General features: G+C 40.0%; 1 protein-coding gene and 1 long non-coding RNA gene across 3 annotated transcripts; one reads left to right on the forward strand and one right to left on the reverse strand.

Moving 5' to 3' along the window:
- The first annotated feature begins 41,537 nt into the window (after positions 1 to 41,537).
- Positions 41,538 to 118,398, forward strand: cspg4 (chondroitin sulfate proteoglycan 4). Of its 2 annotated transcripts, none has more exons than XM_040026298.1 (11): positions 41,538 to 41,683; positions 88,563 to 88,726; positions 91,999 to 95,535; positions 96,902 to 97,090; positions 97,290 to 97,565; positions 102,488 to 102,664; positions 108,670 to 108,868; positions 109,358 to 109,489; positions 110,696 to 110,856; positions 113,264 to 113,441; positions 114,115 to 118,398. In XM_040026298.1, exons 1-11 carry the CDS (start codon positions 41,608 to 41,610, stop codon positions 115,938 to 115,940), a joined length of 6,915 nt encoding a protein of 2,304 aa, XP_039882232.1. In that variant the 5' UTR covers positions 41,538 to 41,607; the 3' UTR covers positions 115,941 to 118,398. The 2 variants fall into 2 exon arrangements, with proteins under 2 accessions (XP_039882232.1, XP_039882233.1); XM_040026299.1 differs by lacking the exon at positions 41,538 to 41,683 and adding an exon at positions 79,054 to 79,266.
- Positions 49,726 to 51,125, reverse strand: LOC120730137. Its single transcript, XR_005695062.1, has 2 exons — positions 50,644 to 51,125; positions 49,726 to 50,444 (listed from the first exon to the last, which is right to left on the reverse strand). It is a non-coding gene; the product is annotated as an uncharacterized LOC120730137 (long non-coding RNA).
- Positions 118,399 to 121,896: the final 3,498 nt, after the last annotated feature.

The raw sequence follows: 121,896 nt of genomic DNA on the forward strand, positions 1-121,896 counted from the left end.
TGTAGTTTTTTACTTGTAGGCCTTAAAAGCCTATACTAGTCATGTTTGACGTTTCTGAATAGTTTCTGGGATGCTTAGAACTCGAATTGCACTGCTGGAAATAGTTTATTTTGATGCACCTGCTGTTTTCTTTGCAAATTTGCATCATAGGATTGTTTTTTCGTTTTTCCTGCAGTATATAAAAATTGGTGTATCTCCAAAATAAAACTATGAAGACACTCAAAATAAATTTCCTGTGGTAGTAAACTATTTTTTGCAACTTTTTTGTATTTAAAGTTTTGAGGGATAAACCTCTTAAATTTCTCCAAGTAGAAATATACAGTGGGGCAAAAAAGTATTTAGTCAGCCACCGATTGTGCAAGTTCCCCCACTTAAAATGATGACAGAGGTCAGTAATTTGCACCAGAGGTACACTTCAACTGTGAGAGACAGAATGTGAAAAAAAAAATCCATGAATTCACATGGTAGGATTTGTAAAGAATTTATTCGTAAATTAGGGTGGAAAATAAGTATTTGGTCACCTCAAACATGGAAAATCTCTGGCTCTCACAGACCTGTAACGTCCTCTGTAAGAAGCTTTTCTGTCCCCCACTCGTTACCTGTATGAATGGCACCTGTTTGAACTCATCATCTGTATAAAAGACACCTGTCCACAGCCTCAAACAGTCAGACTCCAAACTCCGCCATGGCCAAGACCAAAGAGCTTTCGAAGGACACCAGGAAAAGTATTGGAGACCTGCACCAGACTGGGAAGAGTGAATCTACAATAGGCAAGCAGCTTGGTGTGAAAAAATCAACTGTGGGAGCAATCATCAGAAAATGGAAGACATACAAGACCACTGATAATCTCCCACGATCTGGGGCTCCACGCAAGATCTCATCCCGTGGGGTCAAAATGATCATGAGAACGGTGAGCAAAGATCCCAGAACCACACGGGGGGACCTGGTGAATGACCTGCAGAGAGCTGGGACCAAAGTAACAAAGGTCACCATCAGTAACACACTACAACGGCAGGGAATCAAATCCCGCAGTGCCAGACGTGTTCCGCTGCTGAAGCCAGTGCATGTCCAGGCCCGTCTGAAGTTTGCCAGAGAGCACATGGATGATACAGCAGAGGATTGGGAGAATGTCATGTGGTCAGATGAAACCAAAGTAGAACTTTTTGGTATAAACTCAACTCGTCATGTTTGGAGGAAGAAGAATAGTGTGTTGCATCCCAAGAACACCATACCTACTGTGAAGCATGGGGGGGGAAACATCATGCTATGGGGCTGTTTTTCTGCCAAGGGGACAGGACGACTGATCCGTGTTAAGGACAGAATGAATGGGGCCATGTATCGTGAGATTTTGAGCCAAAACCTCCTTCCATCAGTGAGAACTTTGAAGATGAAACGAGGCTGGGTCTTCCAACATGACAATGATCCAAAACACACCGCCCGGGCAACAAAGGAGTGGCTCCGTAAGAAGCATTTGAAAGTCCTGGAGTGGCCTAGCCAGTCTCCAGACCTCAACCCCATAGAAAATCTGTGGCGGGAGTTGAAAGTCCGTGTTGCTCGGCGACAGCCCCAAAACATCACTGCTCTCGAGAAGATCTGCATGGAGGAATGGGCCAAAATACCAGCTACTGTGTGTGCAAACCTGGTAAAGACCTATAGTAAACGTTTGACCTCTGTTATTGCCAACAAAGGTTATGTTACAAAGTATTGAGTTGTATTTTTGTTATTGACCAAATACTTATTTTCCACCCTGATTTACGAATAAATTCTTTACAAATCCTACCATCTGGATTCATGGATTTTTTTTTTTCACATTCTGTCTCTCACAGTTGAAGTGTACCTCTGGTGCAAATTACTGACCTCTGTCATCATTTTAGGTGGGGGAACTTGCACAATCGGTGGCTGACTAAATACTTTTTTGCCCCACTGTATGTAAAAAACAAAACAAAAACGATTCTCAATTTTTTTGTAGTTTATTGCACTTTTTTGCAATTAATGTAGTTACTATGGACTTAATGCATACATATTATTAAAATATGGGCTATAACAGTTGTATAGCAACTTGAAATGCTCCCACAAATGGCACTACAACATGTAAAAAAATAATATAAGCTCTGGCGGACTTGGTTCTATGGTAGGTCTTAAAGGGTTAAATAAATATCGTCAAATAATCGAGATCTCAATTTCAGTGAAAATAATCGTGATTATCATTTTTGCCATAATCGAGCAGCCCTAGCATGGAAGACGAAAACACCCAATTATTGGTGCTGAAAAAGCTGCACAGAGGTGCCTCATTCTACGACTGGCCAATTGAGATTTGATAACACACTGGACCAAATTATGATCCAATTTTATTGGCCAGGTATGCAAGGAGATGTGCGCGGTGGTGCTCCTTTGCCTTAGTCAGGGCATGTGGTTATGTGGTTATGTTAGCCATCAGCCATGCACTAAAAGCAGGTGGTGGTTAATCTGAGGCAGCTGGAGGCACTGCAAGCCCAGGCAGAGTGACACACCCAGGTGCTAGAAAACCTTGTGTCCTAGTCTGGGGACCTTCCATCCCCCTAAGTGAGCATAACATGAGAGGTAGGTCCAAGTGTGTGTATATTCAGAAACTCACAGTGGCAGACAGCCTGCTTCAGTCCTGTTCCCTGGCAGGGCTTTTAGTGAAATGTGTATTTAAGTTTAACATAACCAGTTATGTGAAAAGGTTTCAACAACATTTAATGATATAAAATGTAGGAAGTGTCATGATGGGTTCCAAGTAGAATACATCAATGTAATCGGCTTGCAAGAAAATGCATGCTCTACTAATGGAGAGTAAAGTGAGAACTGAGGCTGAACTGTTCCTCAGCTTATTCAGCTTAGCGACTAGCAAGTCATGATCCCATGATGTCATGTCTCTCTTTCATGTTCACTAGTCATGATAGCTGTATTGTTCTCAGTTTGTCATTCAAGATGTGAATAAGCAAAATAAAATGTGGATACATTCTATAGTAGAGCAGTCACGCATGTGGTTTTTATTATTTTGGTAGGTCTCCTCTTTTCTGTGTGGATGTTTGTAGGCAGATTTCATCAGCACAATAGCAGAGCAACTGTGCAAGACCTACTACAGGTCTTGCACAGTTGCTCTGTTGATTTTAACGGTTATTTTAATTTTGAATATGTTGCTCTTGCTTTCATGGACAATTTTTTATTCCTAAATTTAATCTCTCAGTTTTTCAAAATGTTCAGCGATAAAACACTTCAACTGTTATTTTGTATTCCCTAGTATTCAAAATAAAAGGCAAAACCTTTTTACCACTAAACTATACGCACAGTTAAAAACAAAACCTAACCAAAAACAACAAAAGGCTTAGTTTATAACTATATGTTATAAATGAGGCATTTATTATTAACTACATAACCATAAACTGTAACAATAAAGAGGTACATGTAAACTTGAAGAAAAAGATTGGGATCTTCTTTTTAAATGTCAGAATGTGCTCACCTGTACTGACATTCTGACCCATGCATGTGAACATTATGGAGACTGGGGAAATTGATGATGCAGATGGTAAGATGGTGAACTGAAGCCAGATTGTAGAAATTAAATGTGAAAGGCATCTGTTGTGGAAATCTTATGAGACCACATTTACTCGTGCAAGAAGAACATTCAGGAGACTGAAATGTCTTATGCAGATATATGTATGTCAGAAAAGTTAGGCGAGGAGATGGGAGTGCAGCAGTGCAGGTACACTTAGGTTTTTACGTTTTTGGACAATTAAACTTGTTTTGTAATTTTCTCTCTGTCCACAACCAGAAAAGATTTCAAATCCAACAACCAATATGGAATTGAAGTGCAGACTTTAAGCTTTAATTCAAGAGGTTTAACTAAATGATGGTATTAACTGCTTAGATATTACTATTCTTTGTTTTGTTTTTTATATAAAGTACACACATTTTCAGTGGCTTGTGACTATTTGGACAAAAATATATATTTATAAATATAATAACTGATTTTGTTTTTGCCATAAATTCTGCCTGAAGTCTAGAACCCATAGACATCATCAAAAGCTGTGTTTCCTCCTTTCAAATGCTCTGCACACTCCAGATGCCTTTCTGTGCATCTTTCTGCCTTCATTTTTCTCTTCAGTAACTGAAAAGGATACTCTACTGAGGTGAGATCAGATGACTAACTTTGCCAATGAAGAATATCTCTTTTTTGCCTTAGAAACTCTTGGGATGCTTTAAAGCATGCTTGAGTCCTCATACATTTGCACTGTGAAGCACTGTGTCTCAGTTTTGTGGCATTTAGCTGAATCTGTACACTTCAGAATTCCTGCTGCTACTTCTATCAGCCATCACATCAATAAATCTAAATGGTCTGGTTCCACTGGAATACATAGACACTTATGTGATAGCATTTCCATCACCATGTTTTTTGACATGTGGTATCTGATCACAAGTGGTTTCTTTCCTTCTCTATACAGTACATTTTTCTTTCATATATCCAAAGATATTTTTGTCCTGGACTGGCCATACTCTTTTAGATGTTTTCCAGTTAGATCAACTGATCTTTTTGTTTTTGAGCACAACTAGGAAACCGTCTGATTTTAAATTCATGAAAGCATATTCTGATTGCAGATTCTGACAAAGATAAATATTTCTCCTTTTGAGTTTTCTTGACGTGACTAGGGTTCTGTAAAGGAGCTTGTTTGTTTGGGGAGGGATTTTTTTTGTTTTTTTTAACCAAGAAAAGATTTTGCAATTGTTAACTTTACTTTTCTTTGCCTGGCCTTTGCATTCCTTCTTTTTAAGAATATTCCAAGTTGTATATTTGGCAACTCATAAAGTTTTTGCTGTCTCTCTTTATTTTATATTTGCTATCCCTCTGTGTTCTGTATTTGCTATCTCACTTTATTTTGAGTTGATTTGTATTTATCAGCCTAACGATCGCCTCTTTCACTTGCATTGACATATCCTTGGACCTTAAGTTGAAACGTTCAGTGAGAAGCTAACAAATGCAAGTTTAAGATTTTTGAATTTTGAACTTTTATCTGCTTAATTTATTATTTGTCAGCATATATACTCAATTGTACTTTTCAGTACAATTACTTTTGAGGCTCTGGAAATGGAGGACTATAGTATGTGCAAAAATGTCTATAATTCCTAAACGATGCAATAGTTTGTTTTTTCCAAATCCCTGGAATCAGAGATGTAAGTCTGCATTTCAAGGACGTATTGATTGTTTTGACTGTGGTTATGTAAAGAGGAGCATATATATATATATGGTTACTATGCTATCAGATTCACAGGGCATACGGTAGACACACCAGTGTAGGTCTAACACAGACACATTTTCCATCTTTATCACCTGCATATATAAATTGTGTAAATTTGCAAAGTCTGGAAATGATACCAGTGAAAGCTGATCCAATTCACAATGCACTGTCATACCTCCATAGAAATACAAATTGTGACCACTCATATCATCATTTCCATGCATGGCATGACATTCATGAGATTCTTTCATTTACAGCTTTTGTAGATGGATTATGAGAGACAGATTTAATTTCCCCAGTACAGACACCATAGCTACTCAAAATTACATTCACACACGATACACTATAATTAGCATTACAAGCCATAGAATTAGTACAGGAACATAAGGAGAGATAGGTGGATAGTTTTGACATACCTACTGCTGAGATCTACTTCTACTACTACTTCACTGTGGAAAGGTGTATGCACACACACGCACACACACAGATAGATAGACGCAACATGCTATAATACGGAGCCCCCCAGGGGACATGGGAGAAAAAAAAAATTACGGAGGAAAAAAAAAAAAATTAGGGAGGAAAAAAAAATTAAGACGGACTTTTGCGAGATCTCGCAAAAGTTTTAGCCGCATTCTTCGGAGGCCGCCAGCTCGAAGCCGACCGGGAGGTCGAGGCACGATGTGCCGGGAAAGCGGTGTTCCTCCCGGCTGTAGTAGGTCTCGACCTCCCGTTAGCTTCGAGCTAGTGGGTGTCAGATCTCCAAAAACGTCGGAGCACTTTTGCAAATATGTGATGTCTTGTAAACCGAGCAGGTATCTGACGTTTACACAACTACATTCACGCCTCAAAATATCTTAAAAGTGTATTTTGTGACCCAGAAAGAGTAATATTACAACTAAGTAGCTGCCGCCATTGTTGGAGTTTTGCGAGATCTCGCAATACTTTTGCGAGATCTCGCAATACTTTTGCGAGCGCTCGCAATACTTTTGCGAGATCTCGCAATACTTTTGCGAGATCTCGCAAAAGTCCGTCTTAATTTTTTTTTTTCCTCCCTAATTTTTTTTTTTCCTCCCTAATTTTTTTTTTTCCTCCCTAATTTTTTTTTCTCCCATGTCCCCTGGGGGGCTCCGTACTATAATATAACCCAAACACTGATATTTTTTTTTCTTTGCATATTACTCCTGATTGGTAGCTTCCACTAATCAAGAGTAAATCTATCGTAGTGTCTTGTGGTTGCACATCATTCTTCTGAAACATCTAAGCCAACCTGAAACCTGTAGCAAAACACTGCTTTCGAATATAAGTCCTTACAATAATATACTGTATCTGGCTATGAGTGTTTTACATTGCTCTGGAGGATTTTTGGCCCACTTTGCAGAATTGTTTTAATGTAGTCACATTGGAGGGTTCGGGGGCATGATGGTCTGTTTAAGGTCATGTCAAAGCATCTCAATCCAATTTATCTTCGGACTTTGACTAGGCCACACCAAAACTTTAATTTTTTTTTTTTGTTGTTGTTGACCACACCTCCCAACGGCATCCCAGGGGTTGTGGTCAAAGCCAGACCAACTGGCAGGAATCCTCACCAGTGCTGTTCAATGTCTCCCTTACTCATGCCACTGTTCCCACCTGTCTGAAGGCCTCCACCATCATTCCTATGCCCAAATAGACTGGAATAGACAGCCTCACTGACTATAGACCCGTAGCCCTCACGTCTGTAATCAGTAAGTGTTTTGAGTGGATAGTTTCTAAGCAGAGAATCTCGACGACTATCAGTTTGCTTACAGAGAAAATCGGTCCACCGAGGTTTTCCATCACTGTCACCCTTCACAGACTGCTGAGCCATCTGGAGAACAGGAAGAGCTATGTGATGATGCTCTTTGTGGACTACAGCTCCAGCGTTCAACATTATAATTCCAGACATCCTCACCACCAAACTGGACCACCTTCAGATCCCCCCTGCCATCTGCTTCTGGAGCGAAGACTGTCACTCAGCACCAGATGCCCCCAGAGCTGTGTTCTCAGCCCCCTACTGTATGCAGCTATGACTGTATAACAACCCACCCAACAAACGTCATGGTAAGGTATGCCATTTTAATCACTCAGAGTTAGATTTGCTGGCGTGTTTCCATTCATTGCTTTTGACCTTCAGGGCAGAAATTGATGGCCTGATATTCTCCTTCAGGATTTTGTGTCGGAGAGCAGAATTCATGGTTCCATCAATTATGCCAAGTTATCCAGGTCCTGAAGCAGCCCCAGACCATCACACTACCACCACCATGTTTGACTGTTGGTATGATTGTCTTTTTATGAAACGTGGTGTTAGTTTTATGCCAGATGTAATGGGACTCAAAATGTCCAAAAAGTTTAATTTTTGTTTCGTCAGCCCACAGAATATTTTCCCAGGATCATGAAGATGTTTTTGGAGAAAAAGTGAGATAAACCTTTGTGTTCTTTTTGGTCAGCAGTGGTTTTTGCCTTGGAACACTCCCATGGATGCCATTTTTACAAAATCTTTCTTATTGTTGGATCATGAACTCTGGCCTCAACTGAGACAATTGAAGCCTGTGGTTTTTTCAATGTTGTTCATGGTTCAATGTACTCTTGGTGGAATTCTGGTAGGCCAACCATTCCTGGGAAGGTTCACTACTGTTCCAAGTTTTCTTCATATGTGGATAATTATTTTCACTCTGTTTCCTGAAGTCCCCAAGCCTTTCCAGACTCATAAACTGGACTCTGAAAGAATAACTTTATTTCTCATCTGAGAAAATCTGTTTAATGGTTTAAGTGTGACAAATATGTCAAATGTATTTCCTCACCCATCTGGTACCAAGATAGAATGCTGGTATTATAACAAAGTCAAAGCAATTGGGAATGAGAGCAACTAAGCCACAAAGTGGTAGGCCATGTAAAATCACTGAGGATTGTCCCACTTCTATCTCCATCTCACAATGCAATGGATGATTCCGGGTCTGGTGGTTGCCAGGAGAATGGCACTTCTCTGACTGCATTGTACCAAGTTTCATTGAAGAGGCATTATGACATGGGTTGTTTTTCAGAAGTAGGGCTCAGCACCTTGGTTTTGGTGAAGGCTAACCATTGGAACCATCTTGCTACATCACTTCACCATAAGAGGATTTAATCTAGAGAATGTTAGGTGCTGAGGTGCTTACAGCTTTGTCAAAGTGAACCAAATAGTAATATGATTGTTATCCTTCACATTTAAATATTTTACTCATCATTGTTGAAAATACGTTTCATGTTTTCTGAGGTTTTACAACAAGTCTATTTAAATCCATATATACTTCCTTTACTGCAAAAGCAGTATGATGGAAATGTGTCTCAACATTTTTTTTCTTTTCTTAATATAAAGCTGTAGTCTGTTCCTGTTGTTACCGCAGTTCTACTCTTAACTAGAGTCAGGCTATGACTCAGGAGAACAATGTGACTGAGATTGGAAGATGGCAGCTCCCCTTTTTCTCTTGTCCTCTCTGTCCTTTTGTGCTGTAAAAGAAAAGTGCAATCTGTTTTAGTGATCACTGGCTGCTTCACAAGAAACCACTGAATCCTTTAGTGCAGGTGGTGTCTTGTGGCATCTTTAAACAAATAAAAATACATTTCTGTGTCAGCTCAGGTATTCTATGTGACAGGACTTTTTGTCTGTTACAGTACATAAAGTTGCATAATAACTAAAGTCTCACCATGAAACAGTCCAATAATGTTTACATGAGTTGCAGGAATGAGATTTCTTACGGGCCTTTAAATAAGTGTCACACCCTCTGTTATGTCACTGAAATGGCAAACTTACCATAACATGAATTTATATTGATAATCAGTTCCCTGGATTTTGACAGCCTCCTGTTCAAACACTTCATGATGACATCCTGCAAGTTTAACTGTGTTCATGCTATTTCAGCTATTAATATTTCATTTGCATCTCCCACCCCAACAAAACCTTGATTAGTGACCAGATCTGATGTATTAAACCTTAAGCAAACAAAGCATATAATTCTTCAGGAACAAAGCTTTTTTCGCTGTTGCATTTCTTCAGAGAAGGTCCTAGGTCCGTGTCAGAAAAGTCACTCATCATTCTCTGGGACTAGATATTTAATTCAGCTGAGTGGATGAGAGGCTCGAAAATTTTCCATTTACATATTCATTTGCATGTCACAGTAGATCTGTTCCTGGGTGATTTTGTTAGGCAGCAGGGTCTCTGGTGTCTCTGCATACATTGTTAAATGTGAATGTCACTGCCTGTTGAAACAGGACTTTGGCAGAAGAAACTGTCTCATCATTGGCTCACTTTTGGTGCAGTCTCACCTCTCTTAACCAGTTTAATTTTCATTCTACCATTTAAACACTTTGAAATTCTTTTCAGCGTCAAAATTAAAAGCCGCAGTATATTACTGAACTCATATCGAAACGGTGGTGTGGTGACTTTTAAAGAATACCAACATACACACAAACATAAAACACCATGAAAACACCCTGTTATCATTGTATTATTAGGAAATTGTGCAAGTTTCAAAAGTAAAAATATTACTAAAGTTGAAAGCTGCTGAGCCTGCATCTGGTCAGCTTGTCTGTTTTATTTGAGATGATCAGAGCTGTCGTCCATATGTGCAATGTGCATGCGCAAACCACCAGAAAAACACTGAGGGCCTCTCAGCTTGCATGTTCAAGAAGTAGTGCAAAGAAAAAAAGACTTGTTCTGAATGGCTGGGGTGTGGGGGGATAGTGTTTATTGACAGTCCGAATGGCCCGGGTCTAGAAGCTGTTTGTGAGGGCAGCCAATTATTTTTTTAGGGGTTGTTAATTACCATCTGCGCAGCCTTCCTGTTCTTAGTAGTGGCCTCTGCGTACCAAACACTAGGGCACGATCTCCACTGAGGAGCGGTTGAAGGCCAGCAGTAGCTGTCCTAGCAGGTCCAGGTTATGCTGGGCCTTCTTTTCCAGGGTGTTGGTGTTGTGGGTCCAGGTGAGGGGGCGGAGATGTGAGTGCCCAGAAACCTGAAAGTGGAGACAGATTCCACCCATTCTCCATTTATAATGAGAAAGGAGTGACCTGTCTCTGCTTCCTAAAGTCCATTATGAGTTCTTTTGTTTGAAGGACATTCTGCTTCAGGTTATCTTCTGAATGGGGACAAATTCTCAGATGGCAATAAAGAATGGTTGAAAACAGGCGAGGCGCTTTATGACAGTGCTGTCTGAGATGAAAGAAGAGAAAAATAGATTTACTTTTGTGTATTTCATCAGTACTTTCACCTTGCTTGTCTTGACATATCGCCAGTGTACTTAACATTATTCCAGTATGTAAATATTCTCTACATCAGAGTAATTTCTCATTTGTATAGAAATCGAGGCTGAAGCTGAAAGAATAAAAACTAAAATTGTCTTATGCAAATTTAAACATTAATTTAATTAAATTATTTTCTAGTCTCACTGACCAAAATGTTTTTAAAGCACACAAATTTACACTAAACTGTTGAACAGAGCTTTTCCTTTCACACCACTGACTTATCTGCAGCTGCTGTGTTTATATAATGTTATACTTTTATCTTCTTTTGTAAAATGAGCCGCTCAGCTGCTGGTACAATAGTTGTTTTCATTGCCACCGCTTTCATGTGAAAATCCCGGGTTAACTTAGCTTCATGTGACCGCTTAACCTGATCACCAGTGTTAGGGTAAATTGCCCTATGTATGTTAAACTCACTTCATAGTACATGACCCAGGAGTGTCCTTGACCATAAGTATCACAATAAAAACAGAAAGAACAACGTCATACCTGAAACACAGAAATGCACGACCATGAATGAATGAACAGGAGAGAAGTTACTAGAGAAAGAGACAGACGGAAAAGGATTGCGACCGCAATCACTAGACAAAAACCTAATACCAAAAAGTAAATCTAAATTAATCGATACAAAAAAGAAAAATAACAGAAACCTAAACTGAAATTCTAACTTCAATTTAGGCTAAAAACATCTAAAAGTTTTGCTAAAATGCAAAAATAAAAACATAGGAAACACACAACCAAAACTGAGCTGAACAATGAGAAAGACTCACTAACATCGAGAGCAGAAAACTCCCAGAAGAAACGACACAAGGGAAATTAAAATAAAACACCAAAATACAACGAAAAGAACAACTCAAGGAACTGAAATAACAAACTCTACAAATACTAGACTGTAAAACTAAGACTTCAAAATAATAACAACTAAAGGCCTCAAGCTTCAGGAACAAAAATAAGGATGTAAGAAACCACATCAGAAAATAACAAAAGATAATAAATAAATACAAAACTCAAAGAACAGTCTTAACAATATACAGGGGACACAGTGGAAATTAAAGTTATAACAAAAACACAGGGAACAAAATCTAAATAGTACTAAGTACATTACTAAAGAAAAAAAAGAGGAATAAAACTCAAAGCAAAAGACCCATGTGAACCCTTAACATAACCCAAACTGTGAAAAACAAGAAATCCTCAAAACTCAAAAACACTAAGCTCTAACCAGAAACTAAGCACAACAAGATGCTTGTGGGTAAAATGAAAATCGAATCCTCAAACAATAATCAATAAAAATAAGAAGACAGAACTTGTCCTGGTACTGTTTTTTTTTTAATATTCTAAGATTTAGTGTATATGTTATTGGTTCTGGTTCTTTAGTTGTTGTTGGGGTTTTTCTTGGGGGGGGGGGGGGGGTTGCTTTGTGCTTCTGGTCTTAGTTTTGTTATCTGGTCTTCAGCCTTGTCTTCAGGTTTGTTTAACTCTTGTCTCGGTGTTCGCTTTCTGTTCGCTTTATTTTGACAGTCTCTCATTGTCAGTTTTTCTTTCCCTTTCACTTTAGTCCATATCGTTCCAGCTGTGTTCCCTCCTGTTTCCCATCCTCTCCATATCCTGTGCATATTCAAGTCCTCTCTCTTCCTCTACTCGTTGCGTCATCCCTGTTTGCTCTATTTCCTTGTACTCCTCATTTCCTTCCTAATTATCATAATTAGTTTCCATTTTCTTAGTTTTTGTATTCTTGTATTGTGGTAAAGAATGTTACAGCTAATAAAGCTGCCTCCTTTAGTTTATCCATTTTGTGTCTAAGTCTTGTGTTTGGGTCTTAACTCTGCCTGCCACAGAACTACATTGAAACCAATGTAGTAAATTAATTAGAAACTCCAACCCTGACAATGACATGACAAGGGCCCTCATTCATTAATAGTGCCTGTGCACATATCTGTACCTAAATCTTGCAGCGGAATATTTCATGCACAAATCAGGGATTTATCAATATTTTCAAACTTCATGAATACATTTAGAAGTCCCTCTGGCCATCCATAAGAATAAATGAAGGCCTTGCTGTCTTGTAATATTTAAACATACGTCTTTAAAATGAATACTAGTGCTAATTAAAAGTTGTATTATAAGAAACAGCAAACTTTATTCTTACTACCTTGTATTTCTGTAAATCTTATTCTAAATCCATGGATGCCTGCTTGTAAACCACCGATACACAGCTACACCTTCAGTTATATAAGGAAATATATTTACCAGGATGTGAAGTGAAGAGAGTAGTGGAGAGAGAGAGAGAAGTTTGCACTAAGTCCAACAGGTGAAACCATAATAATAGAGTCCGAGATCTGATAAGGGTGCCAGTAAAGAGGCAGCTTTCCAAAGTATTTTCACAAGAGTTTTGTTTGAAAATAAGTGAAAAATAAAAAGTGGCAATCGGGGGGGGTGAATACTGTTTTCACTGTGGCACTCACTGAGGTTCAAGATTTTAAAAAAGTTTGGAGTCAAAGTTGCTATGAAAAACTGAAAAGAAAAAAAAACTACAATAAGGGGAAGAAAACAGCTGCAGGACAAAGGAATATATAATCTGTTACCACAAATTGGAAACTCAGTCCAAAAATAAATGAATAAATAAAAAACTGCAGATTGTCCAGCATATGTGTGATAGTACCAAGAAATTAGACTGTAAAGTGACGCCCAGCAGTGATATGTCATTTATAATGAAAGATTGTGATCGGGAACACTGCAATATGTTTAAATTAAGATAAAAGCCTGCACCTTCATATTTAGTGTTCTGTTTTTTTAAATATACAATTACATTTTTTATTGTTATTGTGTAAACGTACTTCTCAATTTGTGCAAACAAATAGAATCATCTATCGAGCGGCAGGAAGGTTTTTTTCTGTTAAAAACAAAACAAAGACATTTAAAGTCCATGGTACATTGAGCATACATGTGTACACATCAGGAAGGACTGCAGTGTTTCCCTGTGTTTGAAAAATTAATTAACAGACAGATTTTGGTTCACTCATTAGCTTCAGACTGAATAATGCACTGTATGTGAGCACTGCCTCGATAATTTATTCTTGCTCCCAGTGAGTAGTAGATACTAAGCACTTTTCCACCCCTCCCCACCAATTGTGCACGTGCATGGACGTCCATGTACATGTGCACGATCCTCTGTACAACGCACCTTTGCTGCTGCATATATGGTACCACCTTCTGAGGGTTAACAACTCCTCCTAGTGGGCAGGGTTTTTCGTGATGGGTATATATAGACGAGCAATGTTTTTACTGTTGTCCTGGAACACCATTTCTAACCTCACTTACAGTGGACGCCATTGCCAGCCATGACCACCTTCCACAACTTCACCACCACTGCTGAAGCTGAAGTATGTCTACAGATGCAAACCTCTGCGGACCACCACGCAAAAGGAACATGGAGAGACTGATACTACTTTCTCAGTGTATGCAAAGACAGGGAACGTTTAATAGTGACAAGTGATGCTGAAAACTGGAGGTTAAACCTGTAACTCCTCATCTTTGAAGCATGTCATGGTTTAAGGACTTGTTTTTTATACAGTGGGCGAATTGAGATCACTCCAATGCCTGTCGAGTGAGGTTGCCATCAAGAAAAACAGGTTCAATGCTGCTTATGAAAGCATTAGAAAACATCTTGTTTTTGACGATTTCACGTCTGATTCGATTGGTCTCCCTTCTGACGTGTGTAGGCTGAAAGTAGCCAGATAATCTGTCTACAAAAAGTAAAAAAATAAAAATGAGTGTTAGGTAGCTAGTGTGGGGATGAGACAATAACAATACAGTGGTCTTTTTTTACATACAACACACTTTGTATTGAGGGAGCTCCAGAGTCTCCCCTACTGACTTTGCTGATACAGTCTCCTTCTCCATCTCCACCACCCCCCTGTGACTCACAGGATGCATCAGATCTACTGGATCTTTGTGAAGAAATGATACACAACATTAAACTGGTCACTCTCCGCCTGCTGGTGGAGGATTTGACGAAGTATCATAAAGTGATCTGTTATGGCTGTGAAGTCAATTATCCAAGCTAACTGCAACACAGCTGTGTGTTTGAGATTCTTGAGTTTTTCTACAAAGACAACTGTGATGAGATAATGAATTGGGCAGCTGGGTGGTGCACTGGTTAGCTTCACAGCAAGGTCCTGAGTTCAATTCCACCATCAGGCCAGGGACTTTCTGTAAGGAGTTCGCATGTTCTCCCTGTGTTTATGGCGAGGGTTCTTTCCGGGTACTCCTGCTTCCTCCCATAGTCAAAAGACATGCAGTTAGTAGGGTTAAGTTAATTTGCGAATCTTAAATGCCCATAAGTGTGAATGTGAGTGCGAATGGTTGTCTGTCTCTATGTGTTAGCCCTGCGACAGACTGGCAGCCTCTCCAGGGTGCACACCGCCTCTCGCCCTAAGACAGCTGGGATAGGCTCCAGCCCCCCTCAACCCTTAATTAGCTAAGAACTGGCTGTATCTGTGTGTTAGGGAGGGCAGACAAAGGTACATTTAAATCTGCAAGGGGTTTTAGAAATACATGCCACACTACAACTCCTAACATGTCAGACAGTAAGGGATGCTTACATCGTGATTCAATGCTTTGTCAAAGCATTTGTCTTCCTTAAAAGTTAGATTTTATATTTACCCCTGGGTTATTAAACAAAATTATATAGCTAGTGTTCAGCTGTTTTTCTCCTAAATAAACAACTATCAAGCTAGATAAATACAATTTAAATTCCAATGATGTCCAAATGCAGTGAAGTTATTTTGTACTTATTAAAGGCAACATCATTCATTTAGTCATCTATAATGAGCAAATTGTTCTTGTCTGGAGGTAGAATAATTCAGGTATACCATTTACAAAGTTGATATCTCTTATCTAAAGAAGTTGATTATATAAAGCAATATTATGACTATTGTATCTTTCAACAATAACTACTGCACTATCATGTTTGATGGTATCAGATACAGCAACCACATGTGTGTCTGTTTTCTGGTTGGCTACAGGTGAGTGTACTTACTCTGTCCGCTAATCGTGGTTAACCGATTTGGAGTTTAATGCACTGAATGAAACAAAACAGTCTCACATCATACTCATCGCTAAACATTAGCTGTGTGAATCTGGCTGAGTCAATGAGTCAGTCAACTCACACAAGGGCCTGTTGGTTCTCATGCTGACCCATCCCCACACTGAGTTGAGCAGTAGTCTGTTACAACTCCAGACCGCTTCTTTGCAGGGTCTAGTCTTATGCCCGCTTTCTCATAATAGTCATCAATAGTTTCACATTTTCTGGATAACCTGATGCCTCCTGCTTACACTGTAAAAACGTTTTGACGTAATTTTCAAACAGTGTGTTTTTCTTATAGGGAAAGTGCCACACTTCATAGTTACAAACTATTTCGTAGCCTCTCAAAAACCTTATTAGGCTCAAATGATACCCGTGTGTGTCACGGACTGCCGGGGCAGACCGTGTGGAGTGAGTAGAGGACCCAAGAGCAAACAGAGGTGAGGACACAAAACCGGACTTAACAGAAGGCGAGCCTTTATTTAGGGCCGAAAACTTATGGAAAAAACAACAAAGTAACTGAGGGAAAACCTGAACATAGACTGGGAAACCATGACTCTGAGATATAGACTATGACTAAACAAAATACAAACTGTGACTTATTATGGCTGGGAAACTATGACAAGGGGGTAGGGGAGATAACACAGACGGCGCGACAGACTACATGAAACACAGAGACTAAATACACATGAGGGATGATCAGGGGAAGTGGCCACGCATGGGAGCACAGCGGACACACATGAACCTAACGACAGGACAGGTGAAACTAAATACACTGACATTGAATACAGACTTTCAAAGTAAAACAGGAAACATGGAGATTAGACATGACATGAACTAAACATAACCACGCAGACAGATGTAGGTGTACCCACGGAATTTCGGATCCCCGTACCACAAATATACTCCCACATTTTAACCTGTTGAAAGAAAACGTGTTCCCCTGCAAATCCATTGCACACACAAAGTTAATCTTACCATTCTCATATCTGGTCTCAAAACCATATAAATAAGTATTTGTCATTTGGTTCTTGTTTTTTGATGGGCTGGATGAAACACCGATGTCCCAATATAACACGATAAGACCAAAAAACTGTTGGTGCAATTTCCTCATCAACATTTGTTATAGAGCTAAAACAATAGTTAGAAGGTGGTGGTGTTTCTGATGTCATCTTTTTAGACATTTTTAAGACCTTATCAACCATACTGCTCAGCTTCTTTTCCCCCACAACTTTCATCTGGGGGGAGATGAGCTGCACAAATAGTTTAATTAAAAACAAGCTGGTTTGGCTTTTGGCTAAATTAAGCATAGCCTCGGTAGCCCACTGTAATGCATGCATGTGATTCATCTTTAGAACAAAGATCTTTGTTTCAGAGAGAAAGTTAAATATTAAAATGCTTTGTATTTGAATATTTGTTATTATTATTCTATTATAGGTTAAAGGCCATCTCACCTTGCAGGCACCATCAACAACCCCATTTTTAACACCTCACCAACTCCATACTGACCTGCTACATTTCCCATGGCTTTTCAAACCTTTATAATACAAAAGACCAAACAGCTGTTATTGCAATCTCCTCATCAACATATGTTACAGAGGTGATGCAATAGTTGACAGGGGAGGATGTTTTTGATGTCAAACCTTTAGAGACAATATTGTTTTAACACCTATTACCCATACTGGCCCACAGCTTTCATGTGAGGTCCATTCTGACATCCTGTAAGGACCTTACCACCTGTTTCCACTGACACCTTTCACATGCACTAGCAATAGTGCCTTGTGTAGAGAGGGCAGAAAGGTGCACAGTATCTACTATTCTAGTGGCCAGCAATATGCTAAAGGACATATTATAGCTTTACAGCTCACACACAGATTCTTCTCAAGATCCACTTATAATTTTCATACTGTCACAATATTTATAAATGGATGGAACTCTTAATGTGTATGTAGCTTTTATTGTTGCTAATTATGATGGTTCAGTGACTAATATCACATTTACCGTACTGCATTTTATTCATTATTTTAGAGGCACCATCACTCCAGCTCTAGCCACTGTGCCTGAATGATCTTTTCTATGTCTTACCCACCATTTACTGATATATTTTCCTTTACTTCATTTAATACGTGTTTTCAAAAATCTGAACAATACTGCAGTTGTCTAAGGATTAGGTTAGCAATTGTGGAAGTAACGGTCTTGTATTTATATTCTGAAATCCCATGTGGGCTTACTGATGACGTGGATCTCATGTCCTACATTACAATGACACTCCTGAACCTTTAATATGATACTAACAATCATTTGAGAAAAAAACTGAATAATTTAGCTGAATGCTGGTCTGCTTTATTACCATGCAAATGACAATCACTAGACGAAACAGTGAGCCCTTGAGATTAAAACAATTACTGTTATTGTAAGAGACAGCTACAAATGAAATTGCCAGGCCTGCAGCTTTGAATTGGTGACAGAAAAAGAGGTTAGGAAAGTCAAGCTGCTGAACCATCTCCATCAGGTTAAGTGCTTGAACTCCTGACAGACTGGTTGCAAATGAGGTCTTTTAGCTCCCATGAGCTGTGATGTGACAAGCTGTCTCTCAGCAGACTATAACTGGCCTACACTGCTGCATGATGATCTGCTGATCAGGAAGTCAGCATATGCTGAGCTTTAAGCAACAGCTCCCCCTTTGAGCGTGGTGAGTTCCAAAATTTGTGTCATATAGAAGAGGAAAAAATAAGGCCAATTAGCGTTACATTGAACTCCACAGTCCAGATGTGTCCTGAGGCAAAATTTGGAGTCTCTCCACTTTCTTTTCTCCTTCCAGAAACAAAGCAGACATCCATAGAGAACTGAATTCATACATCTTTATGCTGACTACAATGGGTTAGACAGGAGGCTGAGTCTGGAAGCAGACTCTGAGTCTGCAGTCTTTGGCTGTTTGGGGATTATTATTTTTTTTTATTGTTGTTGTCTTCAGATTCTTATGAGTTTTCTCTTTCTGAGATGGTCCTTATGCTCAGTCTGCCAGCAGTGCATGCCTTCATTTCTCCTCTTATTCCTTATAAATCTTTCTGTCTGTCTCAGGGTATGTTTCAAGCATAATTCTATTACACAGGTCTGTCAGTGTGTCTGAGTTATTTCGCTTTTAATAAAAGTAAGAATTGTCCTCAGTAAAATAAATCAAATTGTCTGTCACAGATGTCTATTTCATAAATACACTAATGGTGTAAAGTGCACACTTTTATTTATTGTATGAATAATAAGCTTCTGATTCTGTAACAACAGCCATATAAACAGTGAGTATGCTGTTCACCTCAATTTTATTTATATAACACAATTTCACAACAACTTCCAAGAACCTGGTGATGGAAGGTCTCCTCTTTAACAGAAAGAAACGTGACCGAATCAGGATCAGGTTGGTGCTTCTGATTGGAGGTAAAGGGAAGTAAAGAGAGAAAAGGAGAGCACAAAGACAATCAACAACAAATTGAGTCAAATGCTAAACTGTGAAAGAGAGAGACAGACATTAATGACAATTGCATGTTGAGTAAACAGAAGCGAGTAGAAGAGAAATATTCATTCCCTCATGGTTTGGGGTAACCTGATCCAGCCCTGCTTATAAACATTTTCAAAAAGGAAAGTCTGAAGCCTCATTTTTAAAGTAGAGACGGTGTCTGTTTCCCAAACCCATGCTGCTGGTTTTACAGAAGAGGAGCTTAATATCCAAAGGCTCTGCCTCCCATTCTACTTTTGGAGACTCTAGCACCAGTAAGCAGCAGTTTGAGAGTGAAGTGTGTTATTGGCATAATAACAGGGAGCCAAAGAAGAGAAGCCAATATGGGAAGAAACATGATCTCATGTACTCTCACTGCTGCATTTTGTAGCAAATGAAGGCTTTTCAGGGAGCTTTGAGGAGAGCCTGGTGATAGGGCTCTCCTATCAAAAGCCTTACAAAAGCCTCCTTACAAAAGCCCAACACAGAGTAACAAATGCACGAACTAGCTTTTCAGTATTACTCTGAGATGGTTTTAATTTTAAGCAATATTCCTCAAATAACAGAAACGAGCCTGAGCCTGGTTCTGCCAGAGGTTTCTTCCTGATAAAAGGGAGTTTTTCCTTCCCACTGTCACCAAAGTGCTTGCTCATAGTGGATCATCTGACTTTTCTGTTTTCTCTCTCTCTTTATTGTAGGGTCTTACCTTACAATATGTACCTTGAGGCAACTGTTGATTTGGCGCTATATAAATAAAATGGAATTGAATAGTTCTGTCTCTGTGCTGTTACGAACTCCAAATGTTGACTGAAACTCTTCAGATGATGAAATGTTGGACATTGGTCTATAATTAGCTAAGACGGTTGGGTAAAGTAAGGGCTTTGTGTAATGGTTTGAATACAGCAGCCTTAAAAGCCTGTTGTTCGTAGCCTGCTAATAATGATGAGCTGATAATAATTAAAATCAAAGGTAGGATTTTTTTAAACAGCCCTGTATGGATTGCGTCTAATGAAGATATCTATGGTTTGGATAAAACAAATGCTGACGTTAGCTCAGAGACATCAACAGGAGTGAAACAGTCGAAGTATCATCAGTTACTACATTTACTGTCTGTGAGGAAGGCTCACATATTGGGTGTGTTTTTGTCATCGTTAAAGTATTTGCTTTTGTAAAGGAAGAGGTAAAACAACATAAAATGAACCTTGTGTTAGGAGAAAAAGTCAGTTTAACATTGTTTAACATTTAACAAGTTATTACAGTCATGTTAGCTAACTTATACTATTGTTGGCAGTATTAACCATTTTTAAACAAAATTTTAAAAGAGTTAGTTTAAGCTTCAAGAAAACTAACTGATAACAAGATTTTGCGGTGCCTTGATACCTTTTACCCTTTTCATTACCCTAATTTTACTTTTATCTCAACCAATATAAAGAGGGTTAACAGCATTTGGTACTCACTGACTACTATAGCCTATGTTACTCTTTTATGCTGGAAGTGGGAGGTGGTGCATCTCTCTCTTTCTTTCAGCTGCAGCTGTGTGTAGTAGTGTCTGCTTAACAGTATATGCAGTACATCTGAGGCTAAGGCATGATAGTGTGGAGATCGTTTTCTTGGCCCACTTATTGTCAGTCATTCTTTGTTTAAAGACTCTAATGAATAATTGAAGTCTGATAACGCAGCATGTCAGAAAAACAGAAGTTGTCTGAAATATGAGCCTAATAGTGAGCTCAGTGGACTTCAGTGGTCTCTGCCGTTTAAATAAAACAGAACTTCTCTGGCAACAGGAAATGTATAGCAGGAATACATAGCTGACAATTATCTGATGTCATCCGATCATGTCAGCAGAATCTCAAAGGAATTAATGAAAAATCTTGAAAAATCCAAATCATAAAGCGCTGTGGCTGTTTGAGAGCAAAGGGAGACCCTGCCCATTATTAGCACTGCACTGGTTCTTGCTGATGCTGCAGATGAAAGCTCATCCTTGAAGAGACTCAGCAGGTTACAGCAGGGGCTTCATTTGCTATTCTGCAAGGCTCACAAACCAGCGTTCACTTACGAGAATTTGATTAATTACCTCTGAAAGAGCATCTCTGATTATTCTTTTGTTTGGCTACTGATTTTGGCTAATTTCTGTTACCCCAAGCTGACTTGTAACAAGATGCAGTATAATCAGTTATACACCTGGGTCAGCGATTAATTCGAGTTTTGCAGATCATAATCTACAAGGTCTTTTAGCTGGTTACAACAACAGAATTTACAAGTAATGCAAAACATGATGTGCTATAACTGATAAATTGTGATATTTTTAAGGCTTGTTAGACATAAATCTGAATACAGTCAGCCAGAATACGATAACTTTTAAAGTCTAAAGGCGTTTAGACTATAAAGGTAATGTGTGTCAGACATTTCTGACAGTGCATGTATGAGGTTTGAGGTATTGACACAGTGGGCTTACACTAACAAATATTCAAAGGCTACGTTCACACTGCAGGCGAAAGCACATCAAATCAGATTTATCTGACCCTATGCGACCCATATCCGATCGTAGTATGACAGCGTGAACGGCACAAATCCGATATTTTCAAATCCAATCTGGGTCACTTTCGTATATGGTACTGAATCTGATACATATCCGATGTTTTAGAAAGCAACTGCTGTTTGAACGGTCATGTCGCATTAAATCCGTCTTTTACGTCACTGACACAAGACAGACGCCAATTATCAGCGCCGGAGAAGACATCGCGAACGCTTCCTGGCCATCCAGCGTAGATGTCAGTGAAACTGTTGGGAAGACAACCTTGGAGAAACGTGAACATTTTATTTGTACTGTATAATCTGCAGATTCTGACAGAAATATGCAACTATCCTTTGAAGCACCGTTGCTCTCTAAAACAGCAATAAGGATAATTATTAGGTTATTTACATTATTATGTAAATAACAAAATAACTTAAAGCAAAAATTGGGAAACATAAAGTCCGAAGTCTTTATATTAAGGGCCATCAGTCAAACAATATTGTTTGCTCTGGGTCTAAACAGAGCATGTTGTGTGTGACGTCTTCTTTTGCGCATGCGGGCCGCTTCGAGGGTTCACACTAGAGCGCGTTTGCTGTCGCATTTTATTTGTAGTGTGAACAAGCAGACAAAAAAATTGGATTTGATCAAATAAATCAGAATTGAGCATTAAGACCTGCAGTGTGAACGCAGCAAAAGTGATGACTGATGATTGATGCTACCAATCCGTCTACCTCTAAATCATGCTGAGTTAGACTAAACCTACTGTGCCACATGACCTGTGCACCCAATAAAATGAGGACTGAAATTAAATTTTTTTTTTTGTGCATGGTAGGGTCTCTCCACAAATATGCAACTTCTATCAACTAGTGTTTGCTAATTCTCCAAATATCACCACATAGATATTTGAAAATAGCGGTGGAGGCTGACGTCGAACACCAGCAACACAGTTTCTGCTGGTGTTCAAGGGACTATCAGCAAGTTATTAACCGATCAAGCTAGCTGTAGGTAGGTTAGCACCTGCTACCATCGGATAGTATCATACTATTTACTCTTACTCATACTTCCTGACTCCAGCCTCTCAGCAAGTACTACCTCAGTAAAGAACTGGTGGAGGTGTGTCTAAATAATTAACCAGCTCATAAATTTGTGTAAAGTGTTGATTTTTTAGCTCTTTGCTTTGAAACCAGGCCTTTGCAGCTATAACAGGGTGAAAAACCCTAATAGCATTGGGTTTTTTATATCTTTGCAATGCACCTGCTGGTGTGCAGACATTGTAAACAGTGGAAAAGGCTGATTTGCTGCATATCTGTGTGAATTTGAGCTAATATTCATAACTTATGTATCAGCTCATGTATCTCCATCATGTTTTGAGGGATACAGTCTATCAATTTTGTGGTACTATGAAATCTGACCGATCAATATCAGTAGAAAGACAAACAAGTTCTCCACAGTAGCTCATAGCCTGTAGACAGATACTGAAAGACCTTTGTAGGATCATGTTTGATCCACATTTTTGCAGTAGCAAAATATAAACCCAAATAAAAGAATAACTCAAAGCAAGTATCTTTTAACAGCGCTGAGATCCACCACCACATCTACCACTTTCTCCTTCTCTTAAACATCTGTCAACCGCTTTTTCAGAGATCGCAAAGCAAGGGGAAAGGATTAACAAAAGACTTATTGTCTAGTTTTCCTTTGAGACTCAACCATGGAGGCTGCCCATTTATCTCTAGCTTGGTTTTATCAAGTCCAAAAGTCCAGCAATTACTTTTCCCCTCACCTTAGGGAGAGCAGGAAAGAGGGTTTCTGTAATCCCTGCTATTGTACAATAGGAGAGTTGTCCCTTTGTCATTTGTCCAGCTTACTTTAAAATATACTGCTCAAGTTGAAGGAGGCCACTAAGATGGATGCTTTCTGAGATACTCAGCCTGGAGGATGTCAGTTGGTGTGTTGGTAGTATTTTGCACTAGAGAGACACAATTAATTAACTGGCAGTGTGTCAAGTCTCTAAACTGTGCAGAATTTAGCATCTGGTCGCATCAGTAGTGCTGCTGTGTTAGAGTCCAACTTTGTCATTACTGTTCATTTACTACATTCTTTCTCTGCATTAAATTACATTTCTTTGTATTAACTGGTTGAAATTGTGGCTCCAGAAGGCTCTGTTTGACTGTTCACAACTGTGTCCAAAACACAGATCATTTTGTCCCCGCTTTATTGCAGGGCTAGAAGGACAGCATGATGATGAGAGAGCAGTGGCTTTTTGAGGCAGTGCCAAGTCAGATTGAAATTCAGAAGTCAGATTCCATTAACACAATGGTGTTAATGGATTCTGACTTCCATAAAGAGCTAATGGTGGTCAGTCTCTGCTACTAATTTGCATGGAGAAGGCTGTGGCGTCAAAAACACCGCAGAGAGCCATCTGGAACTACAGCTCAATTGCAGTTGCCTGGATATGCCATTAGCAATGAGTACTGCTACTGTACCAAAGCCAGTCAACATCACATAAGCGTCCCACTGTGTGGAGGCGGCTAACAGGGACTTAGGCCCAGTCTCTATCTTGGTTGTTCCATCCTGTCCCTCGTGTCTTTGTTTCTCAGTTTCTCCTATAGACTCAATTAGTTAAAAAAAAAAATAGAAAGAGCTCAAATTAATGGATATTTATTGGTGCAGTGCATCGCTAGATAGAGATAGATGGATACCAAGTCCCCCGTTTTCATTACTTAGGAAATTTGTTTGTATTTGTGAAATCTGAAGACTGCTTGCCAGGTCTATACAATTTGAAAACAGACATCAGACAAGTCTCACATTGTCTTCCTTTCATTTTCTTTTCCGGTCTATCAACTGTTTGTTCCACATAAAAACATGTCATCAAAATTTGCATTCAAAATGCTATTTTAAATGGCAACAAAAGAAAGATGCCTTAAAGTAATCCAGTCTTATTTTCATTTGTATCTAACAACTTTTATACTAATTCTTCATCAGCCCAAATATTTTACTTAACATATAGTACATGAGAGCTCAAGGTCTTCTATTGGCTAACCATACTCCCAAGGCGTATTTTGTTTTCATGGCTACTGTTGTTGAATAAATGTGTTGTTTAGCCAACACAGAGCTACACTTTTGGCATCCCAGAAAGTTGATTTTGTTTATCTGGATGCAGGATGTAGCATTTTCAGTGGGAGAGATATTGCATCACTTATCCAACTGAGACTTCTCCAGTCTCAGTTCATTCTTTTATGTTTTAACACAGCAACAGTCCATCAGCATATTGTATAAATCCTTTAAAAGAGATGAATTACTTTTGATGTGGGACTTGCTTGTTGGTAAATTATTTTTAAAAAATGCTTAACACTGTTTACAGACGGTTTGCCTTCTACACCAAGATGAAAATGCAGAATGCAAACATACTTCCCCTTCCACAAGCCGGAAATGTGCCTACTGCTCCTCTTGATCTCCTGAATCAGCTAGCAAACGAACATCCACCCAGGAACAAGCACTGCTAATGTCAGTTTGCAAGCTAAATATCTAACATGCCACTCAGCTTACCTGAAAATGCCACATGGTATAGATGTTAAATTGCTGCATATGGTTGTTATTGTACAGCTGTGTAAAGGTACAGCTACCAACAGTGATTTGTGTATCTGCTAGTGCTAGCTCAGCTGTCAGTGAAACTGCTTAAAGCTGTTCCGGTTTAACTGAGATCACCTGTTTTCTCCTTTTCAGTCATAAAAATATTAAGAATGCAAATATCAGCCTTTCATTACTTTTTCAAACCTAGCTTGGATGTTTTATGCCATAACATTTACATTTTTCCTGCTAGTGTGAATATGGCCGTGATGTTGGGCTGCAAAAATGTATGACTTATCAATAATAAGATGAAATATCAAACACTAACAGCAATGTGTATTCTATATATCTATGCATTATACATGATATTTAAACATTTTCACATATTGTCATTTTTACAGAAATTCTAATATTTTAAAAAAACAACACCAAATATGTTCATATCTTTTTATCTGTGTTTGAAAGCATTTCATGTATTTATTGAAACTGCAGACACTGCTGTTTAGATGATTAAAAATACATTATAGTTGTTGTTTTTATAAACTTTTCCTTTTCCATTTTCCCTCTTAGTATCTTTATAGGCTCTGTGATTTGTTTCAGCTTTATTGCGCTTGACTCACTCTGACATTCTGATTCGACCTATTGGCACTCACAGCAGAGAGTGCTGAGTGAGTAATAAAGTGCAAGCATAGAGCAACAAGGGAAACATATGCATCTTTTTTCAGTGCATCTTAGTTGCTACAAAGCTGCTGCTGGCATCTATATATGTACAGTAATGTATGTAGACACTGATGTGTTTATTTGAACTGGTGTCTGTATGTGGGCAGGAGCCTATGCAACAACCTTTCCAATCTTTAAGTACATATTCATGGAGAAAATATGTCAGGAATTAGATTATTCAATTGCAAACACAGATTTAACTGCACTCTTTCAACGTGAGCAGATCGCAAAATAAAAAGAACAAATTATAAAGGTGCAAAATGTGACAATGTACAGAATGTTCGGTTAAAGCAGTGCAGAGCTGTGCTGCAGTCTTTTCTTTTGGCAGTGTGTGAGGCCTTATTATTGCAACAGAAGCCAGGAATCCTTAATCCACAGGGGTCTCAGTGGGAAGGAAAAGCTTCTTCAACAATCCCCGTTCTGGGAGCCTGTGGTGAAATCCAGCGATCAGTCAACCCTGAGCCCCTGAGCCTCCTGAGGGCTTGGGACTCAGGCCAGTGTTTTACAATGGCCCCTGTGCACTGAGTAAAAAGAAAGGAAGAGAAAAGCAGAGTGAGTGAGATGAAGAGACAAAGGGAGAGAAACAAAAGAGACAGAGATGCACCGATCGAGAGAGAGAGAGAAAGACAGCCAAGGTCTGTTGGGGAAAAACACCGTAACTCACATAAACACCTAAAAAATAGGCCCAGTGCTGCTGCATTCATAGAGCTGAGCAGCAACACTGGTGGGACACAAGAGTGGGTGTCAATTTTGCACGAAGCCTACACACATAGACATGTCCTAATAGTGTCTATGGGACAGTTTTGTTTCTTTTGAGGGGGGATATGAACAAAACCTCCTTTCAAACGACTTCAGCATTATTCAAGTTATCAAGATCCTGCACCACCCGACAGGAGGCCATCTTGTTAATTTCAGAACAGTGATTTAGAATCGATTCATGCAGCACTCGCCATGGAGCTCACCAGAACCTCCTCACATCATTCTGCGGTGTATCATTGAAATGCAGAATCAACCGCCGTGTAGTTTTACACAGCTCATAAAATAAGAAAAACGACAGGAAATCTTCTTCAGATTGATTACGGGTATGAAATTAACACTCGCTGTTAAATGTCACTGAAATTATGAGCTGTGATGAGATTCATTTTTTTATCATTCTTATTAATAAAAATGGGGTTCGAAGGATATAATCAGTTGTCCTTTAGAAATGATAAGAAATCAACATCACTTAAAAACATTGCACTGGGCATGGCTGCATGCAGTTTTATGCACACGCTCATTTATTCAGCTCCCATTTAATGATAACCTTTGATCACAACTAACCGCGGACATCCTATTCACATGCGTGATTTCATTGTTCAAACATCCCACACTGTCTTTTTCCCAGGCACCCAGAGATTGACCCTGCATTTCTGACCACTTCATCTACAGTTTTTGTTTACAAAAACTCATCAAGTGCTTAAAGTCACTGAAAAAGACTAAAAGTTCCCACTCTGTGAATGTGAGAATTTTCCCTTGGAAGATATCCCGGTGAGTCACATAACTAATAGGAAAAACTTATGCCCCTCACAAGAATCTGTTCATTACCGTGATTGTAATTACACGATTAAGTATGTGCAGGAGTAGAGGCCTGATGGGTGGCCATCAAAGCTCATCTGATCCTCCACCAGAGGGCACTGCGAAGTGCTCTCTTGACCTCAGAGCTCTTCTTAACTCCCCAGTAGTGCAATACTTGTATCTCAGTACTCTACCTCAGAGCTGTGTGTAGAGGCACTCAGCACAGACACACACATATACAGATACACATACATACACAGAATAATCTCAAATGTTGTCCAGCAGATTTCTGTGCTGTTTGTGTAGCTTGAACATGCAGACTGTAGGATGAAACTTTTCTTCCTTTGACTCCATACGGTAAAATGCATCATTCCGTTTCACAAAGCAAAGACGCGGATGTGCTTTGGTCTCTGCCAAAAGGAGTGTAAGAACAGAGGATGCACAAAAATCACTGAGCACACCAAAATGGATCTTTTTTTTTTAATAATCGCCTTGTCGCACTGTGGTAAGCTTTGAGTGTATCTTTTGTGTCTGAACAAGCTCGACGCAAACACAGAAGGCATTCAAACATTTTTTAGGCTCCCAGCAGGATTCTTTAAAAGTTTTAAAAATGAATAATACCCCTTCTCCACATGGCATCCTCAGTCAGCATTACAGAATAGAAGGCAATAAAGTAATCTCCAGTGTGCACCATCAAGCTCAGGCTTCTGCTTCTGCCGCCTAATTTTTTTTTCTTTTTTTTTTAAATAAAAGTGCTGAAACATGCAGGAATGTGACAAATGACAGGGAAAAACCTGAAACCTTTGACCTCCTTGCTTTAGCATGTCGGTATGTTTTTGGTCCATCTGGTCCCTTAAAGCAAGTCAGTGCAAAGTTGTTATGAGTGATCACTTCATTCCTATAAGCCTATAGTATGAAGCCTTCCTATTCTCATGGGAGCACCCTGTTTGAACTCTGATGGAACCTTACTAAGATACTGTGTGTTGTGTTTTTTCCTTTAATGTGCCAGCCATCTGTGTGACACTTCCATAAATAATTTGTATTTCTGTAAACCACACATTTGTCAGTAGGATCTATATTTTTTTTTCTTAAAGCATGTGAAGGCTGATTATTCAATGGTATGGCAAAGCTGTGCAATGACCTTTGGAAAGACAAGTGTCTGAACACCCACTGCCTGACACTGAGATTGCACAATCGCAACACATTCTTGGATATAAATATTCTGTACGTTTTCAATTCAGATACTAATAAAGTTCAACTCTGAAGCGAATATTATCTCCTCGTTAGTGGGTGTAAATTAATTAATTATGGTATGTTTTGCTTAAATACAATATACCAGAGAGGAGACTTGCAAGACTTTGGTCTACACACACACACACACACACACACACACACACAGGATACTATAGTGGTAATGCCAAAACCATACCAGCTTGGACGTCGGCCGAATTAACAGGAATCAGGTGTTGAGGAGCCAGGACACACCGATGCGAAGTGGGCTAAAGAAGGAGGCAGAGGACTGGTGAGTGTCAGAAACGCTGTCCAGAATGAGACAACAAACATCCACGAGTACATCAGGAAGATGGCCACAACTGACCATGTGCTTAGTGAATACCTCAGGCAGCAGAAACCCAAGAAAGAAGAGGAGGAACCATTGTGGAAAGACAGGCCCCTGCATGGTATGTGCCACCGGCAGATAGAGGAAGTGGCTGATATCTAAAAATCCTACCAAGCTGGACTGAAAGAAAGCACAGAGGCACTAATCATGGCAGCACAGGAACAAGCTCTGAGCACAAGATCCATAGAGGCTGGGGTCTATCACACCAAGCAAGACCCCAGGTGCAGGCTGTGTAAGGATGCCCCTGAGACAATTTAGCACATACAGTGGCTTGCAAAAGTATTCGACCCCCTTGAACTTTTCCACATTTTGTCCCATTACAGCCACAAACATGAATCAATTTTATTGGAATTCCACGTGAAAGACCCATACAAAGTGGTGTATACGTGAGAAGTGGAACAAAAATCATACATGATTCCAAACATTTTTTACAAATAAATAACTGCAAAGTGGGGTGTGCGTAATTATTCAGCCCCCTGAGTCAATACTTTGTAGAACCACTTTTTGCTGCAATTATACCTGCCAGTCTTTTAGGGTATGTCTCTACCAGCTTTGCACATCTAGAGACTGAAATTCTTGCCCATTCTTCTTTACAAACAGCTCCAGCTCAGTCAGATTAGATGGACAGCGTTTGTGAACAGCAGTTTTCAGATCTTGCCACAGATTCTCGATTGGATTTAGATCTGGACTTTGACTGGGCCATTCTAACACATGGATATGTTTTGTTTTAAACCTTTCCATTGTTGCCCTGGCTTTATGTTTAGGTCGTTGTCCTGCTGGAAGGCGAACCTCCGCCCCAGTCTCAAGTCTTTTGCAGACTCCAAGAGGTTTTCTTCCAAGACTGCCCTGTATTTGGCTCCATCCATCTTCCCATCAACTCTGACCAGCTTCCCTGTCCCTGCTGAAGAGAAGCACCCCCAGAGCATGATGCTGCCACCACCATATTTGACAGTGGGGGTGGTGTGTTCAGAGTGATGTGCAGTGTTAATTTTCCTTCACACATAGCGTTTTGCATTTTGGCCAAAAAGTTCCATTTTGGTCTCATCTGACCAGAGCACCTTCTTCCACATGTTTGCTGTGTCCCCCACATGGCTTGTGGCAAACTGCAAACAGGACTTCTTATGGTTTTCTGTTGGCTTTCTTCTTGCCACTCTTCCATAAAGGCCAACTTTGTGCAGTGCACGACTAATAGTTGTCCTATGGACAGATTCCCCCACCTGAGCTGTAGATCTCTGCAGCTCGTCCAGAGTCACCATGGGCCTCTTGGCTGCATTTCTGATCAGCGCTCTCCTTGTTCAGCCTGTGAGTTTAGGTGGACGGCCTTGTCTTGGTAGGTTTACAGTTGTGCCATACTCCTTCCATTTCTGAATGATCGCTTGAACAGTGCTCCGTGGGATGTTCAAGGCTTGGGAAATCTTTTTGTAGCCTAAGCCTGCTTTAAATTTCTCAATAACTTTATCTCTGACCTGTCTGGTGTGTTCTTTGGACTTCATGGTGTTGTTGCTCCCAATATTCTCTTAGACAACCTCTGAGGCCGTCACAGAGCAGCTGTATTTGTACTGACATTAGATCACACACAGGTGCACTCGATTTAGTCATTAGCACTCATCAGGCAATGTCTATGGGCAACTGACTGCACTCAGACCAAAGGGGACTGAATAATTACGCACACCCCACTTTGCAGTTATTTATTTGTAAAAAAATGTTTGGAATCATGTATGATTTTCGTTCCACTTCTCACGTGTACACCACTTTGTGTTGGTCTTTCACGTGGAATTCCAATAAATTGATTCATGTTTGTGGCTGTAATGTGACAAAATGTGGAAAAGTTCAAGGGGGCCGAACACTTTTGCAAGCCACTGTAACAGCAAGGTGCAAGATGCTAGCAGGCAGGGCATACATGGAACGCCATAACCAAGTGGCCGGCATAGTATTCAGGAACATCTGTTCCGAGTATGGCCTGGAAGTCCTATGGTCAAAATAGGACAAGAATAACTGAGCTAAGATCCTGTGGGACTTCCAGATAAAGACGGACAAACTGGTGCTGGCTAACCAACCAGAATATAGTAGTGATGGACAAGGAGAGGACGATGGCCATAGTGATAGATATAGCTATTGTGAGTGATAGCAGTATCAGCAAGAAGGAACACGAGAAGCTCAAGAAAGACCACTGGCTGAGAGAAGAACTCAAGGAGAAGGCAACAGTGGTCCCAGTGATAATCTGAGCACTAGGTGCAATGACCCCTAGGCTAGGCGAGTGGCTCAATCAGATCCCAGTAACAACATCCAAGATCTCTGTCCAGAAGAGCGCAGTCCTAGGAACAACAAAGATACTGCCCAGGACTCGCGTGTTCCCAGGCCCGAGCTTGAAGGATAAAGACCACCTGATACAGGATACATCTTATCTTTAAGATCTTAAATCTTAGCATACAACATCGTACTTTAAGGTATTTTATCTTAAAGTACAACAGAGCACTCTCAGACTGGAGACTCTCAGACTTCCTAGATTATATAAAAATAAAATGGGCGGCAGAGCATTAAGCCTTAAGACCCCTCTTCTGTGGAACCAATTCCCTGTTTGGTTACGGGAAAGAGAAATGATAAAAACAAACTTTTATTAGGCTTAAGCCTTTCTTTTTTGATAGAGCTTATAGTTAGGGCTGATCAGGTGACCCTGAACCCTCCCTTAGTTACCCTGCAATACGCCGAGGCTGCTAGGGGCTGGAGGTTTCTTCTTGGTAAAAGGGGGTTTTTCCTTCCAGCTTTTTCTATGTTTGCTCGCTTATAGAGGGTACTCAGATTGTTAAGGTTTTCTCTGTTTACCTTACAGTATAAAGCACCTTGAGGCAACTGTTATTGAGATTTACACTATATAAATGAATTGTATTGAGCTAAACTGATTTGGACTGAAACAACATTTTGTCTATTTAGTTCAAATTAAAAAAAACACAAGCGTAAATTTGAGTTTTTGCCGATATTTCTTGAAAGGGTGCAATAACGTCTTGGCATCGCCAATACTTCTAACAGCTAGTAACAATGGAAACAGGACTCAAGAGAGCAACGCAGACTCGGGAGGAAAAGCACAAAAAGCCAGACTTTACTTGGAAAAAAGGGTTTGTATATGGGTAATCAATCAGAGGGAGGAAAACAAGTCTGCCATAGAGTGAGCAGAGGGAGGAACCAGGGAAAACAGGCAGAGTAAAAAGAAAAAAAACCACTAGGAGACTAAGAAAAAAACAACAACAACAAAGGCTGCCTCAGTGCTTAAGACACTCCAGCCCATCTGGCACAGACAGAGAGGGGAAGACACAGACCAAGTACACAAAGTTGGTAACATGGTTAAATACAGGTGATGCACATTAGGAAAGGCGCAAAGATCACAATGGCGGGAAACACCTAAGGGCAGGAAGTGAAGTGTCTGAATCAAAGGAGGCTCGAAGTGTACAAGCATGGCTTAAGGAAATGAGAGCTCACATTAGTCGGCAGCCTAGTGTGACAACAGCATATGTATGTAATTAACTTTGTGAGGTAAGTTCATAGAATAATTCAATTGTGGTGGCCTAACAGTATAATTTATATATGCATTTTTCTTCTTATTAGCTACAGCATGTTTTATTATTAAGCTCCGTTTAATATTGACAAAGGCAGACTTTGTTGGCTGGTCATACTAACATTGACTTTGGGGCTTTTAGAATTCCTTTTAATGTGAATTTCCTCTTCGGTGAGAGTCCACCCTTATGGCAAAATCCCCATGAAGTTTTTTTTAAGCAATTTGCATATTGCAAATTCTACTTTTGTAGAAACAAGTGTTTCATGCAGAGCTCACAGCACTTTCCCTTTTTCAGAAAAATGCCACAACGCATTATTTATTGATTTCAGGTGAGAAATCAAAGAATGTTTTCTATTACTTCAAATATAAAAGCCTCACAGTCTCATAAGCCTGGACTCTTTTCTTCTTTTCCATTTCAATCACTACCTGACTTTCTCTCTAAAGAAAACTGGCAGCTTCATATGCGTTGTCTACTTCATGCTGCACATTTTCTGCTTTAAAGCTCTGCGATATTCTGAGGCCCTTCACTCACAGCAGGGGGACTCAGTGTTACAGAAACAATGTTTGCCACCCTTCCATCCTTCCTACCATTTAGCGAGTGCATATATGAGCAGCTAAACAGCCTTCCTCTTTATCAAGTGAAACAGTGCATGAAATTCAGATTTTAGTTCTGACTACGTGCTGACTCTGGCGCACACTTGATTGTTAGAAAGATTTCTGTCCCACTCTGTCACACGGCTTTGATGGAGAGAAAATCCAGTTTTACATGATCAGCTGTGGTTTCATGCTTTACAGTATTAAACATGTGCCCAGAAATAGGACTGGGGGAGGTTTGTAGCAAACCAAGTGTGTTTATCAGAGTGTTAAATCCTATCAAATATGCTTAGTTTCTCTTTGAATATATAGCTAATTTAACCTGGTTGATAAACATGTTGATGGTGAGGCCAGGTAACTAATGTTTTACTTCTGCTTAGTTATTTATCCCTCATTTCCCTCTAAGGTCAGTTTATTAATATATTATTCAGAAGCATCATCTAAAACCTGAGGATTGCCATCCATCTGCTAACATTGTGCCACAGGCAGGGAATAGATAAACAAACTGGATGTAGGGAGGGCTTAGCCGAGGAGCCCTGTGCTGAGGAAACTAGATACGAATAGAGGTTAGGGAGCCTGAAACAAAGTTTATGCCAGGCCACTTATTATTAAGTTAGATAATCGTAAAGGATGTCGAGTGATTTGACTAGCAAGCTTAACTCATCACCATCATCACCTTAAAGAGGCTGGGCGATTCTTTTGATTTTGATTATCTTTTATTGTGTACCTTCTTGTGTATATAAAACCTCTGTAAAAATTACCAAGCCCAGATTCTAAAAGAATGTGAAAAATTATCTCCCAGAGAAATGTTTCCCATGTCACTTATTTATGTCACCATAGAAACAAGTATTAAACAGCTAGTCAATCACTTTTTACTTTTTGACGGGAGTAGTTTTTGCTTGTCCTCAGCTACAAGCATGGCAAATGCTTTGTTGACTATTGTATATGTATGATACAAGTGTCTTATACTCCCAGTATATAAGATCATCTTTTCTTTAGAAAAATCCTTTGTGGTAGGACATTATTGTGGCTGTTATTAGCATTACTGTGACTAGCTATAGCCTAGCTATAGCCTGTGACCCAGGCTAATATTTAGGGACAGACAAAGTTCATATTAAATGAAATATCAATTTTAAATCATCACATGATAATTGAATATGTTTCCTGGATAAAAATCGTAAGGTACAGCTGATAACTACACTCACTGAATTTGGTGACACATGTCCTTTTACCTTGTTTTCACCAGGCCAGCTGGTCACACCAGACTGGATAACAGGCAGGAGATAAAACAATAGGGTAAAAAAGATGTGCTGCTGTAATATATGGGGTAATACAAATTCCTGTTTTTATTCATCTTTTTCTTTTTGTAAAAAATGACTGCATGTCACCATAACCTGAGAATAATATTTACAAAAACAAAGGGCATGACACAAATATTGTCAAAAATGATTAGCATCATCAATAAATTGGGACACGTTACACATATGGGACACATGTGTATTCCAAATTTTCCAGTGCTGTCATATACTGGCTTGGTGAGAAGAGCAAATTAAATTGACACTACTGATGGATTGTCTAAAAAGGGAGAGTAATGGGTTTATTGTGGGAGGAAAGTGTTTCTGACAGCTAGCATCTGTTAATCCAGCAATGCAAAATAAAAGCCTAAAAAGTCATTTCTCCATGCTTTTATCATTATCTGAAAAATATAGCAAATAAACACCAGGCCTCAACTTCAAAATATGAGCCCAATCAACACCTTTCTGACAGTGTTAAGGGTGTTATTCACGCTGTAACACCTTTACCTTTAAGGCTTTTGGGAGACATAGCTTGACATAGCTTAAAATAAATACATCTCAACTGATGTCCCACCAGTATATATCTAGACAGTGGAAGCTTGTTAACATCTCTCGTGCAGGACATATTTATTAAACTGGCAGTATAAACATTTATATACAAACACTCAAATGCTAATCTAATCATAACACGGTATATGAGAAGTTCCACTTTGGGCTCTGGTGCTCACTCCTCAGCAGAAACAGTTCAAATTTACAAAATCTTATCCAAGCACTGAGTCATGAATAGTGTTAGAAAGTCATTTAAAAGAAATACATTCTGATGCAGAGATTACTAATCACTCAATTCTAGCAGCTAACCTTTGTAATTTCTAAAATATAATTACATGTTGTACTACATGTTTCAAGTACCTAGTAATTAAAATAGCCTCGTCTAACATGCTCAGAATAACTTAGACTCTGCTTTCACTTCTGCAAACTCTCTGCAACTTCCTGTCAGCCTGCAACTTAGTCTTTCTAAAAGACACACACACTGTTTAAACCTCTGAATACAATATCAATGCTGCAGATTCTATTATTAATGCAATGGTAATGATGATGATTATTTAACAATAGCAGTAAAATAATTTCCCTGCTCCACACCTAGTATTCTGTAAAAGACTTGCACACCTTATAGTGATCATTGATGTTATACAGGCACTTTAAGTTCAATCTAAACTGAAATGACCATGAAAAAAAATGACTGGGTAGTAAAAGATTAATGTTATGAAGCTTCATTTTGCTTTATATTTCCATGTAGTTCCACTTTGAATGGCACTTAAAGAATCAAAGAACAAAGATTAATGTGCGGAAAAGTGAACATTAGTCAATTAATTGAACTAATGAATAAAAAGTGAGCTATTATACTCACTAAGAAAACCAAAAGAGAGTGGGTTCGTATTAGCTAAAAAGGCATGGAGAAGTGATAGCTCTTGGAAAAAGTTAAGGATATGCAGTTCTCTTCTATTTTCTCGTCTATAGGGTTCTCACTGCTGTCTTTGTTCAGGGGGTGCTTGATTATTACAGTGTGTCTTAAAAGCATTAAATCATGGTGATCAAAACAGACCACTGCGATTATCTGGCATTAAGCTCAAGTCTCTATCTTGACATTGGAAAAAAGGCTTCACATAACATTGACGTAGTTTTTGTGGTTTAATCAAGTCTGGAGTTTTGAGAGCGCGGGGCGGTCTGGCCAGACGGCTGGAGCAATGCACGAAGGTGATATTTGAGACTATGTGTTGAAAGTCGAGCTTGCTCTCTCTTTCCAGCATGAATTGAGAGGTGATATTTCTGCAATATGTGTCCAGTTTCTGCTCTATGAAAAGACTGCATCAACAAAGACAAATGACATCTGATAAAACTTGTTGTTGTCCTGAACTGACGCTAACCTCAGGCAAGTTAGTGAGATATAACAGGAAAAGGCAATGTGTGTTATACTGTAGCAGAAAAGTATAAACACTTCTAGATACATAGGTAGATATCCTTTGAGGTAGATACATATTACGATATACATTAATCATTTGTCCTTCCCACAGTGATAATGCTACTAACACAAATACAAGTGATAGGGAGACAATCTACAGTGTTCATTTATAAAAATATCTTTTACATTAAAAATGTTTCGATATCAAATTTTCATCAGACTAACATAAACCTGTCAAAGTCAAATAAGAATCATTTTAGTTCAGTATTTCCAATCTGTGTTTCATGTGTCTTTGCAGATGTAAAAGGATGGTACAATAAGACAACATTGAAAGGTCTGCTAAATGCCCTAATTTAGCTTAAACAGAAATTCAAATGCTGGGAGGAAAAGATTGATTCAGTGGCAATTTTTACTTACCTGCTACTTACCTGGCATATCACTAGGTGCACTCATATTGGTGCGTTACTGCTACATGGCAATAAGTGAAATCAGTGGCCACTGTGACTTAAAGATTGGAGAGGACAGTTGGAAAACAAAACATTTTCACTGTTTCCCCGGCTAGCAAATAATCTCTACTTTCTTTAACCTCCTAAGACCCGAAGTCTTCCATGGCATGCATTTTTAATTTCTCTTTTGGGCTGATTGGCACCTGATGAATGTAAAAACAAAGAATTACCAGATTTCTTTTTTTTTTTTTTACCAAATCTTTGTTCCTGAGAAAAATGAGATTCACATATGAGGATATTTGTTTAAAATTTCAATAGCACAGTAGCAGTATAATGTCCTCGTAAGTGGATATCAGGCCCTTGTAGAGCAAAATGTAATATTTTGCTCTAGACAACCCAAAATGTGATGTCCACATATGTGAACACCAGGTCCTAGGAGGTTAAAAAAAAATGGCTCTCAGATTTTCTTAAAAATATTTTCTGCATGTTCAGGAGTTGGGCTCAGTCCCTTAGTTACAGTGGAAAGAAAGCTAAATGCTTCAGCATACTAAGACATTTAGGACAATTTGCTCCCAACTTTGTTTGGGGATGGCCCGCTCTGGTTAGAATATGACTGTGCACCATCGCACAAAGTTTTAATGAGAAAATGTGGTGTAGAAGGACTTGACTGGCCTGTACAGATTTCCAACCTCAACTCGATAGGACAACTTTGGGATCAATTGGAGTGGGGACTGTGAGTCAGGCTTTCTTGTCACATATCAGTGTCTGACCTCACAAATGCATTTCTTGAATAGTCAAAAATTCTCATAAACACTCCTGAACCTTGTGGAAAGCCTTCCCAGAAGAGATAAAGCTGCTATAGGTGCAAAGGTTAGGACCTAATGGATGAAGAATGGGATGTCACTCAAGTTCATAAGAGTGTGGAGGCAGATGAGCGAATACTTTTGGAAGTAAAGTCTATATGTACTTGTAGATATCACAAGTAGATTAATTATTAGATTGTTTTATTTTTGTTTTTACATTGATTCTTTACTTGCTATGAAAAACATCACCAGGGCTGTGACTAAACAAATAAAAAATTAAACTGTCTCACGTACATTTAAACATTTCTTTACCAGAATGCTGAATTACAACCCATCAGATTCTCCCTTGTTTTAATGACAGAACTGTAATTAATTCTATAATGCCCTTTGTATCATATTTGACACATGAGTTTCTGAGACCTCTATCTCATCAACATGATCAATACTTGCCATAATTTCAAAATGTTAGGAACAAAATTCTTTTTTTGTCTAAATTTAACATTGTTGTTAACAAACAGTTGCCAAAAACACCTAATGTATCAAATGTGATACAAAAATATATCATAAATATATCATAAAAATATATCATACACAAAATGATATAGCAAAAAAAAATTGTGAATTTTGTTATAAGGGTCAATAAACATCTCAGTTCCAAAAAATCAGAATTTTTGGGCTAATTTTTTGATGGGTTGGGTCTTACAGGGTTAAGGGCAATTGTAAATAAAATGCAGTTGTTTAGTTATGTCTCAAAAAGTACTTTGCAAGGAGGACCAACTACCTCTTGAGCTATGGCCCAGCCAGTGGAATGAACTGAACCATGTTATCCATGTGAATGGGGAACCTTATCTTCACCTTCTGGACAGAAACATTACTCTAAATGAATGCTAATGTTGCTCCTTGAAATATTCACAGGCAAATGATTCCTAACAAGTCCGCAGCAATAACCGCATCCCTATCACAGACACTGTGCTTCAATGTAGTCCTGCTGGACTATGGTGGCAAAAAAAACCCAACAGATTTAATGGTATATCATGTTTTTTTTCACTAGTGGTGTTTTTTGCAGTGTAATGTTTGAGTGAATCTTTATTTGCTTTTGTCTTGTGCTGCACCACAATAAATGCACACATGCAGAATATCAGCATAATGTAAAGAGACAGCAATTGCAGACAGCACAGCACAGCTGTAAAAATAGGCATAAAGAATTACACATAGCGATGTAAACAAAAAGCAGATGTTTTACGAGGTTGGAAATACATTCAACATGCTTGTAGACCTCGAGGACTTTGTGAGCATATTTGAATGTAAAAAAAAAACCTGTTTGTTTAAAAGCCTTCACAGGACACCTTTAATCACTGTATGGCCATATTCATTATTACCAAAAAAAAGTCTCATAAATAGTATCAACTTACTTTAATATAGACAAGTTCACACATATCTACTTACATCATCTGTCATGCTTATGGTAAAGGGGTTCCTGGTGTTGTGGGTTACATAAGCCTGCCTTTGCTTTCACATACTGCAGGAGCCCACTCATATCAGTGGGTGACATCCCTCCAGGGAGAGTTATGCATCCCCAGGGAGGCGAGAGCATGTCATTGGTGCAAACGGTTGGCTAAGGCTCAGAGGGAGCATTTTAATTGTAGCTTGTGTCATGTTGAAATAGTCAGTAAGGCTTTGGTGACAGAAAAGGTTGCCAGCAATAAATGGTGTTGTGTTACAAGTATGATATGTTTTTACAGGTCTTCCAATGGTCACAGTGGCTGATGCTCTTTTTTGAAATGTGGAGAAATGAGGTCTTCTTCATGTTAAATGGATCTACGCCTTTGTTTTATTCAACACAATAGTGTTTTGGAGAATTGGGCTTTTATGCTATTTAAATAAAAAGTGCTTATGTGTACAATGCATTCAAACTTAGAATTATTACATTGAAAATACATAGGAGCAGGTTTGCGGTTTGTGGAGGCCGCCATGTTCCCAGCATCATATTTGAATACAGTGGCTGGTATGTGGTTAGAGACTGGCCACATACTAGCATATTGCCAGAGAAGGGGTACTCTACACCAAAGAAGCGAAAATGTCATCCTCTTTCTCATAACCTCAGGCCTCATCTCCTGAAATGAAGCCAGATTAGACATGCGACCCTAAGCAACAACAGTGACATGTTATAAGCCTACATTCTGCCAACTAATATTAGGCTGAATCATCCTAAAAATAATATTTTCTGATAAACTGATAAACAGTTTGATTACATTCTCACATCATATGAGAGTTTATTCAGTAAGCGTCAGACAGAGAGAGCAACAACCCGGCACTGACAGCTGAGGTAAACAGTAGACTCCTACAGATAGGAGACAATTCTGGGGCAGCTCCAGAACCGGTCTAAACAATAGCAGAAACACAGGAACAGGTCTCTCTTGGCTAACTAAAACATGTTTGTCCTACAGCGACCACCGTAGCTAAGATTATGCACTATCCACATTATGGGATGAGAAGTTTTACACATACAAGACCATGTGGTTGAAAGGAAGCTTGTTATTTTCTCCTCAGATGTATGAAATACAACTGAGAGACAAAAAGTGCTTATTTTAAACATTTCAGGTTGTCTGTTCACCAAGTCTGAGACTAACAAAAATGCAGTCCAATCAATCCACAGTTAATGCAAAAAGCTCTCCTGACTGTCATAAGTCATTTGAAATTATCTGTAATATTTCACATGCCAGTTAATTTGAAGGTAATTTCAGAGGCATTGTTTGTTCAGCTGAAAAGCAAAAGTCTAATTAATCTGCATGGGCTGCAGTGAACAGCGAATAGCTATTGTAAAGTCGTTCCACACCTGAGAGGAAGTGTTCAGAATATTCTAATTGTATTCCCATTTCAGCTGTCAGCAAGAGTGACGAATAAGTTGCCAATCTGCTGACTGTGAGACAGATGAAATTGAACATTCAAGCTTTGCGAGTGAATTTGAGGTTTAATCTTAGCATCCAGCCAGAAAATACTAATCCTTGTGATGAGTGTATGCATGTTCATTACCAGAAATGAAAGTATAAGCCAAGTGGAGAACAATCAGCGACAGCACTCACCGCAAATAAAGTCTTTCCCCGAGTGCTTTATTTGCGCAGTAAAACTTTTCTATTGTCCCTGCCCTATCAATAGGGAAACAAGAGAGAATGCAAATCCAGAGCAACCAACCTCTACTCCACACTCAAGTGTGAGCTTAATTAGCTTCAGGAGCAGGTTTGTTGAACAAAAACATGAAGAGCCAGACATTGATCAAGGGAAAGGCTCGAAAGATAAAGCACCAATGGCAACCTGAGTTGTCTTTAATTAAAAGTAAAGGGTTTATCCTTGCAAACGGGAGCTGCTGGTCTCTAAAGGGCACTCCAATTACAGACTGAGACAAAAGGGAAAAAATCCACTGAGATAGTGAGCTTGTCGTGTCAGAGTTTTGATTTGTGTGGTGTTACAAAAGCCATGTAAATTGATGCGTGTAAATTTGTTGTGTGCGTGTGTGTGTGTGTGTATGTGTGTGCGTATGAGAGACAAATATATGTATAAACGGGTATTGTACTTGTAAAAATATGTAAGTGTCGGGTCAGCAAAGAGAGTCTGGTTATGATTTTCCATTCTTTGAAGATCTGTGTGTGTGTGTAACGTGTGCACGTGCAAGTGTGCTGGAGAAGGGTAGGGGCTGGGGTTGGAAAGAAGGCGTCCCTCTAGCGGTCCCTCCCCAGCCCTGCCCCTTCACATAGAGAAGTATCTTGTAGCAGGTCCCAAAACTGGAAACTCATTCAGTCTCTTCTGAATGGAGTGTCTTTAACACAACAGTGGAGGACTTAACTATTCAGCAACGAAAATATGAGAGCCCTGCATCTGGTTTTTGTTGGTGCCTTCCTGAGTGTACTGCTCTGCCTCCCCAGCCCTGGTCATGGAGGTAAGTGCCACTGCAAATCCCTCTTTTAGTGTCCTGGCTCTCCCCTTCTGCTCCCATTTGTCAGAGATCCACAGAAAAAGATCAGATCACCATCTATGTCTGAGGCTTCCCCTCTGCATAAATCCAACCATGGTTGGCTGACAAGTTAATCCCTCAAAACAAACCCAGTATCAACGTTATCCTTTACAGATGCTGCACTGGGCTACAAACTTTCTAAGTAACTCCACATCAGATCTTCAGTTGTCTTCCTTTTACTGTTGTTTATTCATTCTCACGGGACACATGTCACTCACTGTTGTAAAACCTTTTATATTTTTCGATGAAACTCAATACACTGAGGAAAAGATGAGCAATGGTCTGACCACTTGTCCAAAGGCTGGGGCAACATCTGTCGGCTTCTCCTCTATCGCATTTTTTCTTCTTTTTTTTTTCTTTTTTTTGCTTTCAAGTCTGTGGTGAGCTGAATGAGTGAGCGCATTTACCTTGGGAATGTTTGCATTGAAAGCGTGTTGCCAAAAGGCAGGAGGTAGAGAAGTTGAAGCCCTCTTAGCTGAGGTCCTGCTGCCGGCAGCAATGAATGGCTCTTTCAGAGGGGAAGTGCACAGTGGCAGGCAGAGCCGCTCCTTATCCAACAAGAGAGAAGAGAGATGAAAGTAGCAGTGAGAGAGAGAGAGAGGTGCTAGTAAACGAGTGAGAGAGGCAGTGTGTGTGCGTTTACAGGAAGCAGCCGCTTGATGGCCAAAGGATTATACAATGATCCCTTAGAGTAAAGAGGTACAGATATACTTTCTCACTATGATGAGCTAGTTTAGTCCTGCTGGATGCAAGTGCAGTTTGTGTGAGATGCAGAGTGGTGTGTTTCTTACTGGGAAATGAAACCCCCCTGTCTTCAAACAGCTTAAATAACTCACATTGCCACAAAGTTGTACACATGGCAAGTTGGCATGTTCAGCCTTGGACTTGAGCAGCTGTTGGGCCCATTGTTTTCCCCCTGCTGTCAGATTTTCAAACCCTCGCTGAAAATTCCACTCCAATTAAGTCTGGACAAATGTCTCCATTGGCAGCTAAAGTGAAAAAGTGTCCCTTGATCTGCATGTAGGAGTATTGCTTTGTTTTAGTGGCACATAGTCAAAGCTCGGCCGGGGAGCTGGACTCAGTTCTTCGGCACTGTGATCTGTTCACGGCAAGCATGAAAAGAGTCATCTGCCATTCTGTTTGCTCATTTCTAGATAAACCCCGCTGACGGGCGTGACAGTGACCCCTCTGCTGAAGAATTAGCTTTACACTGAGCAAACAGTGCTGTCTGAGTACAGAAAAATATTATTTACTAGAGATTTATAGAAGCCTTTTGCATAACTGTAATTCATATCTTTATTTAGATATAAAGTACACATTCACATGTTGGTGTTAGCTTTGCAGTTCTCCACATATTTAAGATGAAATGTTCCTTTGATTGAAACTGTGGCAGAATATAACACAAAAACTGCACCGGGGAACGATTTCTCCTCATCTAATTTTCTGCTGGCACAATCCTCTGTGCCTCAGTGTGAACAGCACTCACCCACTGACCCTAGAGAACTAAATGCTAATGTTGACCAGATGTACCAAGTCACTGATTAGATTTTGGCCCCCTCTGCTCTACAAAATGCCTGCCACAAGCTGTTGGGGGATTCTTCCATGGGCATCCTAGAAGGCTTACAGAGGGTTTCATTTCTTCCCAGTGTTTAAGTCTTCAGATGTCACGGGACATGCATGCATGCACAGGGTCCAGATGCTTTGGTATTTTTTGTAGTCGTTTGCACCTTTCTACTGGGGATGCCCATACTGAAGTGGTAGACTTGTAGTCGCTTTTATTGCAGTTCTCCAAGTCCAGAGAAATATAATCACTTCTGCCACAACAGCAGAAGCAAGCAGCACAGTGAGACGTCCACTATCATAACATTTTATATGAGCTTTCTTCTGTGGTGCAATATCCCATTTTCCATTTGAGTCTTATGCTGCTGTTTTTCATCCACTTAAATTGCTGCGAAAAAGTATTTGCTCTGTTTCTGATTTTTTTTTATTTAATGTCACACTTACCAAAAATCACCCCAAATTGTTTCATAGTACCCACGTGACATGTGAATTAATGCAAAAATGCAGTTTGTAAAAGATGATTTTATTTATTGAGGCAGAAAAAAAGTCTTTCACATAACTCTGGAGGAATTCTGTCCCAATCTTCTTTGCAGACTACTTTTAATTCAGCCACTACCTGAACTACCTGTTTAAGGTCATGCCAAAACATCTTGATTGGATTTAAGTCCAGACTTTGACTAGGCCACTCCAAAACCATTTTGTATTGCAAGCTACTAACTTGCTGGTGTGTTTCGGATCATTGTCCTGCTGAATAACCCAAATGAGAGTGCGCTTGAGCTTCATGGAACAAACTGATGGCCAGATATTCTTTACTTCAGGATTTGTGAATAGAAAGCAGAATTCATGGTTCCGTCAATTACAGCAAGTCATCATTATCTTTTTTTCTATTAAATGGTGTGTTAGTTTAAAACCAGATGTATTTTGGAAAATGTGGGAAATTGTGTTCTCTTTGGTCAGCAGTGTTTGTTTGTTTTTTTGCCTAGAAACACTCCCACATATGCCATTTTTGCCCAGTCACCTTCTTGTTTCTGAATCATGAACTCTGACCTTATCTGTAAGGCCAGTGGCAAGTAATGTCTGCAGTTCTAATACAAATTCCTGCAACAAAAGCGATATTTTTTGGACACACAGCCAGAAAATCTGTAGTATTCTGTATTCATTCGTTATGAGAGCACTTTTTTCATATCAAGAGAAACTCGCTTTATCATGGTTGTGTCTGAAATTGGACTTGACGTGTTCCTGTTCTGAGTCTTTAAAACACCCTGCAGCTCTGTATCTGTTCAGCAGACTTTAAAGCTGCCCTTTAACAAAGTTTGGAAAAATTGGATGGGTAGTTATTTCCAAATCATAAATAGCTCCCTAGTGCATACACATTGTTTGGTTTCCCTGGTAATAGAGTTTTTCCTCATTTTTCTGTCTGTTGATAAGTGAACAAAGTTTGATGTTCCTAAGGAAGTCACATCTACTGCCACTCCCACTGTTGGCTGTTATTTACTTATTTCCTTTTTTCTTGCAAATCTTTCTAAATTAGGTATCTTGTCTTGTTTTGCTTTCTGAAAATCCATTTATGAGATGTAGGCATTTCTAAAATACAGATATGAACAGACAAGCCCCTGCTGGCAGAACAAATGCTGCTGTGCAAAATGCTGCCAATGAATATGTTATGAAATACATACCATCTATCATCGCAAAAGCACTGTTTGAATTCCCATATACCTAATTGAGGAAGCTTTTCCTAAATTGCTCAGATAACACACATTAAGAGAACATCTACTACAAACAATATCAAATATTTTATGCACATTTGTAAGTGTTTCAGAGATGTCTTTCTGCTGAATGTGTTTGCATTTTCAATTGCAAAGCTTAACGAAGGGATTTGCATCCCAAGACTGCATATGAGCCAGCTATCTCCCCATGGGTATAATGTTACTATGGTAACAAGAAAAAAAAATAAATATGGAATTTGCCTCGGCTTTGTGAAGTGTCCGTATACAAGGCCTCCACATGTTCCTTGAGAGTTGGCAGGGAAAATGGTGTGACTACAAGTGTCTGCACAGAAGATTAATAAATCCAATATTTGTGCTGGGAAATTGATGAGATTAGCCTTTATTCCAGGTTGTACTGGTCCCGCAGACATGCTTCGTGACCCTTCCCTCAACTTTTAGTCTAAACACAACGTAAAGCTAAGATAGGATAGAAATGTAGCTTTTGGAGTAAATGTAAACAAAAAAATCTGTGTTTATAAAAGGAGGGAAGAACGCGCGGCTCCTCATCTGCCTTTTCTCTCTCAAGGGAGGACCAGGTGCTTGTAGCTCACAGTGAAATGCTTTTGTATTAAAACTGAGCGTCTTATATCCATGTTAGTGTTGTTAGTACACTGTCATAACAATGCTGGGTTCAACATTGCAGCTGACCAATCACGTTCTCTAAGCTTAGAGTTAGCATTAGCCAAGAAGTTAGCTAATGCGATGAAAAGCTATCACAAGCAAACCAACATAAGTAACCTAAATTTGGCTGAAAGCAAAGCTAAGTTGGTAATATAGTTGTTGTTTTGCATAACTTCATAAAGAAAACTTTAGAAATGCTTACCATTTGTTCCAAAAGAGAGTTTTGTATAAAGAAATACTTTTTTTCCTCTTTTCCACCACAGTGCAGGGCAACGGCATCACAACATGACTTATCAGTTTCATGTTGATCCTAGTGGACCAACATCAGACACACCCATCCACTATATAGTGTTTGCTACATAATGGATACAGTTAGAATAAGTAAACACTGTAACGGATAACAGCACAATCTATACACATTACTACCATATTAATCTATGCACACCTATTAATTTCTGCATACTTTACCGTAAATGTATTACAAAAGGATGAGAGAAGCTGCAACTGTGCTACAAATCTTTTATGAATCATCATTATGCTTTTCATTTCATAAGCAAGCTACTTTCCACTAACACATTTACAGTTTAAATTGACCAGCTAAAATCTGTAATTTGAAAGTCATGCTGCTCTGGCATAGAAGGAGATGAGCCACTGCACGGTTGAAACATCTGAGGAGCATTATGCTTGCCAGGCACTCTCAAAGAGTAAGAAAATCAAATTAGCTCCATATCTGGTGTCTCTGTTTTTTGTTTTTTGTTTTTTTTTGGGGGGGGGGGTGTTTGTTTCATAACAGATAAACAGGCTGCAACACATGATGTCTCGATGGATGTAGCGCTCCTTCTTCTGTACACTACCTTTCATAGCGTCACTTCACTGCTTTGTAGTGCACTATAGGGGAAATTCACAGTCAAGATATAGAAGGCTTATGCACTTACATAGCGAATTGGTGGACAGTTCAGACACAGCCATGTTTTATTTTCCAAGAAAATATGAGCTATAATCTGCTTCAAAACACAATAATACAAATCCCATCATTGAGGAGAAAGCAGGGTTTTGTTATGTTTTTTTATCTTAACATTTGCCTTAAAGAAAACAAAAAAAACCTCAACTCTGATTGCTTATGCACTGCAGACGAAGTGCATGTCATCAAAAACTTAAGTGCAGTATATGAGTGGCCCTTGTACTTGAGACAACATTCTGCTCACTGCCAAGCTCCTTCTTTAATGCGTCATGGAAATGAGACCCTTATTTCATCTCGAAGCATGGACGACTATCAATATTGATAGTGTTTCTCGTATGATATAACCTTCCTCACTTCTGCCTGCCTGATGTTTCATCCTGCCACTTTCAGAGAGAAAGTTTCAGTGAGTCGTGGTTTATTAACTGTTTTTTTTTTTAGGATTCTGGCCTGAGGCAAACATCATTGCGAGAATCCAAAATTAGCTGTATAGGCAACCTGCCTTACCCTGCTCCTTTCCTTTCTATAGCTTCATCTTGTTACTACAGGTAGAATTTTATATTTGACCTGCAGCTACAGAATGAACAGCATGTCTGTTCAGTGATTACAGTGGCGGGCCAATAATAGAGTTTTTTTAGAGGTTTCATTGCTGTAAAAGCAATAACTTCTGTCAGCTTGTCCTTGAGCAAGACACTGGTGCTCATTCACAATGTGCTGCTGTGGTCAGATAAGCAAGTCAGCTACAAGCAAGAAATGTAAAATACAAAAGGCCTTAGAACAGTTGGGCTTGCTGACCACCTTATCCTTTTTTTCACCTCAGCAGCACAGCTCCAGCCAATTTACAAGGTGTTTTCATAGTTTCCGTCATTTGCATTAGCTAGCGGGATCCCAAGAATTTGGATGACCTTGAAACAACCATCTTGGAGCCCCAGACGGTCAGCGTCTAGTGCATATGCTTCTAAAATATCATATGATAATAAAAATATAATTGATAAGGGGCCATGAGAGCATCTGGAGTTACATTTTTGATAGTCCTAGTTTGAGCTCGGCTCGTGTAATGCAAATCCTTCTGTTCCTGTCATAGGTCTTGACAGGAAAGATCACTACATTGACAAAAAAAATGAGCCATACATAACTAAATCTGAGTAATAGAGTAATCATAACATAGGATGAAGATATCAAGTTTAATCAAGCTGTCTTTTATGCAGCTGTAGATGTCAATGCCGAAGTACGACAGAAATTCTGACACTGAGGTATTCAGTGTCTTCAAAAGCACACGTGATAAAGTACATATCACTTTATTCTCAGTGTGATGCAAGAACCCTGAAAAACAAAACATACAAATACATGTCCCTTGCCTTGAAGACTCTGTACTCCTCTGGCAGATGATCTTTCCAACATTGTTCTCTTTGAGATTGCTGGCTGTCATTGGAAGGCGGCTCAGATTATTTTTTAGGGTTATGATCTGCTCAGAGCAGGCAGACAGCCCACACACAGAAGTCATTTAGCTTGGGGTGTGTGCACAAAAGAGTTTCTGCGCATAAACACAGGCCCAGATTTTGTCCCTAGTTAGACGTTCAGAAGCTATTCCAGCAGGGCTTCCTGTGCTGTTTTAACCCCTTTCAAGGCAATCAGACAAGTTGGTGGTACGGTTGAGTAATGGAGATTCTGTAACCAGATTTCAGGTCTGTAGGTGACAATTTGGAATTTCAGATTGTTACAATTACCTCGTCGCCATACAATTTTCAGCAATTCTTACCTACAGCAGCAACAGCACGGGGTTATAGCTGCGCCGGCAAGGGAGGAAAATAGCTGACATTTATCAAAACACCACACTGTACAAAAAATGTGACCAATAATTTTTCTCTAAAACCATGGCAAAAAAAAAACAAAGTAGTGAATGAATACCACTGGCAGACATAACTGAGAAAAATATTATTTAAATGGCTTGAGAGAGATATTGGTGGTGGAGGTGTTGGCAAAGGGTAAAAAAAATTGCAATAATTATCAAACATCACATGCTAAAACATATATTTTCCTTTTAAATCTGTCCAAGGTTATTGATGGAATATTTAATTACACTCGTTGCAACATAATGTGTTGTATTTACATCCTGTTGCCATGCTTTGTCATTTGCTTAAATTACTAGAGGTTGTATATCTGTGTGGGAACCTAGCCACGCATACAGTAAGGTCCAGGTTTGAAACACCTTGAGACACTGAAACTGAGAAACACCTGCAAATTCGATGCATGTTGACAGTGTAAATTTTCATTTCTGTTTGAAATGGATGAGATTTTCAAGGCAAGTATTTATATGAAGATGCCCAAGTTTGTGGCCAAACTCCTCAAAATAGTTACACACAGCTTTTTAAGGTGGCGGCAGGTAGATTGTTCCGGGCCCTTGTGGATTTAAGCTGTCAGAGTGCCTTCTGTCTCCTCAGGCTAATTCAAAAATATTAAGACCAGGACTCTTTGGAGTCCAAACCACCTGCTGAAGTACTTGTTTTTCTTCTTGTCACTGAAGATACTTTTTGTGTGTACTCCAGTTTTGGTGCTATGAATGTAAAAAGCAAAACTTAAGGTTCAGTCTGTCAAAGGAACTGAAACTTTTTTATGAGCGTTGTTAAGGAACCAGCATGTTAGACACACATTAAAATACATTTTTGGCATAGGAGCAGGCAACCTTGTACAGTAAAGTCCGGTCCCCCACCCCCCACCATCCCCCCCAAAAAGCCCACAAAACAAAACTGTAATAATGTGATAATTTTATGCACATTATGATACCTGTAGGACCGCAATGGGGCCAGAATCTGTGTGGGACATTTACATTCAAAGTGTGTTATGACCCTGAGAATGATGGACTTGCATTCTTAACTGGCTGCACCAAATGAACTGTGTTTATTTTTGATGAGAGCTGTCGGGGAGTTTAGTGCCCAAAACGAGAACTCTAGAGAAAATTCTCATCATCACAGAACGGCCAAGTTTTCAATAAGCAGGAATTATGCATGACCAGATGTCTCGATATGAGCCGCCTCTATGGGGTTTTCTTGTTTTGTTTGGGGTTTTTTTTTTTTTTTTTTTGAGGACAGTCTATTTTATCATTTGAATAAAGAAGAATCCATTCTGTTCTGGCTGCCATTGTTTCCTTTATCAATTGAAAATACATGAAAAGGAGGAGGGGAAAGGGATTAACTAAATTTTTTCTCATTCCAAAGACCTTTTGTGGAATCACTTATTCCCTCTAAATCAGTTTTCAAAATCTTTCTTCTTTGTTTGTCTTGTTGATCATCTCATCAGATGTTTTTTTCTTTTTAATGATCATATGACGTAAATTATGTCTGTGTTTTTATTGGGGAACAGTGCCTTCTTTGTTGAACACTGCACTGCCTGTTACTCACATGTCCTGGAATCAGACAAATGTTGCCAGTAGGGTAACAAAAGGCAAGCACAGGCGCTGGAAAAGCAGCATGAATCATGGGAAAAATGTTTCCAGTGTTGAGCTGATTCATATGAGGACATGTTGGGAAAAGCCTGAGGTTTCCACTGCAACATCTGGAGCTGGCTTGGTCAGTTAGGAGTGAGGCAAAGCTGGAGGCTTTAATCAGACTGTCCCACTGATTTTGCGTACCAAATATAGACAAAACATCTGTGGTGGAAGAATGTCAATTAGCCAAGTTTTGAAGTATTCTCAGGGTTGCTTGTTGCTTTTTGCTTGAAACAGATGTACAGACTGGGTTGTTATCAGGAGCCATTATTAATCTCCTGGCAGCCCTCCAACCTCCTGAAAACGAAGTTTTGTATACAGTCAGCCAAACAAAATACATCAAATGCTGTACAGCAAATGAAAAAAGATGGCAATATATTATATGTCGAACTGCACATTTCTCAAGTTTAATTGTTTTGTTCACACTGTTCCTTAGAGAAATGAGCATGCTATTTTTAAGTGAATCAGTGGTAGTGTGCAGATGAATATGACTCACTGTTTTAAATATAGAGAAATCCACTTCAACTGTGGGGACTCCCTCCAGCCCAGAGGGTGTATGACTCACAAGCACAAGGCTGCAGTGGTTAATCATGAGACATCAGACTCCAGACTAATAGTTTTTTGTGCTTCTAATTAGTCGTCCACTCCTAGTTGTTATAAGCCTTTGCTCCAGGATGGCAAGACGGGTTGCTGCAGTGCTGAGAACATCCAGGGACAAACAGCATAGTTCTGCTTGGTGCATTTGGTGACTGGCAGAGTTTAGAGTTTTTCCTGCAAACTCCTTAGATGTGACGTGGGAAATTCTCCAAAAAATTTAACACAGATGTGTTTTTTTCCACATGCATGATTTTCAGTGATGAAATTCCCCTTTTTATCCAAATAGCTAGTCTCCTGCTATATTATTCCAAAAACACAGCAGGGGGGGGGCTGCGGTTAGTACAGACACTTTTCACAGCATGCAGACCAGCGCCAGATCTCATCCTGTTGAACATCTTGATCAACACCACGGAGGGACCTGAGCAATTTGAAGCCAGGTGGCCTCATTACAAGCTGGGTTCATACAGAATCAAGGGGGGTGGGGATAGCACCAGCCCTGGGATCTGGCATTCTGGAATAGCATGGCCTAGTTAAATATAGCTAGACAGTAGCGCCAAGCAAGAGCATGTTGCTTCACACTAGGCTGACGAAAGAGACAAGGGAGGAAGGGAGGAAGGGAGGAAAAGGGGATCCAGGGTGGGGATTTTGGCTGTGTGTATGTGTGCGTGTGAGAGAAAGTGTTTATGTGTGTTTTCTTTATGCATTGTGGCTCACACAGATCCCAGTGTTGAGGGGCCAGAGCAAATGTCGTCATTGCATTGGTTACGAAGGCTTAAAATAACCAGAGGAAATGATGTGTCCCATGAAGTTTAGTTTGACTGACTGTCTGCAGTAGCATGAAGCAGAGAACAGCTACACAGAGGAGCTGAAACACACGTCACTGCTTTGCCAAGTTACACAAGCTCCTTGTGCAGTTATGTGTTGAATCTTTCACACAGTGATGGCAAAACAGATCCTCAAAACCTGCTGTAAAAACGTATTTGCTCCCTTCCTGATTTCTTATTTATTTGCAAATTTGTCACAATTACATGATTCAGGGTATTGAGGAAAATTCAGTTTTTCATGAATCATGAATTAACTGTGATTAACCGTATTCACTAGCCATGCCCAGGCCCGATGACCGACAGACCTGATGTATCGAGAAATCGCTGTGCTGAGTCACCTAGAGCAGCGGCAAAGCTACGTCCGAATGCTCTTTGTGGACTACAGCTCAGCCTTTAATACAATCATCCCGGACATCCTCATCACCAAACTGGTCACTCTTGGCCTCCCTCCTCTCACATGTGCCTGGATAAAGGATTTCCTCACAAACCGGCCCCAGACTGTAAAACTCGGCCCTCATCTCTCCTCCACTCGCACACTGAGCACCAGCTCCCCACAGGGCTGTGTGCTGAGCCCCCTCTTGTATTCTCTCTACACCCACGACTGCAGTTCGACCCACAACAACACTCTCATCATCAAGTTTGCTGATGACACCACGGTAGTCAGACTCATCTCGAAGGGAGACGAGGCAGAGTACAGAGAGGAAGTCCTGAAGCTGGCAGCATGGTGTTCAGAAAACAACCTGGCACTGAACACTAAGAAAACCAAAGAGCTCATTGTTGACTTCAGGAGACACAGCACCAACTTGGCCCCCTTCTACATCAATGGGGAGTGTGTGGAGAGGGTCCACACTTTCCGGTTCCTTGGTGTCCTCATCTCTGCTGACATCTCCTGGACAGGCAACATCTCAGCGGTCATCAAGAAGGCCCAACAGCGGCTGCACTTCCTGAGTCCTCAGGAAGTACAAGCTGAACTCCAACCTGCTGCTGACCTTCTACCGCTCGTTCATTGAGAACCTGCTAACCTACTGCATCACGGTATGGTACGGCAGCTGCACCAAAGCAGATAGAGTGAGGCTTCAGAGTGTGGTCAAGACAGCACAAAAGATCATCGGCTGCCCTCTCCCCTCCCTGATGGACATTTATTCCTCCCGCTGCCTCACCAGAGCAGCAAACATTATCAAGGACAGCTCCCACCCTGGCTTCAACATGTTCAGCCTGCTTCCCTCAGGGAAGCGCTACAGGTGCATCAACACAAAAACCCACAGACTCAAAAACAGTTTCTTCCCCAAAGCGATAACCACCCTGAACTCACACATGCACAGATAACACAGCCCCCCACTTCCCACTTCCTCTATGAACCACCACTGTGCAATACCAATTCTATGTGCAACAACTCAACTGTATATACATAACACTATTTATTACATATTACTTACGGCTTGTATATTGTACATTTTATATATATATATGTTTTTCCCTATGTTAATACTGTCCATATGTACATAGTGCTGCAGAACTGTACCCCCCCCCCAGCATGTTTACACTGAGTAGGAGATGCTCTGTATCTCATTGCACAACTGTATAGTGACAATAAAGGCATTCTATTCTATTCTATTCTATTCTATTAAATACAACCTGTCCGACAAAGTGAAGCAGGCTAAAAGACTTCTAAAAGCAACACATCATGCCACCATCTAAAGAAACAACAGAGAAGCAAAGTCATCGACATATATCCAGCTGGAAAGGGTTACAAAGCCATTTTTAAGGATTTGGGACTCCAGATTTAAGTCCTCTGGTTCTCTCCAGCATTTGACCTTAGAACTGAAGAAGCTTCTCGGATGAGAGGTGAAACGTCTTCAAGCAACTTAAAGAAGTCCAGACGCTTTTCTTTCCAAGCTTCTTAGACTACGATGACCTGGATGACTGAGAACCTTCACAGTTATACAGTGAGAGTCATTATCAAATGGAGAAAACCAAAATTCAACAACTCAACCAGGAGTTGAACCCCGAACAACATCTAAAGAACTGCAGGCCTCACTTGTCTCAGTTAAGGTCAGAGTTCATGAATCAACAATAATACATAGACTGGGCAAAAATGGCATCCATGCAAGAGTTGAGGCATCCACTGCTGACCAAAAAGAACACAAAGGCTCATCTCACATTTGCCAAGACACCTCTTGATGATGGGAAAATATTCTGTTCTTAGCTGGGCTTGATCTGATGGTAACAATATTGGCTTTCCCATGTCTATAAAGCTCTTTAGAGGTTGTTTGTTCACTGTATTTGTTTTGGAAGCGTCTTCACTTAGTGGCTTAAAGCCTTTGCAGCGTTTTCTACATGAACGCGACCAACACACTCATAAAACACATATCATTTTGAACCATTGTATTACATTACCCAATAATTCTCTATCATCACTAAGCATGTATTCCCATTTCAACGCATTATTAACGTGTCATCAAAGGGGAGGGAGATCAAGCTCAAAAACAACAATAAGCTTTATTAAAAACAATTAGAAGAAATAAATATATATTGCCCTTTAACTTCTCATTAGAAGAAAAGAAAATGAGAAAAACAAATCGGGACTCTAAGCAACTGACAGCAGCAGGCGGGTGCATTGAAGTCAACAAGTAATCAGCCAAACCAAAAATGCAGATGATAAGGAAGGATTACTGTGATCCAAGAACAACCTGTTTTTTGTGGCTAGTTATGCAGTCTGATGTACTATATTGAGTCCGGCCTGGGCCATTGGATAGTCCCCATGGGAATGTGAAGATACAGAAAAAGGGAAGCTGACCATGTGTGACCCCAGAGCATCCTGTCCTCTAACAGCCAAAAACACATTCCTAAGCTTCTCTTCAGAGCAACTCTTCATTGTACTTTACCACAGAGGAGATACTTCAGATATCTGAAATGTTATTGAATTTGGTTTAGATTTGGGTAGCTTGATTGTCACCACGTGTTTACTCGTAGTAAATTGTTGGGTTTCTTTCTGCAACATTGTACAGTCTTCAAGCTACAATGCAAAAGTGACCTGAGAAGTGGTGCTATAGAAATATGACTGAAGCGAACTGAATTCTTGTGTTCTCACAATTGCTGCTTTCTTTTTATGGTCTTCTGATGGGGAAGGTTACGTGTAAGGTTTAAATTATGCAGGTAAAAGAATATTTCCACTTGATTTCATAAAGCTAACCAATGATATATATATACATATAACCCATTTTAAGTATGAAAATCTCCCAGAAATGTGGTCCAATCCTTGCTGAATACTCCCCAGAGGCTGTATAGTGAATTTGCAGTGAAAGAGAGAACATTTGCTACACATAAGGGAACCAATAACTGCTGGATAGCAATTAGCTCAAGGCCAGCCTAATGGGGGGAAAACTGAACTTGTTTTTCTGTCTTCCTGCTTTTTAATGCACACAAATGTTTTTTGTTTTTTTAAATTACCGAACTCACAGTACTTCTTTGCCCTTTGCCCTTCCAGTAAACTTAAAGACTAATCTTGTACATATATGGAAAGGCAAAATGGTCAAGTAAACAAACTGTGTTATATAAACAGATGGCCATTTAGTCGAAGCAGGCTGGAGGGAAGCTTTGGAGTGTAGTTTAAGACTGTAGTTCCTACTAACTTTGAAAAGGATTAGATCTTTTAAATGTTGAACTAACAATTTGGGTCACTGGTTTCCATCTGTGGATGTCTATATATCTGTAATATACAACCAGTTACATCAGCTTTCTACATCAGTAGGTGAAAAAGCAATCATCATCATTTACTGAGTAATTAGTCTGAGTTCTGTCTCAAATGAGATAAGTAGGTGAAGGGGAGTTACAGTTGTAGTATGAGCCAAGTGAGACATTATGGATGGGGAAGCATGATTAGGAAGGGTGTGTCTTGGGTTTCACACACACACATACAAACAAGCACTACCATACTTTAGCAGACAGTGAAGGAGAGTTTAAGAGTTTAAAACTGAAATATCTGATCCCTGGAAAGTGTAGGCCAAAATAAGAATATCCCCCATGATTCTGAAAAGCAGTATCACAGCCACAATAAACTTTCTCTAAACAAAATTTATGTTTTCCACTTTGCAGCCAGACATTATCAGCCCAGACAGTAAATCAGTTTGGTGACAGGGGACGATCTCCGAAAACTGACTGGACAAAAATGGAGCTTGATACAATCAATCACAGTTAGAAAAAAACAAGAAAACAAAAAAAAACTTTTTATCTTTCTGCAGGAGTAAAGATTTCCTTTCAGTAATTTGTCATATTGTCTATTTTGGTGGAGGTCTCAACACTAACTTGCTCAGCAGCTGTTGCTGCAGCAAACTCATACTGTCGTCCAACGTGCAAGCTACTTGTGAGGAAAAATATTTTCCTGGCAGCTCAAAGTGGAATAAACTCAACCCACTGTCTTGCCAAAGGCAATGTGGATCTCTTTTGAGATGTAAAGGTACACAGTCAGTTATGTGGAAAGCTATGGCTTCATGTTAAAGGCTCTTAGTGTTTTACATGGTAAATAGCAGAGATAGCAGCACTGGTGAGTAAAACATCTCATGATAGAAAAACTGAGGTAATAATTACTGAAATTGCACCTACTCAAGTATAGACTCAAGTATAGACTCAAATTCTGACTCATTGATTAGGCGTACTAATGAACACTGCTGCTTTGAGCCCATACCACATTACAGATTGTGCTTGTTAAACACATGTTGGCATTGCTCTAACCTTTCCCTTCACCTCAAATGGGAAACCTCCAGCTTCTCAAAACTGACTACCTCTGCAAAAAAGCCTCTCCCAAGCAGCCAACTCTTCATACCAGGCGCACTCTGCTCCTGGAGAAGAGGCTGTTTTCAACATTACATCCATAGCTCAGCTCTGTGCTGGAAGGTGAAATCCAGTCCAGATTGGAAACAACATGATTCAGTACTGTCTCTTGAAGTTTGGAATACTGAATTACTGCCAGGGAATGTTCACTTATTACCTGACATCTGTCTTTGTGCATGTAGATCAGCATTCCTGAGTCTCTGTATGTGCTGCGTGCGCAAAACTTTGGAGCTAATGTAGCAAACCTTGCTTTACCTTTGCAGGACCTGCCATTAGAAATCAAATGCAAAAAAGCTGCATTAAAGCATCAGCAAACTCTGAGTTTCTGCCGTGCACAGCACACGGCTACGATCGGAAGAAATGTAATAGAGGTGAAAAAGAAATGCCAAAATCATAGATGACAGCCCTACAATGGAAATGCTGTGAACAAGTAGGAAAGTTGGAGCTAAAAAATGAAGCCAACACTTTTCAAAAACAGCAGTGCCTCAAATGGTCCAAATGTAAGTCAGTTACTCCCATGTTAATATATCCAAATTTACAGTCTATAGCTACATCTTCACTACCTTAATTGTGATTCCTATTTAAAAATAAAATGGGAGGCCGAACCTTCAGCTCCCAATTTGGATTCGGGAGACAGACAACCTCTCACCCTCTAAGACTAGGCTTTCCTTTCCTTTGTTCCTTTCCTTTGTTCCTTTCCTTTCAATTGGAAATAGACTTTAGGTCATGTTTGGGATATTAGTGTATTTATACTGCAATTATGTGATGACCACTACAGATTATTGTTAGATCCCTTCCAATAAGTCTCCACCAATGTTGGTAAATGCATTTCTCTTTTATTACCTTTGTGTTGTGTAACCTTTTTTTAACACCTTTCGCACTACCCTCTGATCTTAATATAGGGGGTACTCAATGGTGGTGACCATAAGGCTAAATTTAAGGCTTTAGATTGTAAATTCACAGATCAGTATTACATCCATTCTTTATGAACAGTTTATAATGCAGAATCATGGCTTTACAAAGGCTTGAAACCCACTTACACTTTCTGTTTTCAAGTTTCTGGCTTAGTGCACTGACGTACTGCATTTTACTCCCAACTTCTTATGATTTTTTTTTCTCTTTATACTGCTGCCATTACTACTACTCACCTAATCTGGCCTGGAAAGAGCTGCAAATGGCTAAAGTCTCACATCATGGCCTTGATTTAATTTAAAGGCAGAAAACAGAGCCCAGAGGAGGTGCATAAGTCGGGTTCCCTCTCAGACCATTTGATTTACAACATGCTGAAAGGTTATTATGGATTTTTGGTCAAGATAAGTTATTTCAGACTCTAATGGCTGAAATTCGGTGAAATTCGTGGCTTATTTTCTGTGTCTTTCCCTTAATATAACTACTAGGTTTTTCCTTGATTGCTGCAGTGTTAATGAGAAAATTGGTGGCGGTAGTGGGGTGTTAGCATAAAGGTGCTACTCTTTAGAGCAGCACCACTCTTCAGGGAAAGTTACGCAAGTGACATTTTAAACCCTTCATGGGTAAAGTTCTAGAACAGATGCATAACTGCTCATATATTATTTGTTGTTTGTTGTTGTTTTTTCAGTTACCTCCATGTTGTGAGTTATGAAGAACATGGTGTCATATATTCCATTCGACCCCCTGACAATAAGTTCTTTTTTTCCAAAGTCATGTGTTTTAAGGGCTATGCTGTCAGTTATGTTTAATGTAACTATGGAGTGCATGATCCATTTACAGACAATGGTGTTTTTTTTTTTTTCCTTGACCAGAAAAGACCTCCTCGGGCCTCTTTCAAATGCTAGTCATAAACTATTGATGGTGGTCCGCATTTGAACTTACTGCTGACTCCTGAATCACATCACTCGGGAGTGAGGTCATTTGGAAACAAACTTAGTGGCCCCAAAATAGTCAGTCTGTGTGGGGGAAAAAGGGGAGCTATACCACATGAGGCCACTGTATTGGATTTATGAATGAGGCTTTAACTATGAGCAGGTGTCCAGTGTTACCGATATAATAAACGTCTTTCCTGTGAGTCTTGAGTTACAACAAGTATATTGTCAAGGGAGGGAAAAAGTGGTAATATGCTTTGTTGAGTGAAAAAGAGATAAATAATGTTAAACCATAGAACCTCATGAGTATCGTTTCATATGGGCATGTGGTATGATTTTAGGGAATCAATATGAAGACATGGAACACATGTTGTGTGAGGAGGACACTATAGTTTGACATTTTAAGGCAAGTCCTGTACCGCTTTGCTTCACCCTTCCTCACTCCGATATGCTAGCTTTCTGCTTTTTAAAATGGAGAAATCAGGACTAAAAAACACACAAAATATATGCAATCAAATATCTAAATTTGTGCAGCAATAACAGAAAGGATGGATGATATATATATATCAAAACACATGGGCAAAAAACATTAAATGAGTGAATAAGCCCCGCTCAATAACAAATGAGCTATTGTGTCGTCACAGTGTTGCTTCACATCCACACCGCTGGCTTGGAAGCTCAGCGGTTAAGCATGTGCATGAAAAAGCATCATTCTCCCGTTTTGTACTTTGCAGTTCAGTGTTCTGGATGTGTTTATTTCCATGGGTCTTATTCTGGTTGAATCGAGCACATCTGTACAGCATCTGAATGCCAGCTGGATGGTAGTGGATGCCTTTGGCGGGATTATCGAGAATCAGTGCACTACGGAGCGGCATTCATTAGCAGTCAGAAATACACGCGCCGCTTCTCGTAGCCTGTGGAATTCAATTCTTCAACCTCATTTAAATTCTTATAAACAACTGTAAATATATTCATAACTAACTTCAGAACTCATTTACATTTGATCTATGGGGACAGCGCCATGCATTCTGAACAACTTCTCAACAACATATGTTGTGTTACATGCATGCCTCGAACCCATTATTGTATCCAGGGTGGTAACATAGGAGACGCTGATAAGTCTAGATTTGACAATAATGGAAAGAAGAAATGGGAGACCTGTGAGTGAACTGCGTTACAGCGTCAGCAGTATTCATTTTCATGTGTAATTCAGTCAGTCTGCATGTGTTCGGCACAGTTGGGAGGGAAGCTTGAGAGCTCTAAGAGCGAAGCATGTTATTAGGTGCTCAGAACACCAAAGTCTTAAAGACTTAACTTTAAGATTAGTATACTTTTGTCATAAATGGCTGGAGTGATTGATCTTGATGTTGGCAAGTTCTTTGTCAAGATAAAACTACCGTCTGTATTTCTGTGTGTGTGTATGCTCCGGCTGAACTAGAGCTTCCAGCCGAGGATGACTGTTGCCACATCAGATATCTGAAGCAGTTAAAAATAAAACACATTATTAAGATCTTATGAAGCTGCTGTCACACAGAGAGTGACGTTATTGGAAATAAGACCAACACCCTGATGCTACGCCAAGGCCTTCTGGTGAAACAGCGGCTCAGAAGCCTCCAGAACGAGCTCTTTCACCCCCCGAAAAACAGAATCCCCTCCTCCCATCGGGTACACTGCGTACTTTCTCTTTGAGTCTTTCTTTCCATTTGTCCTTTCCCTCGCTGCATTTAGTCAAGTGTCGGTTGGAACAGATTTTTGAGGACACAAAGGATCCTTTTACAGTAGCCATCTGAAAAATAACTTTCTGTGCCATTTGTTTGGTTTTCCCTTTTTTTTTGGAGGAGGAGGCAGTTTCCTCCACAGCCCGGGTTGGACGGCTCCTCCCTTTTTTGCAACCGAGTCGCCCTGCAACTTATAAATGTTTAAAAAAAGAGCCTCCTTCTGCTCGCTCCAAAACCACCTCAAAGCCTGGCAGAGTTAAAGGGTGAATGCAGTAAAAACGTATCAAACACATTCCATGTCATCAGCCACAGAAAACCCTGTTGGCTGTGCAGGCGAAAGGTTGTTCATTTCTAAACAGTTTTTTCAAGCTCTCCAAAGATCACCTTGCTTCTGCCCACCCGCAGCCCCACGCGAAGGCTGCACGGTTGTTTAGTGTCACTTCACCCTCAACTGCTAATTTGATAATTACATAAATCCGCCTGGATTTATAGGATGCATCTTCGCAACAGTTTGCTTTTTCGCAGCTGCTGCTGGATTCTCTGCATGGCAGGTGTGTCGAGGATGACGGGTGAATTTTTCAACATTTTAGCAACACTGTGCCTGATATTCACGTCATTAGGCATATTCGCACCAGGGAGCCACCGCTGGTAACTGCAGCTTACAAGTATTGCTCAAGGGCACCTCATTGAACCTGTTTAGTGGGAGGAAACGGCATTACTCAACCCAGAGTTCATTTGGAGATTCAAACTGACATCCCTGCAGTCATAAAACCTCCTCTATAACCTTCATGCCATCAGCACATGCATATGCTTTTCACTTCACATCAGGTGGTCCTTTCTCTGTATCAAGAGCTGTGTATGTGTGTGCATGTGTGTGTGTCTGATTTTGCTTGAGAGGATTGAACTAAGTGTGTCTGTGGTTCATTGGACGGACTCTGTGAGAAGAGGAAATGAGGGTCCTCGTGTGTTTGTGTGTTTATGTTTTCCTTCATGTGTGTGTCTATCTGTCGCACGAGACAAACGGATGACTCATTTATTTTAAACTTCTCATGAATCATAGCATAAGAGTTTACCCATCCTTATACTACTAGAATAAAAACAAACATGGTTGCCATATACCAAGGCTGGTTATAAAAGGTTACAAAAAAGAACACATTACCTTTATGGGGAACTAAAAAAAACGTATAAAACTAATGGTAAAACCCAGCACCACACCCTGCAAGTGACTCAAAGAAAGGAAACAAAATGTCATGCAGCTTTTACAAAACTACTGACCCGGCTGCACGTAACATGTCTAAAAGACAGAGCCCCACTTGTCTGAGAAGGAGCCACATACACAGCCAAGTATTTGCAGCAGTGCCTTGTTAACCATTAATTATGCTGCCATTGCTGAGCAGATGCACATTATTCAATTATCTTGAATGTAAACCATCTTAGCAGGTGGGCTTCCAGTTTTCTGCAAATCTTTGGCTCCTTATACTTAGCAGTTTTTTTTCTATTTAAAAGAGCAAAAGCAGGAGAGCACTGCCTGCAGTAATCCTGTTTGAAAACGTGGGTACGTGTTGCTGTTGCCATAAATAACTACATTCACCAGCCGCTTCATTATAGATATACATGTGAAACTACTTATTAACGCAAATATCTAATCAGTCAATAACATGGCAGCAACTCTGTGCTTTTAGGCATGTAGACATGGTCAAGACTGCTGAAGTTCAAACTGAGAATCAGAACGGGGAAGAAAGGAGATGTAAGTGAATTTGAACGTGATGTGGTTGTTGTCTCAGAAACTGCTGATCTACTGAGATTTTCCCACAAAACCATCCTAATGTTTATAGAGAATGGTCCCAAAAAGCAGTTTTCTGGGTGAAAATACAGTGGTCCTTCGCTATAACGCAGTTCACCTTCCGCGGCCTCACTGTTTCGCAAATTTTTTTTTTGTTCAATTTTGCATGCTTTTTTTGTTTTGTATTTTTACAGCGTATTGTGTTCTGCATCCTGATCAGAGATGGGCAGTAACGCGTTACTTGCAGTGTTGGGACTAACGCGTTATTAAGTAACGCGTTACAGTAACTACGTTATTATTGTGGTAACGAGCACGGTAACTAGTTATTATGCCAAAATCAGGAACGCGTTACTCGTTACTGGGATTTAGATAGGCTCGTTATTCGTTACTTCGTGTGGTGGCTATCGCGGAGCTTCCACAGATTCAATAACATTAGCAAGTGGTGGAGGCCAGCAGGTGGATGAGAGAAAGGGGACGCAGGAGGAGAAGAGACCTGAAGCGGCCGCCCGTCCGAGTGTCAGGTGAACTGAACTTCAGGTAAGACTTATGACCTGCAGTCTCTCTGGGTCAGATATAAACCAAGTTTAGGTGGAGTTTATTTTCGTTGTGCGGACTTTTTCGTACTGCGTGCTAGCTAGCATGACGGGGTTTCTATACAGCTGGGTGGGTGCTATGATGTTAACGATGTTGAACTTTATTTTGTTCATACGGTTAATTAATCATACGGAATCGTCTCGTATTCAGAGAAATTGTTACGTGTTTCGTATTTAGGTGAAAAGGAACAGTTTGTCCCGGACTTCAGCTACAATGAAAAAGACACAAAGCTGGAGTTATTCTGTGTCTTTGCTGCACAGCTGCCTCTTCTTCTCTCATTCTCTCCCCCTGCCTCTCCTGTTTCTACTTCAATCATGAAACTGATCAATGATCAGCTGATCGGCTTTTCCCTCTTGTTTATTTATCGTCCACTTTGCGCCAGAAAGAGGAAACCACCGGATGTTGTGTTAAACAACAGCAGCACGTTTGATCAGCTGTTGTTAGAATTTATTTAATATTAATTTCTAGTATCAGCTGATGTTTGCTGAATGAGTTGAAGGGAAGTTATGAACTGTTTCTGAGAGACAAATAACACCAGGATCCTTTTCTAAGTAACTGACAACTGGTAACTGTGCAGGGGCGGGTCTAGCAAAGTGTTGCCAGCGGGCCAGGTAGGGCATTAAAAGGGAAAGGGGGGCACAAAGAAATACTTTTCTTTCTTATTCTCATTTAAAATGTCTAGCTTTTAATAAATAATTATCTGAGTCTTACAACAAACGATTGATAGATTGATACATATATACCATCAAGACAGTGTACATCACTGTCACAACAGTGTTTGTTTTCATTCAAAGGCTTTATGATTTTTGTTATAATGGTGGGCCAGTCTCTAGTCAAAATGCCCGGGACGATTTTTTGTCCCAGTCCAGCCCTGTATGCAGCTTATCTGCAGTCTGGTGTTACCTACATCTTCCTATTCAGAAGGCAGAATTTCTGAGTTCTGAGTACAATCGAAAGCACCACGACTGCAGTTTTTGTGTTGGATGTAAAAAGCGCACATGACGCTGTGACGTAGGCTAGAATCATGGCAGCAGTCAATGACGGTCCAGGCATGGGATTTCTCTCGTGGAAATGTGCACATTATTTTTTCCTTTGGTAGGTGGCACAGTGCACTTGTGGCAAGTAAGCAAGCTAGAAGACTGGCAATCTTGCTGGGTATCCAGTTAGCAACACATTAACAAGAGAAGTCTGAGTAAAACCAAAGTTACTTTCCCTGGTAACTAGTTACTTTGAAAGTAACAAGTAACTTGAAGTAACTGAGTTACTTTTGATGGAAGTAACTAGTAATGTAACTAAGTTACTAATTTAAAGTAACGTACCCAACACTGGTTACTTGTAACACATTACTGTAATCCGATTACTTTTTTCAAGTAACGAGTAAAGTAAGGGATTACTATTGCAAAACCGGTAATTAGATTACCGTTACTTTCCCGTAGGAGCGCTGCGTTACTGCGTTACTAAAACCGTGATTTTTTTTCAGAATGTCTCATGACAGTGACATAAGTGAGTGCGACGGTCCTGACAACAGCTGTGTGCAGATCAACAATGGATCATATATCGAGTGCGGGAGAGAGTATGAGCGTGCAGCGTTTAAAGCGTGGAAGTACTGACCTTACTTTGAGTTTGATTCCATAAAAAGTGACAAAAACATTAGCGTCCGTTGTGCGTGGGAAGAAAACTTCTTTTTATAGTGAAAAAAACCCCTAAACTTCCAAGCAAGCACTGAGTGCGCTACGACGTAATGGGAAACTCACAGAGAAACTCACGGATTCTTCCACTGACCGCCGCGGCACACCTGCACCAGGGTAAACCTCCGCCTATCCTACTCCTGCTTTACAGGTGAAAATAGAGCAAAAGGACCGCTGAGTCTTTGACTATATTTATTTTCTGCTGTGTTTTACTTGCATCTATTTGAAAGAGTGAGTGTAAACACACACAAAAAAATATTTTATGTGCTGGAATGTGCAGAAAATAGGTTTAAATATTAAACAAATTTCTTCCAGTCAGAGAATATTGCATATAATTAAATTTTTGCTTGATGCATAAAGTTAAAAGATTAAAACTAATAAAACAAGTTTTAAAAGGGTACTTTTCCATTTGATTACATTTTGTATGATGGATTATGCAGAAAAAGTAGAATTGGGCTGAAAGATCTATCGCTTTATCACCTATTCAGGTTGTAAATCGTGTTTTTAAAAAGTAACTAAGTAAGTAAGTAATTAATTACTTTTGAAAATAAGTAATCAGTAAAGTAACGGGATTACTTTTGGGGGGGAGTAATCAGTAATTAGTTACTGATTACTTTTTTCAAGTAACTTGACCAACACTGGTCCTGATTGGCTGTAGACCATTGTCAATCAATCTCGTGCCGTGTCTCCTGTCCAGTACAGAATGCGTTCAGCTTGTCAAATTTACATAAATCTTCGATCCCTAGCAGTGTGACTCTGAAGTGCTGTACTGTATGTTTGTAAGTTTTCTCCCCAACAAACACAACAGTGTTGATGAAACGTTTTGCACCTTCAAAGGCACCTGCGGTAGCACCCAAAAGGCAGAGGAAGATGCTAATCGTCACACAAAAAGTTTAACTTCTGGACATGCTAAAGGAAGGTAGAAGTTACAGTATTTTCCAGACCATAAGGCGCATTAAGCGAAACAAAACAGTCAGATAAGTCAAACTTTACTCAACTCATTCTTCTTGCTCCCTCTGCTTCCGTACCATTGATTCAATAATGTTGAATTCTCTGGCAGCTGCTCTATTCCCATGTTCGGGACCTGAAAACAGGGTGAGAACTTTGGTTTCATTCTGTAATACTGGACTTATTTTTCTACAAAGGTTTGAACTTTGAGAGTGTTTAAACAAGAGAGAAAAGTTTTCATGCCTATCTGAGAAAAGTGTATAAAGTGTGTAGTGAAGGCTTTTACAGACTTAAAACACCTATAATAATTGTAAAAAAAATAAATTTGGCTACTTCGCAGATTTCACATATCGCATGTCATTTTTAGAACGTAACTCCCACAATAAACGAGTTACCACTGTATATGGTTCAGGTCAAAAGAGCCTGCCCAGATGGCGTTGAGCTTGTAGGAGGCAACATTTATAATCTATGTACGAACACTCGTTAACCATGCTATGCAGAAGAGCATCTCTGAATGCACAAAACATCTTTGAAGCAGATGAGCTATAGCTGCAGAAGACCACACCAAGTGCCACTCCTATTAGTAGAAAACAGGAAAATGAGGCTACAGTTCACACTGACTCATCAAAATTGGACAACACAAGACTAGAATAATGTTGCCAAAGCTCCGATAACCTCAAACTGGTCTCTTGAACATGACATTGAGTTCTGTGTACTAACATGGCCTCCCAAGTCACCAGAGCCCAAATCCAATAGAGCACCTTTGGGATGTGGTTTAATAGGAGATTTGCAACATGGATTTACCGCAGGTCACTTTCTTAGCTGTACCTAACAAAGTGGCCACCGAGTGGAGCAAGCATGTTAGCTGATCTGTGTTTTTTTTTTTTGTTTATTCTATTCTATTTAAGTCACCTAAACGCCAAACCATCAGGCCATTCGCGAGATCAAACCAGCTGAGTGTCTCTTCGTCTTTTTGTCTTAAGTCTGCATTAAGATTGGGTGTGAGAACAAAGTGGCTTACAAATGCGTTCAAAGGGATTGAGTCACTGAAATCAAAGCAAAAATATTGCACACACCAAAAAGAGATAGAGATGATATCACCCACACGCATGATGGGAAAAAGCTGCTAATGAGCCTTTATGAATGTCTGACCCTAATAAGAGCATAATCGCATTGGGAGCTGTGAAATCATGTGCTCACCCATTAGTAAAAGGAACACACTTCTCACTCTCTCCGATTAGTCCAAGAAGCTCCCAAAAGGGCTGTTAGCATGCGCACTCGAGAATGTATTTAAATCTGTAGAAATTTTAATTACACTCAGATGGCTTTCAGCTGGGTTTGCTTGTTTAGTTTGGGTGGCAAATTAACGGTTTTACATGTGATTTCCTTGAAAGTGCACATTAAGTACAAAAGAGCATCACAGGTGATATAAAACTATTTTAATAATTTTAAAAAACAGATAAAAATATAGAGCAATTTGTCGGCCTTAGAGTAAATCTACATATCACATCACGAGAACTTGTGTCTGTGTCAGGTTTTCAGTCTTCGTGAGACACTGCCGCTGCGCATTTCTGTGTCTTCAAGCTGTGTTTGACAGATATGAGTCACATATTTCATTTTACTTTAAAAAAAAACAACAAAAAAACGCGGGATAAAATTTCAGAAAACATCAAATTCCTCCATTCATCAGAGGTTAGATTTGTTGTGGCAGATGTTTTTTTCATGATAAAGTAACTTTGTGATTTTATCACTTGTTTGTCTGATGTGTGAAACAGAAGCTTTGCGAGAGCTGCCACAGAAAACTGGTTGCCAGCTTGACAGATCATCCAGTTCTGTGAAATACTCAAAAAGCTAATCCTCAGATTTATGATTATCATATCCACTGACATGGAATTTAATCTCCCTGTGAGGTATGAGATGTGTGCATCCTCAGCCCATGTGGTGCATCACTTCTCACATATATTGGCATTCTCAGAGTTTGTTTACTCAGCACTGGTAAGCACATCTGTAGATTGTTTAGAGTTTGGATTTTGTGCTGTAGGAGGCCTCCTGACTTATTATGCCTCCCTCTTTGTTAAACAGAAATGTCAGTTTTAGTTTCCCCGAGCCAAAAGCAGAATGAATAATATTAATCACCACAAACTCTCCCCCTTCCCAAATGATCCAGACAGACCACTGTGCATGTTAATATACTTTTTTGGAAAAAGTTCAAAAAGTTTCTTTTCATTATATTGTTGAAACTCAGGTAACAATTAATGAATCACAATGAACATCCCAAATACAGGTGTCCAACAGGGACTTCTGCAGGAGGTCAGAAGAAGAGCAAGGCTATGAGAAAAAGTCTACCTAAAGCCTTGTCAGTACAAAAAAAGTTTTAAAAAGAGGCTTACTCTGTGCTTTCTGACAGTTTGAAAGTTTGGCTTGATTAGGACTGTAATCCCTCCATAGATATTTTCCTCTGTGTATCCCAGGAAGAGAGATTTAATGGCATATTGTGATTTCGAATGAGCTCAGAAACTCATATGTCAGCAGAGACGGATCAGAGTTAGTTAATATGAAATATGTGTATTGTTTGAGGGTAAATTAGGCCAATTGTAAGTGTGTGTATACAAATACTAAATCGAAATAATGTGACAAAAATGCTTCTGCAGATGGATCAGCGTACTGGTTTTGGCCGACTGTTGCATCAGAAGCCCTCCGTCACACAGTCCTCCAGCGGCTTTTGTCCTCTCCTGGTCTCAAACCAGGAATAATTTATACATTAATCGAATGTGTTTACTGCCACACTGGTTGTTTTGGTTGTTTGTCAAAATCAAAAAGATTCATCAACTGAGTGAAAACACCAAGAATGCTTTCAACTAGAAAATGCTGTCTCCATGAAACATTGTGCAGTTAGCTTTTAAGCACATTTTGTCTTGTTTGGAGATGTTACAGTGTAAACTGACTGTACCATTTACACTTAAAGGTAGAGTCAGTATTTTGTTTGTTTGTTTGTTTGTTTGTTTGTTTGTTTGTATTGTTATATGCACAGCAAAGAAACAAATTTACCGTTCAAACCTAATCGACTTCTATGTACATGGCAAGAGATTGACCGCATATTACACCAAAGGCAGAGGAGAAGAGCACGCATAGGCTTTCGTGTGTCGTGAAGGTAAATTTCAGTTTGCGTCTGCACCTTCAAGAAAGAGACAACATGAATGGCATCTTAATAAAATGTCATCGTCTTCCTCATCACCTGAACTAAAGGCAGGGCTGTAACACACAGAAACGTGCACAGACATGCTTAATTATTCCAGATATTGTTACAATTACTTATTGTAGGCAGATTAGACATACGAGCCTCCCATCTCTGCAACCAACAGCTGCTAAACAATAAAAATAGCCGGTTAAAAGCTAATATTAATCCTGCCTCATGTTAGGCTCAAGCATCGTAAGAGTCACAGTGTCCCACTGATGAATACTCTGATTATATTCTGACATTGTATGAGAGTTTATTCACTAAGTGTCAGAGTGCAGCTATGTTAGGGCCACTTCAAAGAAAGTTTCACTAACACTGGCTAACAGCAGCTAGCAGTGGAAAAAACAGCAGCGCTAACTGACTGAAAAAGTCATGTTTGTCCTTCAGGGGCCACCATAGCTAGGATTATGCACTTGAATTGGGGGGGATTAAAAAAACAGTATTCAGTTGACTGCAATCTACTGGCATCTAGCAGTGAGATATTACACCCTGCACCTTTAAATAAATGTTTCAATACATTTTTGGTCAGGCTAAACAGTCCCAGAAACGCATGTGTTCAACACAGCACCGTCTTAGAGAACCAAGATGTTTCCTTGTTTCTTAGTCTGTCTGTTGTGTTATTGTGGACTATGCTGAAAGCTTGTTCAAATATGTAAACCTGGTTCTACTACATATCTGAGACAGCATGGTCTATTACCAACCAGTGACTATCTTTTATACAAGTGACTTTGTTGTTGGATCCATGAATACCAGAGCTGGCACAAAATAAGCCCCAAATTCCATTTACAGCCAAGAAAGTGAGGCAAAAGAGCTGGCACTCTTGTTTTGCTTTTAAGACGGAAACATCAAGCACTTTACTGTGTTATGCACCCTCCCTGGTTAATAAGCTTGATGAATTGCCCATCCTTATCAACAGCTGACAGGATATTGCAGACTGCTCTGTACTGTGCTTCACCAAAACTTGGCTGAATGCAGGTGTCAGCACTATACCGCACAGAGGCTTCACACAAGAGGAAAGGTTGAGTTGTGTGTTTATATGTAAACAAGAGGCAGCGCACAGGCAACACCGATTTAACGGGCCTGCTCTTTGGTGTTGGAGACGCTCATTATTAAATGAAGCCCATTATACCTGCCAAGACTGTTTGCTCCTATTGTATTAGCCTAAAGTAGCAGTCACTGAGGCAGCCCAGCACCTATTAGACACATCATTGAAATGGAAGACTCCTACCCAGAGCTGGAACGCCAGGAATTTAGAGGCATTAACTTGAAGAAGTCATTACCAATGTGCACACTAAGTATGATAAAGCACTGGATCAATGCTGTAGTACTACAGTTAATGATTTTTATGCTGTATACTGGCCCCACCCCTTGGGCTGTAAGACTACAACATGATCCTCCTCAGAGCTGTTCAGAAACTGGTTAAAACAATAACTAACATGATAAAAAACAGAGATATTTCCAAGCAGCGGGTAAACTACAGGACCCTCTGAATAGTGCAGCCTGTGTTTTAACTTCCTACATCAATTTTTCTGAGTTTTCCATCTAACTCTGATGTGCGAGTTCAGTAAAACATTAAAACTATTACAGAAAAAATTGCGTACTGGCTTTAAGCAACATTTACTGGTTAGTGATGAAACTTTAGTTTCCATCGTGACAGATCATCCAGATCTGCTGAGTGCGTCTCAATGAATTCTGTTGTTGTCTTAATAACATAGCACTCTGTTTGTGTAGAAAAGCTAATTGTGGCCACATGAGAGTTTTGATATGAAACTACAGAAACTAGATGAAATCAGCTTACTGATTCTATCTAAAGTAGAAAGCACTACTTGTTACCATTTATGGCTACATAATAACTTCAGAGTTTACATAGCTTGAATTATAAAGTAGAAAATAAGAAAGAATAAAAAAGTGAAAGTCTGCTTTGCAAGAATAAAGGTGATCCAGTATATATGCAGGATGACATATCTGATCTACAAAACCATAAACATGAAGTACATGTGTCTAGGAACACTGTGTGTGCCAGATGACAGCATGTTGTGCACATGTTCATAAAACCTAAGATAGGAAAGATGTGCTGAAAAAGAGTGAAGGACAGAGCGCTTGCTCGACAAGGAGCTATAATCATAGCATACCTTCACTCAAGCATAGGGAGGAGGAGTGAGCAGACTTATAATGAAACTCATTTCAATTCCATTGTGCTTACACAATGCCAATAAAGTTTGTGAGAACTTAAATCTTTAAACAGTTTAAAGAAAGCACATTTCTTATTAGCATAATGAATGCTAAACAGTATGTTTTTTTACTTGGTGTGCAAACTGAAACATTTTTTCGTCACTTTTCAAAATTTTACTCACAGTTTGGGGTCTTTAAGAGTTTTTTTTTTGTTTTTTTAATGTTCATCCACCATTTTCTTAAATGTATCCAAATTTAGGATCATGGAGGGTCTGGAGTCTGGAGTGAGAGGTAGGGTACACGCATCCATCCATTCTCTTCTGCTTACCCTTGTCAGGGTTGCGGGGGGGTGCTGCTGGAGCCTATTGTTGTGGAAAATTTAACGATAACCTGCAACACACCCAGTGAGCTTGATTTGAAGTGGGTTTAATAAACACATTGCAATGTGGAGAGAGCATCCCAGTGAAACCCTAGGACCATCTCTGAATCGTGGCCACCACCCTTACATCTTATATACAGAGACACAGACAAAGAACATTCCACAAACTCTTACATGTTGGCCCCTCTCACAGGGGGCTATACCTCCTCCCTCATAGAGAGAATTATGACCTTGTTTTCTGCTTGGCTGTCACCTAAGGATTTACATCCCTGATAAGCAGAAGGAGTCCCACTATCTGTTTAACGTCTCCCATTACAATGGCCTCACTGTGTTAACATTCCACATGCATGTAAACTAGTGACAGGAGTGCTCTTACTATAGTAAAGTGAGAAAGTGATATTACTATAACTAATGTGATATGATTAAATATGTGATTAATACATGAGAAAAGAAATCTGCCACCACATTATCCCAACAGTCTTGGGGCGAGAGGTGGAGTACACCCTGGACAGGTCGCCAGTCTGCTGCAGGGCTAACACATAGAGATAGACAACCATTCACACCTATGGGCAATTTCGATTTACCAATATACCAATTAACTTATCCCCACTACTGGTGGTGGTCAGAGGGCCCGGTGGCTCCAGTGTCCGGCAGCCTCGCCTCTGTCAGTGCGCCCCAGGGCAGCTGTGGCTACAATGTAGCTTGCCATCGCCAGTGTGTGAATGTGTGTGTGAATGGGTGAATGACTGAATGTAGTGTGAAGCGCTTTGGGGTCCTTAGGGACTAGAAAAGCGCTATACAAATGCAGGCCATTTACCATTTACTAACTGCACCAACCCTAGATTCAATTGCATTTAATTTATATAGCACCAAATTACAAAAGTTGGCTCAATATTGCAAGATAACAACCCTACAATAATACAGAGAAACCCCAACATTTAGACAACTCCCTGTAGGCCCACACATTGGCTATAGTGGGAAGAAAAAACTCCCCTTTAACAGGAAGAAACCTCAGACAGAACCAGGCTCAGGGAGGAGCAACCATCTGCAGTGAGGGGAGGAAGACAGGAAAAAAGACATGCTGTGGAAGAGAGTCAGACATTAATAATAACACATAATTAAATGGAGAGTGGTGTGTAAACACAAGGTGAGTGACAGCCTACACAGGTTGGCAGGGCTAAAAGAGCGAGACAGACAACTATTCATACTCACGGGCAATGCCACCTCACCAATTAAACTAACATCCATGTCTTTCGCATGTACTGTCGGAGGAAACCCCAGAGTATCCAGTTGGGAGCCAATGGGGAGAACAGGAAAACACAATGGCTCTCAAACCAATCGATAGGCTTGACCCAGTACCGTCTTACTGTGGTGCTAACCACAACATGCCGTCAACGCCATTAAAATCTCCACTTACCAGCGGTGTCTGTGAAGCTGGACTATAGTTGAAGTATATACTCAGATTTAAATTACAAAAACAACAAGTAAAACCTTTCATACAATCAATACTTAGCATCGCCAGCTATCCAGAACGATTTTTAAGAGCTTTGGTTTTTTGGTTTTTTCATTTATGTTTTGTTTTGTTTTATCTTCCACGTCAGAGTTTACAATGGTTGCCCCTCTGAAGTTCTTTTCTGTTTACAGCTGCGGGGTTTTGTGAAGGCGAGCATTGATTTTAGTCCTGGGCTTCGCTTTGGTCTTCAGTCAAGACAGTGACTCTGTCTCGGTGGAGCTTTCGCCTCCAGCGGTGAATAAAAAACACATTCCTCATTTTCTCCTTTGCCTGCGCTCGCTCGCACAGCCCCGCTGATGATCTCGCTCTCACTCGCTCCCGTTGACACTTATTTCAAACAATGCGCTCCTCCAACCCTTGCATTCATCAAAGTCTGACAGCCTTGTCAATATCCTATGAAAAAAGCCATCTTGTGCCTCAACGGGAGGAACAAATGTGCTCATAAATCTAAATATGGATGAGGAGTTGTCAGGATTGTATGTAAAGCTATATGCAGTGATGTGGGTACTATGCACGGAATCTGTGCAAGCCATCTGTGGCCAGGCATGTCTTATGCCATCAAATTACTCACCCGTGTGTGGCACTTTCATCAGTACGCGTAATTATGCTCTGCCAAGATTAAAGATTTGCCGACGTGATGATGGATGAAAGGCTCAGAAGATGAACCAGATTTAGATTAGCAGATACATTTCCACACAAGTCTAAGGAACATGTAGTCTGATACATAGACTGTGTAATTGGTCAATTTTAAGGACTCTTTTTAGGGATGCTTTTATACTTTACTGTGTATTCAAAGTACAGAAAACACAAAAACAATCACTAGCCAACAGTTTCTAGTATTAAAAGCAGCTTACATGAAAACAAATTAATCTGTAACTCATCACTGTGCATTGTTACTTTTATTTGCCCCAATTTATGTTCTGGCTACAGTCAAGAGTTAAATGGGTATTGATTAACCTACTTGTTTCAAATACAGCTATAGTATTTGTTGCTTTCAACAGTAGGTTTCATGAGGCTTTCAGAGTTGCTAATGGATCATTGCAAAAGCACTGGAACAGCTAACAAAATAATTAAGCTCTTGCCAAAACCTGTAGATTAAAGTCTTCTTGTTTCTACAGCGAGAAATAATAACCGGAAATCTCTCCAGCAGCCGAAAGCACGTACCTTATTGTTTTGTGCTAAAAGAATCATCAGTTCTTCTTCTTCAGTTTTTCAGGGTGTGGAATTCAAGACCTTAAGCAATCTGGTTAATTGATTTGTCATTCATCAAAACATAAAGAAATTTATTTTAATAATTGATTAATGATTGGGCCGTGTGAGAAGATAATCGTCATTCATCATAATTTTCTGTCTTTTTCATATTGACAAAACAATGTATCAAGAAAATCATTTCAAGAGTGATTGATAATGAGAATAATCATCAATTGATCGCTTGGAAATTCATTAACATTTACCCCAAATCCACATGTGAACTGGTTTAAATTGCTGGTTGTATAAATGATTATGTTTTTTAACTTTCAACTAAAAATGTTATGTCCCATAATTGCAGATGCATATCAATATTCAATATACAATATAGATACATGCATTGTACTACTATTATTATTACTATGTATACCAATACTTTCTGATTACATTAATAAGGACCACAAAAATTGTCCCTCAACAGGTATTTGTTTGAGGAAAGAAAAATAAATCAAATGAAATGTTAGACAGTTACGCTTTCTTATGAAATAATTTAAATTAAAAGAAACCAATGTGAAAATTAATGCACTGGATAGCAATAAAGATTTTCAAAATAAAACACCAGGTTTCTTAAGGTTCAAAACCTTTTCCTTAAGCTGGGCATACACTGTGCGATTATTGGCCCATTTTGAGCCGATTTTTCAGTCGTGCAACCGTTTTGGGGATCGAGTTTCGCCTCAATCTTGTGTCGAGTATCATGTAGTATACATGAGGTATACACCTCACGACTGGCTCCCGATCATCAATCGTTTGGTCCTAAGAAAATCAAACCTGTTTGAAATCCTGTCGGCCGTCGTGAGGGTGTCAACGCAGCCTCTCACACTGCGCACGCGCAAACAGAAATGGAAGTAGAAAGATGGAGCAGCACGGCAGTGCAGCGTGTGATCTGGACACAAGCCATGGAGGTACAACTTGGAGAACTTTGGCAAGCTCATCTGAGCCTTTTCGATGTGGCCTCACAAAATTATCACGACCACAACAACCGTGAAAAGAGTTGGATGGACATTGCTGCTCAATCACAGCTGCCTGGTCAATGTTTTTCATTAGCAATTTAGCAAAGTTGATGGTGGTGGTCTGTGTGTCTGTGTGAGTGAAAGACAGAGAGGGAGAGCGAGAGACAGATTTTGTGTTATAAGCTTCATGTTGGGGACGCACAGTTTGAGCACTCAGGTCACATCAGAGCATCGGGCCGTATAGTGTGAGACCCTGCATCGTGACCTAAGAACTTCGCACCCCTGCGATTCAATTTTACAGTTTGAGCAGGAGCTGAATAACGCGACTGAAAAAAATCGCACAGTGTCTGCCCAGTTTTATACCTTTAAAGACGAATGAACTTTACCTTTTCATATCAACCAAACTCTCTTCCCCTGCACAATAAACAAACATGAAATCCTTTTATTTATTGAACTCTTACCTCTAAAAAAGAGTGCCTCATTAAACTAAATATGTGATTTTTAAAACTTTCATCAACTATATATTTTGACCCATTTTATTACCATGAACTGCTTCTTTTTTCAATTCTTTTTATACGCAAATCTGAATAATTTCAGCCAAGTCTCAGCTATCTTCCTAATTGAAAAAGGAACCAGACAAAGTACAAAGTGATGCAGAACATACAAAAATGCTGCAATAGTAAATTGTAGGTACAATGAGAGCTCCAGGGTAGCGTGACATAAATATATTGAAGCATCTTCATTTAAAGTAAACATGAATAAGAATATTCCAAACCAATGGGGAATATTTCACAGACCTTCACAAGTGTAGGTGTAATAAACTGTGGGAAAATATCTCTTGGATCTCAACTGAATTCAGCTTAGTTTTACTTGTACAGTGCCAAATGACAACAACTGTTGTTTTATATACACAGTATTTTACATTGTAACTTAAAGACCCTACAATAATATGGGAGTAAACTCCCCACTCAGATGACCCTCTGTGAGCAAGCACTTGGCCACAGTGGGAAGAAAAAACTCCCTTTTAGAAGAAGAAGAAACCTCCAGCAGACCCAGGCTCAGGGAGGGACAACCATCTGCCATGACCGCTTGGGGATGAGGGGAGGAAGACGGGGCACATATACACTGTGGAGGAGAGTCAGAGATTAATAGTTCTGATTAAATGCAAAGTGCTGTAAAGTGTTTGGAATATCATTAGTTTATTCATCAAGTTTCCTCTGATATGTAGACAGCTTTGGCCAGGCAAGTCAGTGTCCTGTATGGTTCAGTTCCAAAGTGCTCCTAAATCAAACAAAGAAGTGAAGTTGTCCAGTTGTGTTCAAACAGGTGAATTCAAGCGTAAAAAAGTAATGGATGGTCTCCTTCTCCAGCATAATAAAAAATCAGAGCAGCTCCTCGGGGTAAGAAATCGATCAAGTTCAGGTATGGCTTTCTATTTCCTTTGTCAAAGACGATCCCAAAGCAAATGGTATTTGCATGGAATATCAAAACCCCAGTTTTACTACTGCATGAAATAAATAGTTACCTATATTAAATGGCCATAAGGAATATAAAATCAACTCTCAAAATACCACTCTAATAGATTAGTAAATCCACACATTGATACACTACTTGTGTTTAGTGCAGCAGTCATGATTTTTTGATCTTTTATTTAATCATCAAATAAACAAAGTTGCAATTCATATTTAAAATTCACATTCAATTTATTAAGGCAGAAATATGCTACATTAACTAAAGGTTTAAACACAATAATGTAAAGTCAACTTCACCTATCAAAATTGGGAAAATAGATGCCGCCGTGCTAACACAACAATGGACAACAGGGCTGCAAGGCTAATTAGCTGGTTAGCTCAACACAGCTCAACTGGGCTAAATTCACCAAGACACACTTCCAACAAAGTGTCATCTCACACTTTAGTTATTAAAGATATGATGAACCATTGACATAGCCTAAATAATTTGTTTGTCTATAAGCTTATTAAGCAACACTTTATATCCATTCTATTAATTACATACTAGGGAGGAGAAATGCTTTATAAATGCCATCTTAATGTTTAATAGTTTTCTAATAAGTGTTTTCACAGGATGATTCCATAAAAAAAGGTTCAAATGTTCACTTCTCATGCACCAACAAAGGCTTTTTTGTCTCTTTTAAGATCACTTCTGAGCTTACCTGTGGTTACATTCAGCTGTCACAGTCTGTAAGACTTTGTATCCTGGGTTCTGGCAATTCAGACATATCTTTGACTGCTGTAAAAGAGTTTCACTTTCAGGACACACACTAGATCAGTTCTGAAGTTAAAAAGCAGTCAACCTCCAACAGTAACTGCTGTGATCTGCTGTCATGCAAGAGGTAGGTGGTACAGTATGGGAGGAAGTTTGATTTCTCCTCAGTCATCTGCAATACATATGGTAGTTTCTAACAGAGTGAAAAGCATTTAGCTCAATCAGCCGTGCACGGTTGGGAGGTGGGGGATGATGCACAAAGGATGCTTATGAGCAACTTCCCTCAGATAAAATGAAGAAATAGCATTGTAATCAGACACATGCAATGAGGTGCATTACTTGTAATTACATCTGTTGGAGCTGAGAAGTAGTTGTTGGAACAACACTCAATTCAAACTCCCTGCTCTTGTTGTCATCTAAATGCAAATTATAGGTAATAAGAACCTCTGTCAATCTGCTGAAGTTCCATGCCAACTTGAAGAAACAGCAAACAGAAAAAGCTCTCTGATGTAGCTCTTTCTGTGCTCACTCTTTGGATTTCTGAAGACTTTTTATTTTGTTTTCCAGATACAACATTCACTCAGTTTCTTTTTCATCATATTCTTCCTCTGAAAGCGTTTGTCTTTCTAAAGTTTTTTTGTTTTGTTTTTTTCTGCTTTCTGTCTGCAAGGCATCCCTGAGGTGCGGTGAGCTATGCTGCTTACAAACTCGTGGCACTGTGGCGTCAATTCTGACTCATGACCCTTGTCACAAGTTAGTCCTTTCACACAAGAAACCAAACAGATTCAACTGATAACAAAAAAAAGTAGCATGGGTTTTTCATTCAAATTTCTAAAAGGAAAACTTAATTTGTCTTTTTGTTTGCAACTGCAAAATATCTTGGATCTTGAATGGCATCAAAAACTCCATTAAACATTAGTATCGTTTTTGTCTTTCTTACGCCAGTCTTTCTGTTTCAAACTTAGGTTGTTTCACCTGCCTGAACATGATCTCTCAACATCGTTTGACTGGCCTACTTGTCTTTCTCTCTTAGACTCTTTGGTTTCTGTGACAGCCCTCTATATTGTCTAAATATAAAAACTTTTTAGGAATAGCATGTTGGTTACACAGTAGATGGTAGTGGTTTGTTGCTCAAATAACACATTTGGATTATGGGTAAGACACAGTGGCCACCCTGCTTTTATCCTTTACTGTAGTGTCAAATGTTGCAAGCCTATATGTGAATAACAATATTTGGAGGTGAAGAAAAATGGCCAGCAGATATTTCAACTAAAAGTGGTCTTAAAGATTTTGCTTTGAAAGGCAGATGGCTCTACGAGAGAAGGGCAATATGAAGGGTTGTTATAGTCATCACAGATTATAGTGTTGGACTTGTACTGTTGCTACATCCACACACGACACAACTGCCAAAGGGTGTGAGTTATGTACAGTAAACAGTGGCTTGTGTTAGAAGATGCATGTTGCCACGACGTCCCCTCAGGCTAACTGCGGTGCGCGGAGTGGCTGCCGTCATTGATTGACTTGGCAAGCTCACGGGTTCTGTTTCCCCTCCCCCGGGTCAGTTTTGTCACCACATGTTTAAACCGTTACCACTGATGTGGCGTGAATGTTAAGATCCAGCAAAACCAGTGTTTGCCTTTAATGCGTAGCCTTCCCTGTTTTGTGTAGGCAGGCGTGCTGTGACTGGACAGATGTCAGTGTTCTCACTGAGAAAAAGAAGGTGATCAGAAGGTTGCTGGTTTGTGCGCAAAGACAGATCTGGGCAAGTGTGTGTGTGTGAGAGAGAGAGGGAGACAAAGAGACCCTCTAGGTGTGTGTATCTAATTATGCTCAGCATTACTGGAGCTCTAATAAAGGGTTAAATAAATATATTTTTCACACTGGTCTATTTTGAATATTTGCTTGAAATAATCCTGTAAGGAGACAATAAATCTTAGGATTACATAAAATCCTAAAATGTATTCTTTTTTTTTTTCTACAAATCAAATTTACCAGCTGAGCAGTACTGTAGTATGTTGTTGAGTATAAAGTGCAAATCCCCTGTGCGGTCTTCCTCGTCTATTATGCCTGCTACTAAAATTTTCCACTAAGAACCAGTATTATCCATCTTCAAGCCAGTGCTTCAATAATAAAACCAAACCCTGCAGAACTGTGGAAAAATGAAATAGATGTATTTGTTGGAGCTGGAACATTAGACTGCTGTTTAAGTTGTTGCACAGCGTTTCCGGGCTTTCCATGTTAAATGCTGTTTACTTTGGACTGAAGGCTGTGGGGCTGAGGAAGAGTGAGATCTGCACAGAGGGATGCTAAAGAGAGGTTTGGGGTTGGGGGGTAGGGAGTGCTAGTAACATTTTCCCAAAAGAGAGTTGGAGAAAAGGAGCTGGGTGGAGCAGGGTGGGCCTCTTCAACGGTAGCCTGGTGGAAAACATTTATCTGAATGGCGGGAGACGGAGGGCTGACTCAGCCAGCGGGCACAGGAGGAATGGCTGTTAGCTTGTGAGATCCTTAACCCGTGGCAAAGGGAGGGAAAGCGTGTGTGCGTGTGCTCATAGCCACTAATAGGTGCAAGGGTGAGTATGGGTGTTTATGTTTGCACCGTGTACTTCTGTTTTTGGGTGTGTGCACTAAGACGGTTTAGAGTAACGCCAGTTGATGGAAGGGTTTCAGAGAAAGCATCTGGATAAAGCATTTATCTGGGGTACGGCTGCGAGGGTGGTAGGGAAATGAAGGTGGGGGCAGTCTGAGCTGGAAGGGGTCAGTCTGGTGGTGTGTGCCTTCAGCTGGTTCTCATTATGGAGCTAATGTGACACTCTGATCTCAAACACACACTGACTCTGCAGACCTGGTTTAAAGCCGGATATGGGTTTTGAGAGGCCCCTACACTGCAACCTCTGTATCACAAGTTCCCCCTCTTTGGAGTCTAGAGGCCTCATTTACAGATAAGCCTCACCTTTAGATTTGGTCATGGAAAGAGTGTGTAGCTGTGAAGGTTGAAACTGATGTGACAAAGGCTCCTTTCAACATTTAACTATTGTGAGGAGAGAAAAATGTGGCGTTTTGGGTAACTGACATAAAGTTAAAAGGTACCAAGAGTTTGAATACTATCCACCTTACAACTAAATAAATCCAATTTTTTATTGTCTGTTACAAGGGTGTCAACCATAAGGCCCGTGAATGAGTTTGTACATTTTTGCACTTTTAACCGTATTTCTTCCTTACATACAGACTTCCTCCATGGCTATTTATAACCACACTATTATAATTAAATAATAATTAAATAATTAAATGACAGAAAAGTTCCTGTAGAACTTTTATAATATATTTTATAATTACAGGACAACCTGGGCAAAAACAAGCCACGGCATCTTCTGTAATGTACACAAGGCATTCTTTTGAAATTGAACTTCTTTTTCCCATCCTAGGTCCGGCCCACTTAAGATCAAACTATGTGGCTCCCAATGTAAAATGACATACCTTGTCTGCTATATGCATGAGGTGAAGTTGCAGCCAGGACCACATAAAATTGACAAGTCATTTTCTGTTTTGAATCAGTGAGAGCCAAATGAGAGAAAGACATAAAAATAATTTAACTGATCTGTCTGGAACATAAAGCCATTTCTATCAAGTGTTCCCAGGCACTGGACCCCAGCTGAGCAAGGTTTCTTGGTTTAAGGTGCTAAATCTCATTCCCTGTGCTGACATATAAGTGGAATGATTTATGACAGTGAACTGCTATTCAGCAAAGTGCGTTCCAAGGCACTGAAAAGCCAATGTCATGCTGATAATTAGCGGAGGAGTGACTGATGCGTGCAATCGTACTCATAACTGCAGTCATGAGGGTACTCAGTGCGAAAGCTGAATGGAGCTATTGATACTGTCAGAAATGACTGTTAACGATAAAAGAATTAGGATGAGAGCAAACACGCAGACATGTACTTTCAATACCCCCAAAAAAGTGTGGCTGTGGAAATTACACGACCAAACGATGGTGCTGTCATGTCTTCTCTTCTCATTCATACTTAAATTGTGGCAGTTCCAAAAATGCCTCAGGCACTCTCAGTAGTGTGCAACAGCATACCAGCCATATGTATTGTGAAAACATTAAAACCCAAAGCACAACAGAAGACACAAACCTCAAGAGCATAGTTTGGAGATATTAAGTGAAATATTAACTGTAGGGGGAGAGTTGAGGTGCAACACAGAAACACAGGCCCCTTGTGACTACTTATCTAACAAAGCCTGCAAACTGAAAAGAATGCCAAAATGTCTCCTTTCACCAAGATGCTCTCTACTCAGTTGATATAAGTGAAAAATTGGGGGCAAGAGCCTATTTGAATTCTGTGTAAACAAAATGAACTGAGAGCAGGAGCTGTTTAGCTTAGCCTGCAATGCTGCTACATATATCAGCCATATGCCCTTCAACTTGTAGCATTTATATGCAAACTAAAATTTGTTTGTGGAGCACTGAGGTAGAGATATGTTGGCATTTACTGTTATCAAAACTAATGACTTTTTCCAGCTTCATGCTTTTATGGTAAGCTACGCTAACTAACCTCTGGTTCCAGCTCCACCATACTTAGAGGCAGATTAGCTTTCTCTCAAAAAAACAAAAAAAAAAAACAAATAGGTGTGTTTAAGATTTAAAACTTAGATTTAACTGTTTTTAAACACATATATAGCGAGTGTGATAAAGAATAAAGAAAGCGGTATATAAAAAATATTTTTAAAAAAAATACTTAATATTTTAAAAAAATACTTTCTAAACACCTCTTGTGCCTCATTAAAGTATACACAGTACATTCAGGAAATAAGCTGATACATGTACTTCCAGTAGATTTTTTGGTTTCTGAGGATAACCAAAGAGAGATTAAAAATAAAAAGTAAAAAACAAGTGTGCAGTGATGCAAATTTCATCACCAGATGATGAGCAGGAGGCTCCAAGCAGACAGCCACATACTGGGTAATTTTGGATTCATCTGCACAGAGACTGCACTACCATGTGCCAACTACCCATGCACCCTTCAGCTGGTCTTCCAGTGGACTTAAAAGAAATATAACAGGAATGGCTACTGGTCCATGGAGCCTGCAGTTGTGTATGTCCAAAACCGAGCATAAGCCCCACTTCAGGGTTTCTGCCAAGAGAAGTTCCCCAAGAGGTGGATGAAAAGTTGCTAAAAATTTCCATTTAATATTAACCGTGATCTTTTTTCAAAACCTGCTAAGCTATTTGTTGACTAAACCTGAGGAAAATGTAACTGAAAACTGAAAAAGTTTCCTCCAGAGATGGACTTCGATGTGGACTCATATCAGCATACTGATATAGGCTGTATCAGATAAATCATAATGATATGGGGGGGGGGGAAATTCTGTCATGGGAAAATTAGGGGTTTATGATGTCTATTAATTAAATCCAGACTTTAACCTGGGTATGATGTGGTATCACACTTTGAAACAGGGGCTTAAAATAACCGACATTAAAATAATTTAGTTTAATTATCCGTGCTAATCACGACACAACAACAGCACACAGAACGTCTTTGCGCTCCCATTTTGTGTTGACATTGTAAATGTTAGAAACTTAAGAGGCTGTACTTAACTGTGTGCTAATTTCCTGCTGCTATTACTCTTTGGTCCATCAATGCTGTCGGGAGAAAAAGGCCCAACCATTCAAGCTACCCATCCATTACATGCTGCGCTCTCAGATTATTTTTTTCACCTTTAAGCTTCTTTTCAATCAAGCACTGTAGGTTAATGAAAATCCTCAGTTGGCCTCTAATTAGATTTCAGATGTGAAAGCACAGAAGGACAGTACACTTTCTTTACTGAACGATGCGAAAGATATCACTGTAAAAAAAAGTCTTATATTTGATAGTTTGTATGCAATTTCTTCCTTCCTGTCTGCTCCCTTGACACACTGTTGCAGTCACTTCTCACATGTGAGACTTCATTAAATGTCCTTCAGCTCCATAAACAATTTCAGGAGCTGAGGGAAAACAGAGAAAGGCATAGCTACATGTATAAATAATCACACGTTAGAATATCTCTTTCAAAACATGACAAAAGAAAGTGTGTGTGTGCTCAGGCGTAGTGAGGTCCATTTATTGTTAGGGGGATTGCAGGTTGAAATCCTATGGGGCGGTCCACTCCTCTGATGTCACGGAGAGATTATTTTAACAGGACTCACTGTGCGGGACCTTGACCATGGTTTCCGTAGCTCAGCTGGGCTGACAGTGGCACGCTTTGTATTAGTCAGTCATAAACTACAGCAGAGCCCTAAATCACTACAATGCATCCGTTCATGGCTATGTTTGTCTTACAATGCTGTTCGGTGAGTGAGATCATCAACTGAAGTCATTAGGACGGACAAGTCTTTTAGCCGAGTTTTAGGAGCCAAGAGCCTGCAAATTAATCAAACACCTTAGTGGTTGGCAAATTGAAATTCAGGAAAAGCATAGCTTGAAAATTTGAGAATGTCCCATTGTGTGCTTTTAAACTACCATAATATATCTTTGTCTGCTGTGGCCTGAAAGAGTTCAGTTAGCATTTAAGGGTAATGAAGCCCAACTTTTGAGGGGATATTTTCCCTGAAAGCTGTGCAAGAGAGTGTACATGCTGTAAAAAGGCGTTCGTGGCAACTTTCTGGAGTATACAACAAGACTGTTCTTTGGCTTTCCAGTCATGGGATTGGATGTTACGCAGTGGTAGGGTACTCCCCTATAACCCCCTTCTTTTTTTCCTTCTTCTATAAAAAGACAGATAGAAATATCTCTGTCAGTTTTATGTGTTTTTATTTATTTGTTTGTTTGTTTGTTTATTCATTTGAAAGTCATTAGTCTTCAGTTACACTAATTAAAGACACTGCCACTTTTATGTCATTCCAAAGGGAGTGCTTTTCCTTTCATTCTGCATGGAGACCAAGCTTTTCAGAGCAGAGCACAAATCCAGACAGCATGAGTCTTTCACATCCTCCACTCCACGCTTTGTCACAAGTCCATTTACCTAAGCTAAAATTACATTGCACTTCCATTCTCTTTTCACAGAGAAAGGTCATAATTTTTCGTTGCTGCCGCTACCCCTTGTCTGTTTTGTAAGCGTGCGTTTTATAGAGAGACAGCCTGAAAAGTTGTAGGTTATTGCCAGGGAGGAGGCTTCCAGCTGTGGCCTCCACAAGCCTTTTTTTAAGTATTGTACCTCTTCAATCTGGCTGTGATTGGAGTGTCTCAGAGGGATGCAGAAGTGGATAGGGATTTGAAAGGGAGGGAGGGGGCTAGAATTATGCAGCCTGCTTTCACGCTAGCATAGCTGGGTCTGAGAAATGGCTCCTTAAAGCCTGTAAAAGTGTGTCCCTGGTGACTTCTGAAAAGTCTGGAAGGGATCCTCATAAAGCAGCACTGTCAAAGTATGTAGAGTTGTGGCTCAGCTCTCTGCTGTTTAAAAGCACTGGAGCTAGGACTATTGTCTTATGGAGAGTGCTGTATTCAGTCTCTAAATGTTTTTGCCAAAATGCTCACTTCCTGAGCACATTTTAAGAACGTCTTGATGCATCCTCAATCATCCAGGTAAGTAAATCTCCAAAAGTTGATTCTGTTCATCTGGACGTAGCGTTTTGTTCCTTCAGTGGGCTGGTTTCAGTCATTATGCAAATGTACTGTTTATAAGATTGGGGAAACCTGCAGTCAGCTGAGACTGAAGAAGTTACTTGGATGAGTGACGAAACGTTTCTCCCACTGAAAACGTTACGTCCAGATGAACAGAATGAACTTTTGGAGACATTTTAAGAACATTTTTCTTCTGTTGGAAATTTTTTTTTTTTTTTGGAAAACTGTATTAATATAGTGAATCTGAATGTTTATTGAGGGATGACAATGTCATCCAGTGGTTAGCACTCTTGTCTTACAACAGGAAGATTCTTGATTTGAACCTCCTGGCTGGGTGGGGCCAACAGCTGGAGTTTGATGCTTCCAACAAGTTGGTTCTGACATATAGTTATGACTTACAGCACACCCTATATCAAACTTATGGTATATTAAGAATATTATGTTAATTATATAATGCTGCTTTCATTATGCTCAGCAGCATATTTTATTTAGCATCTGTCAAAGCAAAGAATTGGAGGGAGGTGGCTGGGGTGGATGGTGGGCATATGAAACACAGGCTCTGTAACTGTAGTAAAGGATAGTAAAGAAATCCATTTAAAGAAAGGTTGCAGCTTTAGTGCAGTGTTGAAACGCCATCCATCCTCTTCCACTTTGATATTTGAAATACTCACAGCTGATACTTGGCATTTTGATTTGATAAATAACAATAAATTATCAAGGCTGTTCACTCAGCTGATTAGTTGTAATGTGCAACTTCTCCTGTTCTCTTCCAAACCCTAACAGTACATTGAGCTGTCTGCAGACACAATTAGAAAACAAATGTTTACCACAGGTCTAAGTGCTATTGACCCTTGCAAAGGATTATAATTGTTTCGTGGTAATGACTGAGTTGCCATGTGGCAAAAACAATATTGCACTTATAAGCTCTCAGGCTCTGTCTGTGGTTAGCAGACTCTATTCTTCATATCCTTGAGCCATCATGCCCTGTTGCAGTAGGCAAAACCCAGCAAAGGAAAGAAATGGCAAACATAACCTCTATTTATAGTCAATCTAACCATAGCTTAACCATGGGTTACGCAAGTAGGTGGTTTGTTTGGATTCCAAGCAGTGTTACCATGACAAAATTTGAGAAGAGAACCACACACAAGGTCCTTTCTTCTGCTAAATATTTCAAACAAACAGAATAAGTACAATAAATAAAATAGCATTATTCTGTTTATGCAGTTAATACAAACTTCAAGGATATCGGTTTTCACAATTTTCTGCATATAGTTTAAAGATTTCCTTGAGTGACTGTAATGAGTCATTTAACACCCTGAATCCTTAGTTCATGTGTATCTGCCACATCTTCACACTCACTTAAAGTAGGACTAAAGCGATTCTGACTGATCAGTACGGACATGTCACAGGACACAAAGTCGTCTCACTGTCTCCGGCACTTGTGGTCAGCGTGTCTCTCTTCCCTATAGCTTTTCCGGACATGTGTCACTAGCCTGGGACCAAAAGAGGATAGAGAAGAGGAGGAGTAAAGGGAGAGGAAGACAAAAGGGTAATTCATCCAGTGATTCTTAAAAGGGAGGAAGACTCAGTTTCCTCCGAGCATTATAAATACAAGAGCAGTCAGTCATCAAATTATAGCCATCTGCATTGGCCTGAGACCAGGATTCTGCTTGACACAGAATGGTTTGTGTTAAAGTGGTGTTAAGGGGGAGGTGTGGTAGTTGAAGCTTATCAGAGACTGTGCTCTTGGGTGGTTAAACTTCAACACACAGACTGACACCAAGTGTGGCAGAAGAGCCACAGCTCCAGCTTACATCCTTTGGGAGCAATGATGTTCCTTTCTGTATGATGATGCCTTGTCAGCAAAATCCCCTCAGCTAGTTCCCATCTACATCCAGCACTGAGTGCCTGGAAGATGGAGACTGTGGCTTAGTCTTATACTGCAGGAAAAGAGAAGAGAGGAGGTTTGTGTGATGTACAATTCATTTTCTGTCATCCTGGAGGTATCTCTTTGCAAACATATTAGGAACTGTTAACACTGAACAGGTTTCACCAAGGGTGCAGAGACAAAAGAAGTGCCACAGAGCGAGACATTTATACAGATAGCATGTTGAAAATGTGCTTTTCCTACATGAAGCCTATTCTACACAGAGCTTTACACAGCTTAGATGGAGAACTAATGAATTCCAGGTCCAGGTACACTGCAGAGAGTAAAGCTTTTGTGTGTATCATTAGAAAATGTGCTCCTTTTTCCTGAAGGCAACAGCAGCAAGCTGAATTTGAACCAGAAAATCCCCAGGCAGAATTGTCTTGGCATCGCTCTCTCCTTCAGCTTTTTATCCCCATGCTCAGTGAACAATCCAACAAAAGCTCGGGTTTAAGAACCATGGAGCTCATTGCGATTTTCTTTGTTAATGCAATTGCCTGTAAGAAAAGATTCTGTTCCCCCATTTTTCAGTTTCAGCCTAGAGGGTCCTATGCAATTAGCACTAGTATTTCATTTAGAATACCTTAGCTTTACCAAAAACTCTCTGAACTGTACTATAATAGCCTCTGGCACAGTCAGTAACAGCTAACGACAATAGACTCCAAAAAGTGACATTTTGCAAATGAATGATGTGTAACTACAACAATTTCTTCCAACTCTCTTGTACAAATGACATTTCCATGTTCTGTAACATTTCCTTGTTGAGTTGCCAGGGCTGGTTTCATTGTCATTGTGATTTCTTTCACTTTTCTTTGTTGTTATTCACACAGTATGTATTACAAAGTTTAACATGTGATAATGTCAAATCCACGTGTGATATCCGTGGCGTTTCTGTGACTGCAAAAAGTCTCTCTGTGTGCTTGGCCTTGTGCTTAGACCATTCATCACTGACTTTGTTCATGACAGAGCAGCCCTGGACCCAAAACTAAATGCCTCTTAGTTAAAACGCAGAACCGTGGGCGTGACGATAAAAGCTTTGCTTTCGTTCTTGCTGACATCAAAATGATTGTCTTTGTTTACATTTTCAATGTTTGTTGCAGATCCGCAATGGAAAGGCTCACTTACAGGATGAGAGACAAAAGGACAAAGTTAGCCTTCAGTGTTTTGAAGTTGGCAGCATGACATTAATGTAGACGCAACCCAGACATAGGCTGTCCTTTACAGACACACACACACTCATTTGTTTCAGCCCTGAGAAAGTACTTTTTTCCATTTATAGTTATGAATGTGAATTCTCGAGCCTGTCATATTTTCTTCTCCTCTCCTTAATGCCCTATCGCACGAAGCCTGCTAGGTTAGTTGATGCTGCTGCTGATTTTGAGGGAACATTTTGTCCCTCATGATCTCCCAGGAATTTACGAACTTTGACACAACACTGTCTCTATCTCTCTGCTGGACTATTCCAAATATTCCAAAGCATTAGCACTGGCCGATCAGAACATTGCTTTCTTCACTGTGAGCTTCTGTGTCTTGGACTATCACCCTTGTGATGGCAAGTGGGCGACTAATTCTATATCTCTTGGCTAAAGCCATGAAAAACCCATGGCTGAGGAAACGGGTTGTTGGAGGTGGTCCAGTTTAATTTCAGAGCATGTGCACTGGAAAATAATTGACTTCCTCCCTGGTTTACATTTTGTCAAGGGCTCGAGAGAGCACAGTCCGGGGCAGGTGGCTGAATTAGCATATCATTGAAAATGAGACAGCTCAAGCCTGGGAAATCCTGCTCCCCATGACTCTATGTGCCCGGAAAAATCTCCGCAGGGGTAATGACTGATGTCTCAGTGAGAGAATCCCTTTGAGGCCACAGGAGCTCCTCTTCAGCCAGGAGCAGCTGGAGGACACCTGATAATATAGAAATCAGTGCCTGAGAAAGTTGCACTGTAACATGAGACTGTATTAAAAAATGCTCCTCTAATTGGTTTCGCCAAACTTCCACATCAGAATTCAGGGAGTTGCCAGTCAACAGCTGTAGGATGAGTTGATAATGTGTCATCCTGTGCAGGTATCTTTTTGTGTGGGCCACTGTAGTAGGCCATGTTATGCTTCCACAGTGCAGACAATGCAAATGATCATGCAAATGAGGCTATTTTATGTTTAGCTACAAAAGTTTTGGTGCTTTTTCCTAGAGAAATGACAAACAAGACATATGGTGCAAAGTGAAAGAAAATACGTGTCCGTGTATGTATCCGGGGTATAAAAACAGAAATGTCTTTGATGTCTAGGATAACATGATCCATATATTATACTTTCAGATGCTATAACCCACATTCACTCTTCACAGAATCCTACTTTGGGGACAGCTTCTGCCATTTAAACGCCTTCCAAGATGTCTCCACCTTCCAGTTGTCACTAAAGTTCAAGACAAGTCGACGAAGCGGGCTGCTACTCCTGGCTGCTGGGAACGAGGACTACCTGTTCCTTGAGCTCCAAAATGGGAAAATACAGGTGCGGATTTAGAAATGGCAATAATCTGAGCCCTTAAAACTCTTTTTAAACAAAGCAGTGTTGGCACCCATTGGATAACCAATTCAAAAACAGAGCAGTTGTTCAAAAGAAGAGGCTAAAACAGACAACTGCATTTCTATTTGCAGCTCTATGGGAAAATCAAGTCTAAGGACTCAGAAAGAACAAAAACACCTTGAAATCAGCATAACTTATTGTATTTGTGTAGTTCCACACTTCAACTTCAGCTACAGTGCGAAATATGTTATTGTCAAAGTCACCTATGCATAGTACAGAGAGTCCTGTTTCAGAATGTTTTGTTATAGTGAAATAATAAACAGCTAAAGTGATTTACATGGAGAAATGACCTCAAAATAGTCATTTAATCAGGGTAATTTGCTTAATTTGTCACATTCAATCCCAAAGAGATCACGAGTGAAATTACTAGAAGAAACAGAATGTGTTATGAATGGGTTATGAACTACGTGACCTTTAAAGTAGTCGTGAACTCTGTTTCAATTCAATGAGCTATTACTTCATCGTGAGTCCCTCTAAAACAGCTGGATTGATTAGATTCTTTTGGGGGGTTTTGTCTTCTCTAGTTCTCTCACTTAAATGAAAACTGTTTATGTCTATTATAAATAAATAATAAATTAAAGCAGTAAAACTCTCATCAGTTGCGGTGCGACCGAGACATACAGACTTTTCCCAGAAGGGACAATATTGCTGCATTTTCAGTGAGGAGAAATCAAAGGTTATTTGTAATAAAAGGAAATATTACTAGTCGACGTTTTTCAGGGATATCAGATACATTGAACAAATAGAGTCGAGGCGCCACAAAAATGAAATTGCCTTTTCTGTGAGGGATGTTGAAGAATCATGTAGTTCAACATTTTTTAAAGAACATTCTGATCTCTGATTTTATTAGTGAAACTTCTGGGAATTAATTCATTTTCTAAATGAGTTAATTACTTATTAATTATGACTTCTTCGTCATTTGCTTGGGTTTTGTCATACACTGCTTGAATGTTCTATATTGTAAAAAAAATTTAATTTGTCTTTGATTAGCCAAATAATTAACCTGCAATCAATTGTAACTGACAGGATCTGGCAATGATAATGACCACAGTTCATTTATGACAAAACGTTTGAGGCAACCACTGATTTCTTTATATTTCTTGGAAAATGGGAAATTGGTGGAGTGTCTTATTGAACCCAGAAAATACAAACGTACATGAAAATACAGTATATAAGGAAAAAAACTGCTTTTCATTCTGTTCTCTGACAAGATGATCCCACACTGCTTAAAGAACGTTGAGGTCTGGGCTTTGGGGAGGCCAATACATGACTGACGGTGTCACATTGTGTGTTTTTCCGTTCTGGTATTCTTTTAGTGAATTGGCAGTATCATAGTCATGGTGAAAAACGAAGCCATTGCCAAACAGACAGCTTTAAGATGGCACTGCATGGTGTAAACTGCCAAATCTGACTGTACTTTTCTTCTTCCTTAATTTCAATTTTGACAAGATCCCGAACACCGCTGACTGAAATGCAGCCCCCAAGCCATGACTCTCTCCATGCTGATGATTTAAACCAAAATGTACAAATTTGGATTCATCCCTCCATAAGAACTGTTCCCACTGATTTTCAAACCATTTCTTGTGTGATTTGGCATAGCTCAACCTTTTCTCCTCATTTCCTTTCCTTAAGGACACCCAACACTCCAGTAAGACCATTTCTGATGATGCCTCAGCAAACAGTAGATGGACTAGATGCATTTCTGAAGTCCTGTGTAGGATCTTTGCTGGATTCTTTGTATTTTGTGTAGCCACAGTACTGGCTCATTCCTTAAGTTAGATGCTTTTTTTTAATGCTTTAATGAGTTATAGGTTAGTGTTAAGTAGCTCAACAAACAAATAATAAAAAAGCATTATTTTGAAAGTGGTCAGGTACAAGGACTAGACTGAAAATGACCCAAAAAAGCAGCCAATGTCAAAAAAGAAAGTCTACAAAATGATTGCTCCAGACCAAAAACGAGGGGTGACTGAAAACCTTTGCACAGTATATAGGCAGTGTTGGGAAGGTTACTTTTAAAATGTATTCCATTACAGAATACAGAATACATGCCCCAAAATGTATTCTGTAACGTATTCCGTTACGTTACTCAATGACAGTAACGTATTCTGAATACTTTGGATTACTTAATATATTATCATGCTTTTTACAACAACGTGAATGTACTATTGCTGTGTGATTTATTACTATTACTGAAGGTCCGCGACTCCGAACTGTAGTAAAGGGACCTCTGACTAATACGGCGGGGTCCCTGTCGGCTTGTAGCCGAAAAATAGCTTTACTTTGTTGTGTGGGTCAACTTTTCTTGCAAGAGACAGAGAGAGGCGTTGAAAGACTGCTCCAACGGAACTTATTGTTTTCGGAGGAAAACACGAACACGGTGTACAGTCGAGTCTTAATAGCTTACTTACAACTGGGCTCGTCAGGCACTCTTCTTGGCTGCAGTGGTTATTATTATATTTACATGCTTCCAGCTCCCGTTTTTCCTCGATGACAACTCATACCTTTCCACTCCCCTTTTTCTCCCTCCTCGCGCTCACAGACCCATAACGTGTATGGCAGTCCATTCTCCCTGCAACACGGACTACACTGCCCATGATGCTACATTCTTTAGAGCTATGCTTGTAGCATTCTGCCTGTTAGCTTAGCACAACAACAACAACAACAACGAAAAGGCGCTCTCTCACCCAGGAAACACACAGTCGCAGAGAGAGAGAGAGAGAGCGTCGCCCTGTAACCATGGCAACCGTAACGCTGCCGCCTGGAACAACAGAACGTAGCTGTCAAACAAAACCCAAACAGTCCTGACCCACGACAAAATGAAACAGGAAAGTACCGCAGTGTAATCCATTTATTTCAACAAAGTAACTGTATTCTGAATACCACCTTTTTAAACGGTAACTGTAACGGAATACAGTTACTCATATTTTGTATTTTAAATATGTAACGGCGGTACATGTATTCCGTTACTCCCCAACACTGTATATAGGGTTGTTTTTTATAACCTTTTTTAGTTAAACCATAGTGAAGTAAGTCATTAATGTTAAGTATCATGTCCAGATAAGAGTGCAGAGATAAATTCATATAATAGCAGCTCCAATTAAATGCACACACAGAAATACCCAGTGTTCCACAATATACAAAAGATGCAATGCAATGTAATTTTTCAAATGAAATAAATAATGTTTGTTTCCACGTAGGCTCGGATGAACATGGGGGCTGGTGAGGTCACGCTGTCCTCATCTGAAGGAGCATACCTGAACAATCTTCAGGACCACAAAGTCTCACTGACACTGAAAGAAGGCAGGCTTACCATGACAATTAATGATGTCTTTTCAACATATGTTCCTGTGAGCGATGACGGGGGGCAGCTCAATATTGACCAGGGCATTTGGCTTGGAGGAACTGAAGACCTGCATACTTCGTACCTTAGCAATGCCATTACTCCTTTTCGTGGCTGTATGACTGAAGTCAAATTTCAATCCCATCAATTTGATATTCTCACTTCAACATTTAAACGATGCCAAGACACAAAGGAAGCCTGCAGCAATGAGTTTGAGGCTGGAGATGGTGAGACCACCAGTTTCAGCACCCCTGATTCTTTTATATCCTTCTCCACCTGGAGTGGAGGTAGTGGTTCTCGAAGGGCCTTGGAATTTCTAATGAAAACCACCATTGAAGATGCCTTACTTGTTTTCCATCCTGGCCAAGATTCGGACTTCATTGCTGTTGGTGTTGTGAAAGGCTATCTCAAAGGTTTACTGAACCTCGGTAGTGGTATGGAGGCCCTGAAGAATATGCAAGTGCGGCTGGATGACGATCAGTGGCACAGAGTTAAGATTGAGATCAGTCAGGATTCTTTTGTTCTTAATGTAGACAGCCAGTCTTCCTCCCTTTCCCTTGACCCATCACAAAAACTGGATTTGGTCGGAAGCCTGTATTTAGGGGGCATCCAGGCAAAAATGAAGGAATTCTTCCATGCCAATGGGTCATTAGGTCGCATCTATCAGGAAGATTTGACAGACGAATCCTTCATTGGATGCTTGGGAGAAATTAAAGTGAATCAGAAAGACAGAAACCTGCAGGATGCTCTGGTGACCAAAGATATTCATGTTAAATGTGAAGGAGAGGACTATGACTACTCAAATTATGACGGGGAATTAACCTCAACTTCCCCTACAATCAGTACCCCACATGTTTATATTGACTTTAATCAACAACAGCACTGCTACCCAACAGAAAACATGACAGAGTTATTTAGAAATGTGACGAAGCTTCTAGATGTCACCCCATTACAAGTGCCAGAAGGTGGAGAGGTTTTTCTTGATATCAACAACTTAAACCCTACATTTGACCTCAGTGCTGCAAACATGCAACAGTCGCAGATTACCTTTACTCTCGAGAGTCTTCCCTCATATGGCTTAGTCGATATAAACATTAACAGACAACACATTCAAAAGTTTACTCTTCTTGATATTGTCAATAAGAGAATCAAGTATATGCATGATGGAAATGAAAGGCTTGTAGATCAAATCTATTTAGAGGTGGTTGCTCAAAGTGATTTCTACCTTCCAGAATGTTTAAAAACTCCTCACAATTATGTCCTCCCAATTGAAATTCTTCCAGTTAAGGATACACCACAACTTGATATAAATGAAATCTCTGTCGCTGAAAATGGCCGCACTCATTTGAATACCAGCATCATGAGGTTGTTGGATTTCGACTTGAATTGTGATGACTTAATTATAACTGTTACTTCAGAGCCTCCCAAGGATTTTGGTTACTTAGAAGACAGAGAGAAACCAGGAGTAAGCATCTCAGAGTTCGCTTGTAAGGACCTGGAAGATGGAAATATTTATTTTGTACACAGAGGCGGTAGTACTGGTATGATGACCCTAAACATGCCTTTTGAAGGATCATCAAGCCTTTTCACTACTTTTAAGTTGTCCGTGATACAACCGGATTTAACTATGGTCACTAACTCTGGCCTTCTTTTGTCACAAGGAAGCAATGCATCCATAGACAATCACAAGTTGGCTGCTCTCGCTCATCCTCGTAATGGCGATATTGTGTATAACATCACACAACCTCTAGTGTTTGGAGAACTGCAGATTCTGACAAATGACGGAGTGTACAAACAAGTCACAACTTTTCATCAGTCTGATTTAGATCAGAAGCGCCTTAGGTATGTCAGCACAGACTCAAGTGACCAGGAAAATACTGTGTTGGAGCAGATCCAATTCAGCGCTCATCTGGGGCGGTTCTCCCTCTGGAACAATACTTTTGCAGTCATGATTGCCCCTGCTCAAGTGAAGGTTTCTCAGCTGGTACCACTGGAAATGGAGGCTGGTGAAGAGCAAACAATCACAGACCTTCAAGCTGAATTCATTGACAAAACCCCAGACCCCAGGACAATTAAATACATCCTCATTACACCCCCAACACTGGGAAGCCTCCTGTTGTCAGACAGAGAGCTGGGTGAGGGTGACATGTTCACCCAAAAAGACATTTTAGACAATGCCGTTAGCTACAGGGCTCGAGTGCGAAGAGCTGTGGATACTACAGATCAGTTCCAGTTCAAAGTCTTTGCTGAGGATCAGCACTCTCCTCTGTACACCTTTCCGATCAATATCATTGCCAGCGCTGATGCCCCTGTTTTGACTAATAAGAAGTTGGTTGTGTTGGAGGGCAGTGAGCATGGTCTTAACAAAAACTACCTTTGGCTGGAGTCTTCAAGTTCTGTTAATTTCCTGTATCGGGTGACTCAAGAGCCAAAGCATGGGCGGCTAATAAGGGATTCCCCACCTGGAGTTGCTAGATTTGAGGGGGCGATAAGAGTTTTTAGTAATGAAGATATTGAGTTTGGAAGGCTCGTTTACAAGCACGATGGCTCCAAGACAAGCAGTGATGAGTTCCATTTTTTGGCAAATGAAGAAAATGCAGAGAGAACTGTGAGCGATGTTTTCAGAATATCAATCCATCCCAAAAATGAGCATGCTCCTGTGAGGACAGTGGATAAAGTCTTCAATGTGGTCCGTAACAGTCAGCGTCTGCTAACAACAGATGTCATTCAGTTCAAGGACAATGACTCGGGTTTCAATGACAGTCAAATCGTCTACGCTCGTGAGGGAATCCTTTCGGGCAATATTGTCTCAACATCACAGCCATCACAACCCCTTTTCCGCTTTACACAAGCCGACCTGAAAGATAAGAAAGTCTTATTCATTCACCACGGAGCAGATCGGGAGCGCTTTTCACTCCAGGTGTCAGATGGCTTCCACAAGACCACTGCGGTGCTTGAGATCCAGGCAGGTGAACCCTACCTGCGAGTGGTGAACAACACAATCATCGTCATCGATCACGGAAGCACCAAAACCCTTAATACCACCCTGCTGAGTGCAGAATCCAACATGGACATCAGACATGACAGTGAGATTATGTTTCAGATTACATCCCCACCCAAGGATGGCAGAATTATTGTGAGTGGGATTGAGGCATCAGTTTTCACAGAGGAAGACCTGAAAAAGGGTGTAGTCTCATATGAGCACAATTATGAGAGTCTGAGGTCCAAGGACTCCTTCAGCTTCACTGTGCAGGCAAATGGACTTTCCGAAGAGGGCACGTTCAGGATTAAAATATTTAAGCAAGGTTACTTGTCTGAGCCTGAGGTGGTCGTCAATGCCATCATCATTTCTTACGAAGGAGAGCACACCATAATCAGCAATGATCATCTCAAGGTACTGTTTACTGATTCTGTAATTACAATACTTTTTTGTATTAAGAGAGCTACAGTCAACAGTTTGCTTTGCTGACATTCAAGTTGTGCAGCACGTATTTGCTTTTATTAAATAAGAAAGACTATGTAGTAGATATGATCTTCATATGACAGAAATATCGTCTTTAGAAACATATTTTCTCTTTGTGAAAACGATCTTTCCCATGAGTCACCAAGCAGACCCTGCTTTTAATCTATATTATAACCACATGAAAGCAGGGCTAAATATGACTTTACAGTCGCTGCTTTTAATTTGGTTTATGTACTAAATTGCACTCTATTAAGTGCAGAAAACAGAGCACTAAGTATCCCCCGAGGAGCTTCCTGAATCCCACTGTAATTTATAAGATGAGCCTGCATGCAGTTCATCATGGAAGCAATTAATGCAGTTTAAAATGCTGATCCATTCATTGCAAGATATATGTAAGACCTTGACTAAGGTCTAAATAATAAATAAAAAAATCTGAACATACACTGGTTTTACAGTATGAGATGCATATTAAATATACAGTGCTGACTGCACAGTATACACAGTACTGAAATATGTATGGAACAAAGCCTTGACAGAATGGCCTTTACAAGAGGTAAAATATTGACTTTATTTCTGGGAGTTTTTCCAATGTGTGTGTCTGTACAATGAAATGAAAAGCGGTATGATCTTTTGAAATATTGCCGTAAGTGAGTATGGCTCCTAAAGACTCCAAGGCTCCGCGCAGGCTCGAGATTAAAACTTCTCAAAGCGAGATGACCATAAATCTGCCTGCGCGTAAATCTGCAGCACGGCTCTAACTGTTGCCAAATGTCACAAATGTCTATTGAAGTTTCTGTTCACAATGCTGTCTAACAATGTGTCTTAAGTCTATATTAGACACTATAGCAGGGCTATTAATTATATATTGTGAACTAAAAATACAACTAAACTGTTTTAATGCTACAGAGAACAACTGTACTGTATATTTGTGTACGCAATTGTGGATGTTCAAACAGGGGAACAACAAAATAGCTGCAGTTTTTCAGTGCTGCCACTTCCAATCTAGATTTTCCAGAATTTTAGCCAAGTAGCTAATTTCTTGGTTTTGCTAACTCTTGAGGTTGTGCAATATTCTTTACATTTTGCCCAGAACAAAGTAGATACCATACTTCAAAAGAGTTAGAAACAGCAAAAGATTTAAACATTTTTTCTTACTCATGCAATGCTACAAATGTACAGGGTTCTTCCAATGCTCGCTATGTACAGTCTGCATTATTGTCAAGCTACTGTACCAAACACTTAGGATACATAAAAATCTTGAATATTAAATTAACAGGATATACCTTTGGCTTGTTAGGTGGAGCAAGCTGACATTTTGCCCAGTGAAATGATCTTCACAATCAAAGAACCGCCTCAGCACGGTCATGTGGTCAAGCTGACAACCAGTCCAGACGCTGAGGCCTCACCTGTCCTCGACTACATCCACTCTTTCACTCAGGAAGATATTGATGAAGGACACATTCTCTACGTGTCTGCACCCACCCAGGTTTTGCTTTGTTTTTTCCTTTCTTTCACTAAACGTATTCAGTTGTAATTAGTCAATTACTTCTTCTTAATCCCGTTCCCTTTCATATTCACAATGAAACTAAAACTAGACGAAAGGCGACCACAGCTTCTGACAGTTTTAAGGTACAAGGTTTTTCTCTGAACATCAATAAATTATTTCCTACATTTATCTCTTTCAGCGGCATGATGTCTTCACACTGGATGTCAGTAATGGTTTTAACACAGTGGAGAACCTGCAAATGTTTGTGAACATCGTGCCCCGGATAATCCCTGTCCAAGCCCTCAACTTTACTGTGAAGGAGGGCCTCAGCAGAGTAATTAATGCAGACATTATTAACATCTTGGACCCCTTCTACAACTCATCAACCATTGACATTTCTGTGGATGAACCACCACAACACGGGGATATCCGCTCCTTGAGTGGACAGGAGCTTTCTTACTTTTCATTAGAAGAGGTAAGCAGACAAAGCACATCGTTAATGAGCTCTTCTGCTCTATGCATGTCATTTTTGACGTTCATTATTTGCAGTACATGCGTACACCAATGATACACTTCCATTAACTGTGACTACCTGCCAGAAATGTCTAACCTGCCAGCATCATGAGGAACGAGCACGTGTAGGAAGAAGAATCATTATTGTAGCTACTCGGAAAGTGGGTTTTGAAGTTCTATTAAAAATCTGACATTTGTTGTTGCCCTGCAAATTGGCAGGAAGAAGCAGTGCAAACTTTTTATTTACCAAATGGCTGCTTGCACCAAATGGTTAGCTTATGTGCAACACATGTGTTGCCAAGTGGCCCAAAACATTTGATTTTCAGTATAACATTGTAAGGATTAAACAGATTTCTTTGTGTCTTGTGTCCATACAAGGAACCTGAATTTCATTTGGACAAAGATTCATATATTTTTGTCACACTGGGTCCAAAAATATTCTCACAAGAAAAAAAAAAGCCATCAATGGGCAGTGTAACATCTTTCTCACACTAGTAGGAAAGGGCAGTTGTTCAAGAGGATTACCACAACAATGCGTCACTTTGGAACTTTTCTCAGCTACTACTCGGTGCTGTTTGGATTTGTGTAGCTACACCAGATGGAGAGAGGAGAGAAAATCTGGGAGCTTCTGCAGCACAGCTAGCTCGTCTCACTCCATGTGGTTCAGACACCCCAGCTTTAGGAAAATATGAAAAATGCATGAGTAGTTACCGGTGGAAAAACCTCATGCATTCTGAATGGACCGCATAGTTGAGTGGAGCTAGTTAGACATATATCTTATAGCTCCTACATCTAACCCACTGCTCTGCTCTACTTTGCTGAAGCATTGTGGAAAAACTGACGATGCCTTTGGAGCGCCTGCAGCCAAAATAAACTGGCTTGCTAAATTCCTATAATAATATGTGAGTGCACACAAGCTCTCCCACACTTTACTAGACTCACTCATGTTGTGTCTTTAAGAGTCTAATGTGCAGCTCCAATGAGTCTGCTGCAATGAACGCTGGGAGAAAAAAAAATCGTGATACTTTTTTTGACATATTTGTACTTTTTCTTTAATTTTTCTTCAAATGTTATACTCAGAGAATCCAGTCCAGTTAGTTATCCCAAATAAGAATTCAGGTTCAAGCCTAATTTTGAATATTTTTTGAGTCAAGCCGCAATTATTATAAAATAAATATAAAATAAATATTTTAAATATATATAAACATTATAATATATAAATAAAATAATAAAAGAAAACAGCTTAGAGGGGAAAAAAGCTAGTGCCGTTTTGTTCTGTTCTGTTAGCACAATTAGCCACACAGCAGGTCATGTTATTCGTTAGATAATTGTAAAATACTCCAAAACATAAAGTCAAGAAGTCCAGCTGAATGACTTGAATTAGACGAGGTGATGATCAGTAGACAGCTCGCAGCGACAGTCACCTTTCACTCTAAGCAGGCGTGCTTTTATTACACACTAATGACCAAATCTGCTTTTGTACTACGCTTTAAACATTCCTACATAAATTAGGAAATTTACAGTCGACAAGGACTGACTAGCTTTTGGAGCCAGCCTCAAGTGGCCATTAGACAAACTGCATTTTTTTGGGGACTTTGTACACTGGCTTAATTTTTCCCATCCCGAAGGTGCCACATGGGAAAGCTGTGTTTTTTTTTTCTGCTAAGTTCAATATTATTTGAAGCTCAAGCAGGAAAGTCCCCAGATGTCACTTGGGAATGCACACTGGACTTATTAGTAGTAGTGCTGCAATGAAGACATCAGTTTGGGCACTGAGGTTATGTAAGCCTACGGTTACACAGAAGAGTCTACTTTGAGAAAAAATTGTGACTCATACAGATTCACAGGAACGCCTGCCACAATAATTTCAATTAACTTTATGTGCCATGTGGTCCAGATGGAATATAAGCACAGAATCTGTCATATGAACATCCAGTAACATGAAACACTTTGTTCCAATATGTCTTTGTTTTTAATCAGTTTCAGCTTTCCATCAGGTCTCCATTAGGTCTGCAGTAACCTATTAAAGTCTGCATTGTCTTCTTTATATTTTCACACAGTGCATGTTTTCTGAACACTGCAAGCATGCCTTTGCCATTTATACTCCATAGCTCAATAGCCAACCAGACCAAGAGACTTTTCATCGGCCTAAAATTAGACTAACATAAAGTCTGCAGCTAGTAATAAACACAACCATACACATCAGCCTTGCTGAGTTGGCCAAGTGTCCAATTACCAGCAACTGTTTATTGTTCCAGCAAGCAGACTGATTTTCTCTCCGACTTTCCCTGATCAGTAATGATGATGAAGGTTGTTATTCCAAAAAGATGCCCGTCATATGGAATCCATTCGCCAATTGCTGCTCTCTGAAGCAGGTCCCTTCATCTCTGTGGCTTTCTGGCTTTTGTCTAGACAAAGATCTAATTGTTCTCTTTGCAGAGAAGTGTTCTGAATCTGTAAATGTGTCAAAAAGTATCAGCGAAAACAGATGTTTAAGTTAAATTATTCGAGCCATTCGGCAAAGATTTTAAACAAGAACGCAGAAAGGTAAAGCTCTTTGTTCGGCCCAGCCACAGCCGCTGTTTTCTATGTAGTTCCCTTAACAATGGATGACTGACTCTTTTCTGCATCTGGTTTCTCTCAAGGTGTCATCTCACTTGCTCCTGAGCTGCTATCAGACAGACATTTAAATCCTGATTATAGCCTTTTCTCGACTCTGAAAACTGGTATCATATTATCTGATTGGAGAAAAACATAAATAATACAGTGTGCGCTATAAACAATATATTCTTCTCATCCTTTTAAAATATAATCCTTTTAAAGAAAATGTTTGAAACTATACTTTGAAACACTTTCTTTGCAAAGATGTGTCCAATGAATATTAGGTTACATCTAGAAGACAGTGGGTCTGGCTTCACATTAAAAAAAAGTCTATCAAAAACTCCACTTACCAGCAACTCTACTGCCCGCTTACATACGGCAAGTTGTTTATTTAATCAATGCAAAAGACAGATCTTTATGCTGAGCTGGGGGAACTGTCTCCTGGCAAATTTGGCATATTTAACCAATTGATTTATGACCCAGACCAGAGAATAGTATTTATCTTCTCATCTACAGTAACTCCAGGCAAGAAAGGAAAAGAGCCTATTTGTAGACTGCTTTTAAAAGTTACAAAGAGCATTGTAACAAAGTGCAGTTGCAAATTGTTCCAAGCTCAATTTGGTGGACTACCCTTATCAGTGCCTTGATTTCGTTACACTTGACTGTAATAATACAGTATTGTGGATGTAGTTTTACTGTCTCACTTGCTGTGAAGAATAAGGATATTGTGCTTCATATGTGACGAACACGTTGAATCCATCCACGTTTCAAACTACAGCCCTGTGCAAAAGTCTTGAGCCGACCCTCATTTTGTTTTATTTTTCTACGAAAATGGGAAATAGCTGCAGCGATTTTGTTGAAATGCGCAAACACAAATGGAAATGCAGTATACAAAGCAAAAACAGTGTTTTCAGTAAGCTTGAAAGTCAGTATTTGATATGACTACCATTATTCACAATCTGAACTCCCTCAAGCAAGCTTTCTTATAATTTATTTAACCAGTAGTCAGGAATAGTTCTCCAGATTTCTTGAAGGACATTCAAAGCTTTGGATGTTTCTGAATTTTGTTCTCTGAAAAAGATGATCCCACACTGCTGTTTTTCTCTCCAGGTATCCTTTGTTGCATTGCCAGTGTGTTTGGGATCACTGTCATGATGAAGAATGAAGTTGTTGCCAATCAGACATTTTCTGTCATTTTCTGTATCGCAGTCATTTCCAAACTGTGGTATGCGCACCACTGGTGGTACGTGGGCTCCCTCTAGTGGTTTGCGGGAAGTCTCCCCCCAAAAATTAAGATTAAATAATATAGCATGTTCTTATTGAGGGATTTCTGAAAAATTTAAACGTACAGCTCTGCTATCACTTCTGACATAATTGAAGACAGAAAACAGCAGTGACGTTTGTATGGTTACTGAATTTGGGCTAGCTGATATAATGATGTGCCACATGGTGGCTAGCTACGCAGCTATGGTTAGCATAATGCAAACACATTGAAGCTGGAGGATGAAAGCTAACTTTTTTCCATTTAATAAAAGTTAACATGAGGGTTCCTGATGGTTAGGGACAAATGCAATCACATGGCAGGATGCTGTAAACGGACCAAACTTCAGTCAGGAAAATACTGAGATAATTGCTGTAGCAATACCAGCAATTGGAACCAAAAATTAGAATTCATCACTCCATCAAATCTGTTGCCACTGATTTTTAGTCCAGTACTTGTCTAATTTTGCATTCCTTGTCCTTTTCTCTGTGTCTCTTCCTTAAGAATGGTTCTTTGTTGTCTGTCATATGTTGACCTGTCACCTTGAGTTAGCTGCATTTTGTTATAATTAAATGATAGGTGTTAAGTGGCTTAACAAAAAAAAAAAAGAAAAATAAAGCATTCCTCTGACAATGCACAGCTATAAGTAATGGTCTGACAATGAGTGGCAATAGATTTTATGGAGTGATACATTTTTGGTTCAAAGTTTGGAGCCAGTAGCTAAGGTCTTTGAAATACCTTGAGAAAACTATTGTTCAAGATCACTTTGAGGAATGGCTCAAGACTTTTGAATAATGCTGTGTGCAGGTCATGATCTTGAATTCCTCCTAAAAGATTTATCCAGGTTTATAGAGAAGTTACGGCTCCCTGGTTTCCACTGTGTACAGATGCTAAGAGACACAGTCACACTGTAAAATTGAATCCCACCTTTGAAATTCATCTAACCTTTTATTATGTGTTCTGCCACTCATGATTCATGATGAGATCTATATAACAACTGGCATCCTTTTGGTCTCTTGCAGATGAGACGTGGAGAAGTCTACTACATGCACGACAGCACAGAGAGCACCGAGGACAATTTTACACTTTCGCTCTCTGCTTATGACATTGACCGCAGGAGCCTCCCTTTCACCATCTCGGTTACTGTCATACCTGTCAACGACGAGCCCCCGAAACTGACGCGCAACACCGGAACAGAGGTAATACTTTGCTCTTATGAACGTGTGATAGGTGACCAATTCTCCCACATGCTCGTCAAGCCAGAAAAGTTAACATATTGAAACTCCCTTATGCTTATAAAGTGTTGTACATTTTACCCGATAACAATTCAAGCTGACCACCAGCTTTCATTCCCTGTGAAAGAGAAAAGAGCACATGTTTATTGCAGTGTTTCAAACATTATTATTGGAGCAAGTTATTAGATGAAAGTGTATGTATTTGGTCTCTCTGCTGCAGTATGCAGGAAGAGAGACCTAGTTTGACTCGTGCATGCGTGATTGACAGGCTACAGGCATTACCACCTGCTTCAAACTCTGGTCTGATGCTCAAGCCGCGCAAAATATGAAAGAATGACAGATTAATGGCTTTATAACGGTTGATGAGATTCTGGCGTGCTGAAAGGCGGTCAATTTAGCAGAATTACCCCATAGTGCTTTGTGCTTTAGTCTTCATTTAGTTTGATTTTCCAACAAAATAACAGACAGATCTATCTATCTGTAGAAGCTGATAGATTAATCTTCTCTGAATGAAATGTGTAGGCTTTGCTGACAGTTCTCACATCCATACACTATAGTTTCAGCTGCAGTAACAGTCCAAAATCATGAATCTTGTATGACCTGCATATAAAATGTTCTCCACGCAGTAAGGCAAACGAATGCATGGAATTTGTACATCGAGTCTGAACTATACAGATCTCAGACATGCACCGTCTCCCTAAGAGTATTTGCTTTTTTAATAAAGTGAAAATTCAGAATGTAAGTTGTGCAAAGTCACGTTACAATAGAAGGGCAGTGATTCACCACTGTGTGCCCACTATAAAGCGTCAGGCAGAATTTCAGGTATACATTTCTGAGTATGTGTCTACATTTTGATCCTGTACTGTCACTTTTCTGAGGGGTAAGTTGTGCTTGGGTTCCAAGTGAAATTACAGCATAACGACACAGAAGTTTGATGGACGTGCATATTTGCTTCTCCCCGGTGATTTGGATAATGTTTCATAAGTTGGTAGTGGCAGACTGTCAAAGAACGAAGCACCTCCGCACTGAATTCTTAGAACTTTATGTTGTAAGAAGAAAGGTGTATGTTTGAATGACTCTGCTGAAGGCTTATAATGAGTTTGTGGCAAGCTTTTAAACTGATTTACGTCAGTCATGAAAGAAACGTTTAGGGGGATGAATAACGTAGATTCTACAGCAGGAGTAGTCACGCAGTCGGAAAAAGTCGACAGTAATCAGCTCACAGAACTGGAAACCAACTGTGTCATTCAGCCCTCCCCGCTCTGCCTGTGGCTCCTCGTCTCCCTGGCAACCCGTATTTTTGGAAAACCAAGATGGTCGATGAGACCGCGGCTTTCTGGCAGAGTGAGGGCAGCATCCAATCCCTGCGACTCCTCTGCTGCGGCTGCAGAATGTAACATAATAATATGTGGATGTCTAACCCGCACAGAGCAAGGGGCTGGCCCAGTGGCACTTGGATTGATTTAGAGCAGGAAGTGTGTGTGTGTGTGTGTGTGTTCTGTGTGTGTGTAGTGACCTCTGTAGACATGATGACTAACACGACCGTGATCGGGTTCTGCTCAGTCTGATCACATTTGGCCTGGTGTTGCAGGATACAGCTGGTCTTGATTAGAATTTAAACCCTGTCTGTCTTCGTCTGCTTCCACCTGACTTTGCTGTGTTTCTGTGCAGAAGCGCCTCACTCTACCTGCCAATCTATTTTGCTTTTGCATCTCTCACATTTTACAAGATTACTTTGACTTTGAGTGATAGCCTCATTACCCTCGCTAAGTACTTTTGTTTAATCTCTCATTACGACACAAAGTAGGAGCGAGGGCATGTAGTTAACCTGTATCTCTGAGAGGAATGGGCTGGACGAGGGGAGGAGAAATCGAAATTAAATAGCATTATTCCCGCTGTCAACTTTAGCTCCCGAGTATAGAATTACGAACACACTGGTGGATTTGTACTTAAACATGATGCCTAGGCAGTTTTGGATGCAGCTGCAAACATCTGGCGCCCCTCAGAGTCTCAGACGTTTAGAGGATGATGTTGAGTCACTGGCAAACAAAGTCATTTGCCTATGGCAGCTACTTCATTACTCCCTCAAAATGAAATGCCAGCCATTATCTCCAATCAGATTGAATTTGCGGCCCGTCCTCCTAGGTGCTAAATGCATTGATTGTTATATAAACTATCAGTTTGCGAGACCATTTTCAGATAACCTGTCCTAGATTGGCTGTGGTTGAGAATGGGCTAATGTGGCCATCTAGTGTAAAGGACCGGGAATTGCTCTGTAATAGCGTCGCTCAGCCTTCTAACAGTGTAAATTCTGTTTGCCATTAGCAAACATATACCTTTTTGTGAAAAAGGTACAGTACACATTTCAGCATTTAATTAGTATCTGATGGCTCTTGGACAACACCAGAAAACATTTGAATGGGAAACAGGGGAAAAACTGTTTGTGTACTAAATCCTGCTGGAGACCAACAGGAAAGCTTCTCATGTCAGCCTCTGGAAAACCTTAGTTAAACCTAGTTCCTATAAGAGCTGGCATTTAACAGCAATCTCTTTGTAAAGGTGAATAAATCCTGGGCTTTAGATGACTTGAGAGCTTTTCTTGAGGATGTGTTAGGCTGCTGTCGAGCAAACAGTTTTCAGCATTAACATGATTATTCCCACAGATAATTGCCAGTAGCTTGTCCCCTCAGCTTGAACGATGGGACACCAAATTTGTCTGCAATGCTGCTCAAAGCTGAGAAATTGTCCAGGTGGGTGGTGCTATTTTCAGCTGAGTCATGTCTGCATACTGTACACCGAAGGCTTCTGCGAGAATAGGGCTAAAATAGAGGGGTGGGCATGCACTGAGCAGCTGTCTCATCCATGGTGCAAAGAGGAAAAGTGGGTGTTCTGCCTTAAGGCAATCCACTTGCAAACCTCTCTGATAGAGTCCAGATTTGGCTGGGAACGTTTGGGTTAGTCTGCACTCCCCCACCATCGGTGTGCCCCCGGACAAACTATCAGACTGTGCTTTTTTGCAGGCCGCGAGAAGAAAACTGCCCCAAGGAGAACGAGCTCCTCTAAAGCCCCGTATCACAAGATCTCTGCAGGTTTCTGCAACAGCAAAGATAAAACGCTGTCCTGTTTGTTGTTGTAGGCTGATGTGATAGAGCTGTCGGTTCTACCTACCTAGCGACACATGTTTTTGCTCATCAGGGAACTGGACACTTGTAAGCTTATTGTCCCTCCTTTTTCTCAGTCCAGAACCTCTATGGTGAAAAGACCAAAAAAAAATCACCAGGTCCAGTCACAATCTCAGTCTCTGCAGGGACTTCAGCCAGCAGTGCCAGTGGTGCCACAGTGTGAGATACATGTTTAGTAGATTTTTTTGGCTCAAAATTCATGAAATTCAAGCTGACAGTTTGGGCATTATTCAAAATTTTGCCACATATTTTCTTCAAAACAACCAACTCTGCTCTCAAAGGAGTAGACATATACTCATATAGATGCCTTTCAAGCAATAACTATGTGTAACTTAGACTTTCAAAAACATTTACCATTCAAATAAATTTGGGTTCTCTTTAACTGAGGTGTCGAAACTTCTTTTGAACTACAGATGAACTTGTCGGTGCTAATTCTGTTTGACTGTACACGCACATGTTTCAGCGCAGAAATACGCAACACATGGGTAACTTTCACATGAAATGACCCCAGTCTTATTTCCTTTTTATATGTTGCAAACATAAGTCTTCTTTTATATCTTGCTTATGTCTCCTTTGTTAATAATAGACTTCTGCATATTCTAAATGCGTTTTTTATTATGCAAGGGACAAATATTGGTCTTTTCTGCCACTCGACACTGAGATTAGACATATAGACATAGGGCTTTTGTTATGAATGGGACTCTTGATTTATCTTTGACTCAAAGCCTACTTATCTTTGCGCTCATCACCATTTTTTAAGCGTTATCGTTTGAGAGCAACAAAGACAAAATCTAGCAACAGAAAAAGCAGTAAGTGTATAATGATGGATCACAGCTTTGAACTCTTGATGCAGTCTGGGCTTTGAAAGGGCTTTGATGGAGTGTCAAATTGAGTGGGATGTTATAAGCAGTGGACTGAAAGGCAACTAAATTATAGACTTCATAAAACATTTGTTATATTGCAGAACTCAGGAGGTATGTGAAAAACCAGAAGTGACATAAAGCACTTAAAAAGACAAAAGCTTCAGAACTGAAGATTAAACTTTCTCTGAAAGCGTCTATAATAGGGAAATGGAAGACATTGCGGCCCTGGGGATGTTGATTGCTTGATGAGTCTTAAGGTTTCCCTCAACATCTATTCCCTGATATTTGCAGCAGCGCCACATTTCTGGAGAATATGGAGAAAAATAGATTCAATTGGCAAATTATTTTGTACACATCTTACTAAAGATGATTTTCTGCCTGTGATTGGTTAAATTCTATTGACAGTCATATTATTTTAATTTGTCCAGTGAACACATGAGCTAGCATGACATCAGTAACAGAAGCCTTTAATGTAAAGTCCAGCAAATGGGAGGACAGGAAGCAAAACTAACCCAGAACATGATAAAATGGAGATGTTTGGTGTGTTTTTGAATCCTCATGAAAAAACAGAAGATGTGAAAGCAGTGTAGACACTTTACTAAAAGATTTTAGTACCATGGCTGTGATAATAGCAGAAAGAGTAGCATCAGTTTTCTCTTTAGACATCGTCCATTAGCAACAGGGTTTCTGATAAACAGCCACCATTAATCTGTACAGAGAAATCGGTCACAGAAGCTGAGCAACTATTTCTTTTTTTTCTTCTTTGGTAGTATCCTCATTAGAAAAGGATCCCATCGAGATAGTTTGTCTTATTTTTTTTATTTTATTTTTCACCAAAACACTCTCCAGGCTTTGGCTGTGTTCTTGTCAGTGTGTCTTAATCTGCACTTCCACCCAGAAATTCATACCGAGACTTTATGTGACACTGACAGACAGATTTGAAAAACCAGGTCCAGTCAGATGTGTCCAGTCTCCTTCTACTATGGATAATTCTTTTTATTAAGAGACGCTGTTTAGCTCACTGAAATTTGCAATTACAGCATTGAATCAGTTAAAGTAAGTGATCCTTGCGTTACTGAATGATTTTCGTTTTAGGAGGAAATGCATATCTGGTTTGACCTCACGTATTAAACAGTGATCACATGTTCTGTTTTGTCCTCAGAGGGCAATAATTGTGTCCTCCCCAGTTCGATTACCAGTTTCTGGTCACTGAGCCTGTGCTTTGTTAGGATCTGTCGCTTTCTGTCTCCCACTGACTGACACTGACCACATTAACATCTACCACCGAAGTGTCCTCTTTTCCTCTGCCCAGAGGCTTTCTGGTCTTTATCCCGGGTCTGTAAAAAGAGGGAGTGTGGTATTGAAGGGTGAGTGGCTTTCTAGATCGATATTTACTTCTCACTGCAAGGCACCCTAAGCACACTCTCCCAACTGATTCCAGCTATTTAGGAATGTCTTTCTAGAGATCTGGCCCATTTCTTTCAATTAATGCTCTTTTCAGCCATCCGACCATTAGAAGTCCATTAAGGGCCCTCCACCTAGGGAGAGTCATTCAGTCTGCACTGCTGTGTTCCATCTTCTGATAACAGGCGTGTGCAGACTGCCATGGAGAAATAATTAACCTTTTAAATTCTTACTTTGGAGCTGGCTGCTTTATGTTTCACGGATAGGCTGGGTTTTCTTTTTGTACTTACCATCAATCGATCGATCTATCGATCTATCTATCTATCTATCTATCTATCTATCTATCTATCTATCTATCTATCTATCCATCTCTTATTTTTATTTGTTATTTATGTATGTATTTTCATATATTAAATAAAATACTGCACGAAATATCATGATACTGTATTGATTTTTTTCCCCGACCCCTAAAGTGTCTTTAACTGTGTTTCTCTCTCCTGTTGTCTTTGGTATTTCACAGGTTTTTGCTGGTGAGGAAGCTGATATCACCTCCAGCATGCTGAGCACTGAGGACGCTGACACTCCCGCAGAGGAACTGGTTTACAACGTTGAAATGCCGATCAATGGGAGGGTTGCACTGAAAGAGGCGCCTGATGATGAGATCCTAAATTTTACGCAGGCTCACGTAAACAAAGGCGAGGTCGTCTTCGTCCACGAGGGTGAGATCATTAGAATTAGAGGTTAAGTGCTCGATCACGCTGTATCTCCGCTGACACGCTGATTACTCTGTGACCTTTATCTGCGTCTACCTCAGAGTGTTGCTAACACGACGAGCTGAAACACAGGTCTTTATGTTTCTCCAAGCAGAAATCTCAATAAACTTGTAATGTAATCAGAATGTCACTGGTATTGATCAATAGGCCAATTAAACCCCAGAGATATACTGTGGCTAGGTTGTAAAAAAAATAATTAAATAAGTAGTACATGTAATATTTATTTGTACCTTATTGTGACAAATACGTGGTGTTTTTTTACGTTCTAACAAGGCAATAAAGGTGTAGCAAGCTTTAAACAATGTTCCGCCTTTTCAAGTGTAAAGACAATAAAGTTTCAGAGAGACAAAAAAGGGGCAGAAACAAACAAAAGCAGATTCAAAGCTCGAACTTAACAAGTGACCCGTTAAAACTGTGCAATCTGTTCTGCTCCAGGTGAGGATTCTGGCAGCTTCAGTTTCACAGTGACAGACGGCGAGCACACGTCTCCTCTCTACAAATTTGTCGTCGCAGCCAGGCCACACACCATCACCATGGTAACGCAGGCGAACCTCATGGTATTTCCAGGTAAGATGCCAAAAAAAAAAACCCTTCTGAAGATGACAGTGATAGAAAGATAACCATGATGATGAATGCGCAGTCACGCACACAGTATAGTTATTACGTCAACAACATTTATTTTAAGAACTGCTTGTTAGTCAGGCTTACAACACACAGAATAAAAGTGTGTGCAAAACTTATTTAAGGTGTAATACACAGGATGTTCCTAAAAAACAACATTTTTCAATTATGAACTTCTGAGGTGTAATCTTCTTACTTTTTTCATATTTTGCTGATGGGGATGCTTCTGGGCTTACACTCTTTAGGAAGTGTGTGGGTGGGTGTGAATCCCTCAGCCAGTAACAGCTTGCTGGGTCCATGCTATTTCCATTTCCTTTGCCTTCCTGTCTGTGTTAAATTCATTTTACATCATGGGCCACGTATGATTGATCTTAAGTGGATCAAGCCAGTGAAACACCCCTTTCTGTCAGTATAAAGAAGTTCATCAGTGCATTTAATCCATGAGACATTGCAGTTTCAACAATACAGTTTACAGTTTTTATACATGACAAAGAAATGCTGCTGTAGTAGGTTATTTGTGCTCGAATCGTAAGAAATAAAGTTGTCGATTGTTCAATAGCAGACTGAAAAAACAGGAACATTTCTGTCATGGCATTGTTTTTTTGTTACTTAATTACTTTGGTGTAGTATGAATCGCTTGGCTCTAAAAACATCTGACAATACAGTTAAGAGTCCAAAATGTATACTCTTTCACATTTTCCACATTCGTCCAGTGGGCCTTATTGGAGTCTTTGTCGAACCGATTCTGGCCCCCGGGCCTCATGTTTGACACCCCTTCTATAAGGTCTGTTTTTAACCAACAGCAGACTGAGCTGCACACATACACAGAGCAGAGAGGCTACAGGAGTAGTCATGATGATTTGTGAACATTAAAATCCAGAAATATGGCACCTTTCTCCTTTGTTTGTGCTTCTGAGCAGATGAAACAATCAGACGATAGTGTATTTAAAACGTGGCTCCATCTGACACATTTCATGCTCTCCGCATCAGGAAGCTCATCTGCCCTGTGCATGAGTTAAAGTAACCTCTAAAGTTTGGGGCTGTAATTTTACAAGCTGAACTAGACTGCAAAGAGGCCACATTCAGTAGAGTCATCAGCACTCATCAGAGGACCGCTTGTCTATGTGTGTGTGTGTGTTTGTCTTTTCACAGGAACAAGGCAGCCCATCACAAGCGCCAATGTGGGGGCTGTAACCAGTGGGGATGGAAATGAGATAAGCTACTCGCTTTTCCGCCCGCCTCGTTTGGGAAGACTCATCCTGGCCAATGACAGGAACCAGTACGAGGAAATTAGTCAATTCTCACAATCACAGGTGATTGCTTTTTCTGCGGGAGCTGCGAAATATGCATTTCTGGCATATGTTTCCTTTAGGAGACATTTAACACGTTTTCCTTTCTGTTTATCAGAAGTTGTAAATGATTTTATGTTAGCAGGGAGATATAGATCGACATAATAAACCATGAAATGAAATTGAAACAAAAATGTACGTTAGATCCTTTAATGTTATCTCCTTTTAATAATTACTTTTAGAGTTTCGGGGTTCAGTGAAAATATGTATTTCTGTTCTTTTTTGCAGAGTAAATCCTCTTTACTTTGAGATTTAACATCACTATTAATAGCAGGTCCGCGTGTCTAAGAAGTGACAGCTGTAAAAGGCACGTCACTCATCTGTTGCACAGACCATCAAGCGCACATGGGAGATATAAGACATAAAACTGCTTCCATGCGTGTAAGACAGCTAATCCTATCAGCACAAGCTGGCAGCACAGGATCAACTTGTGCTGTTTTATGTACAGTTTTATTTCCTCTGCATACGCCCATACCTTTTTGACATGATAGAAAATGTCTTCTTGCAGTATTAAATGTTCTCAGACAATCAATAGTGCTGATTTTTCGGTGTTGTTTTTGCTTCCTGAAAACCAGCCTCTTGTACAGCCCTCTGATTGCTGGCACTAAATGTTTCAGTTTGTACTTTGGCTTCAAGGAACAAATTAGTGGTGTCGGTTGCTGTTAACCAAGCAACAATGCTGTCCAGTTTTAGCAAATGTTCAAACAAGATTTGAGAACACCTCTTCTGCCACACCAGCCCTCTGTCCTCCTTCACTCCATCCATGAATGGTATCCTTCTTTTCCTCCTGTCTGTTCAACATCCTTTGTCCAGTAAATCTACTATCCCTCTTCTCCACCTCAGGATTCCCGATCTAACTTTATCTCCAAAGGTTTATTTGGACTGTTTTGGGGATAATTTAATAACGCTCTTCCAAAAAGTTGATTCTGCTCAACTGGACGTAGCATTTAATAATGCTCTTTTTAGATATTTATGAATGAATATGAAGATAACTTTGCAATCCACATTCCTTTCTCTCATCCTACGTTCCCTATCAGCATCTTCACAGATCCAGATAAGGAATGATTTGTAAATGTATATGTATTTTTTGTAAAATTAATTGTAATCTACTACTTAAATAGGAAGCATATTCATGATGATAGCAATAACTGTATTTTCATAAGGAAAGCAACTCAAAAGTTATTAGCCCTGAAAGTCATGAATGATGTGCTTTACTGTCTAATGCTGTCTAAACTCCCTTTTTTGTTTGTTCCACGTTCATGTCTGTAACTGCAGTTTGTTGAATCTGAATGTATTTTTCTTTCAAACTGACAACATGTGAAGCATGAACATTTCTTTCCCACCAGGGGGCATCGTTGCTAGTGATGTCTCACTGGTATTAGGAGTTTTTGTTTCTTTGATATCCTTTTAATCCTTTTAATATTGTTTGAAGAGTAGGTGTGTGCAGCTTTGCTCTGCCTGTACCTTTATGACTGTTAAGTGTACATGCAATGGGCAGAGATGGAAAGGGCAGAAAGTAAGGATTTCTGAGTATAATAAAATCTCTTTGGCTTTTTGTGGCTAAAACCAATTTGGCAACACCCTTCATCAGGGTGGGGTTCTTGATTCCAAAGAGCTCCTCTGTTCCATAACCACGTTTATGTTTATTTGTCTAGCATTATTATTATTATTATATAACCAAATATTCAGATTACAAAAAATAAAGAATATTGAAACTTTACTGATGCTAATTTTAGCTTTTAATGGCTTTGGTTTAGGATTATGAGGCACACAGCGTCTATAGTTTAGCAGCGCCACACGTGCAGCTGTGTCGGCAACAGTGGGATCAAGACTATCTGTTCATTTCCATTCTTGACATCTGACAGTGCTTGGACAAGCATGAGAACAAATTCTTTCCCCGAAAACTGCTCCTTTTGGACTGTGACAGAAAATCTAACACGTCGTCAAGCCGAAAGCATTTGATGATTTGAGTTATTCGGCAGCGTGTGTTTGCTTTTTTCCTGCATGCAGAAATTCATATGTGCACCTTTCTGTGTTTGTTTGAGAGAGAGAGAGAGAAGAGGCAACAGTGACTTCATGCAATCCAGCTGAGCTGAGCCAAACCACTGCTCCAAATAAAAATATCTTACCGAGCTAAAATACCAGTCTTTGCCTATAAAGTTAGTCAAGCAAACAAGTGACTGACTGCAGTGAGCCACATGTCAGATAATGAATCCTCGACATTTCTATCAGATTCTACAAAAGTTAGTTGGGATGAAATAAATAAAGTATCTGCTAAAATAAAACTTGCTTTGAAGTGATCGCCAAATTAAGAAATGATTTTATTTGAAACAACTTACCACCTTCTGTTTTCGCTTCCTCTGATGCACAGCTGGAGTCAGGAATGGTCTACTATGAGCACCAGCTACCCGAGAAACCATTCTGGGCAGTGAAGGACTCCATCGAGCTCTTGTCCCAGTCAGCATCAGACGTCCATCACATCCTGCCCATAACCGTGTCTTATTATGCTGCTCACAGCAACATCTCCTCACAGCTGTGGAGGAACAAAGGTAAATGATGAAATGAGGGACATATGCAACACTTTCAATTAAGTAAATTGCATGTTTTTTTCACAGGCCACACTGATAAATGAGAGCCTGCAGAAATGATCACTCTGGTACTTACCAAAAGCATACATATTATGAATACATGTGCACAGATGTTAGGAAGCAGAGATGAGAGTCTGCATCTGTGAAGCACCATTAGAAGACTCCAGCGAAGTCATTATTCAAACAGACATTTCAAGTATTTTTCTGTTAGTTAACTGAGTTTATCCTTACCACACATTGTTGTATGCTGTAAAAGTAAAAAGGGTTACTTTGTGTGTTTGAGTGCAGAGCGTTCCTGCAGCACTTTAAAATAGTTTTTGTCTTTTTTATTGTATCCTGGAGTTGCAGGTGAGTTGCAGCTTGTTCTTCATTTTAGATTCTCTTCCTTATTCTTTACAGTAATTTACTATTAAGAGTCTGAAGTCACAAAGGGACCTGTCAGCCGTACTTCTGTTGCTGCCAAAACAACAAGCCCCCTGCTCCATCTGTCTCTCCAAATGTATTCCAGATTCAATCTCCTGCATAATTAAATATCAACAGGAGACAGACAAAAATAAATAGTAGGTATCTTTGGGGGGAAAAAACAACTGGATTAAATTTAACATTTCTCTTCGTTTGTGTTTTTTCTGCTTAGGTCTGGATATTGTGCAGGGCCACAGAAAAACCATCGATGATTCAATTCTTGATGCTTCCAACCTTCTGGCTAGCCTACCAGAAGAAAACCGAGGCGAAGTGGATGTCATTTTTGAAATTAAACGTTTCCCCGGTCGTGGTCGTATCATGCTGGATGGTCAGGACCTGCCCCGTAATACCCCGTCCTTCATGCAAGAAGATGTCATTCAAGGAAAGGTGGAGTATGTCCATGATGATCTGGCAGACTCGTCTGACAGCTTTGCTTTCAGAGCCCGTCTTAAGTCTGAGGGCCGTAGTTTGGCCTCACCTGCTAAGTCTGTGGTCCTGGAGGAAGTCTTTAACATCTCAATCAAACGGAGGGGCTCAGACCCCCCTGAACTAGTCACTACAGAAACACTCTTTGAGGTTCTTCAAGGCTCCATGACCCTCTTGACCCAGAGACAACTTAACACTCATGATGAGGACAGTCCTCCAGATGAGGTGCACTTCAAGGTGACCAAAGCACCTAGCAATGGTCGACTAGTTGACTCAGGCACAATGGAGGCAATCTCTGAATTCACACAAGAGATGGTCAATCGTGGAGAGGTGGGCTTCTACAGTGACAACAGCCTTGTAGATAGCGTCATGGAATTCGTAGTATCAGATGGAGAACACCAAACCGAAGCATACATGCTGCACATCGTCGTACTGGCCCACACCCTGCTTCTTGACATAGCCCCTGAGATCAAGGTGAAGCAGGGCAACGATGAGACCTTAGTGACTGAAGAGATGTTGAAGGTCAGCACTGGTGGCCCTATTGAGGAGGACATCCTTTATAAAATCACAAGTGCTCCCAAGTACGCCGCTGTCATGGTAGACCGGCAGCCTACATCTGCTTTTACCCAGAAACTGATTAAAGAAGGCCGAGTCAGTGTCCGCTTTGTCAAGTCCACTTCACCCCGAGACAGTGTTTCATTTACAGCCCGCAGCCGGGCTGCTAACATTTCCTCTGTCCTCAACATCACTGTGCAACCTCTGGCCAACATTGCTAGGGATCCTCTCTTACCCCAGGGTGCGCTTGTCCAACTGGATAAAAAGCTTCTAGATGCAACTTCCCTCGCCAACAAGACTAAAGTTACCCCAACGTTCACTGTCATCCAGCAACCGAGAGGTGCTCGGTTTGTAAAGTCTGGAGGCCCAAACGCAGGTGACTCAGTGAAGTCGTTTAGCCAAAAGGACCTGGATGAGGGTCGTGTAGCTATGGAAATCTTAAATGGCTCTTCTGGATCACCTAGTGGTGCCACTCAGGATGAGGCTCGCTTCCTGCTCAAAGCTCACGGGGTCCCTCCTGCAGAATGTGTGCTTTCCTTCCAAACCGGTCCCTACAATGCCTCTGGAATTTACCCTGTCACTCTGTTGAGGATTCCCTCCAAAGACATTGATCATCTTCCTGGGATCCCTCAAGTCACTCCAGTTAGCCCTCTCTGGCCCCACGGAGATGCCACTACAGCTTCTGGATCTGGCTCATATGGAAGACCACAAGCTGCCAAGCGCAGTAACATCTGGCCTATTATCATCCCTATCATGGTAATCCTCATTCTCTTGCTACTGGCGGCTGTCTTGGCCTACTATCTGATTCGCAAAAACAAGACGGGTAAGCACAATGTCCAGACGGCAGCATCCAAGCCCAAAAACGGCGAGGTGGCCACCACAGAGACCTTTCGCAAAACTGACCCAGCCAATAACATCCCAATGTCCAAGATGGACTCCAAAGACGCAGACCCTGAGCTGTTGCAGCACTGTCGGACAACAAACCCGGCCTTGAAAAAGAACCAGTACTGGGTCTGAAGCACTCTGAGATCGGACACAGAGGGAGTATTGGGAAGTCTCCTCAAATCATTCCTCTCAGTATTAAAAGCAGCAGTTTATACGAGGCTAATTTTGTTTAAGCCCTTTACTCAACTCAGCATAACTCTGGACAGATTCTCAGGCAATGAAACACTGAATACTTATTGGCAAAGAAACAGGCAGTTTCTTATCTACAGGTGCTCGGGCCATGTCTATTTATTTTAGTTTTATCATTCCTCTTTGTCACAGGTCGCACGTTAAGACATAAACATGCCATATGTTTGAAAAGAAGTATTTAGGTTGTGCTCTGTCTGTGTATTCCATATTTATCGTAAGCTGACATTATTCAGTGAGCGGTTAGAAATTTTCAAGTCCCGGATTTGGTCAGATTTATTTTCTTGGTTCAAGAAAGCTAAACGTGTTAGGTGATGAATATGAAATGAAATGCAATATTTTCAAGAAGATGGAAAACTGCCTCTTTGTTTTAATTGTTTAAAGGTCCTTGCACCTCAGGGCTAAATCTAGTTTAAAGGCCAACACGCCTTCATTCACTTTCTTACTGAAAAAGACAGATAAAAAGACTGATACCATTTCGCTACATCGCATGTCAATGATCAAAGCATGAACTAAAGCTAAAGTCTCGAGTTTCATCTCATTTTTAGTCTTTATGCTAAGTTAGGCAAAGCTAAGCTAATGGTCTACTTGCTGTACTGAATACACAAATAAAAAAGCTGTACCAAGCTTTCCATCTAGTGACTGAATACACGTGTTTCCCTGAAATGCAGAACTTTAATCTCATCGTGATTTGATTTGACTTTAATTTTACAGAGAAAAGACGCTTATTTAAAAGGCGTTTATAATCAAACCCTTGTTGTGACAGCGCGCACAAAATAAACTGGATTTAGCTCTGAGTCACGCCATCATCTGCCATATGTTACTGTTTCTAAATGCTTCCAAAATACTTGTAAATATTTACTGGACTGGCACAGCACTGACCGCATAAATACACACTACACAGTCTGTAGACCGCAGGCAGGACGTTATTTCAGTGATGCTGGACTTTAAGACATCCGCATTGGCCGACAGGCGGGCGTGAGGTCATCTCAGAATGAGATGTTTCCAGTTCCTGGGTTTGCAATTATGAAATGAATAAAATATTGGCTATAATAATATTTGGTACTGTACTGGGAATAATAAATATAACAATCCACTTGTTAGGTTATGCTGATTAAAGAGGTAACTGACAGGAGGTCTTTGGAAGCTAGTTTCGCTTTTAAGCATTCCACATGTAAGTGGAATGCATAGAAGTTATTTTCAACTTTTATCTATAAATATATATATGTATGCTAAAACTAAGAGGAGTGCTACTGTAAATTGGAAACTTCTTTTTAATGTGCATTTTTTTGGTCACTCTGACCTGTGACGCTTATCTTTTTTAAGGTAAATGAAACACAGCAAGAGGAAGTGAAAGTGCACAATAAAAAATACTGGATACAACTTTTGATCCACTAAAAAAAGGAAAAAAAAAAAGACTTAAACAACTTATTTTCTTAAAACTGTTTGATTATTTGCTGTACATTTTTCCTCATGCTGTCTACCAATGACAGCTTTGTTTTTCTAGTCATATACTGAATATACAATGGAGTATTCTTCTTCTATTGATCGTCTATTTTTGTAGCGTACTGAGTAAATGAAAAGCTAGTTTCCCTCCTGCAGCATCTTTTCCTGTTTTATGTGTAAATATTGTGATTTAGAGTACGGTTTTGGGCCCTATTAACATTTTGAAATCTAAACCCGTGGACCACTTTATTTACACTGTGAGATTTATTCCAGTCCAGTAAAAGACTTCAGCCTTTGATTCTTTTACACTTTTACAAAGCTCTCACACACATACTGTGGGGTGATATTTGTCCCATGCTTTCATAATACTTTAAGGTCAAAAAACACTGAAAAAAATAGTTACAGCTGTTGCAGTGGCATGGGTAGATTTCACAGATATAACCAATAAAGTGGCAAGGGGAGAGTGTATATCATGTTTTGCATCATAAGGTATTCTGTATGTACATGTAACTACATTCAGCTAGACTGAAATGATATAGATATGACGTGTGCGTGCGCGTGCGTGCGCGTGTCTGTGTGTGTGTGTGTGTCTGTGTGTGTGTTTGTGCAGGTGCCCGTCACTTCTCTGTTTCCTGCTTACTGCAGGTTTCATCACCACCTCCTCTCCTCATTCATTATTTATTATTTCTGTCATTCCCCACGCATCAATTCATATTCAGGCTATGTGTATTTTGTCAGAGATGAAACTTATCTGTAAACTGCAGGTGCATTCACGACAATAAATAGCACTATTAGGAGAAAACTTGTTTCTGGAACAGTAGAAATGTCCTTTAAAGCCTCAGTATGTCTCGGACTTTGTTCTCAGTACTAATGGAAATAAAATGTTTGCGCAACAAAACCTGTGTTTGTTAATCTGTCTGACTTTTATAAGTGCCAAGACTGCAAAATACAGTTACCAGTAACCCCACTTCTTACATGCTTTAGTTAATATTTAGTTAACATTAATATTAAGTTAGTGCTTATTACACTCTTGGACACTACTGAATCACTGGGCTCTAAGCTGAACCATAAAGCAAAACTATAAACATAAATGTTTATGACAGATGTTTCTGCATTTCAGAAGTGAGCCGTTTAAATTTCATTTTGGCCAACCAGACTCTGCTGCATGCTGGAATAGAGGAAGTCTGCACTTTCCCACTAAATAGTTTGCCAGTTACAAATGTGAAATCAAATCATCCTGCGTTGCTGCTCATGTGCTTGTTTTGATATTTACAGGCATAAACAAAGTGATTTCTACAAAGAGACTTTCTTTTTAACGAGATTACCCCAGAGAGAAGTTCCTTGACTGATCCCTTATATGTTGTTGTGATTTGGCCCATATAAATAAAATTGAATTGAAATGTTTCCCTTTTTGGCCACCAGGTGGCGTTAGGGTGCAGGTGGCCAGTGTGGAGGGCTGAAGTGTTCCTGAATTTGTGAGCTCACATTCAAAAGCTCACTCTGTCTCCATCCGTCACTCTTTCCAGTGAATGGCCTTTGCATTCATGCTTTCTCCGAGCTCCTTACGTTTCATGTGCTCTGCTGTCTTCTCCCGGCTTCTCATTGGTCCGCTGCAGCTCGGCTTCGAGCTCACGTCGCGCAGGTTTCATAAGCTACCTGGCACAGCTGTTCCTCCACATGTGTGTGCTTAGGTCATAACTCAGAGGAGAGCCGCGCATGACAAGTCGCGCGCTCTGGCAAGATAAATGTATTTTTTAAAGGAATACAGAAAAAAATGAGGACTGCTAAATAACTTCCCCAAAACCGAAAGAAGTTTAGAAAACAAACTTGAAGAAACTGAAAATGAAATGATGAAAAGGAATCTGGATTGGTGTGTGTGTGTCGAGCCAACCCCTAAGTTCAAACTGGGGTATGTGCTGCCCTGTAGTGTTGATAACAAACTTGTTGGAAAAGGAATTTTAGTTCTGGCACCAAAAAGGTTGCGGTGTTGTAGATCTCAGCACTGCTGCCAAAACATGCAAACCCTCTTTGTGGGAGAAATCATTTCCTTCTCCTGATGCTAAGTGGACACCACCCACAGATCTGATTGTATCCCAGCAGAGGCTGTTTCTCTGTAACCACAGGATCCCGTCTTCCTGCTTCACAATCTTAACCTAAAGATGTTTCTTAAAGCAGGACTCCTTTTTTTAAGTTTTGACCAGGTTGAAGAAAGTAAGCCAACAATTGCTTGGTTTGGAACAAGCTGGCTCCTCCTCCCTCCCAAAAGCCCTACAAGAATGAAAACACATGAAGGAGGGAGGAAGGCGTTACCATTCTTGAGATACCATTAAAAAAAGAAAAGAAATGCTTGAAGTTCAACTGCGATTTCACGGGGCTAGAAAAAGTGACACATCAGATTTTTGTTGTGCATGCAGAGTTGGAGAACAAACACACGCACACGCACTCTTTTTCCTGCAGTCAAAGTTGCCAAATCTGAAAAACACGCAAAGACATGCACTTGAATTTTTGGCAAAATTGCTTGTTTGTCTTTTAAGAAGAAAAGGAGAAATTATCTTCTCCTTTTCTGTCCAAAACTTGACCAGTCTTTTATTAAAAACTTGTAGATAAAGTGAATTCATAATGAAAGCTTCAACTAGTTAAGTCAGCATTATTTCCAGCCTCTTTGAGTTTAACAGCATAACGTTGTGTGTTAACCTTCAATAAGGGACTGAGTTGGACTGTGTTGACATTGGCTTTAGCTCTTATACGCAGGCTCTGAGTCACTTTGTTTGCTTTGGATTTTATTCAGGTTACAATATCTACAGACTCCAGCAGTTGTCGACACACAGCAAAGAGCACACAACAAAGGAACTTACCTAAACTGGATGCTAGTGCTGTGTGGTAATGCTCATTCTGGTATCAATCTGATACCAAGGAATACAGAGCCAGTGTTGCCGATACTTCTAACAAATAAAGGCAGCTTATATAGGAGCGAGCAGCGTGTCATGATTTATGAGATGAATCCTCATTCATTTGAAAATTCTGAACACATTTCACTGACTAATAAATCATTGTAATTTCCACAATAATTAGTTAATACAACAAAACACACCTTTCAGTTTTTAATGAATTTTTTGGAGGCCTGAAATGTAAATGTGCAGAAGCTGATTTGGGGTCAGTCAACACAAAAAGGGCCGGACATTTTTCATAGTTCATGTTTGAGGGATATTTTTTTTATTTCCAAAAGAATAACAATAATTAACACGGTTCAGTGGGCTAAGTACTGAACTTAATCGGTAGGTACTGTAAGGTATCGACCCTCTTGCACCAGTATAGATCCGATACCAATACCAGCATTCAGTATTGATACTGAATGCCTTTCAGGGCGTGCTGTTCCCACCTTCCCATGACATCTCCCACTCCAGTGCTGAAAGTTGTGACACACCTAGGCCTTTGAAGAGGCCAAACTTCCAGTACAGTACAATTACAGTACAAAGAACAGCTTCATCCACCAACACATTTCAGCTTTGTGGCTTTGATCAGCGTCAGAATAAAACCCAGACAGGCTTTAAACTAGGATATGGTATAAATGTGGATGTGATTAGTTATAACCCTGTTGGCAGGTGTGCTGCTGGAGTTTTGACCTCTTCTGAATGAATACTCTGCAGCTCATACCCTGTTGCCATGATTAAACAGTCAGATTAGCATTTTTGTTCCCGTCAGGGTTGCAGATACAGAAATTAAACAAATGCACTGTGTTTCCATCCACAGTGCTCTGAAATTGTAAGCAGGGGTTCTGCAGAACTATGATTGTCTGCATATCCTCCTCCCTTCCAAAAGTCCAAAGACCTGCAAAGATTAGTCAAAATTAGTCTGTGCTGGTTTTACCCGCCATTTTCACAGACAGCTGCTCCCCTTGAATCCAGTAAGCGGTGAAAAAACACAAAGATGTGTACCTGACCGATCAGAAGTGTTCAGCACTGCCCGCCAAACTCCAAGTTCTGTACTTATACTGGCCCCAAGCAGGGACTGTTTAAGGTCATTAGAACCTAATTTAGACCCTGGCACATGGAACTGAAAGTCACTGAGTTATTGCAAAGATTCAAATTCCTTTGGGAGTTCCTGCAGTACTGATGCAGTTGTAAACACCAAAAGTGTCATATTTTGATTTATTGCTTATTTATCTCTCCTGGAATGATAATGATAAATGGAAGGAATGAACTGCATGCATGCGGCACTAAAATAAATGATACTCAATACATGTGTCCATATTGTAAAAGTATCGCCTAAGATTCAGTCTGAACACACAAACAGCAACTCTGCACTTGCCCACAGCTGTCAGAGGAGGTTTTGAGGTGGTCCCCGTGGGCCACGTGTATGGCCGGTACATGCTGGGCCGGGGCCAGAGGAGTGAAAC

Source organism: Simochromis diagramma, unplaced genomic scaffold (assembly GCF_900408965.1).
Source record: "Simochromis diagramma unplaced genomic scaffold, fSimDia1.1 OVJJ01000293.1, whole genome shotgun sequence".
Lineage (NCBI taxonomy): Eukaryota > Metazoa > Chordata > Actinopteri > Cichliformes > Cichlidae > Simochromis > Simochromis diagramma.

Bases quoted from the DNA above. Each gene is read 5' to 3' on its own strand.
- cspg4 (XM_040026298.1), top strand. From the start codon at position 41,608: ATGAGAGCCCTGCATCTGGTTTTTGTTGGTGCCTTCCTGAGTGTACTG. The intron at 88,727-91,998 runs GTGCGGATTTAG...GTTTCCACGTAG, and splicing joins TCCAAAATGGGAAAATACAG to GCTCGGATGAACATGGGGGC. The intron at 109,490-110,695 runs GTAAGATGCCAA...GTCTTTTCACAG, and splicing joins GAACCTCATGGTATTTCCAG to GAACAAGGCAGCCCATCACA.